Raw genomic sequence first — 144179 nt, 5'->3', positions numbered from 1 at the left:
TGATGGTGTTAAACGCCGAGCTGTAGTCCACAAACAGGATCCTTGCATACGTCCCTGGGGAGTCGAGATGTTGCAGGATGTAGTGGCGTCCCATTTTTACTGCGTCTTTCACTGACCTATTAGCCCGGTAGGCAAACTGCAGAGGGTCCAGGAGGGGGCCTGTGATGACCTTCAGGTGGGACAACACCAGTCTCTCGAAGGACTTCATGACCACAGACGTCAGGGCGACCGGCCTGTAGTCATTCAGACCAGTGATGGAGGGTTTCTTGGGAACCGGGAGGATGGTGGAGCATTTGAAACAGGAGGGGACTTCACACAGCTCCAGATATCTGTTGAAGATCAGTTTGAAGATGGGGGCCAGCTGGTCAGCACAGACTTTCAGACAGGAGGGTGACACACCGTCTGGGCCTGGAGCCTTCTTGATCTTCTGTTTCTGAAAGAGCTGACACACAACTTCTTTACTGATCGTCAGTGCCGGGGGGGAGTAAGGAGGGAGGGAGGTGATAGCAGAGGGTGCATTTTGTTGGGTTAAGTCTGTGCGCCAGGAACAGCAATGTGAAAGACTGATGGAGAGCATGCCAAGACGCATGAAAGCTTTGTAAATCAAGGTTATTCCACCAAATATTGTCTCCATGTGTAAGAGACAGGCTGGGGCTGTGATCTGGGGGGGGAGGCATGCTTCTTCCTCCTGGGGTAGGGGGCTGGTGGTGGGGGTAGACAAGGTGTGAGTGTGGGCACTGGTGGTGATGAGTGGCGAATCTGGGGTGGTGGGCTGGGGGCAACGGGAGGCGAGGTGTGAGTGGGGGCATTGGAGCTGTACGCTTCCTTAACATTGGCATGCAGCAGGTCCAGGGTCATACTAGGTGAAGTTCGTCAGAGTTTTTAACATTTTCACATGGTTAAAATCTCCATTTACCATGATGAATGCGTAATCCCGCGACAGTGGAGTGGATGACGTCACTGGCGTGCACTGCTGCGGCACTTGGAGGAATGTAAACAATGACAGCGATAGCATGTGAGAATTCTCGTCGCATGTAGTATGGCCTTAAACTCACAGCCAACAGTTCAATGTCCGGAGAACAGATACGTTCTTTTACAGTTATATGCCTGGGATTACACCATCTGGAGTTAACAAACACAGCAAGCTCTCCACCTCTCATTTTACCGCTCTGGTTATTATCCCTGTCTGCCCGCACCACCGTTAAGCCGTCTGGTTCAACTAAACTGTCTGGTATTATCCCAGTCAGCCATGTCTCCGTAAAGCACAACATGCTGGACTCCCAGTACTCACGTTGATCTATCACCAGGGCTGATAGTTCATCCATCTTGTTGGCCAGCAATCTCGTCTCTGACCCTAATTCATTCTTAGTGTCCAGAAACGCTTTCTGTTGTGGTGCTCCCCATGTCCAGCTGTTCTCTGTCTTCAACAGGTCGCGGATGGGCTTTGTCAAGTCAGGCAGACGTGGTGAAAATGTTCCTACAAAGTTCACCATGCCCATGAAACGGCGAACATCTGCCACATCCTTCGGCTCCGGCATGTCACGGATCGCCTTTATTTTATCTGGGTCTGCTCTGATGCCCTGGGAGTTTATGACATGGCCCAGGAAACGGACTTCTGTCAGTGCAAACTGGCATTTTTCATTCAGAGTGAGCCCAGACTCTCTGAATTTCTGTAGCACCCTGTGCAGCCTATCGTCGTGCTCTGCCCGGTCCTTTCCTGTGATGAGGACATCATCAGCATGACACAGCACCCCGTCAATGCCATCAATCAGCTGGGAAATCCTCTTTTGAAAGTGCTCAGGGGCCGATGATATACCAAAGGGTAACCTCTTGAAGTAATATCGGCCCTCTGGTGTGATGAACGTGGTCAACAGCATTGAGTCTGGATGGAGTGGTACTTGCCAAAAGCCTGATGTCGCGTCAAGCTTTGTGAAGACTCTGGCACCTTCCAGCTTGGCCAGCATCTCATCCACTGCCGGTAAGATGTGTCTCTCTCTGATGACGCTCTCGTTCAAATGAGTTAAATCTACACAGATGCGTAGTTTCCCAGATGTTTTCACGATAGGGACCATGCCTGCGCACCATTCAGTTGGTTCTTCAACACGGGCTATGACCTCCATTTTCTCCATCCGGTCTAGTTCCTCTTTAACTTTGACCCGGAATGGGATGGCTACACGTCGTGGGGCGGAGAGGGCATAGGGTGGTGCATTGTCTTTCAGCTTAATTTTATATTCACCTTTAAGTTTACCTAGCCCTGTAAAGACATCTGCGTAGGTTGAGTGGAAGTGTGTCTCTGCATTGTCTATGCTGTGGAGCTGAGGAATCATCTGCAGTCTGCGAATGGCTGGCAGGCCCAATAAGGGTGTGGTCAGGTCTTTCACGATGAACACCTCCTCCTCAATCTTTCTGTCGCCTCTCTCAGTGACAGCATGCACTTGCCCTTTGACATCCAGAGGTTGACTGGCGGGGCCCAGCAGAGGTCTGTGTGTCACTGTGTAGCTGCCGTATTTCTCTTGTGTGTATTCTGTTTCTGGGATAGCAGTCACAGATGCCCCTGTGTCCACTTTAAAGCACATCGGGCCACCATTTATGGTAAGCATTTCAGTCCATGTAGACGACTGTGGATGGTCAACAGCTCCCAAATAAGCCGCCACATAATCCTCCTCAATGGATCCTAGGTTTAGAGCTGATCTGCACACAGATGCAAAGTGTCCCCTCTTTTGACATTTTCTACATTCAGCATCTTTTGCTGGGCATTCAGTCCATACATGTGTAGGGGTTTTGCCACACTTCCCACACGGCTTTGGGTTGGTTGAAGCATGTTGAGGCTGAAAACGGCTAACACGTTGAGCAGAATTTTTCCTGTAAGCCTGTCTCTTGCTATTGTAAGACATTGCATCTATTTGCCCCGGTGAGTCGGCTGACCGGAGAACAACTTGCTGCTTTTTCACCTCTTCTTGCTGCCTCACTTGAACTATGGCTGTAGCTAAATCCAATTTTGGGTTGAGCTGCATTTTTTCAGATAATTTCAGAACACTTATCCCGACCACAATCCTGTCTCGGATCAACTCTTCCCGCAAGGCGCCATATTTGCAATGTTCAGCTAACTTGTGCACTGCTGTGATAAAGTTCTCTGCAGATTCGCCAACTTCCTGATTTCTTTTATTAAACTTGGCTCGTTCAAATATTACGTTATGCACGCCTACAAAATGTCCATCAAAAGCATTTTTTACCTCGTCATAGTCATTTTGTTTATCCTCAGCCAACTGCAACGAGCTCAGGATATCGTCAGCTTTATCACCCATTGTGTAAATGAGAGAATTCACTTGGTAGGCTTTGTCTTTTTCTTTCAATCCAGAAGCAAGCCTGAAGCGTTCAAATCTTTTTATCCATGCGGGCCATGAGCTTGGCTCGAAGTCGAAGGGTCCCGGTGGTGGGATGGTAAGAAGGTAATCCATGCTGTGTGCTAGTAGTTTACTGCTAGCCTGTAGTTAGCTTTCACCGTCAAACTTTCTCTCTAGCTCCGGACGTCACCGTCTTCACTCTCCACACCGTTAAACTACTCCAACTAGTTGTCTGTACCACTAGACTCTGTCTGTCGCGGGTTATAAGCTTCTGACACCATGTATTGTGCCTATATATTTGGTACTCAAGGACACAACATCAGGATACATACAGTTACAACTCGACAACTTTAATTTTACCCCTTCTGCACGTATAACACAATATCTTATAAACAGTGCGCCACACCTGGCCATAGCCAGCCACTACACACGCCACGCCTTTATCTCCTCAAGACTGGACTATTGTAATTCACTCTTCTATGGGATCACTGGCAAGAACATCCAGAAGCTGCAATACATCCAAAACAGCGCTGCCAGGATTCTGATGAAGGTCCGGAAATATGAGCACATAACACCAATATTACACTCACTACACTGGCTCCCTGTTTCTTTCCGGATAGACTACAAAGTCCTTATAATCACCCATACTTGCATTAATGGACATGCACCTCCCTACCTGCAAGAATTAATTACTCCCCAAACCTCCACCTTCACCCTCAGGTCTTCAAACAGGTCGCTCCCCCGCGTCCCCAAAACCAAGCGTAGCACCATGGGCGACCGGGCCTTCTGCTCGGCAGCGCCACATTTATGGAACAGCCTCCCTGACCACCTAAGGGCAACGCAGACGCTGGATTCCTTTAAAGCTGGACTTAAAACTTTTTTATTCAGGAAGGCATTCCTGGCCTTGTGTTAAATATTTTCTGTAATGCCTATGTTAATATTTAAATTTGTTTTTCATTTTATTGTATTATTATAGTTAATTTCTAATATGTAGGCACTCTGAGATTCTTTGGAATGAAAAGTGCGTTAAAAATAAAATGAATTATTATTATTAATATTATTACTTTCTTTACACTGGCTTACTCGGGCTATCAGGGTGACATTAGGCTGCCTACTGCAGATACCCTATGGCAGGTACTATCTGATCACACCTCCAAATTGTATACCCAGGGCCGTATTCACAAAGCCTTTTATCTTACCACTAGGAGTGCTCCTAACTCGCGCTAAAACCTTTTACGTAGGAGTAATTTCTTAAAAGTGATTCACAACGGCTCTGAGACCTACTCATACTAAGGATAATACCAACTCCTAAGCTTAAGATAAAAACTCCGTTGCTATGGATGACGTCGCTTCTCATGCACGAGTTTAGAAGGGGTGAGGACGGTGATTGGTTGTTGACAGGCTCTCTCATTAAAAACTCATTCGTGACGTCTCTCTAACAATCCCACTATATCGACTGAAAATAAGAGAATAACCTAGGCTTCAAATTAAGTCATATTAAATAGTTATGGACGGTGCAGTTAGCAGAATGCACACGCATGATGACAAGTTTGTGCATCCAACGGGAATGACACTTTGCACGTTAAGAGAAATATAAAGCGATCAATATAAAAGTAAGGCTATTATATTTCCAGCCCTTGACCACTTCAAATATCAGCACATGCGGCCCTTTAAGCCCTCCAATCTTAATTGATCAAAGCGAAACGAACGTGAAGCCTAAGCGAAAGCCTACTGGTCCCAGGACCAATAGCCACTGTCACCCCAGCGGCATCCAGCTGGTAAGTTCTCAAAAACCTGCTGCAGACCGCTCTGCGTTGAAATGCACAAGTCATCGGTACATCCAACTGTTGGATGATGTGGGGTCTACAGTGCGTTGATAGTTTGATGAATTAAACGGCTGAATGATGATCCCCTGTGTCGTCATTTGCGTTTTCCGCGAAGCCAAATAGCCTATCTTTATGTTTCCAAACATTTCACTTCGGGACACATCGTTGTTTAAAGGCGTCATTGCATCCCGCGCTAATTCTACGACAATATTAATACCTTCACGGTTTAAGCAATGTCTTTTATCAATTCCAAGTCGGCTGCAGCCATCTTACGATTTTTTGTGAATAGGTCTTAGTGACTTAGGAGTCCTCATGAGGAGTTTTAAGCTGTCCTAGACTTAGGTGCTACTTTTAGGGATAAAATATTTTGTGAATTGCTCTTAGTAAAAAAAATTAGGAGTCCTACATTTAAGACTGACACGCCCATTATTTTTAGGAGTTTCTCCTAAATTCGCCACTTATGAGCTACTTTTAGCCCTAAGATTCTTTGTGAATACGGCCCCCATTCTCTTAAAATACATCCATTCTGATTTTGGGGGTTTACAAGATGTTCCTGCGTGATTTGATCTGCTTTTGCAGTGGAAATATTTCTGGGACAGTAAAATACTGGAAACAGGAGCAACGTGTCCTCACAGTTAGTATGCAGAAGAAAAACTGTTCACTAGTAATTAGCCATAGATATTAACTAAGAATAGGTTATGGTCTATTTAAACCCAAGGCATTACATAAGATAGTGATCAGCTTAATATATACAAAATCATCATTAATAGGGTACTTTCTATTGGGAAGTAGCTGTCCCCCACCCTGACATCTAAATTTCAATTTCTGTAAATAACACTTTAAAAATTTCAATAGTGTTATTTCAAAGATCTATATGATTTAGTTTAAACAGACGTTGTAAGATATAGATTTATTGTGGGTTTCATTTTTAAATAAATAAACTATACTCATCAATATACACTGCATCCCTGTCCCTCATGGTTGAATGGTAGCTAAATCCCATAGTTTTGGTATAAATGTGTTCCAAAGTCTGAAAATCAATGTGTAACCTTAAGAATTGTCACTACCGAACACATATTCTCTTCAATTTAGTAAACTTTTTTGGGTTTTATGCAAAGAATAATGTTTGTATGTGTGTACACCTCTTCAAAGACGTAAATACTAGCCATGTGTTTGCTACCATTCTTTAGTTATGCTCAAATTTAGCTAGAATTGACATTATCATTTCGGTAATGACAAAATGAAATGGTTAGTAGTTCAATCCCATCATTTTGAAATAAATGTGTTGTGTGGACTAAAGGGCAGCCCAGAGCACCTTTTGGCAGATTTTGGGAGAGAAATGAAAAGTGTGCAAGCACCTCTTCAACATCCATCACCAGTACACACAGCTACAATTCCTGCACAGATCTCTGAAAGAAGACGAAGCTATTCTTCACATTGACTATGCAGAAAACTGGCAGCGCAAATATGCAAAGGAGGTGCAGCAAGTCCATTTTGGAGCATCCGAGAGGCAGAATGCACAATGCTGTTGTGTACACCACAGATTGAACACTGACATTCTGTGCCCCGTCACCTTCGATGAAGCATGATCCTCCTGTCATTGGGGCTCAGCTTCTACAAGTTCTTCAGTTCCTGAAGGAACTGAAGTCCCTGAAAAACCATCCTAGGATTCAAAAGCTCTTCTTCATCAGCGATGGGCCGAACATGCAATATAGAGAAAAGAAGAACTTCTATCTCCTGAGCACCATCCCTTTCCAGACGGGATTTACCGCTGTAAACCAGAGTTTCCTGGAAGCTGGTCACGGTAAAGGGCCTGCCGAATGGCGTTGGAGCCACCATGAAGAGAACTGCTTGTACTTTTAATGGTTCCGGATGAACAATTGTTATGTCTTAAAAAAAAAAAAAAATGATTCTATTGACCACAAAACATTTGTGTTTGTAAAATTCCCAACCTAAGTCATGTTATGAGTCAATGTTAAGCAAAAAGGTTGAGGACATATGATACAACCTTGCAAACAAAATACTGTGCTCACTACCGACAACAGTGCGGTCACTACCGAAACACTGGATGTTCTGTAAGAAATTAAGTATATTGAGTAATCAACTAAAATGTTATGATACTTATTGGATTAATGTATGTTCAATGTCATCAATCACCAACTCTGGAATCAATATGATCAGTTATTTGCATTTTACAAAGTATTTCACATAGATTTTGATGAATTGTATGAATTGAATTTAATTCATTTTTATGGATTTCATTGTGAAAACCTTCAAGAAATATTTGTAAAAATACTCTTTAGAGAAGGGAAGGAAACACAATCTTAACAGGTCAATAATAATACTTTTTTACTATACTAAATGTAATGTTTTGGTAGTGACAATTTTTGGAAGAGGAAAAACATTCCAACACATAAACATAAAACATTTCAAAATGTTTCTGACCTGACTTTGCAACAATTCGGTAGAATGGTCCATATAGCATACAGCAGACTGTAAAGGATCTAACAGGTCTAACCATTCATCAATGCAACCAGTGATCTTCACCGTAGTATGCACTGTCATAAGTGATGGTAATGGTGGCATGAGTCTCATACTTTTGAAGAACAAGAAGAAACCAATCTTGTACTTTTATAATTATTATTGTAGGCTGTCAACGTGAGAGGAAGGTCCAGAAGGTGAATGTGAGTCCAGCAACAACGGCAGCCCCGGCTCCCATGCCAAGGAGGATGGTCCTCCAGTAGAGCCACTGGTTCTGCTTCTTCTCAGCCTCGACCATCCTCTGTTTCATCTCTTGAAGCTTCTGCACAGTTCCAGCTATGCGTTGTTCTCTGTGTCGTTTCCGAAGACTGCAAACCACACCACACATTCAAAATAGTTACCTTTAAATTGAGCAAAGCTAGAGATCAACCTAAACCACTTTTCAACCTCTGATTTGTTTCGAACTTACTCCACTTTGCTTATGACAACCTTAACATCTGCCATTTTACATCTCCTTGTAGGTTGATAACATGATACATAATTAACATTTTACATAAATAGCATTTTGCTGTGAAATGTCTTATTCAACCACTTGCAATTCATGAGTTCCTATGTTTCCATTTCGTAACTAATGTTGCTTACAGAACATGTTGATGTGAGCTTGAACAATACATTCAGAAAGTGTTCAAGCAGTCTGTCCCAGTCTGTAGGAAGACTTACAGAGGAGACTATACAAACTGTAATAAATCAAGAGAATGGAGTGCAAAAGTGTCTTTGTGCCTGTTTTTAGTAACTACACTGATTATATTCCATTAACACATATTATGAATAGCACTGGTTGGGTTTTTGTCTAATCCAAATATTAATTTATAAAATAACAGAAATCAGTGTGGCTCACAAGTAATCACTCACTTTCCACTGTCTGGTTCAGCTGCTGGATCGCTATCTAATGAATCCATCTGGTTCATCACCATCTGCCTGATGGAGCAGCCCAGAGTTGAGGAGATTTCAGCTGCTGGTTTATGTTCCTCTATAGAGAACTGTTGCCATTGCCTCTGCCAAAGAAAAAAAGCAAATTTGAAATGACAGAATGTATGAAAGAATGAACATTTACTGCATTCTAAGGCTATGTGAACACTGCTGGCTATAATGTACAGTTCCTGTTCAATCTTTTTTTTTTAGTTATACATACCAAAAGGAAAGATCCCCTTTACAACATCAAAGAACTGTCCTTGCGCTGTGCAAAATGTGGACTCAAGATGCGCAAAATGATAGTGTAGCTGTTCAGAATACACATATGCAATAAGTATTTATTTCCTCTATTTGTACCTCGCTTCAGGTTGACATCTTCTCTCAAACATTGCATATTGTTGTATAGAGAATACGGCCTATGACTAAGCTGTTATGATGTGTGCGCTGTGTTATTGAGACCATAATTGGATTCCTTTTAGCACCGTGTTGGAAGTGCACTCTGTCTCACTGTCTTATGGCTTACTTGCATTGTTTATTTGCAGGCTTGTCTACCATGACAACTTTAAAGCTCAGATGCACAAACACTGTACCTATTACCTTAAAAGCAGTGGCGTGTGGTGAATTGTACTGATAGGCAATAGAGGATGGATACCCGACCCAAGCCCGTCGGAACCCGTCAGAACCCGTCGGGTTGGGCCGGGTTCGGACAAATATTAGAAATGTATAAGCGGGCTCGGGTCGGGCTCGACACATCAGCGCGATAATGCATTGAACATTACAAATTTAAAATATCTTAATACATAGTGAAGCCAACTGTCTGCTTCACATGATGCAAAAGTTCGTTTTTGGGAATAAATAAATTACATTTAGGTCCTACATTTTAGGATAACAGCCTTCTTACCGTGGCGGGAATTTATTTATGTCTGTGACAACACGATTACAGGTGGCAAAATGGCATCACGGAGAAGGTTCATCTGGAGAGTTTAAAATGATAGGCTACTAAACGAAGGGAAATCTACTGTATGGAGATATTTCAATACAGTCGTGGCCAAAAGTTTTGAGAATGACACAAATATGCATTTTCACAAAGTTTGCTGCTTCAGTGTCTTTACATATTTTTGTCAGATGTTACTATGAAAGACTGAAGTATAATAACAAACATTTAATAAGTGTCCCTGGCTTTTATTGGCAATAACATGAAGTTAATGCAAAGTCAACATTAGTTATCACTTTTTCATTATGGCAAGGTGCTCCATTATGCTGGAAAAGGCATTGTTCATCACCAAACTGTTCCTGGATGGTTGGGAGAAGTTGCTCTCGGAGGATATTTTGGTACCATTCTTTATTCATGGCTGTGTTCTTAGGCAAAATTGTGAGCAAGCCAATTCCCTTGGCTGAAGAGCAACCCCACACATGAATGGTCTAAGGATGCTTTACTGTTGGCTTGACACAGGACTGATGGTAGCGCTCACCTTATCTTCTCCGGACAAGCTTATTTGCAGATGCCCCAAATATCGGAAAGGGGATTCATCAGAAAAAATGACTTTACCCCAGTCTTCAGCAGTCCAATCCCTGTACCTTTTGCAGAATGTAAGTCTGTCCCTGATGTTTTTTCCTGAGAGAGAATGGCTTTTTTGCTGCCCTTCTTGGCACATCCTCCGACAGCCACTTCTCCCAACCATCCAGGAACCGTTTGGTGATGAACAATGCTGTTTCCAGCACGATGGAGCACCTTGCCATAAGGCAAAAGTGATAACTAAGTGGCTCGGGGAACAAAACATTGATATTTTGAGTCCATTGGCCAGGTAACTCCCCAGACCTTAATCCCATTGAGAACTTGTGGTCAATCCTCAAGAGGCGGGTGGACAAACAAAAAAAAAACATTTCTGACAAACTCCAAGCATTGATTATGCAAGAATGGGTTGCCATTAGAGCTGGGTTTCAATTCAAATTTCAAGAATCATTTCGATTCCGATTTTTAAGTTTCAGAATCAATTTTTTCCGATTTTCTCAGATTCCATCCGATTCCATCCGATTTCGATCTGATTTCCGATTCGATCCGATTCCGATTCGATCCGGGGGTTAATGTTATTAAAAATGAAAAATGTATTTGAACAGTTTCCTTCACTTCATGACTGTGTAGAGAAGCAACATATTAAAACTAGTATTGTATCAATATTAAACAGCAAATCTTACAAGTACTGGTAGTTACTGATGGCTGGAAGACTGATGAAAAGGTTAAGGGTCAATCTACCTTCAAGAAAGATAATTCAGGACAATAAATGGAGGACATCATTGAGGTGACTATATCTGCAACAGTGGATTCCTACTGGGACACTTACCAGTGCATTATTATTATGCTTGAAAATAATTAAGAATTCACCCAAAAGCAGTTGCTACCAAAAGCATTTAAAAAAAAAAAAATAATAATTTAAATTAAAAAAATCGATCTTTGGACGTACGAATCAATAATCAGTCATTAATATGCGAATCGATTAAAAATCGGAAAAAAAAATTCAACACAGCTCTAGTTGCCATTAGTCAGGATGTGGCCCAGAAGTTAATTGACAGCATGCCAGGGCGGATTGCAGAGGTCTTGAAAAAGAAGGGTCAAAATTATTGTCTTTTTGCATTTACATCATGCAATTGCCAATAAAAGCCAGTGACACTTGCTAAAATGTTTGTAATTATACTTCTTCCATAGTAACATCTGACAAAAATATTTAAAGACACTGTAGAAGCAAACTTTGTGAAAATGCATATTTGTGTCGTTCTCAAAACTTTTGGCCACGACTGTATACTATAATGCTAGGTTACGGGGACGCTGGCGAGTCTAACGCCGCTCTGTCTAGCCCAGTTTTTGTCAGATTTTTACGGTAATCTTAATGAATTCTAAATGTCAGTTCTTCTGTTGCATATAATAGCGTAGTTAAGTTAAATCGCTGTACATAGCCATTGATTTTTGTACTTTTTGATCTATTTAAAAACGTTATAAGGGTCTTCGTTAGTTCAGCTTCCAAAACACCATTCCGGAGACTTGTTTTTATAAAAAAATGTATTTAAGCGAGGACGTTGACATCTTTGAAAGACTCTCAACATAGTCCGTCCCACCTGGAAAAGGGCTCTAAGGGAAAGGGCTCATATAGCCTATATACCACTTTGTGAATGAAGCGCGCTTCACTTAGGACGCGATCTGAATTGCACAGAGACGGTCGCATATGAGACATATACGTTGTTGAGACTCTTATTAAAGATCTAACTCATTCTCACAAAGACAAAACAAATAGCTACACGTAGCCTATAAACGTTATTGAGACCCTTTTTAAAGATCTTACTCATTCTCGTGGTTGAAAGCCGGTAACAAAACAGAGACAAATAGCTAAACGGGCAAGCAATGTCATTTAATGTAATTTACTTCAAAAACCAACAATCAGAGTCTAATGGCTCTGGTTCCAAGACACAAAAAACAGGTCTGATGGCCCATCAACCTAGACAAAAGGCCAGGAGCCGCCTTGATGGTTCTTACCTGGTGCTGTGTAAACTACCTTGTGGGGGTTGAATTGGTATTTTATTATTTTTTTTGTTCAGTCACTTAACATTTTATAGTGTATTCATATCTATATCTACTTATTTAAAATTGTTGTCCCTATTCATTGTATTTATATCATATCATGCCTCTTACCTCATATTCATTGTATATATCATGCCTCTTACCTCATATTCATTGTACAATATATTATCATGTCTCTTACCTCATTCATAACTTCTATTGCTACCTTCACCTGTACCTGTATCATATCTGCACTAATGACCAACTATTGCTGCCAATGTTACTACTGCTCATACCCCATGTATCTTTTACTGTCATATCATACTGTATATATCCCATCTATTTATTTTTATATTACCACTATACAGAATACTCTGCACTCTTCTGCTATGGTTCTTCTGGTTAGATTCCGTTGTCTCAGTACTTGGCCAACCCCCTGTGTGATGTCACATGTGAGCGCCAGTGTTGGATGTTGTATTGTAAAACGGTAAATACTTTGGTAGATTAAAGTGTAAACATTGAATACAAATGCTAGTACAATACATTATCTGTAAGGTTGTGAGTGTGCAGTGGTAATGTAAGTTGGATTCGTAGAACGTACTAAATGACATTGCTTGACCGTGTGCCTGATTTGCGTGAAGCGAAGTGGCGACTCTCGCCCACGCGAATTGTGCCTGATCGCGGCTTTGGCCTTACCTGGTTTAACGTAAAATCAGCGCAAACCACGGCCTCTTGGGGCTTATTGCTTAATTATCTCCCTCTGGAACGAAATACTGTTTTCTGATTGGCTAATGGGGTGTACATTAAGTTCGTATAGATGGACACCTTGGACGTAGTCCCAGTAGAAACGTTAAATCGCCGTTCCATATCAATGCTCTTGAATGGTTACCATTGACAACCAACGTAACGTTTATTTTTTGACAGCTAGGATAATTTGAACCAAGATGGCGGCGTGTTGGGACAAGTTAGTGGGCAATGTTTTATGTCAATTAAGCTATCTACACGACTTTTTATATGTCTAAATTTACTCGGTTAGTTGTTTATGTTCTACACGAATGTTGCAGAGTATAGGAATTCTTAACTGAAAGTCTCGAATATTATTTGTAGGCGGCTGTTAGCGCTTAGAAAAAAAAACCATTGTAACAGATGGTAGCTCACACGGCTAACTAGCCTTCGACCAAAATTACTAAACTTGACCTCCCTGTTGCTCTGTCCAACTTCACCATCAACGGAAACGTGGAGTTCAACTGTAAATAGTAAAACCTTATGAACAATACCTGTGTCCGTGTGTCCGTTTACTTTACAGAGGTGAGCTCATGAGTGTCACTTTGCAGCAACGCCTGGGGAAACTAAAGGTCCGGTTCCACGCACTACTTTCTCACTACTTTCTCTAACGGGAGCACTAGGCTTCAAATCAAGAATTCATCAGGTTATTATGCATATTACATTTCCTAAAGATAAAGGAAATTCTAAATAATAATAATAAAAACATTTTGTTGTAAATGGGAGATAAGCTGGATAACGGCCTCCGAGCTGTCCAGTTATACGAATTTAATGGACTTCTGCGGCGCAACACCACTCCGCTCTGCGTCGTGGTGTTCTTTGCCCCGCAGCGTCCATTAAATTCGTATAACTGGACAGCTCGTCGGCCGTTATCCCTTACATAGCGCATTGATAACGTTCTTATAATTCCAAACCAAGACGCTGACAATGGAACTATTTTTTTTGTTGCGGAGAAACAATGGCGAAAGAAAAAATAAATAAATAACTTCGTTTTGAAATGTTAATTGGTTGACTATAGAATTGTTTTATAAAAGCAATAGAGCACTCGTGGCCTCCGGCCTCGGTGGCTACGGCCGAACACCACTAGTGGGAATATCCCTTACCTACGGCCACGCTCACTCTTGCTATATTATTTTTGGCTGGTAAGAGAGGGATAACAGCAGAATTTTTTTTAGAGCTAAAATGGGTCCACGGTCATGTATATATAAACTAGAAAATGCATTTCCTGAAGGAAATACCAGTGCATGAAATGCAAAGGTTAAGAAAGGAAGAATAAAAGAAAGAAGAGTGAAAGAAGGAAAGAAGAGTGGAAGAAGGAAAGACAAAAGGAAAGAAGAGTGGAAGAAGGAAAGAAGAAAGGAAAGAAGAGTGAAAGAAGGAAAGAAGAAAAGAAAGAAGAGTGAAGAAAGGAAAGAAGAGTGGAAGAAGGAAAGAAAGAAGAGTGAAATAATGAAAGAAGAAAGGAAAGAAGAGTGAAGGAAGGAAAGAAGAGTGGAAGAAGGAAATAAGAAAAGAAAGAAGAGTGAAAGAAGGAAAGAAGAAAGGAAAGAAGAGTGTAAGAAGGACAGAAGAGTGAAGAAAGGAAAGAAAAGTGGAAGAAGGAAAGAAGAGTGGATGAAGGAAAAAAGAAAGGCAAGAAGAGTGGAAGAAGGAAAGAAAAATGGAAGAAGAAAATAAGAAAGGAAAGAAGAGTGGAAGAAGGAAAGAAGAGTGAACAAGAGTGGCTCTGCATGGATGAAGAGATAAAGAGAGAGTGAAAATATTGAAAAAAGGAGATAAAAATGGAGTGAAGAAGAGGGATTGAGTGGGAGAGAAAGTTGACTGAGAGAGAAAGATGGAGAGATGGAGAGAAAAAAATAGAGAATGGATGGTGTCTTAATGTTCCTAGTTACAGTTAAATTGAGAGGGACAGAGAGAGAGGAGGTTCCTTGGATTTGGCACAGGTGTCAGTAAAGCACAGGTGCAAGCCAGTTTAAAGACCCTATTATGATGTCATAATGGCCCAATGTAAGTCAATGGGAGAAATTTATATTCGTTTTTCTTTAATATCTTAAAAAGTATAAAGTTTAGAAAAGTGAAAAATACATAGCATAAGTGTCGTTTACAAGACCTACGCGACAAAGTTCTAATGAAGTTTCTACGTGGTTCGGGCTGAATTAATCGCAGAAAAAGGTAAGAAGAAGAAGAAGAAGAAGAAGAAGAAGAAGAAGAAGAAGAAGAAGAAGAAGAAGAAGAAGAAGAAGAAGAAGAAGAAGAAGAAGAAGAAGAAGAAGAAGAAGAAGAAGAAGAAGAAGAAGAAGAAGAAGAAGAAGAAGAAGAAGAAGAAGAAGAAGAAGAAGAAGCCTAGGAATAGGCTAGGTGCACGAAATACTCAGTGTGGGCTGTTTGTTTCCTGTTTAGCCAGGTGTATTTGAACCTGCCGCTATTCTGAATGTAATTAGCGTCTACACGGACCTGGTTAGGTGTTGCACCTAGTGAATCAGCGTTACGATAAAGAAGGACGTGTAGACACTAATTACATTCAGAATAGTGGCAGGTTCAAACACACCTGGCTAAACAGGAAACAAACAGCCCACACTGAGTATTTCGTGCACCTAGCCTATAACAATACAGGGCATTTCATGCACTGTAATTACAAACGAATGTTGGGTCTATCAATCAGTTATTTAACTGTCATGCAATGCACTGCACTGCCCTGTTCTTCATTGGCTTCTTATTATTGCAGTGTGCATGGTGCGATCGCACATGAACAGCACAGCCCCGTATTTGCGACCGATAACGCACACAAACCCCTGCATGCATGCAGGCTCACAGAGACAGAGATGCACACACCTGATTGCGCAAACTTCAAATAAGTTGAATTAATTTATTTAAGTGAAAAACGTTGGCGCAGCAAATTTGTTTCATTGAAGATGGGGAAATGAAATTACCGACTTGTTGGGAGTTCGTGTCCTCGGCTAGCTGGTCAGTCCGCCGTAAAGAAGCTCCGCTGGAAACGCGGAACATATATTTGGTTCCCAGCAATTACTGGATTCCCTGCAATGGCTGTATACATGGGTTTCTCGGCTACATCATGGGAATGAGCTCTAGTGACTAGTGACTATGTTAATGGCAGAGATAGTGACACACACACTCTGAATTCTATCTCTGCATTTTACCCATCCAGGGTAGTGATATACACAGTGAAACACCCACATTTTTCCTACCGGTCGGGGATCGAACCGGTTTCAAGCCCGAAACCCTAACCAGTAGGCCACGGCTGTCATCACTGGTTGCGTGCGCAATCTCGCGGCAGAAAGAAGCAAGATAACGTTGAAGTGGATGAGAAAGCTGTGGAGGAAGGCAACATGACAGGGAGTCAGGCACGTGCAGAGGGGGGGGGGGGGGGGGGGGGGGGCTAAGGGGGCTTGAGCACCTGCCCCTTTTGCCCTTGATGCCCAAAGTGCCCTTTTGTCAGAGTGTTTTTACAGTGCATGAAATGCCCTGTATTGTTATTCCTAGGCTTCTTCTTCTTCTTCTTCTTCTTCTTCTTGTTACCTTTTTCTGCGATTAATTCAGCCCGAACCGCTTAACGTAGAAACTTCATTCAAACTTTGTCGCGTAGGTCTTGTAAAGGACACTTATGCTATGTATTTTTCACTTTTCTAAACTTTATACTTTTTAAGATATTAAATAAAAACGAATCGAAATTTTCCCATTGACTTACATTGGGCCATTATGACATCATAATAGGGTCTTTAAACTGGCTTGCACCTGTGCTTCACTGACAGCTGCGCCAAATCAAAGGAACCTCTCCTCTGTCCCTCTCAATTTAACTGTAACTAGGAACATTAAGACACCTTCCATTCTCTACTTTTTTTCTCTCCATCTCTCCATCTTTCTCTCTATCCCTCTCAGTCTACTTTCTCTCACACTCAATCTCTCTTCTTCACTCCATTTGTATCTCCTTTTTTCAATATTTTCACTCTCTTTTTCTCTTTCACTCTTCTTTCCTTCTTCCACTCATCTTTCCTTCTTCCACTCTTCTTTCCTTCTTTCACTTTTCTTTCCTTTCTTCACTCTCCTTTCTTCTTTCCTTCTTTCACTCTTCTTTCCTTTTCTTCTTTCCTTCTTCAACTATTATTTCCTTCTTTCACTCTTCTTTCCTTTCTTCACTCTTCTTTCTTTTCTTCTTCCACTCTTCTTTCCTTCTTTCACTCTTCTTTCCTTCATCCTCTCTTCTCTCCTTTCTTCACTCTTCTATCCTTTCTTCTTTCCTTTCTTCTTTCCTTCTTTCACTCTTCTTTCTTTTCTTCTTCCTTTCCTAACTTTTGCATTTCATGCACTGGTATTTCCTTCAGGAAATGCATTTTCTAGTTTATTATTACAGTGCATGAAATGCCCTGTATTGTTATTCCTAGGCTTCTTCTTCTTCTTATTACAGTGCATGAAATGCCCTGTATTGTTATTCCTAGGCTTCTTCTTCTTCTTCTTATTCTTGTTACCTTTTTCTGCGATTAATTCAGCCCGAACCGCTTAACGTAGAAACTTCATTCAAACTTTGTCGCGTAGGTCTTGTAAAGGACACTTATGCTATGTATTTTTCACTTTTCTAAACTTTATACTTTTTAAGTTATTAAAGAAAAACGAATCTAAATGTTCCCATTGACTTACATTGGGCCATTATGACATCATAATAGGGTAATTAAACTGGCTTGCACCTGTGCTTCACTGACACCTGCGGCAAGCCTCCAAGGGTCCTCTTCTCTCTGTACCTCTCCATTCAACTGTATAACTAGGAATATTAATAGACACCTTCCATACTGTACTTTTTTTCTCTCTCTCCTTCTTTCTCTCCATCACTCTCACTCTACTTTCTCTCACACTCCATCTCTCTGCTTCACTCTTTTTTTCTCCTTCTTTCAATATTTTCACTCTCTCTTTACTGTCTTTATCCAGAGCCACTCTTGTTCACTCTTCTTTCCTTACTTTGTTTCTTCCTCTCTTCTTTCCTTTCTTCTTTCCTTCTTTCTACTCTTCTTTACTTTCTTCTTTCCTTCTTCCACTCTTCTTTCCTTTCTTCTTCCCTTCTTCCACTCTTCTTACCTTTTTCTTTTCTTCTTTCCTTCTTTCACTCTTCTTTCTTTTCTTCTTATCTTCTTCGGCTCTTCTTCCCTTCTTCCACTCTTCTTCTCTTTCTTCACTCTTCTTTCCTTTCTTCTTTCCTTCTTCCACTCTAATTTCCTTTCTTCACTCTTCTTTCCTTTCTTCTTCCCTTCTTCCACTCTTCTTTCTTTCTTCCACTCTTCTTTCCTTTCTTCACTCTTCTTTCCTTTCTTCTTCTCTTTCTTCACTCTTCTTTCCTTTCTTCTTTCCTTCTTCCACTCTAATTTCCTTTCTTCACTCTTCTTTCCTTTCTTCTTCCCTTCTTCCACTCTTCTTTCTTTCTTCCACTCTTCTTTCCTTTCTTCACTCTTCTTTCCTTTCTTCTTTCCTTCTTCCACTCTTCTTTCCTTCTTTTACTGTTCTTTCCTTTCTTCCTTCCTTCTTTCACTTTTCTTTTCTTTTATTAGTTCTTTCTTAACTTTTGCATTTCATGCACTGGTATTTCCTTCAGGAAATGCATTTTCTAGTTTATTTATTTATTCCGTACGTTTTTCTTGCAGCTAACTACTCCTCGCCCGATTGAGCTAGAGACGCCATTCAAACACCAAAACGTCCGGCCCGATCCGGTGCAACCTGCTATGACTTTTCGTGGCGGTACCCCTTGCCACTCCTTTTTTATTCCTCTTTTTCATCCCCTTTTTTCTCCATAGACTTGCATGGCAGAGCCCTCTGCCATTATGACATCATAATAGGGTCATTAAACTGGCTTGCAGCTGTGCTTCTCACTGACACCTCCGCCAAATCTCCGTCCCTCTCAATTCAACTTTGAGAAAGAATAAGAGTAACTACAGTTTCTAACCTAGCTACCGTATTTCCACTTCGTTAAGGTGAGTTGAATGGCAGCATTTTCAGTGTACTGACTGAAATTTTAATGGAAACTGATAGTTAGCCGTAGCAGCTAACATATAAATTAACGTTACGTTAACGTTGGAGACGCCATTTTCCTTAATTCAAGTTGTGAAGTAAACCTTTGAAGTAATTCATGAATTTAGTTGTGTGGATATATATAGTGAGCTAAGGCTTGTATTCCCACTATGGTAACGTTAGCTGTGTTAAGCAGAGCTATCCTAGCTGTGTTAAGCAGCTGTAACATCTGAGTACGGGGCTAAAGGCTAACTAACACTACGTAACGGGAGTATCCACTGGCAGTTTCAGCTAGCCGTAACGGGGGATCATTTTCCTTAATTCAAGTTGTTAAGTAAACCTGTGAAGTAATTCATGAATTTAGTTGTGTGGAAATAGTGAGCTAAGGCTTGTATTCCTACTACGGTAACGTGAGCTATCCTAGCTGTGCGGGGCTATGCAAAAGTTGCTTATACTGAAAGAATGGTTAACTTGTTGTGGCCGATAGCGTGAGTTAACATTAACCCGTGTCCTGGGAGTAATGATTCATGAGAGACCTTGAATCATTAGGTTAACTGAAAAACGTTTGAGGATGTAGCTGTTGTAGTGTGCTCAGTTTTCGAAAACTAGACTGAAACTAAGAAGGATAACTATGACTAAATGTGACTAAAACTAATATGCACTGAATCTAAAATAGCTGCTGAATCTAAAATAGCTGCCAAAATGAACACTGAGATGTATTAATTTTGGCAGCTATTTTAGATTCAGTCTTAAGACAAAAATGCATATTAGTTTTAGTCACATTTTGTCATAGTTATCCTTCTTAGTTTCAGAAGAGGTTTTTCATGTTTGCTAGCTCTAATCAGATGTACTATAGGCTTATAAGAGAAGACTAACTTTTTATGCCAACGAACACCAATAACTAGAGCTAATTTGACAGACTATAAACCAATGTGATACACGTGCTCTCTAGCTATACAGTAAAAGTGTTGCTTACGTTTGATACTAGACCTACAGTCTAACTCTAACTGCATTAAGTCTAACATATAGGCCTATCTTACAATAAACTTTAAGTACTTTAAGCTGGCTATGTAACCGCATTCATTCCAATATTGTTGCAGAGATGTTTCCTTTTACCAAGATAGCAATTTCAACAATTCACTTAGCTCAGTAAGTCAGTATAACGAAACTCTGAGATACCCTCATATGTCTAAACGTCAGTGGAGCCAAAATATAATGGTTGAGCTTGGTTGCTTGCTAAAATATATTGGAAGAAGGCCCCACTACACTGATTGAGTAGATGTAAATACATGTTAATTCATAGGCACTTGTTCTCTCTGTCACAGAGCAAGCACACTCTCGCAGTTCGTTCACGAAACGCATTCTAGTTAGTGTGCTTGCCCGAAGGGAAGCACAGTATTGTTATCGTCAAGTTTTCTTTATTAGTGTGCTTGCCCGAAGGGAAGCACAGTATTGTTATCGTTAAGTTTTCTTTATTTATTCTGCCCGATTTTCTTGCAGCTAACTACTCCTCGCCCGTTTGAGCTAGAGACGCCATTCAAACACCGAAATGTCCGGCTCGATCCGGTGCAACCTGCTATGACTTTTCGTGGCGATACTCTTTGCCACTCCTTTTTTATTCCTCTTTTTCATCCCCTTTTTCTCTCATTGACTAACATGGGGAAGGTTGAGCCATTGTGACGTCACCCGCTCTATCAGTCGCTCTCCATTTAACTGTAGGAATATTAAGAGACACCTTCCAGGGCTCTACAGTGCGAGTATTTCACTCGCATAAATAGGTACGTGCAAACTTGAAAAATAATTTACAAGCACAGTGTGCGAGTGACAGACAGTTGTCAATACGGCGCCAAAAAGTGAAGCATTCCATTGATTTCACATGGAAACAAGTGACAAGGTCGCGACTCCAGGGTTTTCGACGGGACCAACAGCAGCAGCAGCATAATCATCATCTGGATTTACTGACATTTTCGGTATATATAAACACATGATATCAATTGGTAACTGGTGTGTTGTATCCTGTTTATGTCTGATACTTTATAAACATTTATGTTTTACGTTAACTTATTACACTAGGCAGCAGTATTGTGAAGTAGAGCTAGAAATGGCTTTGCTAGCTCCCATATTGTAGCTCACACCAGCAACTGCTCAATTTAGGACAGAAAGGAGTTTGGTAAATTAGCTTGTAACTGTCAATGATAACTAGTTATTAGAATATATTAGCCAACGTTAAGTTGACTTCAAAGGGGCAGTCGAGTGTTTAGGTTGTGTCAGCTAGCTTGGAAAGCTAGCTAATAATTTTTGATTGAAGCTTCACGTTAGCCTCGGTAAACGTTTAGCTAGCTAACGTTAGCTAACTATGAGGTAGCATATCCCAAGTTATACTAGCTTTTGATAGCTAGCTAGTAAACTCATTGCAGTATGGGCTAAAGGACAGGGCTAGCTAATCATTTTCGATTGAAGCTTCACGTTAGCCTCGGTAAACGTTTAGCTAGCTAACGTTAGCTAACAATGAGGTAGCATATCCCAACTTATACTAGCTTTTGATAGCTAGCTAGTAAACTCATTGCAGTATGTTTCCTTTTACCAAGATAACAATTTCGGACAGGCTACGCACAACATTAATCAAGCAAAAAATAAATGAATATGTGACTGGTTTGAATAGCCTTGTTTATTTGGGCAATTGTTATTATAATCATTGACACCACTTTCAACTGTCAAAACTATCCGTCTAGCTAAATCTGTTGGTAATGACATTTCACAGCATTTCATATGGAGGATATGTGGTTGATTTAATCTAGACGTGATATTCTCATATATTTGAATGACAATTCTGTTAATCAAGTATTGCCTTAAATTATTATTTACATTGATTTCATTGGAATTCAGCTGATCTGTATCTTGGAGACTAATTGCATCCACAATTTAAGTACTACAAGCTAGACTACTATGCAGTAGACACAACACAGGAGGTCCCTGGGCCTGAGAAGGGAAGGGAAGGAGTTTAATGTGGCTATAATATGGAATTTTAAATGTGCCTAAAACTAGACTAAATTGTAATGAGTTTTCGAAAACTAGACTGAAACTAAGAAGTATAACTATGACTAAATGTGACTTAAACTAATATGCATTTTTGTCTTAAGACTGAATCTAAAAATAGCTGCTAAAATGAACACTGAGATAGGGGACCCCTTAATCTGCAATTCATGGTTGCTAGCTCTAATCAGATGTACTACCTAGGCTTATAAGAGAAGACTAACTTTTTATGCCAACAAACACCAATAACTAGAACTAATTTGACAGACTATAAACCAATGTGATACACGTGCTCTCTATCTATACAGTAAAAGTGTTGCTTACGTTTGATACTAGACCTACAGTCTAACTCTAACTGCATTAAGTCTAACATACAGGCCTATCTTACAATAAACTTTAAGTAAAGCTGGCTATGTAACCGCATTCATTCCAATATTGTTGCAGAGATGTTTCCTTTTACCAAAATAGCAATTTCAACAATTCACTTAGCTCAGTAAGTCAGTATAACGAAACTCTGAGATACCCTCATATGTCTAAACGTCAGTGGAGCCAAAATATAATGGTTGAGCTTGGTTGCTTGCTAAAATATATTGGAAGAAGGCCCCACTACACTGATTGAGTAGATGTAAATACATGTTAATTCATAGGCACTTGTTCTCTCTGTCACAGAGCAAGCACACTCTCGCAGTTCGTTCACGAAACGCATTCTAGTTTTATTTATTTTTCTGTATTGTTTTTGAATGCACTGTTTTAATTACAGTGCATGAAATGCCCTGTATTGTTATTCCTAGGCTTCTTCTTCTTCTTCTTCTTCTTCTTCTTCTTCTTCTTCTTATTCTTGTTACCTTTTTCTGCGATTAATTCAGCCCGAACCGCTTAACGTAGAAACTTCATTCAAACTTTGTCGCGTAGGTCTTGTGAACGACACTTATGCTATGTATTTTTCACTTTTCTAAACGTTATACTTTTTAAGATATTAAAGAAAAACGAATATAAATTTCTCCCATTGACTTACATTGGGCCATTATGACATCATAATAGGGTCTTTAAACTGGCTTGCACCTGTGCTTTACTGACACCTGTGCCAAATCAAAGGAACCTCTTCTCTCTCTGTCCCTCTCAATTTAACTGTAACTAGGAACATTAAGACACCATCCATTCTCTATTTTTTTCTCTCTCCATCTCTCCATCTTTCTCTCTCAGTCAACTTTCTCTCGAACTCAATCTCTCTTCTTCACTCCATTTTTATCTCCTTTTTTCAATATTTTCACTCTCTCTTTATCTCTTCATCCAGAGCCACTTGTGTTCACTCTTCTTTCCTTCTTCCACTCTTCTTTCCTTTCTTATTTTCTTCTTCCATTTTTCTTTCCTTCTTCCACTCTTCTTGCCTTTCTTTTTTCCTTCATCCACTCTTCTTTCCTTCTTCCACTTTTCTTTCCTTTCTTCACTCTTCTTTCCTTCTTACACTCTTCTTTCCTTTATTCTTTCCTTCTTTCACTCTTCTTTCTTTTCTTATTTCCTTCTTCCACTCTTCTTTCCTTCCTTCACTCTTCTTTCCTTTCTTCTTTCATTATTTCACTCTTCTTTCTTTTCTTCTTTCCTTCTTCCACTCTTCTTTCCTTTCTTCACTCTTCTTTCTTTTCTTCTTTCCTTCTTTCACTCTTCTTTCCTTTCTTCTTTCCTTCTTCCACTCTTCTCTCCTTTCTTCACTCTTCTTTCCTTTTGTCTTTCCTTCTTCCACTCTTCTTTCCTTTCTTCTTTCCTTCTTTCACTCTTCTTCCTTTTCTTCTTCCTTTCTTAACCTTTGCATTTCATGTACTGGTATTTCCTTCAGGAAATGCATTTTCTAGTTCTTGTTACCTTTTTCTGCGATTAATTCAGCCCGAACCGCTTAACGTAGAAACTTCATTCAAACTTTGTCGCGTAGGTCTTGTAAAAGACACTTATGCTATGTATTTTTCACTTTTCTAAACTTTATACTTTTTAAGATATTAAAGAAAAACGAATATAAATTTCTCCCATTGACTTACATTGGGCCATTATGACATCATAATAGGGTCTTTAAACTGGCTTGCACCTGTGCTTTACTGACACCTGTGCCAAATCAAAGGAATCTCTTCTCTCTCTGTCCCTCTCAATTTAACTGTAACTAGGAACATTAAGACACCATCCATTCTCTATTTTTTTTCTCTCCATCTTTCTCTCTGTCAACTTTCTCTCACACTCAATCTCTCCTTCACTCCATTTTTATCTCCTTTTTTCAATATTTTCACTTCCATTTTTCTTTCCTTCTTCCACTCTTCTTGCCTTTCTTTTTTCTTCCATCCACTCTTCTTTCCTTCTTCCACTTTTCTTTCCTTTCTTCACTCTTCTTTCCTTCTTACACTCTTCTTTCCTTTATTCTTTCCTTCTTTCACTCTTCTTTCTTTTCTTCTTTCCTTCTTCCACTCTTCTTTCCTTTCTTCACTCTTCTTTCTTTACTTCTTTCATTATTTCACTCTTCTTTCCTTCTTCCACTCTTCACTCTTCTTTCCTTTTGTCTTTCCTTCTTCCACTCTTCTTTCCTTTCTTCTTTCCTTCTTTCACTCTTCTTTCTTTTCTTCTTCCTTTCTTAACCTTTGCATTTCATGCACTGGTATTTCCTTCAGGAAATGCATTTTCTAGTTACAGTGCATGAAATGCCCTGTATTGTTATTCCTAGGCTTCTTCTTCTTATTCTTGTTACCTTTTTCTGCGATTAATTCAGCCCGAACCGCTTAACGTAGAAACTTCATTCAAACTTTGTCGCGTAGGTCTTGTAAAGGACACTTATGCTATGTATTTTTCACTTTTCTAAACTTTATACTTTTTAAGATATTAAATAAAAACGAATCTAAATTTCCCCATTGACTTACATTGGGCCATTATGACATCATAATAGGGTCTTTAAACTGGCTTGCACCTGTGCTTCACTGACAGCTGCACCAAATCAAAGGAACCTCTTCTCTGTCCCACTCAATTTAACTGTAACTAGGAACATTAAGACACCTTCCATTCTCTACTTTTTTTTCTCTCCATCTCTCCATCTTTCTCTCTATCCCTCTCAGTCTACTTTCTCTCACACTCAATCTCTCTTCTTCACTCCATTTTTATCTCCTTTTTTCAATATTTTCACTCTCTTTTTCTCTTCCACTCTTCTTTCCTTCTTCCACTCTTCTTTCCTTTCTTCTTTCCTTCTTCCACTCTTCTTTCCTTCTTTCACTTTTCATTCCTTTGTTCACTCTCCTTTCTTCTTTCCTTCTTTCACTCTTCTTTCCTTTCTTCTTTCCTTCTTCAACTATTATTTCCTTCTTTCACTCTTCTTTCCTTTCTTCACTCTTGTTTCTTTTCTTCCACTCTTCTTTCCTTTCTTCACTCTTATTTCTTTTCTTCTTTCCTTCTTTCACTCTTCTTTCCTTCATCCTCTCTTCTCTCCTTTCTTCACTCTTCTTTCCTTTCTTCTTTCCTTCTCCCACTCTTCTTTCCTTTCTTATTTCCTTCTTTCACTCTTCTTTCTTTTCTTCTTCCTTTCCTAACTTTTGCATTTCATGCACTGGTATTTCCTTCAGGAAATGCATTTTCTAGTTTTTATTATTATTTATTTTAATGTGAGTGTGAAAAGTCCGTCTATGCAGCCCAAAATAATAATACATTTAACGAAATGATAATAATATATATCTACCTTGGTCGGTCACATGATCCACAACGTGCCCTCACTCTGCCCTGACGTGCCCTGCTTACCGACGCCTCTGATAAGTTTCTCTGGAGCTCCCGTTTTCTAGGTAAGCCGAGTAGCCTTGTGATGCCAAATGTGCCATGATGACTCGGGAATAACTCGGTGTAAAGTTTGCTATAGGGGCTTATATGCCTCTCTCTTGTACGTCGCTTTGAACAAAAGCGTCTGCTAAATGACTGCATGCAAATATGAGCCACTCCCGTAAATAAACTCCCGTAAATAAACTTGTCAATGTATGAAGTTTGTATCGTTTAATATCGAGCGTGGTCTTTAAATCTGAGAGCATTTTCGTTCATTTCACGTCATGAATTTGTATTGGTTGGTGAATTTTGGTAACGTTATTTCATATCAATCAGAGAGAGAGAGAGAGGGCCAGATAGCGAGAGCGAGCAGAAGTCTTTGAGCAGAAGAAACAAGAGGACGAGTGCGAGAACTTAAACTGAAACACGGCATTTCTGCAAGCAACAGTGTATTTGAGTGCAGACAATCCGTTTTGAGCAGGATCTCTCTCCCCCCCTCTCTCCATCCGTCTCACTCCCCCTCTCACTCTCTCCATCTCTCACTCCCTCCCTCTCTCTCTCCATCCATCTCACTCATTGAAAATTGTATGTTGAAATGGACCCACATTGACTATAAACATTGCACCCTTTTGACAACTTTCATACTCACAATGAAACACAGCTGTCTACAGTACTTGCTGCCTGTAAAATTATAGTTTAAAGGCCTTGTTCCCATATAGTTACCCCGCTCATTTAAAACCTAATGTCTGAGTATTATTATATATGCACCTGTTTGTGAAATGGATGTATTGTGTGTGTGTGTGTGTGTGTGTGTGTGTGTGTGTGTGTGTGTGTGTGTGTGTGTGTGTGTGTGTGTGTGTGTGTGTGTGTGTGTGTTAGCAGCTGTGGAGACACTGTAATGTGTCTGGGGGTATAACCAACCCCTTGTGACAACACTGTCCTATAATGTGAAATGAACTCAGCGTCACACTGGTGGAAATGACCGTCACACCATTGGACATAGGCTATAGAAAAGGCCTAGATAAATACATTTTTACAAATCTGTGCTTCATGTGCCCCCTTTTTAACTTTGAGCACCTGCCCCTCCAGAGGTCTCTGCACGGCCCTGCAGGGAGTTGTTGTGTGGTGAAATGCTCTAACAGAGTTGGTAAGATGTTCAGATTACCTAGGAGGAAGCATCCGTTTGCCAGGAAAAATAAAATATCAAATCAAATAAAATATAGAAAAGGGCTCAACAATGTACAAGGTTACGTTTGGGAATATGTTGAGGGTGTGTGCAAGCATTCATGGCAACAGAATAGGGATCGGTAGGCTAAATAAGTAATAAACAATACATTTAAACTGGGCTTTCTGTATTCATTTGTATTAGGGTAGATGGCTTTCTGCCGCGGATTTGCGCGCGCAGCCTTCAATGTTTGTATACAAGAAACCCATGTATAGGTCGATATAAATGGTCTAGGGGCCAAGACACTTCGATAATGTGTCCTTTTACAGTACATACCTGGGACTATGATTTTATATATGGGCCATTCTACCGAATTCGTGTAATATGCAGTCCCTCAACAATAAAAACTATTTACAAAACAATTAGGTATTTAGGCATAGATATTTAATTAGAAAATGTTATGGTCTATATAAACCCAATGCATTACATGAGATAGTGATAAGCTAAATATATACAAAATCATCATTTATAGGGTACTTTCTATTGGGAAGTAGCTGTCCCCAACCCTGACATCTAAATTTCAATGCCTTTAAATAACACTTTTCAATTTTTTTAGATTTTTTTCAATGATTTAATTTCAAAGATCTTTATGATTGGGTTGAAACAGAACTTGGAATATTTAGATTTATTGTGGGTTTAATTTTTAAATCAATTTTCTATACTCAAAAAATCATGTCCCTAGTTTTCATGTCACTACCGAAACACAAGAGTTTTAGTCCATTGGCTGAGCCTGTGTTTTAGCCACGACTCTACATTTTTGACCATGCAGTGACACTGCATCTCTGTCCCTCATGGTTGAATGGTAAGTAGCTAAATCCCATAGTTTTTATATAAATGTGTTCCAAAGTCTGAAAATCGACGTGTAACCTTAAGAATTGTCACTACCGAAACGCATGTTTTCTTCAATTAAGTAAACCTTTTGGGGTTTCATGGAAAATCTTATGTTTGTATTTGTGTTCACCTCTTCAAAGATGTGTTTGAAAGCCGTGTGCTTGCTAGAATTCTTTATTTATGCTTAAAATTAGCTAGAATTGTCACTACCGAAACAGTCACTACCGAAACATATGGTAGTGACCTGATGATTTCAGTAGTGACAAAATGAAATGGTAAGTAGTTCAATCCGATAATTTTTTTAATAAATGTGTTGTGTGGACTAAAGGGCGGCCCAGAGCACCTTTTGGAAGATTTTGGGAGAGAAATGAACATCTATCCAACAGTGCAGTCACTACCGAAACACTGGATGTCACTACCGAAACAGTGCAGCACTACCGAAACACAGGATGTTTTGTAAAAAATTAAGTATATTGAGTAATCAACTAAAATGTTATGATACTGATTGGATTAATGTATGTTCAATTTCATCAATCAACAACTCTGGAATCAATATGATCAGTATTTTGCATTTTACAAAGAAATATTGCACTTAGATTTTGATGAATTGTATAAATTGAACTTGAAAATTTGGTAAAAAATTCATTTTTATGGATTTCATTGTGAAAACCTTCAAGAAATATTTGTAAAATTACTCTTCAGAGAAGGGAAGGAAACACAATCTGAACAGGTCAATAATAATACTTTTTTACTATAGTTAATGTGATGTTTCGGTAGTGACAATTTTTGGAAGAGGAAAAACATTCCAACACATTCTGAAAATACAATATAAAAATTGACTGTTCTTTTACTAGATAAGTGTACTTTAGATATGGTACAATATACATACGGACAAAGTTTTGGGAATAAAACATAAAAAAAAACAAAATATTTCCGACCTGACTTTGCACCAATTCGGTAGAATGGCCCATATAGTAATTACAGTGCATGAAATGCCCTGTATTGTTATTCCTAGGCATTTTCTTCTTCTTCTTCTTATTACAGTGCATGAAATGCCCTGTATTGTTATTCCTAGGCTTCTTCTTCTTCTTCTTCTTCTTCTTCTTCTTCTTATTCTTGTTACCTTTTTCTGCGATTAATTCAGCCCGAACCGCTTAACGTAGAAACTTCATTCAAACTTTGTCGCGTAGGTCTTGTAAACGACACTTATGCTATTTTTCACTTTTCTAAACTTTATACTTTTTAAGATATTAAAGAAAAACGAATATACATTTCTCCCATTGACTTACATTGGGCCATTATGACATCATAATAGGGTCTTTAAACTGGCTTGCACCTGTGCTTTACTGACACCTGTGCCAAATCCAAGGAACCTCTTCTCTCTCTGTCCCTCTCAATTTAACTGTAACTAGGAACATTAAGACACCATCCATTCTCTATTTTTTCTCTCTCCATCTCTCCATCTTTCTCTCTCAGTCAACTTTCTCTCACACTCAATCTCTCTTCTTCACTCCATTTGTATCTCCTTTTTTCAATATTTTCACTCTCTCTTTATCTCTTCATCCAGAGCCACTCTTGTTCACTCTTCTTTCCTTCTTCCACTCTTCTTTCCTTTCTTATTTTCTTCTTCCATTTTTCTTTCCTTCTTCCACTCTTCTTGCCTTTCTTTTTTCCTTCATCCACTCTTCTTTCCTTCTTCCACTTTTCTTTCCTTTCTTCACTCTTCTGTCCTTCTTACACTCTTCTTTCCTTTCTTCTTTCCTTCTTTCACTCTTCTTTCTTTTCTTATTTCCTTCTTCCACTCTTCTTTCCTTCCTTCACTCTTCTTTCCTTTCTTCTTTCATTATTTCACTCTTCTTTCTTTTCTTCTTTCCTTCTTCCACTCTTCTTTCCTTTCTTCACTCTTTTCTTTTCTTCTTTCCTTCTTTCACTCTTCTTTCCTTCTTCCACTCTTCTCTTCTTTCTTCACTCTTCTTTCCTTTTGTCTTTCCTTCTTCCACTCTTCTTTCCTTTCTTCTTTCCTTCTTTCACTCTTCTTTCTTTTCTTCTTCCTTTCTTAACCTTTGCATTTCATGCACTGGTATTTCCTTCAGGAAATGCATTTTCTAGTTCTTCTTACCTTTTTCTGCGATTAATTCAGCCCGAACCGCTTAACGTAGAAACTTCATTCAAACTTTGTCGCGTAGGTCTTGTAAAGGACACTTATGCTATGTATTTTTCACTTTTCTAAACTTTATACTTTTTAAGATATTAAATAAAAACGAATCGAAATTTTCCCATTGACTTACATTGGGCCATCATAATAGGGTCTTTAAACTGGCTTGCACCTGTGCTTCACTGACAGCTGCGCCAAATCCAAGGAACCTCTTCTCTCTGTCCCTCTCAATTTAACTGTAACTAGGAAAATTAAGACACCTTCCATTCTCTACTTTTTTTCACTCCATCTTTCTCTCTATCCCTCTCAGTCTACTTTCTCTCACACTCAATCTCTCTTCACTCCATTTTTATCTCCTTTTTTCAATATTTTCACTCTCTTTTTCTCTTTTACTCTTCTTTCCTTCTTCCACTCATCTTTCCTTCTTCCACTCTTCTTTCCTTCTTTCAATTTTCTTTCTTTTCTTCACTCTCCTTTCTTTTTTCCTTCTTTCACTCTTCTTTCCTTTTCTTCTTTCCTTCTTCAACTATTATTTCCTTCTTTCACTCTTCTTTCCTTTCTTCACTTTTCTTTCTTTTCTTCTTCCACTCTTCTTTCTTTTCTTCTTTCCTTCTTTCACTCTTCTTTCCTTCATCCTCTCTTCTCTCCTTTCTTCACTCTTCTATCCTTTCTTCTTTCCTTCTTCCACTCTTCTTTCCTTTCTTCTTTCCTTCTTTCACTCTTCTTTCTTTTCTTCTTCCTTTCCTAACTTTTGCATTTCATGCACTGGTATTTCCTTCAGGAAATGCATTTTCTAGTTTCTTTGTTGATGTTTAGCACACAGTGAAATACCGGATTTGTGTTTCAGGGTTTGTCTTGTAATATGTGTATTATTTGATTTTTGTGCAAAGCACAAAACTGTATAGCCCTCTCCAACTCCTCTTTCTCACACTGTCCATCTCTCTGTATCACTCAATTTCTCTCCTTCTTGCCAACTTTCCTCTCTTCACATTTGTATCCCTCCATCTCTCTATGCTATCATGTCTCCTTTTTAATACCTCAAATAAATGAAACCAGTTTCTTATTTTTGCTGTATTTTGTGTATTATTTGGGAATAATGTTTCACCTGTGTAACCGGTGTAAATCTCTGTGTTGTGTTATTTGTTGAGTTCGGGGACAACTGTTGCAAGAATGATCTTTATTCTGGAAAGCACACCAATAGAGCATAACTTGGTCAGCTTGCTATCTTCTTCACTTATACTGCAAGCTCATTTCAGCATATAAACAGGCAAAATACAGGCATACATGTATTATATACATAAAGAAAGATCAATTAAAACGGTATCACACCTGGAAAGCACACCAATAGAGCATAACTTGGTCAGCTTGCTCACTTATACACTACAAGCTAGCCCCCACATGTTGCAAAAAGGAAAACCAAAAAAACAATATGTTAAAAGGTCACTGCCAATACATTGTTAAGATATACAATACAAATAATGATAACCAGTGCTAAAATGATATATAATGACATAGATGGCTATTTTTAAAGATAATAATTATCAGATTTCACTATCCCATTCTGACTCCCCACCTACCTCATTCCAGCATATGTAAAACAGGAAAGAGGAAGGGGGGGGAGAGCAACTAAACAGGGGGAGACAGGGGGGGCCATACATAGACATGTATAGGTAGGTAGACGCCACCTTCGGCCTTGGACCGCATAAATCGTCGGCGCCATCTTACCAAAGAAGCTATTTCGTCATCGGAGTGAAGATGCCTAGTTCATGAGCCGTTTGGGGGTGCACTACTGTCAGGACGATTCAATCAAGATCGCAAGGAATTACCTTTCACAAGTAAGACTAAACAATTGTTTCTATTTGTAATTGTAAAATTCAGTCATTCATGTCACGTAGATCATGTATTATGTTGAGAGCTAAGAGCTAAGTTGAGACAGCTAAGTTGCCACCAGAATCAGACTATAGCTAGTCTAACGTGAAATGGACATGAGGAGCAAAGCCTTATTCTATCGTTCGTCAACAGGAGATAATATTGTCAAGAAATATAGGATATACAGTATATATATTTATAATCTACCACTACTTGCTTGTGAGTAATTACAATGTATGTATAATGTAATTATATAGCATTTATGGTCGCGACGGATGGCTGCGTTTCGGCTGAGCGACTGGCCTTAATTTCTCTCTGTGATGTATTTAAAAAAGAGACCAGATTAAAACAAAAAAAGGCTCAAAACATGCCACTGTATATGTAATAGTTCTACAATATATGAAGGTGTCACGTAATGAATCAAACTACGGAAAAAATGTCACGATATTCTACATGCACCTGTGAGATGCACCTGCAGTCAGTCGCCGGCCGAAATTGACGTTTTAAACGTTATTGCTATTTAAATGTTTTTTTTTTTTTTTTAAAGATACATCTGTATTATGAATCTGGCTAGCTTAACCTTTCTTAACCTTTCTCGCAATTTTAAGGTTTCCCAAAGAGAAGCAGTTGAGGAGACAGTGGGAAGTGGCTGTGAAAAGGGAAGACTTTTCTGCGACTGAGGGGTCAATGCTCTGTAGCCAGCACTTTGCACTGTTGTCCTTGGTTGTGTCTGTATTCCATAAAATCAGGCTGCACCACATTGCAAAACTGAGCACGCTGCAATTACAGACTGGCAACAATCGAAAAAAGCTCAGCAAGACCATACTCTTTAAAGGGTTCTAGCCTAGATTAAGTTATTATATTATATCATATATATCTTAAAATATATTATATTATATTGTATCACATATATATCTTAAAATATTTTATATTATATTATATTGTATCACATATTATATATATCATATATATGTTATTCCATTGCACATTATACTGAGTCATTATATTATATTGTATTATATATATGCTATGTTATTTATATTACAGTTCAACTATTGAGATGTATGTATATATTGAGATGTGTATATTTTTACTGCTATAGAAATATATAGCTTTTTTTTGTAATGTTGATTTGTGAAATAACTGTGTATTGCCAATTGCACTGTTCAAGGTTTCTTAATGCACATACTTGAAAAGGAACTATTAAACTATGAAAAACACACTGACTGCCAGTTTCTCACTATTTGATGTATGCTCTTTCTCTTAATGATGGTCAATACGTAGTAACTAAAGAAGCACTATTTCGATAGTTTGTAGATCTTCTCAGTATTTTTCAAAGTGCACGAGCTGTACAAGTAAAGTGAGCGTTTATCATAGACCCATGCACATGTATGACTGGCGATTTAACTAGCGAGATTCAAAGTAACGTAGAGGCAAATCTTTTTCACACACTTCACGTAGAGCATAAACCCTTGAATACTCCATGAAATTGGTTGCGAAATGTAAAAGGTTATCGTGATTTTTATCCAGATAAACCGCAGCTCCTGGCAACTTGCGCTTGTTTGACAGACCGCTGAAGTCAGAGAGCTCCTTTCTCAATATGGCGGCGACGCGTTTCGCCGAGAAGCAGTGGAGGCGGCGTCTACCTATACATGTCTATGCTTAAAATGGCCTCCTGTACGGACATTCACGAGTCCGCCGTTGCACCCATAGATATCTTAGATAAAGGCTAGATGGATTATGGCGGACTCTTGAATGTCCGCACAGGAGGCCATTTTGAGGACAGTATGCTTCCGGTAGGGATCAGTGGTACGTTAGGTAACGTCAGTGATCTTCACAATCGTTTACACTCTTATTTCGCGGAAATGTTTTGACGGATTTACAAATGACTTGATTTACAATCGTCATTACTTTGGTAATAATTCTGGATGCTTGAACATGTTGAAATGTGCAGCTTAATTGTGTATCACGGCTATTGTGTATCAGTCATTTTACATCAATTGGCGAGTAATTGTTCTTTCTTTTCAATATAACTTAAGTTGCACATAATAAAACTGAAGTTGCACATGATTTCCAATCGGGTTGGTTTGTTAAACATCTTACATTATGATTTCGACAGGAAATTGCTGACTCTATTGCCACTGAAGATGCCAGAATTGTGTGCAACCTGCTCTATTGAACACTCCCTTGAAACGAGACCTGTCAGAGACCTGTCAATGTTATTTTCATATGAAAACCCATGTTTATAATTCTTCATAAGTATGTAGTGCCATAAGAAATATCTTACGTTTATAACAAACCAACCCGTTTGAAAATCGGTTGAAAATTGAGCAAGTTCTGGTTACTTAAAAAGTACCACTACCAACACAATGTTAAGGGTGAGTGAGCTATACTGTCCTCAAAATGGCCGAAATGTGCGGACATTCGGCTTCGTCGGCCAGAAAAGCAGGCAGGATATCTAGCCTTTATTATAGATATCTATGGTTGCACCCCCTTGGTTGCACCCCCTTGTGTCTGACCTCCATAATGAGCCAATGACATTAGGATAAATCAGAGAGGCCCCACCCCCATACAGTGACGTTTAGGCGGGCTTGCTAGCGATAATCTAACAAGCAAACCTCCAAATATAACCTGCAGTAGACGGCGGTATGACTTTTTCCTTTAAGGATTACGGTAAATCACTGAGCGAGAATGCCGGGATTGTTTGAATATTTTGGCGGCTGAGCTAAAGCTGTAATATCATTTATCTGATATTTTGGTGTCGTTGCACAGTTTTAGTGGCCACGGAAAGAGGCTTTGGTTAGCTCATGGATCATGATGAAAACGATTATCCATGTCACATTATGATGTCTGATTTAACGTTAGCAGAGACATCGGTGGATTTAAGTAATTTAGCTAAGCTAGCAGTTATTGTTTACTAACGCTTACTTATTTGGTGTATTTGGTTCACGGAGTTTGCCAACTTGCGTTTTTTAACCACGTACATGGGAGTACGTTTGGATATTAAGTTGTAAGTTATCTATCTATACGTAACCTTAGCAAGTTATTTTATATTGCAGCCATGGCCATCCCTTTAAAGTTCCCGTTTCAAATGTTATGAGTTAACTTGGCTGAAGTTAGCCACACTTAATTTATCTTTAAATGTCAATCTTAAGTCTGTTAGCCAGGAAATGCACATGGCAAATGATGACAACATTGTGCGGAAACTTTTGCATGGCGTCTAGTAGCTTTCTGTCAAACCTTTGTGAAGACACACGAACTTGATTTTGCTACAGTTGAACTAGTCCGTTTGCCAGCTAGCTACCTACCTGAATAGCTGGCTAAAGCCAGTTGAAGGAAGCGGACCTATTTTGGACAACTGTGCTAGCTCACCCAGTGATGTCAATTTAACACGACTAGTAAAGCAAGCCGACTTGAAGTTTGTTGTTTTGAGTGTTCGCATTTTAAATGCGGTAAAGGTTCTGTTTCGTTTGGAAAATGATTGTTGAAACCGTTTCTTTACAGGTACCGAGGTAAACAAACGCGTGTAGGGGTCCTTTCCACGTTGACAGACACTTATAATAACAGAGCATCTCAGTGGTGAAAACAAGCGGTTTCCAGTTATAACGTTATATTTTAACCTTAATGTCTGTGTTCCCTTACAGTTCACAATAGAGAACATGGAGAAAAATCTCGCGGATGAGTCGTTTCCTAGCCTTCTAAGTAGCTCCAGTGACCAGTCTTCATTGGGGGACCTGACCCTCGGCCCAACTTTGGGGATACCAGTTGATGCCTCAACATTGTCTAAAATCAGACCCGGAACAGACAACAGGTGGGCTATAATTGCTTGTTTTGTGATTTGAAAAGTCCAACGAAGAGTGTGTCTTTGTCTTTGCCTACTTAAAGTAACACTATCTGGGGCAGCCGTGGCCTACTGGTTAGGGTTTCAGTCTGGAAACTGGAGGGTGGCCAGGTCAATCCCCGACCAGTAGGAAAAACTGCTCTCCCATGCCCACATCCACGGCTGAAATGCCCTTGAGCAAGGCAACTAACCCCCATCACTGCTCCCGGGGCGCCACCAAAGGCAGCTCCCTGCTCCGGGTTAGTGTAAGTTCACTGTGTGTGTTCACTGGGTGCTGTGTGTGTCACTACCCTGGATGGGTCAAATGCAGAGGTGGAATTCAGAGTGTGTTTGTCTACACCACCTCTGCCATAGAGTCAATTCCACTTTTTATGCAATAGTTTGACACTTTCTAAGTATGGTTTTATAGGCAACTAGTTTTGGTACCATCCTCATTCATTTATATGGTCAGGTGAAGGATAGATACACACGTGTGTCTCCCATTAGCCATACAGAATATGCAGTATGTAATTCTGTGTTTCCTGACTGGAACACCTTGCAAAAATGGAAGAAAAGCTTCCGCAGCATGCCATTGCCAGCTTTACTGACAAAAGACACCAGTTAGGGTTCAAATACACATACGCACCTTTTTTCAGGCGCAGACGCTTCAGTAACGCCTTGGCAAAGTGCGGAGGCCAAAACAGACTTTTCACAGCTAATAATAATCACTCCGCGATGAAAGCGCATTGATGAAAACCGTTCATTCAAAATTCTGACGTTGAAAATGGAACTATTTTTCGTGTTAAAATGTTAATTTGTTGACTGTAGAATTGTTTTTTAAAAGCAATACTCGTGGGAGTGGGGTAGGTAAGGGATAATCCCACTCGTGCTATATTGCTTAATCATACCACATCTTCCAGCATCAAAACAGGAAATAAGTGATAAAGTAGTTAAGCCCACCTGTTGCTTGATCTGATTGGCTGCCTGGGCTGAGTGTGACATTGATGAGCGGTGCGCTTCCCTGCCTTGCGCTGGAATGTTGAGAATAGTTCAACTTTTAAGCGCACCTAAAAAACGCGACAAAGACGTAACGCGTGGTGGAGAAGGGGCGCACACGCAAAGCGCGCCGTACCATAGGAATCAATGCATTTGCTCGCGTTCCGTTTTTAAAAAAAAAACAGTTTGTGTATTTGAACCCTTAGTGTGTTGGCATGGTTATATCTGTGTCAACTGGGCTGTTGGTGATGGTTTTCGCAAGGTTTTTGCATGCCTTTTAGGTAGTCAGCATGCTAGTTTTCGAACAGAGCTCCATATTGCTGCTGTAATGAATACAATTAACACTAGTTGCTTGTTGGAAAAATGCTGCCAAACCAGGCTTTTCACCTCAGTCCTGTAAAATTCCTGGACACCCATCAGATGACTAACTATAGGTAGGCTAGAGTTTGACATGCACATTATTCAATTTTCCTCCATCTAAAAATATTGATCCCAAAGTGCTTTGTATGCTATTTTTAGTGGAGCTGAATGATGATGCATTTACATTAACATATTCATTACCATTTGCAATGAAACGATACAATGTAACAAACCACATGCTAAGCACTGTGGCCAAGAGTTTTGAGCTCTTTACATACAACCCCAAATCAGAAAAAGTTGGGGTTGAATTAAAAATGAAACAATGTTTTGTAAATTCTCTTTGACCTGTTGAAAACAATACAACAGTGCATTATTTTGATGTTTTATTGGCATTATTTGTACTAATTAATCATACATTTTATAGATTTTTCAAAATAAATTCAATTTTGATTCTTGCAACATATTTCATAAAAAGTTGGGACAGTAAAGCATTTACCACTTTGTAATGTTGCCATTCCTTTTCACAACACTAAAGATGTTTAGGGACTGAAGACACCAAGTGATGAAGTGTTATAAGTGTAGCTTTGTCCCATATTTCCTGCAAACAAGTCTTAAGGTGTGCAACAGTATGGGGTCTTCGTTTTGTCGCATTTTGCATTTCAAAATGCCCCACACATTCTCTATTGGGCACAAGTCAGGACCTCAGGCAGGCCAGTCCAGCACCCACATTCTCTTCTTCCTCAGCCATGCCTTTGAAATGTGTGCAGAATGTGCTTTTGCATTTTCTTGTTGAAATATCCATGGGCTTCCCTGGAAGTGTAGTGCCATCACAAGTGTAAGTTACCTTTGCCAAGGGCACTGACACAATCCCAGACCCTGGCTTTTGGACTTGTTGCTGGTAACAGTCTGAATAGTCCTTGTTGATTTTAATTAAAGCCTATTTGCTTGTGTTCATTCAATGACCGTAACCTCAACATTAATCTATAGCTATAATTCCTTTTGCTGTATTCACTGTGTAACCTCTGGTAAGAAATATTTTGGTTTTTAAAATGGCGCTCGTTGTCTTTCATTCCCATTGTGTTTAACCAGCAAGTGTCCGCTATCGCTCCAAGCCCTACTCAGTACTTTAAGGGTTGCACAGAAGTACCTCCTGAAAACTGCTCTCAAAGGGCTCCTACAGGGACGGGTTCTAGTCGGGAGCACTTCCCTGAAAATGGCTCAAGAGTGCCTGCTGTGGAAAACCATTTGTAACCGAATACTTTATCACAATCATGTTTTTCATAGCTCTCAATAATAATTGATAATTTATTTTAAGAAACTATATTAAAAAATTGAAAAGAAAGTGGGATGAAAATGTTGAAATAAACCATTAAAAACATGATTGGATGTTTAATTCACCTTATTCCCCTCGCGGCCATATTGAAAACGAAAACGAGGCTTAGCTGGGTAAACCCGACCAGATGCCATTCTCTACTATACGAAAAGTAATGATGGATGGAGAATGGACCACAATTCTTCTGTCCTTGCCCCCTATAACCGCGGTATTTATAGATTATGTTTTGCAACTCACCGTCAGCATCATGTGTATTTACTTGACTATTATAAAATGCACCAAACATGGAATGTGTGTGCCAAAATACTGTAGAAGCTCAGAACGTGAGCAACCTTTGAACAGCCTCTGAACGTAAGGAACTCTTATACCTTAAAGTAACAGTATTTAGCAATTGTACTTAAGGGTAAGGAATGGCAATCTTACTTTAAAATAACAGCTTAAATGCTTTACAATGACGTTTAATATGGAGAATGGGCTCTGTGCTATTGCCATACCAGGGTCCGTAGGCATATTACTGCGTTATGTATGTTTGCCTTAAGACTCCCGGTTACTACTGTCTGCTGAAGTAGATTATTTGCCGTTTTGTATTACATGTGCTTGATGTTTGCCTTCGGAAAGTCACTAGTTTGTCATACCCCACGGTCCAAAGGTCCTAAAATGCCTCCTTCCTTCCTTCCTTCCTTCCTTCCTTCTTATCAAGAGAGCAAGGAGTGTCCCATTGCTCTTAAACCTTCATTTCCGCTTTTGTCCGACTCCTTGAAATACGTCACATAACGGTCGTTTTTCAAGAGAGGGTCGGAGCTTCCTTGATGCCCTAATGGCGGCATTATTACCCATAACTCTGTGCGCCATATCCAACCAGAGCTTTTCATTTTATTTTGAAAACAATGGCGGACATAATGGCTACGGTGGCTATGATAGCAGAGTCAGAAGACCACAAGGCTACAGACCGTAAATGTACATATCAGCAGTAATTAAACAACTGTACTGATATTAAATGTACTAATAAAATGCCATTCTCAAATTAAAGCCAGTGACATGAGTATTTTGGTGGTTATTCACGATGTATACCGAGTTAGCATACCTAGCTAGCCTAGCTTGGTAGCATTACCATTGGTTCTAAATGGCAGTTATGCTAAGCAGCTGGCTATCCCCCCACCTGGGACAGTACAATGGGCTATTTCACCACCCGGGAATAGCCCGTTGGTGCACTTTTAATCGGACACTTTTCGCTTGACTAGCGGGGGCAATTATGCCGTGATTGATTAACAAAGAATTGTCTGAATTCGTTAGGGAGGTATACGTTAGCCATGTCGATGTCAGTAGCTTATTATGATTGCTCGCTTGCTAACAACGTGCTTGCTAACGCACAGAGTGACGGCACCACATACTGCAGTCTGACAGAGCGGATACGTACACACAGCGTGATGATGCCACATCCTCTCTGATTAGAGTGTCCCGAATGTTGAAAATTAACGGTCTCTTGATCTCTCGTCACTGACTGGGCATCGAGGAGTCGGGGCATCGAGGAGTCAAGAGGAGGAGTCAAGAGAGCTCTCTTAGAATCGGAACAGGGGGATAGTGTCAGAGTAAGGGAATTTCAACTGGTTTCGCTAGGCTAGTTTAAGATGCTTAACGACGCCGCGAACATTTCGTTAGCGATGTAGCAATTCCTCCCATCTGTTGCATTTAACTTCGCTACCTTGACCATGTAGGGGATCTCATTCTTTCTCATGGAGGGAAATGCCCTCTCTCTCTTTCTGACTGCAAAAGCATTGTTATTTACAAGATCATCCCAGTTAGAGAAAAAAGATGCCATGAATCATGAACATTTTTCACTTATTCGTGCTAGCAATTCTGACAGTATAACTTAGCTGCCATTCGCTAGCTAGCCAAGTAAATAAACATGATGCTGACGGTGAGTTGCAAAAAATAATCTATTAATGCCGCAGTTATAAGGGGCAAGGGCAGAAGATATGTGCTCCATTTTCAGTGCATCATTACTCTTCATATTGTAGAGAATGACCTCAGGTTAGGTAACCCAGCAAAGCCTCGTTTTCTTTTCAAAATGGCGTCGCAGGGGAATAATGCGAATTACATCCAACAGCTAAGTACCTCTCCATTGTAGATCATTTGTAGGCTTTTCTTGACATTTAGGGGAGGCAGGGCCTGACTTGAAATCAGTTACAGGAGCCAATGGATGGAAGCGACTCATGATCAAATACGATGAAATTATGAATTTAATGTTGTTGGTATCCATAGCCCACAATTCTCTCTAGCTGATCATCTTCTCAACATTAATGTTGCCCATATATCTACTGCGGTTGGCATGTATATCAGCTAGAGCCACTCCGGTCCTCTCTCATTGTAATGCTTTGGACCTAACAAGGTGCTAGTGAGCCACTGTAGTAAAACCAGTGGGCTGTCATGGGCATAAGCCCACACGGTCAGGAATGCTGTTATTAATAGCTTGTTTACTTATTTATATTTTGGAGTTAATGTTGCAAAGTGTCTTTAGAAGTAATCTTATGCTAACCTGTTTGTAATCTCTTGTGCTTCACAGAGGTGATGCAGTGAACTGCCTTGCTGATGACTGTTTCTCAGATATGCTGGAAGAATCCACATCAAAACCTCATGTCTCCACCACAGGACTGACAGGTCTGCTTTCTAGTCCCTTGCCTCAAGTGTGGGATTGTCTTTTTATTTGTAGGTTTGTTTTGTGTTGTTTGAGTGTAATGGTATTAAATGTTTCCAGAACATTACTGGAAAGTTTCCATCCTGCCATCTAGTCACTTTTGTGCGATGAGGGTGATTAGTTGCTTGTGTGCATGTGCTTGCTTGGCCACATGTCGGAGGCTATGACCATGGAGGAGAGATGGCAATGGCATGAATGCAATAATTCAAAACTATAATAATTCAAATCATCTTTCTAATGTTTTTCTAATGAGTTTTTAAAATGTGCATTAAATTATGTTTTCTGTAGGTTTCTTATGTATATTAACCCTTTGTTTAGAGGAGGATGTGGATGCTGGTCGTCTTCATGATGAGGTGGAGCTGTACTTTAACATGATGGTGCCCCCAGTCATGCAGAGAGGTCAAGAATATGGTCAGGACATCTCAGCAGTGAGTGCCTTTAGCCACATCTTTAGCTTAAACCTCATTCGTAAACCCTTTAGAAAGCTGAGGAGAAAATGATCCTGTTTGTCAATTTTCATTTTGGTTTTTGTGTGTGTTGGGCCATTTGATTGTCAAGTTAACCTACTTCTTGGCCTTAAAACCTAGCAGTAGAACTTCAATTAATATCCAGCTAAATTAACACTTTGTCTATTAATGGTAGTTCAACTAAATCATTTTGACCCCGCTTTTATTAGCGTTACTTTATCATGGTAACTTTACAATAGAATTTACATAAACTATTTCCTTCCAGTAATTCCACTGACATATGTGCATGAAATAAGTGAAAGCTATGGTATGCACAAGGGGTGCCAAACTGTTCAAATATTACATCACGATCTTGCAATGACTTGCTCACAGCCCATGCACCAAATTTCACAGGGCAGCTTTTACTATGGCAACAGTGAAAATAATCCGAATTTGCAGGGGAGGTGAAATGTCAGTTATGCTGTTTCTACCAATTTTTGATTGTAACTTGACGTCCATGTTTAGCATTATGGATCCCCTTCTATTTATTCCCATTCATTCGTCTCCTCTCTTCGATGTCCTTATATTTGATGTACTGGAACATTTGCATTAATACTAGAGTCTCCAATAATAGCTGGATACTTTTATGTAAGGGATAATGTGTTGCCTGCCAGTTTATCTTGAAAAATAAGTCCTAACAGGACAAACAGAACCCAGAATGAAGATGTAAGATGTGAATCAGAAGCACAGTTTTCCCTTACCGAGAATCACTTCTACATTTGCTAGGTTTCACGTTCATCCTTGCCCATTTTATTCAACTTGGCTAACAGCCAATGTGAAAATGGAACATTTGCTGTCAGTCAAATAATAGTATTTATTTGATGTAATTGCTAATACTGAAACACATTTGATGATGATTACTTACTAGAAAAATGCATGAAGTAGTGTGTTAAAGAGGCAGTCTGCATTTCAAGTTTCGGTTTGGCAAAGGTAGTTGATATTTAAAGTGCATATGACACCTAAAAAATAAAGGTAAAAGGCATATAAGTATCAAAACTACGCATAAAACATAGTACTTTGAAGTCATCTTTAAACACTAAGATTGAAAAGTAAAGTTTGCACGGCGTTTCAAAGTGTGGTTTTCGCAACTATTATCGCAAAGCAACGCGGCTTACCTGAAACCCGTCACATGACCCCGTGACGTCAGCGGCGGTAGACTTCATTCGAAAACACAATACAACTAGCGATGGAGGGTGAAGTATTCAGCAATTTTGAGCAATTTTCTGTCACAGACTCGAGTGGAGATGAAATTAAGGAGACTATGATGCGGGTCAGTTTGTACACGAGATTGTGGGCATTGAGCCGCACAGATTCAAGCCCTTTCTGGATGACGAGCCAGCAGAAGAGCCGAGTTCTGACAGTGATGAGGTTGCTGCTAATGCTTAGACCAAAAATCCATTGAAACACATTGTAGCTAGCTAGCCTCGCTGCTAATAAGTATAACGTTATGTAATGGCGAGGGCAACTAGGAGATGTCTTTCCCTTAGTGTGTATAGTAGGGGTGTAAAAAAGAATCGTTTTGCATCGATGCATCGATCCAACAGCCGACGATACGATGCATCGACACGTCCGCAAGAGTATCGGTTTAAAAAAAAAACTTTTTTTTACTTTTTGTTGCTAGTGCACTTTGATGACCATTTCTATTTTATAGTGAATGAAGTAGGCCTACAGGGGTATTTTTTGTTACCATTTGCTGCTACTAGTGCACATTTGCACTCATTGCACTGATTTTGTGGAGCATTGTCATTTTAAATTGAATTAACTACAGGCCTATTTTTTGTTACCGTTTGCTGCTAGTGCACTTTTGCACTGATTTTGTTGAGTATTGTTATTCTATAGTGAATGTGGTATAGGCCTATTTTGTTACTTAACACTTTGTACTTCGTACAGTACTTTTTGATGCAAGGCCTTTCAGAATCTATAACAGGGGCATTATTATTTTTCAGTGAATGAGGTTGTCATAGGCCTAGGTGGAGTACAACTTTTCTACTTCTGTTATTGGCTGTTGTTTCTCAAATGCATAACGATATAACAGCTTTCATTGATTTATTTCAAATCTGAAACATTGTCTAGCCTGTAAGGTAAAAAAAAGAACAAATTAATCGAATCGAATCGAATCGTATCGTGGTGTATACATGAGTATCGAAAATAATCGAATCATTGGGTCAGGAAATCGAATCGCCATGATGGGTGTGATTTACACCCCTAGTGTATAGCTAAACCAATCCCTCTACAGAGACCAGGAAGACAACAGCCAACTTCAGATTGTTCTATATATCAAATATATAAAGAATGATCAATATGTTCAGATAGATACGATAAACAGAATGTATAGCAATTGGGATGAACAGCAATTTGAATAAATAATAGAGTTTATATACATACATTCATTAGAATAAATAACAATTAGATAATATCAATCAGAAGTCATATAAATACCTATTTCTTAGGATAAATATATGGAATCAGATCAATGCCATAAATATTTTGTAATCTGTAATATAGATTTTGTATCTGTGAAACCATCTACACTTTCAAAACCTATCTACAGATACGGATTTAAAATACGAAATGTATCTACACTTTCAAAAACTATCTACACTTACAAAAACTATCTTCACTTTCAAAATCTATCTGCAGATATGGATTTCAGTTACGGATTTCAGTTACGCATTACGGATACGGAGACGGATACGGATTTGAAGTACGAGTTACGGATTTCTGTTACGAATTACAAAATCTTTTTGGCACTGTCTTTATTTCCTTTCTAAAGAGCCAATCAGCGCTTTTGGCAGATTTTCTAAAGCGCCAATCAACACATTGTATCCTGTACTGACTAGCCAATCAGCGGCGCTAGCTTGCTGGTAACTGGGAAAGTTGAGTGAAACAGTGTATGCAGCAGTCATGGATCAGAGACCGAGAAATGGCACAAGTAAGAAGTCCTATATTTGGAGTTGTTAATAAAGTCATTGTAAAACGCACAATCATAGTCAGTGGTTTTCACTCCACACTTCGTTACACCTGTCGTTGTATGGAAGATATTAGGATCTGCTTTGGTAGCTAACGAAAGCTAACGTTAGCATTTTCGTGACCGATCTCCTATTCACATTTAATTAAGTTAACAATGAACAGTATTCATATGACCCATTATCACGATGAGAACATTTAGCAGACAGACTGCTATTGTCTTGTTCTCCAGACACATGCAAAGTGATGGTGGGGGTATACCATTAAGTGCATATGCATCCTCAACAGCTGGATAATGACCAGCCTGATTTCAAAACCACCTTGTAATGTCATTTTCGTTTCTTTTCATGGCACTTTGGGGTAGGCTATTTGTAACCCTTTTCTGAAGTCCTTGAAAACGTTTTATTGTGTATTTTGTGTGGAAGCGAGTTTTCTAGCGTCTCAGTGGAAGAGATATATGAGACCAATTTCTTAGTTACAATGCGTTCTGCGGCCAAGCGATCTCTGAATCGCCAGAGCCTAAGATTAACTAAATAGTACAGGTGTTCATCAGCCCTTTGGGCCAGACATAAGGCATGCTTGTTTAACTTCCCCCACGGTGTTCGTACACCGAATTGTATTCAAACCGTGCGGGGGAGACCCCAGATCTCTCCCTAGGCAGAGCGGTGGCAGATTTAGATTATAACTATTGAATAATGAGCGGGCCAGCAGCAGTTGCCAGCAAGCTAGCGCTGATTGGCTAGTCAGTAGAGGATACAATGTGATGTTTGGTGCTTTAGAAAATCTGCCAAAAGCGCTGATTGGCTATTTAGAAAGGCAGTAAGGACAGTGCCAAAAAGATTTTGTAATTCGTAACAGAAATCCGTATCCCTATCCGTAATGCGTAACTGAAATCCGTATCTGCAAATAGATTTTGAAAGTGTAAATAGTTTTTGAAAGTGTAGATACATTTCGTATTTGAAATCTGTATCTGTAAATACATTTTGAAAGTGAAGATAGGTTTTGAAAGTGTAGATGGTTTCACAGATACTAAATCTATGTTACATATACAAAATCTATATTACAGATTACAAAATATTTATGGCATTGATCTGATTCCATATAAATAACAATGGCCCTCATTCTTGACAGCAGTTGGGAAGACTTTCAGAAGGACTTTCTTCTGAACTCCACTTCGGTGGATTTAGGAAAACATTTGTTTTTCTCGTCTGCGATTTCTTCTGAACTTCAGAAGACTTTCAGAACGCGAAATAGCAGTCGTAACTCTTCCGGAATCTTCTCAAATGCGACTCCACTTGCCATCTTGTGGTTATTTGAGGAATTTGAGCCCGGAAAAATGTTCTGTACATAGTTGCTTTCAGAATCTGTGAGAAAGTACTACTTTGTTACTTATAACTTTGTATGTTTCATTAATTGTTGATAGGGATGCACCGATACCACTTTTTTACAAACCGATACGAGTACGAGTATTTTTATTTGTGTACTTGCCGATACCGAGTACCGATACTTCCAACATTTGGTTTCCATGAAAGATTTTATTTTATCCTCTGCAGGTTATGTCAAGCCTATAGTACAACATTAACAGAAGGCTATCCTAAGCCAAAAATAAACAGAGCTTTCTGGTTTAAACAAAAAAAAAAGTCAATATCACATTAGACAACATGTAAATATAGACAGATGGCAATTTAATTTGCTGCATAGTTAACAACACAGTCTGCTTAACAAAAAGTGAGCAGAACTATCCTGAATAAGAACATGAGCACAGTTCAGTTACAAAAGGATCAACAACTCTCTTCCTCCCCTTCTCTCTCTCTCTCTCTCTCTGTCTGTGTGCGTGCGCGTTTTTTTCTTTTTGAAAGACGTCAGTAAAGATTGGTTGCTTTGGTCTCTTGCGCCACTGGCATGAGTGAACTTTGTGTGCTTAGCACTATGGTGCGTCTTCAGATGTTTAATCAAATTGCTTGTGTCAAACGAGGTACTTTACTGAAGACATATTTACAACCAGGCTTTTAGCTAGGATTTTTTTAGGGTGGCTCCATTTTTTTCATTTAACCTAACTCGGTGGAGCGCACGCGCGCCGCAGGCCCAACTATTGTAGGGGGGTCTGGGGGCATCCCCATCACATTTTTTATTCCTAACTGTCTGAAACGCTATTTTACTGCATTTTGAGGTGCACATTTTGTGGAATTCAGGTAATATTTTTTGATGTGTCTGTTGCAGTATTTTTGCTTAATTGTCACATATGATGTACATCAGTGTACCACACAAACTGAAAATCATACCAACACAGAAGAAATTCAAGCCAGAACTGCCATGTACATCTTGTATGTATGTATATATGCAGGGGGCTACTGGTCAGGTGATATTAACATAGTGTTAGACTTGGCTGACCCAAATAAGAAGTAAAAAAAAATGTTTTACTTTTTATGAATATCTTAGTCCCAGAGTCTTCCTTGACTAGTGATTACATATTCAATTTAGTTAATCTTTCATATATTTTGTGCAAGACCCTTAGCAGTTATTAGCTATGTTTTTTTTATATGCTACGTGTATTATATGCTAATATAGGGTGACCAGATTTGAGTTTGTGGAAAAGATGACACTTCGTCGGGGAACCTGCCCCCTCCCCCGCGACGGAGTTTTGACATATTATTGTCGTGCCTGGACAACATGAATGTACTGTTTTTACTTCATATGCATTTACTGTAGTTAATGCAATACCTTATTTCAACTGAAACACCTCATCATGTTGCTTCACTATATTTAAATCATGTACTTATAGTTCATACATGTGTAAATAGTGTTACAAATCACGGATGCGTAATATGGCTTTTTATTGCACTAAACACTAAACGCAACACAATTCAGACCCTCCAGGATTTCGCGATGTCGCGATCGCGCCAATTCACGTGAATTCAACGATTACCCGCGAATTCAGCGCGATGTAGCAATTTTAGCAAATCACCGCAATTTTCGCGCAAATTTGACAAGTCATTGTCCTCTCCCACAACTTTCTCCTGCCCCGCAGACATGGTGCAGACACTAGCAGAGTTCTAATCCGTTGTAAACAATGAGAATGGCTACACCAGGCATGGAGATTAAACACAGTTTTATGTGTAGGCTGAGATATTCATAACATTTTATTCAGTCTTACTTGTGGTCCTTTTGTAATTCCAACAGGTGCACTTCGTTGTGGATAAGTCAATCCTATGAACTTTTCCCCCTACGTGTTAAGCATAACGTAGCATAACTAGCTATGTTTTCTAGTTAACAGTCAACAGCTGTTTCCATCCCACGAGACGAACATTTGAGTGATGTCAAAGTAAAAGTCCTGTGTTCGTTTCCATAACAACAATACAAACAATATACATTTTCTGACCTAAATAAGCAAAGGGCAGAACAGCTTATTATGCTACATTTTTGTAGTACTGGTAATCTTTTGTTTGGCATGTTGGTAAGGTTATTTCAGTTTCAGTTTGTTTATTTGTTGAAGAGGGACAGTGTACATTAATAAACATTTAAAATGTAAATGCACCCAATTGTAGCCAAAAGGCTAGTTTCCATTGGCAGTACCCCTGCCAGAGTGTTAATGGCTAAACATATACACATATACATATACAAATTGAAATAAAATAAAATACCAAAAACCGGATTTTGAACATTAAACAGCAGTTCTTAAATGTGATCAGATTGTCCCAACTTAAAAGTCTGTATTTTTGGAGGACAGAACAGTGATGGTGTGAATTAGGTTTTTTTATCAAGTATTTTGAGAGCCTGTTTGTAAAGAGACATGACTGGTTTAAGAGTAGCGGAGTTTGCAGTAGACCAGGTGGGTAAGCAGCAGTTAATGTGAGATAAAATCAATGAGAACATATACATTTTAGCAGCCTCAGTGGACATGTGATTTCTAAGATGCCAAAAGTTTGCCAAGGTGAATTTTACATTTATTTTAGAGGACCATTTTTCAACGGTTTGGTTCTTTAGAGAATGTTTGTTTATTAATTATTTATTTTTCAACAAATAACTCAATTATGGAAAATAAGCAACTTTTTATCGCAACTTTCACGTGCGCCCGCAATTTCATCGCAACAAACACCTAAAAACACGGCAATTTTCACCGCAACTTTTTGGAAAAGACCCCGCGAAATCAGTCATTTACGGCCGCAACTATCACAGAAAAGGCCCGCGAAATCCTGGGGGGACTGACAATTTCAAAATGGCACAGGCTTTATGCCCTGTTGCAAGTTATCTCGAACAGACTGTGTTCCGTCACATACCTGTGTAAACTAGGGCTGTCAAAATTGCTCAAAAATGACATTTGAATGTTCGTTTGGAAAAAAATCACGAATTCGAACTATTCGAATATCTGGTTGCCTATTTTACGCAGTTGCCGTCAATACGTCAATAATGCGAAAAAAAGCTGTCTCGGACTTTGCCGAGAACATTGCGTTACAGCAGCTTTCACCAACCAGACTACTAGCTTCCCTGCTCTACTTCGGATGCTTATTGAATGGCATAGCCTGTGTAAGTCCAGCTCAGAACAGTTGTGAATAAGAAAGAATAAATGTCCCATGTCTGTTGTCTTGCACAGACAACCAATTGAAATCGCCAGGAACAAAAATGATGAACGTAGGCTATATGTATTTTGTAATGTAGTGCAACAGTGGCTAAATTGATGGGTTATTCTCAATGAAAAAAAAAACATTAGGCTATAAGAACGATCATCGCAAGCAGCACTGCTTCCTTACTTTAAAACGAGGGACATTGCGAAAAGACAGAGGCTCATTCACAAAGCAGATAGGCGCTTGTACCGCGGGAGTGTTTTTTCACATTCGAATATTATCCCACTTCTGACACCATGTATTGACACCATGTATTGACTATTACCCGGTATCCACATATACTGCAAGTTCAGGAGTCTTTATTAAATCAACCGTCTTCCACTCAGGTACGTTACACTAGTTTCCGGTTCACGCATCATTTCACAATAAGAGTCCTGATAAGATCAGTACTAAACATTACATGAGGGACATCGCGAACAGACAGAGGCTCATTCACAAAGCAGATAGAGGCGCTTGTACCGCGGGAGTGTTTTTTCACATTCGAATATTAATTTTCACGTTCGAATTCGCGTTTTTGGATACCATTCGAACGAATATTCGAAGTTCGAATATTCGTTGACAGCCCTAGTGTAAATGCAGTCCCAACACAGAACAACGACATGCAATTAGTAGGCCTACAGTAAGGAACATTGTTGAGCACTAGTGCATTACAAACAGAAAGTATGCGCCCGCCGCACGGCATTATGGGGCGACTATGCCGGCACGTTACAATAGGCTATGTATTTACTGAATTAAAATAATTTCAGCTTGTCCCATGTCAATGTGTTTACGTGCTGATCTGAAGTCACGTTGGTAGGATTTGGGTATAAATACATTTTTATTTTAAGATATTCTTGTAATAGGCTTACCCGAACCAGTGGACAAAAAATTCAACCCGCGTCAACACTTCAAAAGTAGCCCGCGGGAAAACTGCGGACCTGGCAACACTGCCGTTAACGTTCACGCATTAGACATGTCTGTGTAGTGCTACGTGAACTATCTGTTCATTTCAATCTGTTATTATTTTCTTTTGTGATTGAAATATTATTACCGGAAAAACAGGGGATGAAAAACTCAGGGCGTCTGTAGGGCGTCTGCCTTAAAGTAGTGCGTCCAATTTTTTATTATTTTAGAACAGTGCGTCCGAACGACGCACGGACACATGCCTGTTTACAACTGATCCCTAAGAAATAGCCGGAGGCTCCCTGAGAAAATGTGTTTACTGCCAGGACAAATGGCGACAAGTGCAACAACAGAGTACCTCCGTTTACGTCATTTCCGTTTTTTAACGCGGGCGGAAGTCAGTAGCTCAGTGGCGCGGCATTCAAATGTTGATTATAATTTTATTGTGTATATTTTTAGTAAACATGTATATCGATTATGTAATACCACCTTTGTTCTATTTATTTCAAAAATGTTGTATTGAGGTGTCATATGCACTTTAAGTTCAATAACCAATCAAACGCCACCCCTGCCTTTTCTGCACCTGAAGCATCGTAGAAGGACTGAGGAGCAATTTGATGAATCTGACAAACAGTATATGGGATTAGCATTGGGGCCTGCACCTTTAACAAGACATTGTGTTAGTGAAAATCTTTCACAACCAAACAATGTATTTCTTCTCATTTTCTATTTCTCTGACTTTTGGAATTAAAGTGTATTCATTTTTTTTGTTGGGGGCAGGATACAAGGGAGAGCGCAGCCTCTACATTACAGACCAACAAGAGTGGTTTTCACCTCTTTAACGTGCTCCAGAACCCACATGTGGAGGATGAACTTGGCATATTGGGCACACAGGAGAAACACAGAGGGACCTATGGGCTCTCCCAAGATGGCACCAGTGAGGAGGATTCTGCAAGACTCTCATTGGACCCCAAATATCTTTCTCAAAGCTTTCATGAAGAGGAGGAGGAGGCTGGAAGTTGGAGCAACTGTCCTGAAGACGTGGAGTTCCATCAAGGTTAATCACCACATCAGTGACAATATATTGTGTTCAGTTAAACAGTTTCCCAGATAGCCCTTATATCCACTGTTAGGAAAAATAATAATTCACTTATAACTGTAATATATTTGTTGTCTGTCATTAGTAAATTCCATTCTGCTTTAAGGTGAAAATGAGGCACACAGAGTTGTGTATCAGAACGACGAAGGGAAGTGGGTGACTGATCTGGCATACTACTCATCATTTGAGAAAGAGCTGGGAAGCCATACGTCTAAGGACCTAGGCAGCCAGTTTCAAAAGGAAGAGTTTGTCGGTGGCAGTAAGTGTAGAAGTTGCAATTCTCAACCAAGATGAGATTTCAGTGTTGCGGTATATTAATTTTAAAAAGACTATAGGTATCTTGATCACTGTATCATTTTTGGCACTTAGGTAACGCCTTTGAAAAAATCACAGAGGACCAAGAAGTGTTTGAGAAAGAGCACAGATTCATTCAGGTCTGCATCTCCTTCATCTACATTTATCAAGAGTGATGTTTTCTACAGGTCATTAGATTCAAATAAGGGTATTAGACAAGGGCGTTCCTTTTATTTTTCTAGGTTCTTGTCTAAATGTATTATGTCATTTTGGTAAATGGTAGGGTGTTGTATGTGACTCTTCTCCTAGGAGGAGCAGATGGAGCCTAATGCCACCTTGGGTATGGGAGATCCCTCCTGGAAACTGCCAACAAGTAGTCATATTCTCATGAGGGCTTCCCAGATTTCTTCTGACTTTGAGAGAGGTAATCAAAGTTACCAACGACTGTCTTTGGGAGAATTCTTCGAGCGAAGATCGGAAGCCCTTGGCTGCCTTGGAAATGAAGAGGAGGCTGTTAAACGGGTGTGTGTACATTGACTAGACTTTTGAACCATTTTAGATGTATTTGTTTTGTATTATTATTTTATATTAAGATTAAGTGTGTCCAGTAATACATTCAGTTAGTACCTAGAGTCATTAACCTTCTGGATATTTTCATCTTTGGTACACATTAAGCTACAATACCATGCAAATAATTTTCAAAAATTCCCACTAAATATTGAGATCGAAAAAAGTAGTTTTGGGCTTGTGTTGGGAGAAAAGTTTATCCTGGGCATTTTTACGACCGCAAATTTGAGATTAAGTATGGCAAATGTACAATGTCAAAAAATGCTTATTGTGTTTGGAGTGAAGGTTATAATAGTTTTGCATTTTTCACTAGTTTTTATTTCGTTTTGACTTTTTGTTTTCAATTTCAGTTTAGTTATCATTAGTTTTTAAAGCGGGTTTGCTAGTTTAGTTTAGTTTCTATTTTTTGAAAATGCTTAGTTTGAGTTTAGTTTTTATTAGTTTCACTTTTAGTTTTAGTCTTTACTGCGTAATGTATCAGACCGATGGGGGGGGGGGGGGGGGGGGGGGGGGGGGTTGGGGTGCAGGTCAGAGAAGATTAATTTTTTGCTTGCAGAACAAAAGATACAAGCTATAATAAGTAATACAAGCTCATCAAAACATACCATTTAGCATTTTATATTCACTTAGGACAGATGAACAGCCATCCACAAAAAAACAACTATGAAAGATGTGTGTCAGTCAAAATTTGCGCATGTCCTGTTCAAACAAACCGGAGAGAGCGAGGCAGCGACGGGCTGTGCCGCATCTCGGATTACGTAATCACTCACAAACTGGGTTGAGCGCATGCGTAGAACTATTTAGTTTTGCTGACCTCAAACCCGCAGTGAAAAAGCACGGAGAGGCAAACAGGCAAAAAGTACCTCTCGTAAAGGGGATTATGCTTGTACTGCCGTTGTTCTTCCTCTTCACTTTTTATTGGACATTGACTGCAAAAATGGACGATTCTATACTAAGTGAAAACATTTCTCAAAACCGTACTTTCAATCCAAACGTGAAGTGATCAATAATGGGAGACCAATGCCCTACCTAAAAGGTATGCTTAAAACAACGGGAGAGATGATATCTCGATCGACGTCTCGCATTCAAAGCCAAATTACTTTGAAAATATTTGGAACCTCAAGAATAGATTTGGTTTTGGGTGTACACGGAGACAGTAGGGGGAGGGGGGCTTCTCACTCCTCATTCGCTAACATTACATTGATATCAGAGAAAGCCCTTGCTCCGTTGATTTCCCATTATTTCTCTTAGGATTGTTTGATGTCTATGTGAAGCCATTTAACACCACACAAGTGCTTGTTATCACGTTGGTGACCTGATTTTGAGAAATTAAACTTAAATTGCAGCTCAAGTTGTGTTTCCTGGTTGATGTTATCTAGTTGCTCCGCTAGCTGATTAGCTAGCTAAGGACTAATAACCTTAAACGGTTTAAATGGAAGAATTAAATGTGCATGACATAACTCGTTATCTAGCTGATGTTTAAGTCTCGTCGATTTAACTCTTCAAATTATATTGGGAAAAGGTAGAAACCCTCAGGGTGCCTGCCTGTGCAACTGCATGAAAGACTTCATATTCACGAGTGCATAATCACACATTCACACGAGTTCAACACAAGCTAGCAGCAATTGCCAACTGTGTGTATCTACCCTACCTATGTGTGTGTGTGTGAAGAATGCTGAAAAAACAACCAGTAGTCAATGTGCAAGCTGCCAATCGAATGCTGATTTAATATACTGTATTGGGTTTATACATTTTGTAAATCTAACTCTGAAAGAGTCTGTGCCTCACCAGCCAGGAACCCCACCGCACATCACTGTTCCAGGTAATCCCAAATAGAAACTCTGTCGCTTTCTCCCGAATTTTGCCGCTATGATACCAGGCGAGGGGCGTGTACTTAAAGCGGTATAGAGATTCCTAATGTGACGTCATGAACGCAACGCATTTTGGGAATCCGCGGCACAAACAAGTCGGCGCGAGCATAGACATGTACACTCATAGATATATGGATGCTGGAAATTGGGCAACAGGTTGATGTCCCCGACCAGTCGCTGTGCTCATAGGGATCAACTCCTTTGAGTTTTTCGATATACCTTGTCTTTGTGTCTTTTTATTTAATTTTAGTCTGTATGGACAATGTTTAATTTCTCTCGCTGCATTTGGTGTGATTTTGAAGTGCTTGAAGCCGCTAACTGACCGCTTACAGCTACTGTATGTTCAATACGTACTAGACCAGTTCGCTTCTTGCTGCTTGGACTTCAATTGTTTTCAAGCAGCAAGCAGCGACCTGGCCAAACGTACCCACAATTCTATGCGTTTCATGACGTATATTAGCAATCCTTATAGAGGAAGATAAGACTTGAAGATTGACTTGACTATGTATGAAATACATTGACAAAACGAAAACTAAAGACATTTTATCTATAATTCTATTTTATTTCAGTTAGTTTTGTAAAGACACTACAGTTTCAGTTAGTTATCGTTTTTTGATAAAGCTTTGTTTTTATTTTTATTTCAGTTAACGACAAAAAGAAAAAATAACACCTCGTTTTCGTTTTTTCGTTAGTTTTCGTTAACGATTATAACCCTGGCTACGCACAAGAACTATTTGATGAAGGCACAATGTGGAGATGATATTCAATCAGATTAAGTACTTGAAAGATAAGATAATTTAAAGGTATGGCAATGCAGGCTGAAGCCAATACCTGTGACTCCTGGGCCTCCCTAGTTTGAGCTAAAGCACAGGTGTGGAAACACTGACATTAAACATGATGGCCAGTAACCGTGTCGGAAAGCTTTATTCTAAAGGTAGTTTGGGATGCTCTCATGTGGCGGTTTTTCATGCTGGTCCTGAAGTTTGAAGTGATTTCCTTGCTCTCACATTTCTAGCCCTCATTTGGATACACTATAACATCTCCAGAGAAGAGGGAACCCTTTGCTCTAATTCGACTCTCAGACTTCGCCTCAAGCTCTTTCCACAGTGAAACCATTGTGCTCAGTGAAGCAGATGATACCATGAATGCAGGTAAGATATTAATCTAGATGATATCTTGATCCTCCTTATTGGATGACATTTCAAGTAAATATTTCTTCATTTTGGAGATACATAGTGCAGCAATGCAGGCTTTTTTCATACTGACATCTGTGAATTTAATGCAATACCTTTCAACTTCAGATGTTTTCACATGTAAGCATCAGGTATTGCTTTCTTTGTGGCCAAGTAGTATGTGAAAAGGGGGCAACAGACTGAACAAACAAGTTATGATGAGTCAGCTAACTGTTCATTTCTGTTTATAGCCTATTTATGCTAAATAGCAATTATTTTTCCTGCCTTCCCCAAGGTGTTCTGTTTGGCTAAATAAATGACAGAAAACTGAGGAACTATTGTGTTGTTCAAACGGCCAATGATGTTGATGAACGCAATCGTTACTTGGCGAAATTCACTCCCATTTTAATTCGGCTTTTCCCACTTATTTTGCTCCTCTGTGTAATTCCTGCCTGCCTCCATAGAATAATCCAGAACTTGGCTATGCTCACTTTGCTAACATGGGAATGCAGTATTAGTTACAGGGGCTGTACTATATTTGATCACTCATAAGCTTCACTTTCTGCACAAGTAGATGACTTAGAGAAGACCCTGGTCGACAATAAGGGGACGGACAATGTGAAGGTAGGTTCATGAAGGCCAATGGGATCTGCATGTAAAGCATCCTTATTCATTATTTTTCATGCTTAGATTCACTTTTTACAGGTACAATCAGCCATTCTTAGCCCTCACACTATTTTGCCCATCACAGTCCTCTAGCTGTCCGTTTGCACTAAAAACAACTCCAGTATTTTTACGCAGTCCTGAATCTGTAAATGTTGACATTGAGGTTTTAATTGAGCCATAAGCAATCCTAGCCAATCAACACGGTGCTTCACGAACACAGAATTGGGCTCAGAACATCAACAACCTTAAGCGAAACAGACCAGACCTTTAATGTATTCTTTATCTGAAATTGGTCAAACAGATACACGATTCTAAACTGAAATGCATGTGGAATTGGTGTCAATCCAGTGTTGTGTTGTGTAGAGCAAGTTTGGTGTCAATCCAGTGTAGTGTAGAGCAAGTTTGGTGTCAATCCAGTGTAGTGTAGTAGACTGTAGAGCAATTTTGAGGAATTGAGGCATGGCTCCAAATGCCTAGTAGATGTTAAAATAACTGCCAGCAGTACACGCTCACGTAGTGAGCTCTATTACCAGACCAGTGCTCACTATGTGAATGCTGCTTTTACTATGCTACTTTGGGATTCCTCTCTATCTGCAGTGTCCTAAAGAGAAGGGGCTGGACTAAAATTGAAGTCGGGGAAGAGGGGAAAGTTAGATGCATGCTTCAGGCATCAGGTCTTGCCACAGATCAGTTGTAATGGGCGTATTGTAATCAGACTCAGTTTTTTTATTTACTGCACACAGGGGGAATGTTCATTTTATAGACTGCACAAAAGCATCCATGAACCCCTGGTGGGGGTAAGCAGCGTTCTCTTCCATGCATGCATTATTTTGCATAGTGTTCCCATCATGAGTATAGTTGAGTATCGTCTCTGTAGCAGTGGAGACAAGACGCTTTGTGAGTGGATAATCAGACCCAAGGAGGTGGTGCACATTGCAAAGAGATGAATATTTCAAAACCTAACGCTACATTTTGATATCATCTTCTCCTCACTGATTGATTTTGCCCCATACAGGGAATGCTGAAATGACCATTGGTTACCTCTGTTCAGACTGTAATTGGAATTCTGTAGAAGATGCCTGAATGTGAATGATGTTAAGACTGATATCTCATTGTCATTGGAAGCATCACATCCTAGTGTGTATATATCCCAAATTGAAATTCAAAGACAAAATAGCTGTGACATGGAGCCTAAATGCTTACTTTTGAACTCATTTTCACCCCTCAGGATTTGAAACTCACTGCCATGTTGGAAGAGGATTGTGATACAAAGGAGACCACAGTTTTGAGAACCGACTCATCCAAGACCATGGATAATGTACAACTAAGCATCAGCACAATTGCCTCTGCAATTGCAAATGCCTCCATGACTTCTGACCCAGCCCAGCTTGCTGCTATGATCATTGAGCTGTCACAGAAGAGCCACTTCAAGAGTAAACAAACTAAGGACAACCAAAATGCAAGCCTGTTACCTGATCAGAGCAGCGTGACAGCAGCACAACAGACCCATATTGCAGGCAATAGTAGTATATCTGACATGGAGAAATACCTCAAGAGAGTTGAACTTTCAGCCAGTGACAGCGAAGTGTATGGTTCCCAGTCCTGCGTCGACATTCTTGGTTTGACTGGCGGCCAAGATGTCTCCGATCAGATAGTGGAACCTCCTATTGAGAATGATCTAGACACCGGGATTCAGTCTGATGAGAGAAAAGGTGCCATCGCTCAACCTAAGGGCAGCTGCTTACCAACTGCTTTGAAAATGATGAGTTCCATGAACTGCAACTTGCAGAATACTGGAGAGCCCCCTCTCAAATCTGAAGATTTGGCAGAATGCAAGCCTGAATCAGCAAAGTCAAAGGTGCTTATAGACTCTGACAGAATCCTGACGTCCCAAGGCATCTTTCCTGCTCCACTTAGTATCAAAGGTAATGACCACCTCTTCTGGTAGCACTTTAAGTAGTTGTGGTGGTCAAACAGTGATCCCCTTCACTCGAGAGTACTAGAAATCTATGCAACTCACTCCGGACAATAAGGATCTTTTTAGCTAGTCAGACAAGACTTGAAATAATTTACATCCAGACACACCATACTGTAATGGTATATGTTCGTTTTTGCAGTTTTGATATAATGTAATATGTTAACTTGTATCTTTACATAAAATGATGACCCATATCCAATTCCAGTGTGTCATTTTGTGTGTCTAGCAGATGCATTGAAGTCATCTCCTGAGCACAGTACCCCTTCTGCCCGTGCACCACCATCTTCCTTTAGGCCCTCCACTTCTCCTCTGACACACTCAAGCCCTAGCCAGGCCTCCTCCGACACCAGAGATGGGTACGTTTATTTTAGAATATATTTGGCAGTGTACGTTAGTTTTATTGACTGACTTTTTTTTTCTATTCTTCAGGGTACCACTGTTGCAGTTCTATAGAAGGTTTATTGATCAGTATGCTCTTATATGTCTTGTGTCAGTAGAACGAACAGTATGCTCTTATGTGTCGTGTTAGTAGAACGATTAGTGTGCTCTTCCATGCCTTGTGTCAGTAGAACGAACAGTATGCTCTTACATGTCTTGTGTCAGTAGAACGATTAGTGTGCTTTTGTGTGTCAGTAGAACGAACAGTATGCTCTTCCATGTCTTGTGTCAGTAGAACGATTAGTGTGCTTTTGTGTGTCAGTAGAACGATCAGTGTGCTCTTGTGTGTCAGTAGAACGATCAGTGTTCTCTTATGTGTCTTGTAGAGTTTTGTCATCGGTCTCATCAGAGGACCTCATGAAGACCTCCCCCAGAGACCCTCCTTCTCCAGAATTACTCCAGAACAACTCCAATCTCAGTTTTTGTCGACTTACTTACCTCTCCATCAATGATGGGCAAGATACTGCAGATCACAAGGTAGGTTTGTTATTCTTCAAAGTAGTTGGTAAACTCTGGGCAAAATAGGGATAATATGGCATTGCATAGGCATGATGTCATTTGGTTAACATTTTGGACTTCCTTCTCAGAATCTGAGTATGGAGCTTAGCACCACCATCATCAGGGCCAGTCCCACCCCTGAGGAAGATCATTTGAAATTGAGAAAGGACTGTGCAGCCGCTTTTCAAGACTATTCTGGAAACTTCCTTGAGCCGTCCATGAGCCCAGAGGTTAATCCCACTCAGTTCAAAGCTCCTGATCCTACCCAACAGATCCATGGTCTGGGCCCACACAGTCAGAAAAGCTGTCATTTCCATCAAGGGACTAAAGACTTTCAACCAGACAATAGGCCAACCACACACTGCTCAGATCTTCATCACTATGCATATGTTGGTGATTCAGGCTACACCAGTAACATGAACATCCAACACCAGCAAGGAGGTATCGATGACACCAATCCGAGATCCCTTGCCTCCAAAAAGTGGCATGGTGTTTCTGGCTTTGGTGTGCAGTCTGGTCCTACACCCACTGCCTACAATACGTCTGACCTGCGCTATGCACCTCCTATGACTAACTACAGTTCCCATACTATGTTTGACCTCCCACGATCAACATCTGCTCCTCTTTCAAGAGGCGCTCACTTCAGTGCGCAGTCTGCCCATCACTGCCTGGATGGAGATGCACCCCCACATCTACCCTGTCATTTAGGTGGAGGGCATGGAGGTCTCAATCCACTGTATCTCAATCCTGCTCAAATTCAGAACCCACACCAGTGCTTCAGAAAACCTTACAGCCAGCAAGGACTTACACAGTGGGTGCCCATAGACGTCACTGATCTGGGAGGTGAGTCATTTCCTTGAACTATTTCTGCAGAATGTTTGCTCCTCTGTGGTATCAAAACAACCATTCTTTTCAATACATATTTTTACACGTCTAGTCTTATTGTTTAAATTATAAAAGTTCCAACATTGCTCATGAAGTTCCCTTTTTATCAATACCTAAGTCTTGAATATACCCCTTGAAATTCAGATTATCATGTGGGGTTGTCATGTGTATTGTTGTCCACCAAAACACACTGCTGCCAATGTATAAAATGTTTGTAGAGTGGATTGTGTGAACCATTAGTGGAGGCATTTTAAGTTTTAGAAGGTCCTACTGCTTGAGGCTGGGGGAGGGAGGAGGAGAAGAGTGAATCAGAAGCAAGCTGATACATCAAAATGTACACTGCACGTGTGCTAATATGTCTCAATCAAGTGTAGAAGATTGATAATGGATGATAATGGAACATGTTTATTTGTAAAACGGCTCAGTTTTCTGCTTTATATATAATAGTAACCTTATAAGCACAGCGTATACCCGCTATGTCAATGATGGCATATTACAGGGAAATAGGCTGGCACATAATATGTATAAAAAATGTATCATAAGCGGAGTAGAAATGCAAAGCAGTTTGGTGGGAACGGCAGAATTTTAAATTCTGACAAACCATCCAATCCTTCTATTATCCAGGCTCAGTGGTTGTGCCAGATGAACTTAAATTCCCCGGTCCTTGCTGTGTGGGTATTGCCTCCCAGATACCCCTGAGTATATTCAACCCCACAGATCGTTGGCAGCAGGTCAGCATCTCCATTGCCAGTCAGTCAATTGATGGCCAGCAGGTAAGATGCATACATTCTAGAAATATACTAAAACATTATACTTTTACTGTAATTCTACTGAGAAACAAACAAAACTATTTTTGTTTTAAATAAATCCCTGCACAGGTGGATTTGATTCCTTACCAGTGGATTGTTGTAAAGAATAAGACTGTTGTGTGCCCAAAGAGCACTGAAGATCAGAAGGTCTTGTTCATTGCACCACGGCCTGGTGTGTATCAGTGCACACTTAATGTGTTGTCATGGCCAGCTTCAGCTGAGCCAGAGTATGGGCCTCGGGCCAAGGTGTTCTCCAAGCGTATATTATTCAGTGGTGTGGCGGAGAATCCTGCTGTAGAGGTAAGTGTTCAATATTCAGCACAAGTTCAGATACATGAAACATTTTAGCCTCTGTATCATAAACTTAATATCAATGGCTGTTGAACCTGTAGAATGAAATCGGTATGAAACATAGATGAACCTGTCGTTGTTGTGGCAACAGGTGTAATGGTGGGAGGGGTAAGGACTTTTCTACACTGAACATACAGAACAGAGTGTTTACACAAATGTTCAGGTCAATGGATGCTCTTCCAAAACCTTTTAATAGTGTTGAATTTTAAAAACCAACGATCAAATAACTTCAAATGTATTGAGATGTGTTAACCATCATGGCTTGTATACGCAAAGTATACAGTCCCACTTGAAAGTATGTGAACCCCTTGAGCAGTTAAGAGTTTTCTGTTTTACCACGATTTTTCATTTTTTCACCACCAATTTTCCATAAATGAAATGGCAGGTTTATGTTCATCAATTGCATGTACTTGTTTAGAGGGAATTGTCTGAGTAGCCAAAGAACTACATGAAACATGGAATTACTGTATTTCCAAAAGTAAGTGAACACCCAGCAGCATTGGTGAAGTCAAGTAGGTAACATATGCGGTGAATTACATTTCAAGGATTCAAACAGCGCACTGTTTTTTTTAAGGCGGGGGGGGGGGGGGGGGGGGGTCTGATTATAATTTCATCAACAGTAATTCTAAATTGCCACCAAACATGCAAATAAGAAATAAGCAAATCAACAGCGACTATTTCCCAAACCCTTGAAAGCTGTTGCAATGGAGATTTAACGTTACTTTCTGTTTGAAGTTAAGGTAGCAGATAGTGTTGGAGAATGGGTTATTTGAAATTGGACGACTTTGCATAGATATAAGAAATCGAACAACATTAACACCTACACAGATGAAATAAATCAAGAAGGATAGCAGAAGTGGTGGGCCCATGTCATGAGTTTGGGGAAATATCCAGCTCTCCATCTTGCATGGGCCACTAGTAGAGTCCTCCTTTAGTCTCATGGGAGATGTGATTGAGACTAAAAGATCTAACATGAAGATCTCCGCCTTCGATGCAGTGCAGACTGTGAAAAATGTGCTGAGGTCTAGGGGCAAGACTGGCATTGGCATGTTAAAAAGAGATATCAATATGGGGGCCAGTTGATAACTTTCTGCCAGAACATTAGGGCTGCAGGGAGAAGGGACAAGACTGACAGAAAGAAGAGGACCGAGGCAAAGCAGAAGAAGCAGGCGGAGTATGGCTGCTGTGCTTCATGTGAAAGGGTCGAAGTCAATTATGCAAACCAATCAAATGAGACATCGTTTGGAAAAGGGTTGAGCAACACGGATTAAAAGAGAGAGGAAACAAACCAAACTACTGTAGTGCCAAGGTGTTCCCACACAGATCAACAATGCCAAGAGGTAAGGAGATATCTGAGGACATCAGGAGGAAGGTAGTGACAGCCCATCAGTCTTGGGAAAGCTATAAGACCATCTCCAAAACATTCCAGCTCCATCCATCCACTGTAAGACAAATAATTCAGAAATGGAGGGCATTCAACATGACCGCATCTCTGCCCAGAAGTGCACGCCCATCAACACCCATCACCAAGAAGCACCAGAAGAAGAATAAATCAGGTAAAAGCCAATCCACACATCACCTCTAAAGCAGGGGTCTTCAACGTTTTTCAGGCCAGGGACCCCCAAACTGATGGCCAGATGAGCAGGGACCCCCTACTATATAAATTGCATAAAATTCTGTTTAACTGGGCCTAGTGCCAAATAAACATAGCTACCCTTTTAATGTGTATTCAATACTAAGCTATTCAAATAATACAAAGGTTAATATATTCCTTAACATTTTTATTTTTTATCATTGAATTTAACCTAACATTTTTGAACAAGGAATTTAACTTAACATTTTTGAACATTGATTTTAATTTATCATTTAACAACATGAAAAGTACAGGGTAGCCATGCCACTGCCATTCATAAACATACATCTTGCAAACAACTCTGAGCTAACAATTAATAACAACTTATTAAAATAATTCACAGATATATGTTTTTATTTCATCATACATAAAAAAGGGACAGTGAATCCTCAAGCATCTGTCAATGGCACACATCCTCCCACATAAGTGAGATGTATCTTCTTTTCAATAACTCCTGACTGACACGATCCAACGGATGACGGAGAACGAGTCTGGCGCATGGAGTTGTGTTGACATCATAGATGTTATAGTGAGATTGACAGGTCAACAAACCAATCACACCGCTAGCAAGTTGTTAAGATTGGAGGTAGTAGCATGCTTAGTAGCTAGGGGGCTCATACACCTCGCAAATCCTCTGACTTATTTTTCAGTTACAATTAACGTTTTTTGACCTTGTACAGTGTCTATTTCTCTTAATTTATTTATTTTTTTAAATCTAAGCAAAAAAATGTCAAACTAACAATGTATAGGTACAAACAAGACCAGCTATGGAGTTTGGTCCGCCATCTTTTATTTTTGATCTTCGCGCTCTTTAGACTTGAGCAGAAACGCGATCTGATTGGCTAATGCCTGTGCTGTCGTATTTGCATGAAAGGTGCTGTGAGTGAACCGGTGCCCAGCTTGAGAGAGCTCCTGTGGGTAGCTGAATGTGTCGATTGGACTGAAAGATAACGTCTTCTCGATCAATTGTAGACTCTTTTTGACTAATTAAGCAACCAAATATGTTTCACTGAATCTGTTACCTGCTTGACTTTACCAATGCAGCTGGGGGTTCACTTACTTTTGCAAATACACTTATACCATGTTTCATGTAGTTTTTTGGCTACTCACACAATTCCCACTAAACAAATACATGCAATTGAGTCCCATGACATTGAGTCCCATGATGGAAAGTAATTTGTCTTGGCTCTCTTCCTTTCTTTTTTTCTTCTTTTTTTTTATTTATTTTGTTTGCAATAAAGAGATTTTTATACAGGAGTGTGCTATGTATACTTTTAAAAGTAGTGTGCTTTATGTTGTGTGAATTGTTTTAGTATGTTTTTGGATAATTTTTAGGTTAAAAAAACCTACAGGCTTGTCTTGTCATTCAAGTCTCAAGAATGATTTTTTCCTCTTGGAAGGTGGAAGTTGGTAAATGTGGTTGTCTGGACTTTGGAGACCTCCCCACTGGCAGTTCCAAAGGCCTTCCTCTGAGACTGATCAACAGAACCCATGCTGTAGTTCCCATTCGACTGGTCATGAGTGCTGTGAGTTTAGAGCTTCTTTTGAAACACTAGAAACTAGAAGACTTGTGTGAAACTCTAGTCAGGGGAAAGGTCAATATACCATATAACTTGTCATTTTAGTTGGCATCATTCCATTGAGTATAACAGAACTAACAAACCGAGTGGTTACTGCTAATGCATGTGCAGCACAAGTAGGCTTCAGGTTCACACACATTTGACATCATCTAGTGGCAACATGGGTTACCAGCTGGATGTCCAAAGTACATGACTTTGCACTCTGCAAAATACACCAAAGACATGCACACATGTAGTAATAGCACAATTGTTATGAAGATGTACTTCAGAAAACTCTTTAGTTTGATAGATTTTAAAAATGTTTTGTGAAGCATGGATAGATTCTTTTCCATGTATTAATTTCTGCTTTATCCTGATCCTCGTTCCAGAATGGGACTGCTTGGCGCTGCTTCACCTTGTCCAAGAGTCCCATTGCTGAGGAAGCAGTGCATCCAGCAGGAAGTAGAACTACTCCATCCGTCATCAACTATGTGTTGCATGCTAGCAGTGGAGATGTAAGTATGAGTGGCAGTTTTAATGTAGCCTTCTTTCATATCCCCCTCAAAATTACTTTTTTTTATCTTAAAGATATCTGTCATTTATATTTTCTATGTACTTTGGCAACACGAGTGGAAGATGGCAACAAGTACCATTTTTTTTTTTTTTTTAAACAGTAAGAATAGATTTTACTAGAGTTTACACAGTGAAGGCAGAACAAAATATTATAGCTTGCAGAATTAGCTTGTATAGGTTACTATCACTGAATAAACCCAAGTAGAACGTCAGCTGAATAGACTAAATGAATCAACGGTTGTGCTGCCATGAAGCCATTTAATCAAGTGTTTTGCAACTTTTTAGCAGTTGGCTGTTCCTCTTAGTGTTTGAGCCACGTTCCTGCAGGGAAAAGGTGCTTATTGTCTGCCATTTTATCGCTGAAATACTCCCCCGGTCAGGGATCACAGTCTGCTTACTTTGTGTCTTCTGTAGAGTCCTGAGATATTCATGATCTGGATCCATTTCCATGCACCACAGAAGTACACTTCCACCACAGGTACACAGATGGAATCATCTACGCTTTCTGTCCTCTGAGGGGAAAACCGTCCCATTACTGAAGCTGCTTTTGTGTTCCTTCCAGCTGCCCATTCCCACCGAATTGTTTTGCACAATTTACTAATCTGCTTATATTATATATATTATGTGGCAGCCTATTTGCCCGTAATATTAATTGCCATCATTGACATGATTTTCTGCTTCATAACTCCACTTACTTTGTGATAGTAACCTTATGAGCACACTTTGTAATAGTAACCTTATAAGCACACTTACCTTGTAATTGTAACCTTATGAGCACACTTACTTTGTAATAGTAACCTTATGAGCACACTTACTTAGTAATAGTAACCTTATGAGCACACTTACTTTGTAATAGTAACCTTATGAGCACACTTACTTAGTAATAGTAACCTTATGAGCACACTTACTTGGTAATAGAAACCTTATGAGCACACTTACTTTGTAATAGTAACATTATGAGCTCACTAACTTTGTAATAGTAACCTTATGAGCACACTTATCTTTGTAATAGTAACCTTATGAGCACACTTACCTTTGTAATAGTAACCTTATGAGCACACTTATCTTTGAATGTGGGCCTCTTCATAAATCAATTCGAATGGTTGTTGGCGCTATGCAAATAAATCCAATGTAATTGAATTCCTCAGGAGAACTAGGGCCTGCAGAGGAGTTCACTGCACGGATTGATATTGAGTTGGACAGCCCTGGCCCTAGTCGTGTGATCCAGAGTGTTGGGCTCAAGGCACGGTCAGGAACAGCACGAGTGCATGCCCCTAAGCATTTACAGGTACTGAGACACTGCAAGGGCATAGTTCATCACCTCTTGGATCTTTTGTTTGTATTTTTCAGCCTATAAGAAAATATTGTTGATGTGTCATTTCTAATTCAACAGCTTTCAGTCACTCCATTCATATGGGTTTTTACATTCATCTAACATTTATGTGGGCCATGGCCTTTATATGAAGCATATGCAGAGGGCACTCTTAACAGATTAGTGGTCCAACCATCTTTAGACAACGCCTTTTCACAAAGAAATGTCAGGTAGAATAAATGAGAAGACGTGTAACAAAATCAAAAAGTTTAAAAATCTTTTTAACTTTATCACATACAATTGCACACCAGATATATTTTATCTATCAAATTCTAGCGAACATAAATGTCAGTAGCAATGCATCTCCTATAACGTTGGCCTATGCAAAACACAAAGTTTGATTTCACCTGGCGCATACTAGCCATCTGGAAGTCGGAACATTTTCTGGTGGACTTGTGTTGCGAGAGTCCTGTTTTTTCACCCCCCTTCAGTATAAAGCCTATACAGATATTCAATATGTCATCTTATTATACGGCTCTTCAGAATGTTCCAAAAAGTACCGTTGGCCATTCTAACGTTCGCAGGTCCTGATATTTCTTGCTAATGACCGCTGCGAAAAGATAATGACCGCTGTCATTGGCAACGGTTTTTGTGCTACACCTGAAGAGGTATGTTGGAGGAATGTCTTCTATCGTTTTTGGCAAGTAACCGTATAATAAGCGGGATGATGAATTGTCCCTTACTTAGCAGTGAGTGCCTTAGCCACAACTGCAAAGTATCCCACCCTCAGGCAATACGTTATCGAAACATAGAAAGAAGGTGTAAAAGTGCAGTGTAGAATAGGAGTAGCAGAAAAAGAAAGACTTTGATGTGTTCCAAAGGTGCCTGACTTATCTAAGCATTCTGTTGCACATGATTAGCAGTGTATCGAAGTGGCAAGAGCATCAGAGTGTACAGAGCAGGTGCTGCCGTCTAGGGCTTTTTGTTGACAGTCCGCTTCTGATTTACAGTCTTATTCAGTCGATCCTCAGCTAGTTATAGTTCCCATATCGCATCGTCTCTCATTCAGTCGATAATCAGATGGTTATGGTTCCCATATCGCATCGTCTCTCATCCAGTCGATCCTCAGCTAGTTATGGTTCCCATATCGCATCGTCTCTCATCCAGTCGATCCTCAGCTGGTTATGGTTCCCATTAGGGCTGCCACGATTAGTCGATGTGGTCGACGAAGTCGACGGTAAAAATGCATCGGCATCAATAATTTAAGTCGATGCATCTTTTTTTTTTTATGAATTGACCTTTTCAATTTCTAAAACGCTTCAGTTCAGTGTAACGAATGTGCGTCTTCCGTATCACTACGTAATTGCTGCGTGCCTGACGTCAGTTTGGCACCAGTCATTGGTCGTGTTCAGTCAACGCTTCAGTTTCTGAAAAATCATAGCGGCAGCGGTGGTCTCTAAGCACCTTTCTCAGTGCTCCAAACTTTGCAACAGCGGAGGCAATGCAATGTTTGATGAGCTTCTTGAGTTCAATAGATGATAGCATGGTGCCAAGATAGTTAAGCTCTGTACTGTTCACAATATATGACTCTTCAAGCTTGACCTGATAGTGTGTAATCAGCGTTTCCATTGCAGACCATAGTTTCTGTTTTCTTACGGCTGAACGTGAAACCGAAACTTGTGAATGCATTCTCCGTTATTACTAAACCTTGCTATAAAGCCTCTTTTGCTGAAAACATGAGCACCGCATCATCGCATACAGAATGGTTTACCATACACGTTCATGTTCCTGGATGTCTTGAGCGCTGTTCCCTGTTGGTTACCTCTGTTTTGATACTCGTACATCACACCTAATTATTACCTCCAGCAAGGAGGTTATGCGATCGGGTCCGTTTATTAATTCATTTATTTGTCCTTCTGTTTGTCTGTCTGTGGACAAGATTTCTCAGAAACTACTGGGCGGATCTTTCTGAAATTTCACAAGAGGTGGATCTTGGTCCTGGGACATCCCCATTATCCCATTTCAGGAATCACGTACAGTGACAACGTATCACATACGTTTAGTTAGTCACGCAAAGCACATGTCTCGGCCATGTTAGGATCAATATCGTATTGGGACATTGAGAGAAAGATCGTGTATTAGTCTAAACATCATTCCTTGTTTTGACAAATAACCTCATTGGGATTTTTCACGAACCAAAATCCTCACCCATACTACAATGTGTATCATTCGCCCCGAGAGATGGATAGATCTTGCTTTACTATCAACGTCAACCCTTGCTGGAGGTCAGAAATCTCGGATTGCTCTTGTTCTTCTCCATAGTTTTGCACTTTAATATGTCAGCCTTTGTTTGCATTTTGTTTTGTGCTGCATACACATCTCTAACTGACATTAATATTTGAGTTACATTTTGAGCTGGACACACTTACACTTTAAACATGTTGCACTTTTTTACTTTTTTTTTAGGGGTTTAATATAAATAACATTTCTTTTGGAGTTGCGCTGCTGACTTATAACAAGTCCTCTTTTTTATCATGTTGGGAGTTGCTAGTTTAAACTTGCAGTTTTGCACTTTAATATGTCAGCCTTTGTTTACATTTTGTTTTGGGCTGCATTATGTAAAAATAAAATGAATGAACTGAGCTAAAATGGTGAATTTTTTTTATTTATTTTCTATTTGGGAGGAAAATTAATCGTTTAGATTAATTGACTAATCGATAAAATAGTCTATAGATTAATCGATAGAAAAATAGTCGTTAGTGGCAGCCCTAGTTCCCATATCGCATCGTCTCTCATCCAGTCGATCCTCAGCTGGTTATGGTTCCCATATCGCATTGTCTCTCATCCAGTCGATCCTCAGCTGGTTATGGTTCCCATATCGCATTGTCTCTCATCCAGTCGATCCTCAGCTAGTTATGGTTCCCATATCGCATCGTCTCTCATCCGGTCGATCCTCAGCTAGTTATGGTTCCCATATCGCATCGTCTCTCATCCGGTCGATCCTCAGCTAGTTATGGTTCCCATATCGCATCGTCTCTCATCCAGTCGATCTTCAGCTAGTTATGGTTCCCATATCGCATAGTCTCTCATTGGTCTCGGAGTCATCATGACATCTCAAACTTCAAAATTACTACTACAGAAAGACATTATGCTTGAATTTGGATGGCATTTTATTGTGCACGCTTTCACTGGTGTAACCTTGTGCCTCCTTGAAATCAATAATTTTGTGGTTACCATGGAAATATAACAAAGAAATTGGTTAGTTTTAGGGAACACTGAAATACAATTCAGTTGATTTACTCTGAGAAAGTATAAAGATCAGCACTTTTAGTCTTGCATAAGAAAGGACTCATGATGGTCATGTTTCTGATACTAATGTAGTTAATTAGATACTTTTGTGTCAGAGTAAGCTCTTGCTCCATTGTTTTCTCCGGATTGTTTTATAGCCATTAGCCGTTTCATATCATCTGTTGACCCGTGATCAAGTCGTAATGATCACGTAAAACCCAAGACTTTATATGATTTGTGTGCTGTTTTTGAGAAATTGAGGAAATACACACGCTAGTATGACACAACACCCGTAACTTTATCGTTATGGAAGACTATGAATCTAGCCTGTGTTGTTTTTACCTGAGGAGGGATAAGTATATGAAGGAGGGGGAGAGATGGAGACCCATACATATTTGACCAGAGTCACTGTGTGTGTTACTAACTACCAGGTGGAGAAAAAAATGCAATATAAAAGCAATGTACAAACCACAGTTAATAGTATGGAAATTGCATAATCAAAATCCAATTGTCAGGATTTGTATGAATCATATGTGTATAGGCCTTAGTGTGTATCGGCTTAAAACTCTTTAAAAACTAATTTCTGAACATATGCTGCGAAAGCGGGATGGGATAGATGAGGTGGTCTGAAAGGAAGTAAGTCATGTTTTTTGCGCCTCTGTCCACATTTTCAATCAACCGTTTTGTTACTGATTTGTCAGTCACTGCCAATTGAAGTCATCCATTCCCCTCTTCCTTATCTGCTCTGGTTTTATAGACTGTTTGTCTTCGGGCACCATTTAGACAATCAACTCAACAGATTCTACCCTTGAAAAATGCTGGCAACATCGATGTGCAACTCCGACTGAAGGTATATATATATTTACACACACTGATACAGACATACACATGCGTGTGTATATGAATTGACCACTACTTTTTTTGTCTTTCTAGAGCAGTGACTGCTTTTCTGTTAAGCCAAGTGAGCTGATGTTGTGTGCTGGAGATGAGCAGGGAATTGTGGTGTCCTTCACAGCTAAGGATAAGCATAAAGGCACTGAGAGGTGAGCTTACTCTTAACTTGATTTCAGCAAGGTCCAACATTCCTTCAGATTCTCTCTGCTGTAACACGTTGTGAAGCAATTGCAATTGTATGTAGCTGTATTTTATTCAACAGTGTACCATAATGCAAGCTGTATTTTTTTTTTGTGTGTGCGTGCATAGAACCTGTTTTCAGTTCTGTTTGCGCAGCTCAAACTGTTCTTTCAGGAGGCACTAAAACTGGCCTTATTTGTGCTTTTTGTGTATCTGAAGAAGCAGCACTTCTGGTTTCTAATATGGGCTAAAAATAGCCAGAAAGTTAGCTCTTCCTTCAGAAACCCGTCAGCTTATTGTTCTTGGAAATATTAACGACAACAAATTGACAAACAAACTAAATACATCTTTTGAGCCACATCCTTCACAGAAAAGTAAAAATTGGCTTTAATAGGACCAAAAGAGAAGTGTAAGGCCCCAGTTCACACAGGCCAATATAAAAACATCCTCAGCTCTCTGTAGTACCTGCAAAACACCAGTCATGTCATGTACTCTAAGAAGGGTTTCAAAGGAAGTCATGTCTGAGACTGATCAATAAAAGAAAAAGACTAGAATTGGCACAAAAAAATATATATATTGACAGGCATATGTTACTGGGGACTGGATGTGAGAAAAGGAATGACTTCTGTGGCTCAAGCACGGTGGAGGAAACGGTGGTGTATTAGTGCGCTTTGGTGCTGGTAAAGTCATTTCTCCATATTTTGCAAGACAGTTGGGTAAGAACCAATTCAGCTGTAGTGCTAAAAGGTAGCTAATGCCAATTGAAGATTATTTTAGCACAAAAGTCATGATCCATCCTTTCTAAACTTATAAATGTCTTGATTAAAGTTTTCCTAGAAAAGGGGACCTTTCTCTGAGATTCCAATGAGGATCTACCATACTGTAACGAGGTCCGCACACTGTATTGATATCTTTTTGAGGTTCTTTTGACGCCAAATATCTCAACCTTCTCAGTTAATCAGATATTGTCCCACAGGCTGGATGTGCATGTTTATTTACCTCGATATGTTCTCTCATTTTGCCAGTGTCTTGTTTTAAGACTCTTTACTGATCCAACCACTCTACTCTGCCTTCAGTATGCTCACCATTCTGGTGCTGCCTTCTGGGCCCCAATATGAAGTTGTCCTGAGGGGAGAGGTTCAACCAGAGGACGAAGGGAAAATTGTCCCTAACACTACCACTCTCTCACAATGCCAGGTGCCACCCATCCTCTCCAACAAGCAATTCATGGCCTGGGGAGGAGTAATGCTTGGAAGGGCTAAGTAAGTTTATCCATATAGCTCACTTTCTGTATTAATGCTTGTCCACCAATTTCATGCCAGCTGAAGGATTAAAATAATAATAATAATAATAACTAGAAAATGCATTTCCTGAAGGAAATACCAGTGCATGAAATGCAAAAGTTAGGAAAGGAAGACGAAAAGAAAGAAGAGTGAAAGAAGGAAATAAGAAAGGAAAGAAGAGTGGGAGAAGGAAAGAAGAAAGGAAAGAAGAGTGAAGAAAGGAGAGAAGAGAGGATGAAGGAAAGAAGAGTGAAAGAAGGAAAGAAGAAAAGAGAGAAGAGTGAAGAAAGGAAAGAAGAGTGGAAGAAGAAAAGAAACAAGAGTGAAGAAAGGAAAGAAGAGTGAAAGAAGGAAATAATAGTTGAAGAAGGAAAGAAGAAAGGAAAGAAGAGTGAAAGAAGGAAAGAAGAAAGGAGAGTGAAGAAAGGAAAGAAAAGTGAAAGAAGGAAAGAAGAGTGGAAGAGAAAAAGAGTGAAAATATTGAAAAAAGGAGATAAAAATGGAGTGAAGAAGAGAGATTGAGTGTGAGAGAAAGTAGACTGAGAGGGATAGAGAGAAAGATGGAGAGATGGAGAGAAAAAAAAGTAGAGAATGGAAGGTGTCTTAATGTTCCTAGTTACAGTTAAATTGAGAGGGACAGAGAAGAGGTTCCTTTGATTTGGTGCAGCTGTCAGTGAAGCACAGGTGCAAGCCAGTTTAAAGACCCTATTATGATGTCATAATGGCCCAATGTAAGTCAATGGGAAAATTTAGATTCGTTTTTATTTAATATCTTAAAAAGTATAAAGTTTAGAAAAGTGAAAAATACATAGCATAAGTGTCCTTTACAAGACCTACGCGACAAAGTTTGAATGAAGTTTCTACGTTAAGCGGTTCGGGCTGAATTAATCGCAGAAAAAGGTAACAAGAATAAGAAGAAGAAGAAGAAGAAGCCTAGGAATAACAATACAGGGCATTTCATGCACTGTAATAATAATAATAGTAGCCTAGTTAATAGCAATTGGGTGTATCCAGCACTGTTGCTGTGTGGGTGGAAAACTGCTCCTTAAAAAAAAAAAAAAAAATGTTATAATTATTATTTTGCTATGATTTTGTTTTTATTTTGTGTAGAAGCTCGTACTGATGGTTTTCTCATGTATGGATCAGGCATTGAATAGAGTAGATGATTACATTACAGTATAAAACAGCCGAAACATTAACATATTCCTGTATATAACGACTGCAATTACATAGGATTATACATTCTGTTATGTATATAACACCGTGTTCGAAAAGCATGCAACCATGACTAAATCAGACAGATTCCATTTTTGTAGTTTTGTTAGAATGTCCTAACTGGCCAACACCTTGGAGCAGTGCAGCATGACCTTTATGCCCCAAGGTTGTGGGACACCCTGTTTCTCTTTATGATGCTTCCATTGGCAAATCCCAAAAAGGTTCAAGATTCAAGAAGTTTAAACATCTTTGGCCTTATAACATCCATTCGTTTGGTCAGGGCTGACACTGGACACAAAATGAATTTGAGGTCAGAGAACTGGTTTGGATAGCCCACTGGAGACATAACCCCAGAACAGGGTTCACATATGATCCTTCTGCAATCCAACAAGAATACTAGGGAACACCACTAATTATGTACCACACCAAAAATACAGCAACAACCCAAACCAATAGTGCAGCCATTGATTATCAGTTTTCCCTCTTTAGAGTGTTTGTTTGTCTGACCTGTATATGTGTTCTGTGACTGTTCAGGCAGCAGAAGCTAGTACTCCGCAATAACTCGGCCAGTGAGGCTCAGCAGCTGCGGCTACTGATCAGGGGTCAGGACCAGGACTGCTTTCAGGTAGTACCATTTTCAGGCCCATTAGAACCTTATTTTTTCTGTTTAGTGTCATTTGATTTGACCATTCCTTCTTGTGCCTTCACAAGGCATCAAGAACACCTCAGGGACCCCATTGATGCCCAAGTTATAGAACCAAAATACCACTTTTCCAGAAATGTATTTCACCACTGGTTTAATACCATTAAATCATTTGACACTTTCCTACCCACACTATACCACCTAAGGTCGACTTGAACTTTTCTGCACATTGATTATTTTATGAATGTTCACTGGTGAGTTGAAAGGTGACAATTGATTTAAAAAAAAATCTATCATGTTCAATATAAATTGGCTTTTTGGACACAAAGAAATAATAAAAAAAAAAAACTTGAATGTCAATAGCCTCGCAATTAACATCAAGGGCCTTTCTTTTTCAATAAATCTACTGAGAAATAGAATAATTTTGTGTTGGTTTGGTTGATGAAGTGCACAGTAAGCACGTCTACTTCAATGCCTTATTTCTTTACATTCAGAGAACCTGTAGACAGATCATGAGTGATCTAAATGTAAATGAGGTCAATGTATGGATCACCTGGAGTGTAAGTACCAAATATGGATCTGTTTTAAGCTGTAGTACCAGGGAAAACTGTGGTTAATGTTTTTACCTGACTGTTCTAGCTGATATTTTGGTTTGTTTGTTGGTTGTAAGTGATTTTTGTTAATTAAGAGGTGTGGCTTCTGATAATCTGGGAGGATTTGGATGTTTCTCAAATTGGTATTGCATTTCACTGCATAGTTCATTTGCAGTTTTGTAATATTTGTATCACAACAATTGATATGTCATGTAGGCCCAAGCATATTCAGTTTTAAGTCCCCTTTATTTCAAGCTGTAGGACGTGGTCTATAACCACGTTTTTTTCTTTTTATATATATTTATTATTTTGTGGAAATTTTGAGGTACAAGAGCTGCGATTTACACGTGAAACCAAGTCTCAATTCCAAGTAGGTTAAATTTGGAAGTAAATTGACCAATTGTTGCCTATAATACATGAGTTTATATGTTTGCTTATATCTTAGGAACCTTATAGGAAGGGTTTTCCCTCCAATTCCTAGCAAGCTCTAATGATGTACGTCATTCTGACAAGATTTGCTTTTTAAAAACGTATTTATTATTTTTTCTTCTGATAAACAGTAATCAAATTTTAACCAAACTTGATGGACTAAATCCCTTACACTTTGTAAAATGCTGTGATTTCTTCAATGGTGGAAACATTCCAATACATCAAGAACTGCTTAAGCTAAGATTTGTTCTGCCTGTAATTTGCCACATTATCTCTTCCTTCTTCCTATAGTGGCAATTCGCTTGCTCAACGATTTGTTTGTTTGAATGTCTAATCTTAAAAAAAACGTTATAGGCTCATTCTTTATTGCACGTATTCTCATACAGATCTCGCCACAGATTTCACCACCTAATTCATCTGTTTGCATTTCACCTTAACACATTTCTGCTAAGACTTACAATTTACCAAAAGGCTTAACATGTAATGATCAGTTTTCTTTTCAGACAGTTAAGCTCCTGTTCTCTCTCAGCTGCAGAGCTCCTTTGGGCCAGAGGAAAGGCTGAGTCAGCACAGAGAACTGACCATCCGCCCCAAGGAGGACATGGCAGTGCATCTGCTCTACACTCCCACACGTGTGGCCTGCATGCTGTCAAAGCTGGAGATCAAGCAATCTTCAGTCAGGCCCTCTCAACCTGGCATCAAATTCACTGTGAGTTTCCTCCTCTCAATACTGCAAGTCTTCTGAGGCATTTGCTCTTACTGATTGGCATGTTGACACACATTGAGTAAAAGGGGTCAATCCACATTGTTTTTTTTTTTTTAAAAGACTGAAAGGTGAATTGGGTCTCCGAAAAAGACTGTTAGATAGTAATAGTTAAGGTAATTAGCAGACAGAGTGAAATACAAATCAGTAAAAACAACAATGTAAACAGTTATAAGTGTAATGCAATTATGTAAGTAAAACCATCATTACTATTATACTATTTCTACTACTATGTACTTTTATTTACTACTATTTTACAAAATTATTATTTTATATATATAAAGTATGCCTCAAACTTATTAACTCATTAGACAAGATGATTCAGATACCCAAATTGGTGTAATTATTGGTGTGATTGTGTAGTGGGTTTCAGCTTTTCAGTGTACGAATACAGAGGTTCCAAGGCAAATGGTGATGGTGGCTTGGTCAAGAAAGGGTTCAGCAAGTTCAGTCAGGGATTTTCATGTATGCAGCCATTGTAGGGATGCATTTTTGGAGCACCTTTTAACTGTAAATAACCAGACTACTGTTATTTTAAAGAAATAAGAGGAAACTTTATCTGAGTAGAAATAACACATAATAATATTGCTATTCAGTAATATCAGCTACTAAGTTCACATATTCACCCAACGTTGTGATATTTGGATGGTGTACTACTTATATCGGAATGTGAAATCCATCTTTATTTAATATACATTTTATATTTAAATGTATTTTTAGGGGTTCCCTCTCGTAGCATTCCTATATTCTTATTAATCCTAATAATCATTTTTTGTTGAAAGGCAAGTTTATATAGCAAAATCCATACACATTCGTTATTCAAAGTGCTTTTCAAATGAGCAGCTTAAAAATAGAAACATTAGAGATTCAAAAAGATAAAGATCAAAATAAAAGATTAAAAAGGAACAATAAGATAGATCAGCTAAAAGAAGCTGAAAAAGTGAAAGAAAAAAAATAGAGTGAATTAAAAATCATAACATTTTTTTGCATGCCAGTCTGTATTTATCAAGCCATTCAGAAGTACTTTTAGGATTTGCACTACGCTTAGTCACTACAAATGGTCAACGTTTGGGGTAGGACAAAAGTAAGTTATCAAGCCTCTTCCACATACTCTGAGTGATGGGACTCCTCATTGTCTTAGGAGTGAATGCAGATAGGAGGTTTTTTTTATATAAAGAATGACCACGTCCTATATCTAAAGGAAGGACCAAAATGACATAACTAAGAATTTCGGTCACCTAGAACCAATTTCCTTCTCTGAATTCTGATGTCAAATCCCTTTTTTTTCTTTATCTTTATTGATAATTCAAAGCGTTTCCGTTACCCATTATGATACAAGGAGTTGATCTATACCATCAGAGGTTAAGTTAAAGTTAAAGCGTATGGGTTTAATATCGCAAATTGTACCCTTTTTAATAGTGAAATACTCTGTTGTATCTTCTCAAAAATATCGTTGATCCATTTGATGTGCAATAACAATCTTTTTCAAAGGAGTTACTTGTAATATTGCTGACTGTTGCTATTTGGATACTTACGGATGAAATAGTTTAATTTGTTTTGTATGGAATTCCATGACATGACCAGCCAAGCCCTAAATTGGCATGGCATGCCATTCTAGTCTTTGTTCACCAAAGTGGGGATTTGTTGTTGACCATGAGATAGCTTTGTTTCGCTAAGTGATTGGTGAAAAACTCTCCCCCTTGCTGTCCTGTACCCTCAGATTCCATTGTCAGGCTACGGCGGCACCAGTAATGTTATCCTGGAAGACTTGGAGAAGAACTCTGAGGGTTACATGGCCACACTGACTGGTGTTAGAGCGGGCAGTATCAGTAAACTGTGTGTGTGTGTGCGCAACACTGGTTCCCGAGCCGCTTATGTCAAAGCCATGATCTACACTGACCTGCAAAAATCTCAGCTAGCTGATACCACAGTTTTCAGCCTGTCACCTACGCAGTTTGTTCTAAAGGAACGAACAAAGGAGGTAGGCGCACAGTGTTCTCTTATTTCTTTCCTCTCTTCTCCCTCTTTTTCTGTCTCAAAGATTTGGCCTTGAGGACCATGACTCGCATTCTTTCCAAACAAAAATGAGAAGTGAGAAAATGAGAAGATACGTGCAGTTTTCTTAAGCAAGGAAGAAATTGTTAAAATTGTGTTATGAATGTAGCAGTTTTGACCAAGACCAGGAATACAATGAACCCAGGAATACAATGGATTAAAGTTTTCCGTCGCTATGACGGATTTCCGTCAACTCGGCTTGCGTAAGGCCAAAAATGAGATCGATGCAGATCCGAAGAGAGAAGGCGATCAGAGCTGCCAACATACACGATTTTGGCGAAGCAGATACGACTTCCAGACCCCAATTACGCTGCTACGCTTGACTTGAATATCCTACGCATTTCCTAACAAATCCATATCATTCTTCTAGCAGGCAACCACGTGCATGGGTTGACATCCAACCAGCCCTAAGCTCACATAAAGCGTATTATGATTCGTCCCTTGCACCGGCAACACGCCAATAGGATTGGCCGTACTTTATTTTTTTTAAATGCCGTTACCAATGTTGACAAGTGACTAGCGATGAGGTTCGTGGCGGCACCGACTTTTTCAGTGTCAGATTTACAAATATATGAACCCAATAGAGTAGCTTAAATCACCATTCAATTGGCAGCTTGCACATTGACAACTGGTTGTTTTTCACATTTCATATCAGCATTCTTTACACACACATTGGTAAGGTACATGCAGTTGCTAGCTTGTGATGAACTCGTGTTAATATATGGATATATGAACTCGTGAATATATACCCTGAGGGTTTCTACCAGTTTCCATTATAATTGTATAGTTAGATCGAGGAGACTATAACATCAGCTAGATAACTAGCTATCATTTCATGCAAATTGAACTCTTCCATTTAAATCGTTGAAGGTAATTTAAAGTGTCCTAAACTAGCATAGCAGCTATTTAACCGTAACAACAAGGAAACAACTTCAGCTGGAAAGTTTAATTCCTCAAAATCAGCTCACAAATAAAAAGCAGTCTTGGGTTCAAAGTGATCACAACCACTTGTATGATGTTAAATGGCTTCACATAGATATTAAACAATCCTCAGATAAATAATGTGAAATCAACGGAGCAAGGGCTATTCTGATAACAATGTAATGTTAGCTAATGAGGGGTGAGAAGCTCCCCCTTGCTAATAGTCTCCGCTGTTCTTCCAAAGCCAAATATATTCTTGGGGTTCCAAATAGCAATTCATGGCTTTGAATGTGAGAAGTCGATCGAGCTATCTACTGTCCCGTATTTTGAAACAAACATTTTAGCTTCAGCATTGGTCTCCCACCATTATTTATCACTTCACATTTCGATTGAAAGTCCCGTTTTCAAGCTCCCGCACGCCCCCTTCATTGAGGCAGAGATACTGCTTTTTCACTGCGGTTTTATGTCAGATCAGCAAGTCTAAATAGCTTGTACACAGACGTGAAATACATTTACTATTCTATGGATAGAAAGGGCATATAATAAAAGTGTCTACAAATATTACAGTGGTAACAGACAATGAGAAAGCAAAAGGCATGCAATCAACCCAGTTAGTGAGAGGGATTGCGCAATCTGAAATGAGACGCAGCTTGTCGCTGCCTCACCTCGCGTGTCTCCTCTCTGTTTCACCAGGGCATGTGCAAATTCAGCGATTTTGATTATAAAAATGCTTAAAATAATTTGAATCCTAAAGAAATTACATATATAGCACAGATCAGTAGATAAATATTAATATTTATTTTATGTTGACTAATGTTCAGTGCTTAGTGACCATGTGTTTGAGAATTTATGTGTATGTCTGTGTATAATTGTGTGCAACAGTACAGGGAAAAGAGGAAATTATAAACTCAAAATACTGCAGTTATTTTGCAGAAAAACATGTCCTAATATGATCTAGATTGCATCTCAGAGCACGTGAAGTCTCTGGCTTTTGGGGGCCTCGGTGTCCCCCAGACCCCCCGCCGAAAAAAAATGTTTTCAATGAACTTCAATGATGATGACTAAAAACAATAATAGCCTAATAATAATAATTACAATTAATTGGCTTTAAAGGCTTACAATTAAAGAATCAAAGAAAGAAAGACGAACCGACGTTTATATGCCTAGGCTATATTTACAAAAACGTAGGCTATGCAATTGAGCGAACTGATCCGATAGCCATTTATCCTTCTCTCTCGTTTTGTATTCTGTGCAATGAAAATCAAGAAGCAAGTAAAAATCGAGGCTATCCTTGTTGTTACTGTCAGTGCATCATGAGCTTATTTCTATGCCTATTTGTTGGAATGTGTGAACCAACGCAAATCAGGTAACTGCAACTTTCATGTCTTTAACGAACATTTATGCAACATGTGTGTTGGCCAAAATAATATTGCAATGTTGCTTAATATTTTTTTTCAGTCAGATGATTTTTGTTTGCTTTAATCCCTGTGATTGTCCTAGTTAGATGTGTAATTTGTGGAGTGCTAACCATTTTACTAATGTATCAATAATTATCAACTGATATGAAAAAAAAATATAATTTTGGCAATATCGTGCATATTAAGTTTGTGTGATATTTTGCAAAGAAGTTTAAGGTCTTGTAAAATAAGAGTAAAAATAACAGATTATGCTTGAAGTTTTGAGTCAGGTTTTTCAAATTCTGCCTTTTGGTCCAATTCTGTTTTTCAAATGAATTAAAATAACTGTATTAGGTAAAATCGTAAAATTTCCAGTAGTTCTAGAAATATTTAGTTATATGCTGCTCCCTTTTACATTCATAGGTATTTGACATATGAAAAGAACATTTAACACAGGCTGTCCTCATTTCTTTTTGTGCTATTGTGAGGGACTGGACGGTCACCCCACGTTGTTTGGGGATCTGGCGACTGGACTGGGTGGTGAAGTGTGGAAGAACCGTGCAGGAGAGGGTGGTTTTCATAAAAATATATATGTATTTATTTACAAAGGGACTAACCCCAACACAGTGTCCATGAAATAAAACAAACAAACAAATCAAACATACCGGCCGGACTCACAGGTACTGCAGTACTCTGCACCCTGGGCACCTGCTTGTCTTACTTAGGCCCAATCACAGGCACCTGTTCAGCCCAAGCCAGGCCCCAATCCTAGGCACAGAGACTAACCTGACACTGAGTACATTACCTGGCCATCGAAAACAAATACCTACATACACTTAGCACAAAACACAAGGCACACAAACATGGCACACAAACATGGCACAGAGACAAGGCACAGAGACAAGGCACAGAGACAAGGCACAGAGACAAGGCACAGAGACAAGGCACAGAGACAAGGCACAGAGACAAGGCACAGAGACAAGGCACAGAGACAAGGCACAGAGACAAGGCACAGAGACAAGGCACAGAGACAAGGCACAGAGACAAGGCACAGAGACATGGCACACAGAAAAGGCACACAGAAAAGGCACACAGAAAAGGCACACAGAAAAGGCACACAGAAAAGGCATACAAAACAAGGCATACAAAACAAGGCATACAAAACAAGGGAACAAAACAAGCTAAACGTGTCCACGCATCTAGACACGCAGAGTTTCACCTTACTCCGGTAAACAGGGAAAGCAGTGCACCTGTTTCTCCCATAAAGTTCTGTAGCTGACTGTTGTATGCCTCTCTTGGCAAAATCTCTCTCTCAGCCGGTCTCTCGTTTAAAAATGAAGCACCCTTTAAATATGTCACAGCCACGTTGGCTTAATTGGCTCCAACATTGGAAGCAGGTGCCACGGTTTTTGCCACGGTGAGGAGGGGGAGAATTTACCTTCTCACAGCTATGTATTTATTAAACCATTTGAATACCATTCTAAGATTTTCAGGAAATTCTAAAAAGCAAGGTGGCTATAGAATGAATGAATCCACACAAAAGAAGCAAAGAGCCAATCAACAACTAACTAAAGTATTTTTTTTCCACTGAGTATTGTTCCCTTCTAATCAGTCATTTTTAGCCACCGGTATTTGCACCAAAGCCTAACAGGATCCTGGTAGGGCAGAGGGAGCTTTCTTTCTCAGTTTGTGTTCGTCACTTTCATTTAACCATTCCCCAAATCCCAAAATACACTGGTTTCTACTTTAGGCTTGTTGCCTGTAGTTTGCCTGAGCAATCATGTCCCTTTGTTGACAGGTCATCACTGTGCTCCTGAGGACCTCTCCACGAGAAGAGGCCCTGTGCCAGTCCAGGGCTGCACTTCTTGCCACGGTCTGCCTCTTCTGTGGGGACGAGATCTCACGGCAGCAATACAAGAGGTCAGACACACACTCGTGTCACACCCGTTCTGATTGCCAAGTGATTTAAGCTTTCTTGATATTGGAAAGACCTATTATTTTCCACATTTCCATCAGGTTCCGGAGAAGCAAGCCTCATAGGGAACGTTCTGACGATTCAGTGCTGAAGAATATCTCCTTTGAAGAGTCTTTCTTGGGTGAAGATGAAGTCCATGAAGGTAATGGTTACAAAAATCATAAAAGCAGTTGTACAGGCTTCTACCAGAAGACTCTTGTGGTTAGTATTTATGAAAAGTAGGTATGATTGCGCTTTATTTCAACTGTTAATTTCTGGACTGTTGTTGCCTTGTGTGCAGAGATGGCAATGGCAGATGTTATTCCTTGAACAAAAGTATTGGGTGAGATGCCTGAATGATTGTGTTTGGTGGATTGGTGCAGGTCCAGCCATCAATCTACAGGCAAACAGTAGTGACTTGACCTGGAGTGACTAGCTCATCTGTTTGGAATGAAAGCAACCACATTCTACAACATCTAGTGGCTTCTCCATTCAGCTTCTCTGGGCGAGAATTGTAGTAGTTGAGGCGAGAGATAATGTCAACAAACACCTTTTGGTGCTCTTCTATAAAGCCATCATAGAAAGTGTCATCACCGCATCAATAACTGTCTGGTATGGAAATTCTGACAGTCGCACAAAAATGAAACTGGAGAGAGTGGTGACCAAAGCCTCCAACATTATTGGTTGTGACCTTCCATCAGTCCTCTCATTATATGCTGAGCGTAGCTTAAATCGTGCAAAGAAGATTATCAGAGACTCCTCCCATCCAAACCATGACTTTCTTTAACTTCTACCTTCTGGAAGACGCTACAGATCCATGCGAGCTGGAACGACACGCTTCAACAACAGCTTCTTCCCCTCTGCTGTCAGACTCCTGAACTCTCAATGCTGACCTGGAGTATTTTTTTTTTTTTATAATTTTTTTTTTTTTCCTACCCCTCTATATAATACCACCAACATTGTTGTGTGGCAATAAAGTTTTATCTTATCATCTTATAATGCGACACCCAACCCCTTTTAAAGGCTATGGTTGAGACGGGTGGGGCCTCATTTGAGGATGGAAGGATTGAATAGAAGGATTTGCTGGGATGACGAGGAGTTCAGTCTCAGAGGTTAAGTTGAAGGTGGTAGTCCTTTATCCATATGGGAATATCAGAGATCCATGCAGAATACCCAAATATTTGACTATCCCTGTTTAGCTGATTCTGAGAGATCCCATGTATTGACTGTATGAATATGCTTTTGTGACAGTGTGTGACCCAACCCTGAGGCCCAGTGATGCACAGATCTTCTTCAACAACATGAATACGGTGGTGCTCTCCCTGCTGGGCACCACAGACACTACACACTCCGTGGACCACACTTCACTACACCATGGATCTGAGTCAGATGGGTATAGTTTCTTAATTCAGTATTTCTTCTCTCTGTGGCAAGTTTTATAATAAGTATAAGCATAATTTGCTAAAACAGAGAGCTAGGAAGCATTATAAAACAATTGGGTTCTAGCGCGTAATTTAGCTGTTTCTGATTGGACGAGAGACGTTCCATGCTATAGGTTATTCGTCAACATACCTACAGTTACGGGACTTTTCACAGCTAAAAATAAATAACTCTGCGATGAAACATTCGCATTGATGATAACCGTTAATTCAAAGTTTTTAAAATTCCAAACCAAGACGTTGACAATGGAACTATTTTTTGTTGCGGAAAAACAATGGCGAAATAAACCATTTTTAATCAATAACTTCGTGTTGAAATGTTAATTTGTTGACTGTAGAATTGTTTTATAAAAGCAATATAGCACTCGTGGGAGTGGGGTAGGTAAGGGATAATCCCACGGGTGTTGTTGTCTACGCCACTCGGCCTTCGGCCTCGATGGCTACGGCCGAACACCAACCATGGGATTATCCCTTACCTAGCCCACTCCCACTCGTGCTATATTGCTTAAATAACTCGCTGTAAGTGTAACCCTCAAGTCAAGAGCCAGATGTAGGTGTTTTGGTGATTGGAGCTGTCAAGCTAAAAAGGCACCGGATGCCAAAAAGAGCCCGGGTGACGTAATGTTGACTTTCGAACGCCTCTTGAGTGACAGTTTCTATGCCAACGTTAGCATTACGTAATCGGGTCACCACGTAGGCCGGGCGCTTATTAGCTTTAAGTCTCAGAGTCGTTCGAAAGCCATCAGCTACTTTTTAGTCGCTTAATATTGTGCCTTAACGGACACTACGCACCCGGACACTTTTTAGCTATCAGTCAGAGAGTCTCAAGAGTTGTTCGAAAGCCATCAGGTACTTTTTACACGCTTAATATTGGCTGCCGGTCTTTTGTAAGTAAGCACACATCAACAGGTTTCGCGCGCTAGCATCTATATTGCTAATAGCAATTCCTCCTTTTGTGCGACAATATTAAGCGACTAAAACGTAGCTGATGGCTTTCGAACTACTCTTGAGACTCTCTGACTGATAGCCAAAAAGTGTCGGGGTACATAGTATCCGTTTAGGCACAATATTAAGCGAATAAAAAGTTTTAGCTACACCTGCCTGCTGGTAACCTGTAAGTTAGCAATGTCCGCTAGCATGTCAAAGCTAGCAAGCCCCCGTTGTTCTTTAGTAAAATGTTGTGCAAACAATGCCCTGTTTTGTTCAAATTTAATTGTGGGTGCCGTCAGATATGTCTTAAAATCACAACACATTAAGGACTTTCTTAATTTAAGCACAACAACAGATGAATAGCTTCAAGCTAACAAGATAGCTCGTTACACTAGCACGAGCTAGCTAATGAAATGTGCTTACTTTGATACTATAACCAACTAGCGAATCAACCACTTTCCTACCAAAGTCAAACATCAAGCACATGGTTGTTTTGGTTGGTTTATTGTAGGTCAAATACAAGCAAGCTGGTCTCAGGTAGCAAAGTACAATGCAAGATGCTCTGAGGTAAATCGCGTTAGGGTGACGTATTGGCGTTGGCATAGCAACTGTCACTCAAGAGTCGTTCGAAAGTCAACATTACATCATCCGGGCTCTTTTAGGCATCCGGTGCCTTTTTAGCTTGACAGAACCACTGGTTGAAGTTGAAGTAGTATCTACAAAATGTCAGATAGTCAGTCAGATGTTTGACAAGTTCATTTCTGTGGGAAAAGGTAATGTCCTTTATACACTGAATATACAGAAAGTGCTTTTGTCAAAGTAAATGTTTTCCTCTCCCTGCCTTAAGTCAAAGCCTTTTCACTGAGGAATGATAGGAACACTACAGAGGATGAAATTCAGATTAACCAATAGTTGCCAGGGTTTTTCCTGCATAGAGAAAATGTAGGCGCGCGCCTAAGCCGTTTTCCCGAACGCCTATGAAAAATCCTGAGCGCCTAAGGAGAAATCCAATTCAGTTTAATGGTGTTTTAAGCGCTCACGTTGAATTCAAGCAGCAGCAGCAGCAGATCCCGCCTCCTACCCCCTCAGCCAATCATTGAACAGAGGCTTCTCCAAGTTTGCCAGACGTTAGTCACTTTAATTTGATTTTTTTTTGTATAAAGCAGCTAGCAAGCAGTTGCCTACATTATCTTAAAAAAAACAATACTTTGATAGTAGGCTTTAAGTTTTATTTAAGCAGTGTGTGCGTGAACCTATTTTATGTGTGATGGTAAGACTAATATTAATGCCATATATACAATAACTGATTTATGAGAGCTATCCAAAGACTGGTGGCTGCCGATTTAGCAGTCAACCTACCGTACTCTGTACATTTTAGATGCTTTACAGGTAGCTGTAAGCCATTAGATGCCTGGGAAATATTTAGTATCTATAAATAACAGCTCACCTTTATCTTTTTAACCAGATTTGTAAACAGGTCGCGATCAACAGGCTCAATAGGTACAATAGGCTACCTTGGTTAAAAATCGAATTACGGTAGAGTCATGCTAGCATTGCGCTAAATAATTAGGCAGCTAACATTTAATAAGTGGTGTTTTCATAAAGTCACTTATTGTATATGGCATAAATATTATTCTAAAACACCTAAACTGTTTTTTTTAAGCAGATTTGTGAGCAATTCATCACGTATGCAATGCACGTCAGCGAATATGTTCTGAATAGTATGTTTCAAGTAGGCTACAGGATAAGTCTGATCTATTCGCAACTGTGAGGTGCGCGAATGGACAGAGCCAATCACTTAATTACTCAACCTGCGGATGCATCCTGACTTCATCAGTGGGCGGTTTCAATATTCATGGCTTTCAATTTATTAAAAGATCTGCTATGTTGAGAACTTACAAAGGTGTAGGCTATTTTTTGATTTGTCTACGCGTTTAAACAAGTAGGCCTACCAGTAGAACGCGGGGCCTCGGGAAGGCAGACAACAGCATTGGTTTATCAATGAAAGCTCAACTCGTTTGTGTTGCATCTCGAATATAATAATATTAATATTATTATTGATAAACCGGTCGGAAAACTGTCGTTCCACTGCGAGGGACAGCCCGACGTACACGAATACACCTGTACAAATGCACATTAAATTTACACTCAAAATACTGTCAAAAGTTTGATTATTGATTTCCAACGCAGCCTCCATTGGTGAAAATAATGGTATACGTAGGTTTGTATAATAAACATGAATAGTAATAATAGATAAACTTGACTTTCATAATTCGTGTGTTCCATTTCTGACCACTGGTTAGTTCTAGATTCTATTGATATAGATTTTAGTAGTTTGCATATATGAGGTAAACCTTGATCTTGAATCTTTGAACCATACATGATGGCACCATGGGGCTTGGACTATTGACAATATATTAGCCTATCTATTTTAATTTAAAGTGGAAGCAAAATGATAACCTCAAGCATAGCCTCCATTATTTATGAAATGTAAAAAAAAAAAAAAAAAAAAACATTGATTTCTGCTGATAGGTAACACAGACTGTGCGCGCATAGCGCGCAATTTTTTTTGGGGAGCACCGAAGAGCCATTTTGACCCAGGAAAAACCCTGGTTGCTGTCATAAGAAGATTAGTTAAGAAGAATGAAGTGAACAGTTGATTCTGTAAACACCAATTAGCTTTTGTTCAGAGTACTTTTTAATAAGATTTAATCAATATTATTTTAATTTGAGTAAAAGTAACCCTTTAAAATAAAGTTGAAAATATAATAGTTGTTAAGCAATGCATTCAAATGTGAAACGTGCTGATTTTCATATATGTTTTGCACTGCCACAATTCAACCAATGATACGGCTCTCCTCGAAGTCAAATCAAAGAGCGCTGTTCAGACAGTAAAGACCAGTCCTCGTGAGGATCCTGATGGTCTAGTGAGTGCACAGAGGTATTTGTGAGCAGAAAAGCATCCTCACAAGGAAGTAGGGCACTGTGGCTACTCAGGCACATCAACTTCTTTCAATAATCAACTTTACATTTTTACTATCTCTAAAACTGCTTTGCTCACAGTAAACATTATTTTGTCATTTTAATCTCTTAACTCATCTGTATCTTTGCTTCACTCCTCGACTCTAAACATGTTGTAACACTCAGTTTTTGAGGAGATGGTGGCATTGTGATTTGTTGAGATTATACAAGCCACTTAAATTTGTTCAAAATGCCTAAGTACAGTTAATGTCTAGAATCTCGCCTACGCATTGTCATTTTTATGAAACTTTACACATATGTCTATGACTTTCTGTTGACGATCCCTACATTTGAAGAATGGTCCAGCTTTGTGAGGATTCTACGTTTGAGTGAGAATTCTACAGCAGGCTTTGTACATGAGGCCCCTAAATTCCCAGACATTGTCTGGCGTTCATATGAAAAAACGCTTTTGAAAAGAAACAGCGTTTAAATGATCAAAGCATTCAACAAGTTTATACTGTTGGTTATCAATATTTAGCTAACTATTGTCATGTCTGCAAAGTTCAGAGTTCAAAAGTCCTTAACAGTCCTAACATTTTGTTTTGCAACATCTCAGCAAACATTTTTGGAACTTTGGTCTTTTTGTTTGTTTGTTTGTTTGTTTGTTTTGACAATCTTAGGTGAAATATATTATCAAGGCATGTTGGACTACTCAAAAAGTGCCTGACGGGCCCTGGACCTAAAAGGGTTAACACCTCCTTGGTTTTTCTCATTATCTATCAGCAGTGGTTGTGGCCCCTCAGATCGTCAAGCCCACCATGTGTCTCTGGATGTCCTCCCCGTAAAGGGGCCTCCCCTCGTTGCTAAGGAGGCACCTCAGAAACCCACAGATGAGCAGTGTGGCTCCTGGGGAGTTAAACCTGAACAGGTGGTTCTGAGAGCCCCTTCCATTGGTTAGTAGTTTTCTTTTAGTGTTTTCGGGGTGTGTGTGTGTGTGTGGGGGGGGGGGGGGGGAGGGGGTGGTAGGACAGAAGGGATGTGTGTGGGTTTCTCCACACAGTTTTCATGTCTCATTACTGTTTTAATAATGCTTCAGGAGGTGTAGCTGACATTTGCCAAGTCCAGATTGTGAACCACTCAGGATGTGAGCTGAGTTTTGAGTTGTCTTGGCCAGCACACTGTTTGACCATCACCCCTCAAAATGGAGTCATTGAACCAGAGTATGTACCTGTCTGTTCACACTTCACTGACATTCTACACATAGTCCTCTGCCCCAAACGCATAAATAGGTAATCGTATTTGCCATCTAGGTAAAGACATTTTGGTACCACTTTACAATAAGACTCCATTACAAATGGTTTATAAATAGGCTATTAATTAGGTTGTAAACCCTTTGTAAGTCATTTATAAGCTCTTAAATGAGTTATAAACACAGTTTGTATACGTTGATGCGGGCTAACTATTTGGGAAGATCCCCATCTTGGCAACCCACTGTCTATCCCTTACATTGCTCTACTAGCCTAATTGCACACTCCCTACCATTATTGTATCTGTTACTAGAGATTAAACCCCATTTACAATAAGGCTCCATTTTGCCAAGTGTAAAGTGGTACCGAAATTTCATTATGCTGGTTAGCCATATTTTTGTTAACCTATTTGGCCTGTGCCCATATCTCTGGTTGGCTGTGAAAAGCTAACATTAAATGTAAACATTATAAACATATAGTTTTTCATGTATGTATGACAAAATGGCATGACTGCTGTATCTGCACTGCATACATGTACTAGGGTGGAATAACCAACTCAAAAAGGTGCTATTATTTCAACTGATAATGACAACTGATTTAGTTTGGAAGTTGGTTGAGGTCCCAGGATGGAATGAGCAAAGGACTTGTGGAAAGCTGGCGTGTTCACAATAACCATTTGAACGTCAGCCATTTGGCTTAGTTACAGACAAAGGGAAAGATACAAAAGTATATCAATTATTTTAAAAGAATCAGTACCCTGTCTGATTATATCTAGACTACATGTTGATCACAATAAAGAAGGATGATTTCATGACTGAATGTAGAACTGCAAAGATCAATAATGAAGTGTAGAATTTCCTCTGAGGCAGCTAATGCATATCTGAATCTGAACATGGATGAAACCCAGCTCAATTTGAATTTATGTTTTCATGTCATTCAGCTAAGATTGGCCCCATATACTTTCACACATCTACTGTCATCATCAGCCAAATTAAAAGAATACTGACCAATAACATGTCCACATATCACCAACACCTGATTAATAAGTGTTTCAATCTTTATATCTGTGCTCTGTTAAAAATGTGCTCTTCCCTCTTCTAAAGGAACCATATGCAGATTCACATAAGCCCCAACCCGTCCCTCGTCTCCAAGCCGCTCCAGCTCCCTTGGCATGGCCATGTGTATGTCCTGTGTGATGGGCAGCAAAGGGTTGTAAAGGTGCAAATCCAACATGACTTGGCCACGGATGTCACTATGCTTGGTGTATCAGACAAGTCTGTGTTGCCCCTTCTGCGACAGACAGAGAATCCTCTTTTGCCCACTGCCAAAATCCAGCCACGGAGCGACAGCCTTTCTCAAATTGAGATTATGAACCGCATTCTGGTCTTTCCAATCACACTCTGTGGAGAAAGCACAGGTAAAACTGTCCTGTGAATGCACCACTTCTAACATTTGCGCCTGTTGGAGGTTTGGATAGAAATTAAAACATTTCTGAATCTCATTATACTTGCTGTTTTAAGTTGTAGGTGTTTTATGTGTATGTTAATTTACTTCCTTTAGTATTATCATCAGACAAATAAGTTTGTAATGATTTGGCAAATGTTATTAAAAAATGTGGGACTTTCATGACTTCACTTTCATGTAAAATGCAAAGCACCTTTCCAAATGAAATGCCATTTTCCTCCTTTTGTTTGGTAGTAAACATCTAGTACTGTTTTAAATGGCAGAGAGTCTATAATTATCTTTCTTTGGAAGCTTTTAACCAACCGTAGGTGCACATGATCTCAGAAAGCTATCATTTCACATTTGTTTGAATTTGGGTTACTGAACTGGAGTAAGCTTTGAACTACAGGCAGTGTTGGTAAAATGGGTGGAATCTGGAGACTGTTCAAAAAGTTGTATTGGCTAATGAATGATGGTGCCATTTCTCCTCATATGTTCCATCTCTCTTCCACACCTGGGCATGCTCAGAATCCTCTCTTCAGGTGGAGAACAAAGGAGAAGAAGTGAGATGGTACCTCTCATCTCTCGCCCCACCGTATGTCAAGGTACACAGATTTGAACTTCCTATCCTAAGAAAGGATCTTATTCTACTCGCTTCATTGTCATTAATAGTGTGCTATAAAGTAAATCTGTAAAAGACTCATCACTCTTGTCTCCCTCTCATGTCTTATGTTGCATGCTTCATTTAGTCCAAACTGCAAAGTGTCTTCCTTGTGAAGCTGGATGACGTCTTGTTATATTTACAATGAGCTCCAAAGACTTTGTATTATTGTTAGAAAAGGTAAAAATGTACAGATAAGCAATATTTAAAATCATCTTTAAGTGTATACTGACTACTGTGCACTGGGTGTATTTTTTTTATACTTAAAAGGAAAAGTACTTGAATGTACAATGATGTACACAGATTACTGGTGCACTGTCATTAAGACATCAAATGCTTTTTTATTTTTGAACACAGCAAGGTGATCTGACGTGAACATGACAAAAGAAAGTCTATTTAATGTAACCCCACACAAAATTGAGCGCTCATTGAAGTGTTGAAGACACACTTAAAATTCTCAATTGACCTATCGCTAAGCCCGGTCTCCCGTATATTAGTTACTGTTGCTAACTCGGATAAACTAAAGGAGCTGACTAGAGTTCACAAAAGCAGCTATCAGTGTCAAATGATATCCCAAGAGGCTCTAGGCAACTTTGAGACAGAAGGCCCTGAATGCGTCTAGAAGCCTTCAAAAGGGACTTCATTATGCAATGGAGGGATATGTACAAAATTTAAAACTAGATATGATGGATGACGAGCTTAAATTGGAGGCGAGAATTTACAGATCACATTGCAACAAGGAGAATGCATCTCACGGTCATCACGATTGCAGATAACAACATCCCATACCAGCATTGTTCATGCACCGCAGGGAAAGATTAAATTAATTTACCTTTAGTTAATTTAAAACTCATCTGGAGGGAGGCACTGAGATGTAGACCTATGTTTATTAACTAGCATTACCCTGTCCCTGTCAGGCAGTGGTGGAATGTAACGTAAAGTATTTTTACTTCGTTACTGTACTTCGTTACATTTTTACGTATCTGTACTTTACTTAAGTAAAAATAATAGAGCATACTTTTTACTTTTACTTCGTTACATTTTGCAGCTATTATCTATACTTTTACTCCGCTACATTTCTACAATATGTGTCGTTATTCGTTACATTTTATGAACACAGTTTCGCCAAACTGTTGCCTACACAAAAATATGGATTGCGTTGCTTTAGGACGTTTCAACCAATCAGGTGGCTCTATCAGCTCCAATGACAGCAGAGTGTGTATTTAGAAGCAGCACTACGGTAGCCTTGCCTGTTTTGCTTAAACATTCAACAAACAGCCTGACTAAAACAACTTTTCAGCATGGATTCAGAGTCAGCCTCATCTGAGGACATGTTCAAGTTCAGAGGCCCCAAGAATAACTCATGGAGGTTTCAGTGCGTCTTCTGTCTACCTCAAAAAAGGAGTTGCTAGACTTCAAAATTCGCCTTCAAATTTGGAGAAACAGGTCGAGTTATGCAGAGTTCTTGCTATGCTAAGTTAATGTCTATGACTTTTGCGTATCGTATGCGTTTACTGACATGTTTTTATACTGATATACATATTGACATTAGGGATGCAAATTATCGATTAATTCATTAATCATTAGTTGATAATCTTATCGATCGACTTTCGATTAATTGATAAGCGGCGTTTTTCACCTGAGTTTCAGTGCTTCAATAGGGCCTTTAAAAATAGGCCCTATTATTATTATTATATTACATTATGATAATTCTATTCTATTATACATTCCTCAAGTAATTATGCATTAGGAAAAGAAAGCAGAAAAGTTTTTTTTATGGTATAACAAAATCCATTCATTAATTTAAAAAAAAAGAAATAAATTATGGACTGGCTCAGATCTTGCATTTGAAACAGACATAAAACAAAAAAGAATAGAAGAAATTAAATAGAGCCAAACAGAATATTATTGAGCCTATAGATTATGAAGAAACTGCATCTAGGCTATTACAAGCTAAATAGCCAACACAACTCTCTGAAGTTTAACTCGCGCTCACGGTAGTGAGGGATAGAGTAGTTACATTCTTAATGACAAGCCATCAGGCAAAGGTAAGCTAGCCCGCTAACGAGCTAGGTATCTAATCATTAAGCCTGAGTGAGCTAGTCCGCTATCAAGCTAAATAGCCAACTCAACTCTTACTTACTTACTTACTTACTAACTCTCATGTTAGCGCGGGAGTAGACAGAGATATTCACATTCATAGCAAGGTGAGCTAGCCCGCTAACGAGCTAGGTAGCTAACTCTATGAATTCTCAGTGAGCTAGCCCGCTAACGAGCTATTAGCTAACCTGAGTTTTAAGACTATAAGCCATAACTCGCGGCAGTAAGCGAGAGAAGGTATAATACAGTGTAGCTGTGATTTTAGGTTGACCAGGTGAACTGGTGGTGCCATGCAGGACAGCAGCATGCACGGTGTTCAAATGATAACTGAGTGAGCTAGTGGAACTATTGTATTTCAATACCGCATTACACAGAGAACATTTGTTTTCAACCGGTCTCTCGCGCTAGCGCCCTCTAGCGATTAATCGTGATTAATCGACTTTAGATTAATTGTCGATTAAGAGGTTGCTCGGTCAAAATGTATTAATCATTTGCATCCCTAATTGACATATAGCAATAGCATCAAAATAACACGATTGTACCTTGATTATTTATTTAACGTAGTGGTAAGATAAAGCTGGTAGTTTAGCAATTTCAAGCTAACGTGAAGATTTGCCTTTGTTATTGACTGGTTATTGCCTGGCATGCAAACGTAATGCCTAGTCTTGGGTTACTCGATATGTTTTTTTTTTTTCCTTTTCTGCAATCAATAGAGCATAAAACTCTGCATTGACCAGTTTAACAACTCCATTTGTTTTTAGTGTTTCATATTTCCATTTTTTACACGTTTACAATTAAATAAAAGATTAAAAGATATAAAATTGTGTCCTTTTTGGTTTGGCTTAATGGTATTAACTTTGCAAATAATCCCTGGTAGATAAATTGTCATCCGCAGAATTGTAAGATAGAGTGTGAACAGTATTACAGACAATAGGCCCAATAAGTACACCAACCTTTCCAATTAACAAATGTGGTTGCTCATAATTATTACTAGTAGTGACCTACAGTATGTAGAGGCATTTATTACCAGTCGCTATTTCTTTATCAAAATGGCACAGCCTAGACTTTGAGAGACAACCCATTGCGTGAGTACTTTTACTTTTACTTTTAAAGTAAATTTAAAAGTGAGTACTTTTTACTTTTTACTTAAGTAGGATTGTTGATGTAGTACTTTTACTTTTACTCTTTCATTTTCCTGGGTACTTGTACTTTTACTTAAGTGCTAAACGTCAGTACTTCTTCCACCACTGCTGACAGGGCAGTGTCCTAGCGTAGCTGCTAGGTCAGGTATCTGACCGTGTCAAACATCGGCCATTCTGTTAAACAATCAAAATGCTAAGTTTAATAAAGGTTTAACAATCGATGTGCTCATTTTAGTAGCTAATGGATTAAAATGACAACGTGAACGTTTGTCGAAACCACACGCAGTCCGATAATTGACACCATAATGATAACTGTCTAGCTAGCTAGCGAATAGCAAACGTTAGCTAGTTTTAACCAGAGATAACTTGCCAAAACATCAGTGGTGAAAGTAAGACGGTACTCACAATGACAAAAATTGGATTCTAAACCTGATTGTTCAAATCCTTGATTGTGATTGGCTAAAAGCCGTTGTAAAATCCAGCATTACCTTACAATTTGACCTGATTACATTCCATATTACTGCGCAGCGAATGGCAAGGCATTCATATAGCGCATTTCATACCCAGTGTTCCATCTGGCTGTTGCGTTGCTTCAAGGGTTGCGTGGCAACGATTTATTTAGGAACTATAATTTTTAGTGGCGGAAGAATGACGGTTTATCATTAAACTATTGTTTCTTAAATTGAATTGTCTTTATTTATGAAACCATATCAAATATGTGTAGTAACAGGTTTAGAAAAGCAATAAGCCCCGCGAGTCCGTGCTTTTCGCTGATTTTAGAACAGGTAAGGGGGTTTAACGGCACTCCGCTTCGCGTCGTGCCTAACAACTCCCTTACCTGTTCTAAAATCAGCGCAAAGCACGGCCTCTTGGGGCTTATTGCTTAAATAATGAGTTTGCCTATGACCATGTAGGCTTAGTTTATTACTTTAGCAGAGGAAAATTCCAACCTAACAAGTTCCATTTGGGAGACCCAGAGGTAAACTGTCCCCCGCGCCCCCTCACCTTCCCCCCTCACACAGGATCTATGCAAGGCTGCTTCTTAGGGAGCCCCCCACGTGTCATGAAAAAGTACCGCCCCGGGCGGCTGCCCGGTACGCCTTGCCTAAAACCGCCACTGACTGCAGGGCAAATATACTTGGCCGTGTCTTGTACTAAGTACTTTGACAGATGACTGATTCGATAAGATGCTAATGCTAGGTCTGAAGCACGGATAGACTTTTAGGCTAGTCTTAACTAGTATGTTCCTAATGATTACATGTGAGACATGTCTCAAACCGCTTTCTCAGAATAAATAGCACTCACTAGCTTAACAGTTAGCCAGTGGTTAGGCCAGTAGCAATGAAATACAACACGTTCCACATTATTATGCAAATTGGATTTAAGGGTCATAAACATACATTTTTTTGTTTTTCAATTAAAGTCATGGGTGGTATTGTGTCTCAGGGCTAATTGAATGATTGATTTCAATCTCAGTCACCTGAGATAATTAGTTTGCCAGGTGAGCCCAATCAAAGGAAAACTACTTAAGAAGGATGTTCCACATTATTAAGAAAGCAAAATGGGGAAGAAAAAGGATCTCTCTGCTGCTGAAAAGCGGCAAATAGTGCAATACCTTGGTCAAGGTATCACAACATTGGATATTTCCAAAGTAATTGCACATGATCATCGGACGGGGGAGAAATGTTTCACTGATTCACAGCACAAGTGGGTTCGTTCAGACAAAGGCAAGATAAGGAATATTTCTGCAAAACAAATGCGTAGGGTCAAGCGAGCAGCCACAAAAATGAAATTGAATAGCAGCAAACAGGTGTTTGAAGCCGCTGGTGCCTCTGGAGTCTAGCGAACTTCAGGATGTAGGATGCTCAAGAGGTTTGCAAGTGTCCTTAAACTTTATTCGGTTACCCCTAAACCCAGCTCACAAGAAAAAAAGGTTGCAGTGGGCTCAGGACTACATAAAGACTAACTTTCAAACTGTTTTGTTTACGGATGAGTGCCGTGCCACCCTTGATGTTCCTGATGGATGGAGTAGTGGATGGTTGGTGAATGGTATTGCCGTAGAAGCCCACATCCCACAGCCCCCCACCCCCCACCCCACTGCTTCACTGATTTAAAAAACCTGAAAGTCACAGGTTCGATCCCCACTAGTGGCAACCATGGCCCAAGTTGCTTAACGACTGTTAACGACTCTTAACCCTTCCAGCACTAAGGTGCCCCGTGGGGCAGTTTGTGGTATTTTTATTAATAGAATTTAAAATCAGACCAGAATAACAGGCCAGTAACAGAAGAGAAATACCCCAGAGGAGGGAGGAATGATAAACCAGTGACTTGGTCGCACCGACGAGCTAATTCCTTACCAGCAACGTGGCTAAGCGGTAAGACACAGGTACACAGTACCATTAACCTGAAGAGTGCAGGTTCGAAGCTCGCGTAAGATTTCAAAATCTACCTGAAAAGACACAGGTAAGATATTCACGAGTGGCAAACATGTCCCAAGTTGCGAAATGACTATCTCAATATCAGAGTAAGCCCGACTCTGTATAATTACATGCCAAAAGTGAATCTCAAGAAGAGAGGAAGCTCCGGAATATGAGTGGAACAGCCTCGAAAGTGACATTGTAACCCTCGAACTCTGAAAATGAAAGGCAAAGCAAGAATCGTGATAACCCCGAAATAAAACCCTAAAGACATAATATTAATTAAATTATTATCGAGTACATTTTAATTTCGTTTTTATGGGGCAATAGCTGTAAATGGAAGGGGATACGTTTTGTCAGTTGAAAGCTGATCTCATTCCGTCTCATCACAAGACGTTTTAATTAAATTCCTTGTCGTTTTCAACCAATGGCTGCAGCAGGGTGCGTGTGGCTAGACTGCTGACAGTCAATATGCTAAGGAGCAGTTCACACCTCTGTCAGCGGGAGGTGAGAAGTAACACATCGTCCCCCTCTCCCCTCTTGGCCTGTACGTGGGAAATTCCGGTAATTTGCGGCAGACGGATATTTCGGGGGAATGTCCGATATCAACCAGGAATGCTTATCATTCGCGGGTGTATCACAGCGTTTAAGGGCCCGATAATTTTGCTTTTCGTGCAGTTTAGGCCCCTTCAGGGTCCCCGACGGTGTGGAAATGACCTAGGCAAAGTATGTAGAGTTTCTGACTGACCACTCTCTTCCGTGGTACAAAAAGAAGAGTCGCGCCTTCCATAGCAAAGTCATATTTATGCATGACAATGCACCATCTCATGCTGCAAAGAATACCTCTGGGGCATTGGCTGCTATAGCCAATGCCCCAGAGGTATTCTTTGCATAAAAGAAGAGAAACTCATCGTGTGGCCCCCATCTTACCCTGACCTTAACCCTATTGAGAACCTTTGGAGCATCATCAAGCAAAAGATATATGTGGGTGGAAGGCAGTTCACATCCAATCAAGTGCTCTGGGAGGCTATTATGGCATCCTGATAAGACATTAATGCAGAAACAATCAAAGAACTCATGAGTTCAATGGATGCCAGAATTGTGAGGTTGATATCAAAGAAAGGGTCCTATGTTAACATTGACCTGTTAAGATGTTTTTGATTAAAACTTTTTTTGATTTCAGTAAATATGGCCTCCTAATGCTGCAAATTCAACAAATGACAATTTGTAGTTCTTTACAACCTATAAAATATCTTGAAACTCTGAGACTCTGAAACTCTGCATAATAATTTGGAACACTTAATTTTAATTTTTTTATTTTTGAGAAAAATACTGTTATCATTGGGAGGTTTGTTCAATACAATTTGAATTATACTCTAACAGTTGATGACTTGAAAATGTACTGACTGAATGTGCATTACTAGTAAGGAAAATCTGAGCAAAGTGTAATTTGCATAATAATGTGGAACGCGGTGTATAAAGTATTTTGCTTGCTAGCTACTTCAGCATTATGTTTTGCCATAATTAATAAACCGTGTGATTTCAGTAGTGGTGCTCCTAATTCAACAGCAACAGTTTGTCACTGTGGAATGCACTGTGTTTTCCAGACTATTAATCACACTGTACTTTTATGTGATTTTTATTTTTAAAAACCTGTGAAATGTCCGCACCTGTCTATTAACCACAGTTTATTTAACGTGTGGTGCAAGCACTACTAGCCATTTAGTAGCCAAATTGTATGAAGTAAGAAGGGGCATTTCAAGGAAAAATACTACTCCCCGTGCCCACACACACACACATTGATTGGTTATTGACTTGTCGTGCCAGTGTTTCTGCATTTGCTGTAAGATAATATGGCAGAACAGAACAGAACAGGAGGTGGTAGACAGCTCCTTTGCAGTTTATTGTGCTGGTCACAATGCAAAACTACCTTGACTGAATCTTACAGAACGTGGTTCTGAAAAGTGACTACAGACATACATGACTGTTTCAGCGTTGGGTACATGGCCACATTTCTTATTCTTGGGGACTTTCTTAAGACCTTTCAGTGGCAGGGGCTAAAGGATCCATTTGAGGAAGCAGGTGGAAGAGCTATGCATGCTGTATGTTCTTTGCACTGAACTCTCAGGAATTCAATTGATTTGAATAACTAATGATTATGGTTTGTGTTTCTTTATCCTCTAGGGTGTTGGAGGCACCGAAGACATTTACCGTGCCACCTACACAGCCTTTCGATGCCCTAAAGTCTCTGGTATACTGGGAGCACAGGAGAACATAAAGGTTACTACTCGCCTGTGCCGGGTTTTTTTTTTTTTCACCTTTTCCATTAGCACAGAAATTTGTTTTTGGTAAATGATAGTCAGTTCATGTATAATGGCCTGAAGTGTTGTTTGCTCCTGTTTTTTTCAGGTGCCCTTCACCTTTCTTCCACGGGATGAGGGAGATTATGCCCAGTTCTGGGATATGGAGTGCCACCCAGTAGGGGAGCAGCAGCAGAAGAGCCGTCTGCGTTTCCAGCTCTGTGGCATGGTGAGTTTAGCCTTCAACCCTAAATTATATATTTGAACTAGTGGAAACTGCTGTCTGTGTAGTTAAGCCACTTCAACACTTAGTATAAATCCGAACACAGTTTTGTTGTTGTCCAAGTATAAGCAACTTTTTATTTTTTTAAGTGAGTGTGCAAGCAGCTTAGTTCTGTGTAAGTTGGAGGCTCTTTATTGAGTTGTTGCTACATCCGGACAGGAGAGCAATGCATTCTTGATACTAGTGTTGGATGTTAATGAGATGCAATCAAGTGTGGGTCGATGGCTAGATAATGTAATTCACAATTGTTTAGGGACATAGGGACATACATACATACATACATACATACATACATACATACATAGTATACAGCCGCGGAAAAAATTAAGAGACCACTTCAAAATTATGTGTTTGAGTAAAATTAATATTTTTGTTTCATTCTATAAACTACTGACAACATTTCTACCAAATTTCAAATACAAATATAGCTGCAAGCAGCAATGGAGGGTTCATGCAGCGAATCGGCCAAATTCGATTGGCTGTTGATGGCGAATGCTTTCAGAACTCAATGCAGTTATAAAGCATGGTCTTTAGAAAGTCCGTGCCAATTTTGGTGAAGATCGGATCAAATTTGCGACCTGTGCTAACTTTTTAGTGTTTTGGATTAATTTAAGGTCAAAGGTCACCAAATGTATTGATTGTCCCCCAGATGGGGTCAGCAGTCCATGTACCAAGTTTGGTTTTGATACATAACAGGGTTGCCGAGATATGAGCTCACTTCCTGTTTGGCCTAATTCGATTGGCTGCTACTGGCGAACGCTTTCATTGATTGTTCCATAAACTAATGCAGTTATAAGGCATGGTCTAATGATGGTCTGCGCCAATTTTTGTGAAGATCAGATCAAATTTGTGACCTGTGTTTGCTTTTTAGTGTTTTTGACTCAATATGGCGCCCTGATCAATTATGATAATGTCACATATTTGCATGTGTCAACCTAAAGACCTCCAAGAGCATGAGTAGATCCCGCTAGTAAGTTGAAATTCCAAACACGTCAACAGCTACAGGCCAAAATGCATTTTTTGTAATTACAGCGCCACCTAGAGGTCAAAGGTCACCAAATTTCTTAAGCGTCTTCCTGATGAGGTAAGCGGTCCATGTAGTAAGTTTGGTCTTGATATATGAAATCGTTGCTGAGATATGAGCCCACGTCCTGTCAGGCGACTTCGTCGCAAACTTTGATTGGCTGTCACGGGCGAACGGTTTTAGTTGCGAAGATGAACTACAATAATTTTTGTGAGGCTTGGTCTGAAGATGATGTGTGTCAAGTTTGGTGTTGATCGGACAAATATTGTGACCCGTGAAACTTTTTGAAGGTTTTTGATAAAATCCAAAATGGCGGAAAATCCATCATGGCGCAAAATGACGTCATAGGGTGCGTTGAACTCGTGCTGGTCCAAGGATTCCAAGGATGCCTCATTTTTGAATATCGGGCCAACGGGTCAAAAGTTACGTGTGTGAACGTACGTCCAACTTTGACCTGTTGGTGGCGCTAGAGCGCTACATGTGCCTACATGAAACTTGGTGAAATGAATCATGGGACTGTCCCCAATCAGTGTGCTACTCCTGGCGCAAAAATGTAAGCAGCTCGGCTTTGTTTGATGGCTTATGACCTTCCATCTTCCTCTCGATCACATTCCACCGCTTTTAAATGGGATTCAGATCTGGAGATTGGGCTAGCCATGACATGGTCCTTGTTACGGCCCATCTTAGGCTCTAAACAAGAATTGAGGACCAGGCGAGAATTTGAAAAAGCCAGGGGTATTTTATTTAGTTTCCCGCACACAATTGGTCAAAGACCCGAAGGCCAAAAAGTAACGCTCCCACGCAGGAGAGAGAATTTGGGAAAAAGGTAATGGAGGCGGTGGCGAAGCCGGAGACCAGTCACGCAGTCCTTCCGAGAGTGTTGAGAGACATCGCTCAGGTAAGAACTGTGCTCTTAAATGGGGAACGGCAGGTGTGCCTAATGGACAAGGCAATCAGCCTGTGAAAAGCAAACAAAGGGTGAAAGCAAAAGGTACAAACATAACTGCCCCAGCAGGGGGTGCTAGAAATAAACTACAAGAATATGAGCGTCCGTAACAGTCCTGATCTGGTGGTCCTTCTGACCTGGCTGTGTGGCATGGAGCATTGTCTGCTGGAAAAAAGACTCCTCAGAGTTGGGGGACATTGTCAAAGCAAAAGGAAGCAAGGTTTCTTCCAGGGAAACTTTGTACCTCGCTTGATTCATGCGTCCTTCACAAAGACAAATCTGCCCCATTCCAGCCTTGCGGAGGCACCCCCAGATCATCACTGATCCTCCACCAAATTTCACAGTAGGAGCAAGACTCTGTGGCTTGTAGGCCTCTCCAGGTCTCCGTCTAACCATCAGACGACCATGTGTTGGGCAAAGCTGAAAATTGGACTCATCTTAGACGAAGACGAACTTAGAAGAACCTCCAGTCGGCTTTGGTTCAATCCTTATGGTCTTTTACAAACCTCACCCAGGCAAAGTACAACGTTGTCCCGGAAGAAAAACGTACTTCCCTTTGCTCTGACAATGTTCCCCAACTCTGAGGAGTTTTTTCCAGCAGGGCAATGCTCCATGCCACACAGCCAGGCCAGTAAAGGTGTGGATGAAGGACCACCAGATCAGGACCCTGTCATTGCCAGCCCAATTCCGAGACCTGAATCCCATAAAAAAACCTCTGAAATGTGATCAAGAGGAAGATGGATGGTCACAAGCCATGAAAAGAAGCCGAGCTGCTTGAATTTTTGCGCCAGGAGTAGCATAGTCACCCAACGGCAATGTGAAAGACTGGTGGAGAGCATGCCAAAACACATGAAAGTTGTGATTTTAAATCAAGGTTATTCCACCAAATATTGATTTCTGAACTCTTCCTAATTTAAAGCATTAGTATTGTGTAGTTTAAAAATGAATGAGCTTGTTTACTTTGCATTATTCGAGATCTGAAGACACTGCATTTTTTTTGCTATTTTGACCAATTGTCATTTTTCTGCAAATAGATGCTCAAAATGACAATATTTTTATTTGAAATTTGGTAGGAATGTTGCCAGTCGGTTATAGAATAAAACAAAAATGTACATTTTACTTTAACACATACCAATACATAGTAAAACCAGAGAAACTGATAATTTTGAAGTGGTCTCTTAATTTTTTACGCAGCTATACATACATACATACATACATACATGTTAGCTTACTGTATACAAATAAACTTGTATACTATTAAAATGAACATGGCTTCAGTGTAACAAGTAATCAATATGCTAGGTAATGACAAAAAGACGTTCAAAAACAACAGAAAGTCATAGGTTTACGTTTCTGGCAGACAATTGGCCTCATTCTCGATCATTTTCTGAAATTCTTCTGAAATGTTGCTTACACGACTTCGTAAAAACAACGTAAGGGAAACACTTCCGCCGCATTCCTGCACACTTGAAACTGCGTTCATAAGCAGCCGTAGTCTTCTCAGCTGTCTGTGCACTTATAAGGCAATTTTACCTTAACTTCTCATTCGCCTCATCTGTCTAGCTCTGGATTTGCGCAAAAAATAATTGGCTATTGTTGTTGAATGGACGGAATGAGATGTTCACTTTCTGGAGTATATTTCCACATTATTTTCATCAAGCTAGCTCTATTGGCCTACAATCTGTTCGACATCGATTGTATTCACATTTGTATTGTTTTGCATTCATGCGATTGCATTCGCACTTGTAATATTCAGCTAGCTAGCATTCACATGTGTCATATCCAGCTAACTAGCACTATTGACCTACAAACGGGTTGACATCGATTTTTATAGCCTAACTTACAACTCTGATGTTTTCTGGATAGCATAAAGAAATAAATTATAAGGCCACTTACCCTTTGTTGAATCCATGTGAGGAAAGGAAATAGTCGCTGACAATCATCAAATGTTGGGCGAGGTGATGACAAATTCACGTGAGACTGGCTGGTAACTGATCAGTGCCACGACGTTATCATCATCGCTACAAACGAGCACGCACCAGCCTAGGTGCGATGACATCACACGGTTGACAAAGAACCACTTGTTGATTAGTCTGATATTTTATTAATATTTTGAATGAATGCACTACTGATAAAAACGTCTAGATAGCAGTTCAGATTAGGCAAACTCTGCATAATAATTTCCTTGAAGCCTTAACAATGACTGTAGAATGTTCCCGTAGAACATTCTGTAGAACATTTGTGAATCAGCCAGAAAAAAAACTCACCCACTGCGGTAGGTTGGTAAAACAAAAAACCTACGTTCTGAAAGGTTAAAGTCTTCTCAACTGCTGTCGAGAATGAGGCCCAATGTTCCCAGCTAACTGCATCCAGGGTCCAGCTGAGCTAAGCTTGCCTAGTCTTCAACTACATTTAAGTTCCCTGTTAAAGGCTAACTTTTGCACCCAAAAAAAGGTCAAAATTCCCGAGCTTAACTTTTCCAAATGTTCCAACCCACAAGCAGAGGGAATCACCAAATTATGTATTTGAAAATACTTTATGTTTCCTTGATTCTTTTGTTTTTATAGGGTGTTAAAAGTCGAGCAGGCACTGGTGTAAATGAGGGAGATTCATCTGTGGCACAAACGGAAGCCTCCACCATGTCGAGGATGAGACCTGACTCTACAACCAAGACTGAGTAAGAATCCACACCTACAGTTTTATACTGAGCTTAATAAAGATAACTTGGCTCAGATGTACTGTTCGTACTGAAGACTTTTGCAAATGTTGTTCCAGGTCAAAGGAGGCCCCCATTAGAAGAGTATATGCTCCCCAGGATATCTACACTTTCCCAGCCACACGATTGGGCATGGCCCAAACACTGAAGGTCAACTTCCGCAACAATTCCTTTGACTCGCATGAGGTAAGCTCACAGACGGACTCCACATATACTGCACAACTATCTAGGTTAATGTAGCATATAATCACTACGACACATGCCTATAGTGTCAAAAAGAATCGCTTCAGGCAAATTGTTTAAGGAGTGAGTGAGTTGGCTTGAGGAAAGTTAATTAGTGAAAGGTGTGCTTAATTCTGATTTAATAGGATGGCTGAAGAATCCCTTTGAATAGAATTTGCAATATGCTCTCAGTATGATCTCATTTGACAATGTTGTGGGCTCAGAGCCATGTTTAAGTGCTTCTCCAAAAAATAACTTAATATCCCCGATGGAGGATAGAAACATTTGCAGTGTTTTTCAGTTGGAACAGTAGGATATACATAATCCTCTACTGTCTGAAATGAGTCACTCATTCAAGGGATTGTTTCTCTGAAGAGACCGCAGGCTAACATAGTTGTCCAGCATAGAGCAGGCTGAGCCCGGAGTCATTCACTAAGACACTCACTACTGCACTAAGACTGTAGTGAACCACACACCACCTGGGAAAGGAGTTTTTGAAAGGACCGGGTGCGATGCGTAAAACACAAGACTAGTCCAGTTACCACTTTAGGGTGATCATTACTGCTATCAAGGAAGTGTCTATCGCGATATGTATCGATATTGTTTTGTCGCCCAGGTCTAACTCTTAAGGGTGGTATTTAAATTGATAGGTGCCGATCCATGGGTTATCCTGTAGGCAAGAGAACTCCCAGCAGAGGAGTTGCATGTGTCCTCTTTGGCTGATCAAACAGTCATTCTGGATCATCTGCAGTGGTCTCGCCACACATGCAGGCAGACCTGCTAAAATCGTTTAAAAAAACATCCCCGCTCTGATTTGTGAAAAAAATTATTCTCTACAGTACTTGATAATATGTAGTTGAGATTTGCAATATTGGAATGCCGTATAATACAGGTATTCTCAACAGTGTGAGTTGTGAGACTATCGATTTGGTAATTGGCTTGTTCTTGCCTTCCAGCTTACCTTCATAAGCCCCAAAGCACCCTTTCACATCAAGCATTCCAAATATTCCTTAAGGTGAGTTGTGCAACTGGTATGGATATTTTCCATCTGCCTTCTTTCTCTGGTGGTCTGAAACTCATGTACAACTTTCTGTTTCCAAGCGAATGTTCTACTGCTTCATTCTCTCCTTTCATTGCTTACTATCCCCTCAGATAGTTTCTGACTTTCAGTTTGCATATATCTTTGCAATATACTTATTATGTGACTTTGCAATATACTTGTAAACAGTGGTTAAATTGGCTTTTGTGAGGAGGGGGAGCCATTGTGTGCGGTCAATGGTCATCTTTCAAAAGCATGTTTATTAATATCGCTCTCACATACATTATGAATTAATGCATTATTACACTAAAGGGGCTCTTTTTCCTCTTCGTATGCGTAGGGGTTGAATAGTTTTTCAAACAAAAAGGCCACAATTCAATGTTTTTTTTCAAATATCATCAAACAAAATTATGAAACGTATTTATTATTCGCACATAATAAAGCTGCATGAAGTATATAAAATGTATGCTCATGAGTACATTAGTGCAAGACATTGGTATTTATATCATCACTTGTTTCAGGGTCATTGGAAATCTATTAGCCTACAGTTTTTCAAAATGACTTTGCACCAACAACTTTAAGTTAGCCTATGTGAACTTAAATATTCTGTGTAATTCAGAGCTGAAACCACAACAGAGGGACACATGTCTTTATATATCATATTAGCCTAGTATTTTAGTTACACTGGTAGCCTATTGTCAAAAATATATTTTTAAGTAAATATTGGAAAACTTATAGTTGAGTTTGATTATTTCAGTAAGGTCTATATTGCAAAGATCATAGGAATCTAGGTAACACTTAAGACCCCTTTGTCAGTCAATGAACTAAGAAATTATGAATTTCCCAAAAATTATAATAAAACAATTAAAGCAGGTAGCGATAGTCTACAAGATTTGACATTTGCTAACGGATAGCTAGCCAGTGGTTTGTATGGTGTTACTCGCTTTTTAGTGCGGGCGTCATTGGCCATCATAGGCGTTTGTTGTGCCCTTGTTCCCCTATGAATATGAGCCCCTTAATGCGAGTTTAACTGCACTTTGTCGTAAAGTGGTGTCATGTTTTTTCTTTGGGTTAGGATAGCATAGCTCGTTGGCTATTAGGTTCTGTTCTGAGTGAAGGCTAAACTGCTTGGCTGCTTCTTAAAGTTAGCTTAGTTCATGTATTGTTTCAGGCTGAAAACGCCAGTCTGAAGAGCAAAAACAGATCATACAACACTAACCTTCTCCACACATTCTAGCGGTGGCTATTTGGTGGACAGCTTACTAACAACAACAATGTTTCTTTAGAAAACCATTTGGTACCACTTTACAATAAGACTCCATTATAAATGGTTTATAAAGAGGTTATTAATTGGGTTGTAAACCCTTTGTAAGTCATTAATAAGCCCTTGTAAATTAGTTATTAGCACAGTTTTTATACGTCGATGCTGGCTCACTATTTGGGAAGATCCCCATCTTGGCAACCCACTGTCTATCCCTTAACTTGCTCTGCTAGCCTAATTGCACACTCCCTACCATTCTTGTATCTGATACTAGAGATTAAACCCCAGGAGGGGGGAGGGCTCACAACGCTCACACCATTTTAACAATCACCAAAGATTGTAGCTGTCGATTTTTGACATTCACTGACGTGCACTTCGCGAGAGAATCAGTAGAATGCCCTATCACGTCTCATAATTCCATGTTTCATTGATTGGCTACAGTGTCTTCGAGTAGTCTTGTGACTTATATAGTCTCATATTGCAATGCGTTAGTCAGGAGATGAAAACATATTAAAAGTAGTATATGATTTTTTTACAATCAGGGAGACGGAGCTGAGCTCCGGCGGGGTTTGTTGTGGACCTCAGGAGGCGGAGCTGAGCTCCGGAGCGCTCCGGCCCAATTTAACTTCTGCTTGTAAACTGATCTACCTGGCAAGCAATTTCTGTTTAGTTTACATGCTGGGGTCACATTTTGAAGCCCCTTGTCTGTCTCATAGTCTGACCAATTACTTATCTGACAAACCAACTTTCTTATATTACAGCTACTATAAAAACTATTTAATAGTACAAACAGCAGCACATAATACAACATGATTGCTTTCCTTTGTTTACAGCACAGTAGCCTACTGTAACTGGTGAACATTAGCAGGAGAACATCAGGGATTTCTTTGATCCTTAAAAATAACATTCTGTAAATCTTAAAAAAAAAAAATTAAAAAAAAAGCACATTTTGACAGTTGTGGATTTCACAGCAGTTATTGTAGTTGACTAGTGAGCTTAGCTGCTGTTGGGTCGCATGAATCAACTGTTGTGCTCCTGAATGCAGTCCATACCGTCTGTCCATTAGGATCATTTTGTTTGTTGATCTCCCAGCAAGTTATTCACTTGTACTAAAAAAATGTACTTCAAAAATGTACTTCCCCCCCCCTTTGTCCTAGACAATTTAGCGATGACTGCCTTGCACTGACATGTATGTGCTTTTCAGTGGATATTGTCAGTAGATTACCATAGATTAGAAGACCCCAAATCACCATTTTAATATGACGTGACTCAAAGGTCCAATCCTTGGAATTACACAAGAGAGTTTTGCAACTCTATTGTCATTTATGTAGCAGCGTTGTAGAATGTGCGGCCCACACTCTGAATGGTGTGAGCATTTCTGTAGAGCCTGATGCTCATTCCTAATATGACTTGGGCATTAGGTGTAACCCCTGACTCTACATGTAGTTGGGGATGGGTGTACGTGTTTTGTGACGCATCATACATACTCTGTGTTGTTCGATTTTCCTGTCATTAATGCTTTAGGTTCCTCAGTATATACAGTGCCTTGCATAAGTATTCACCCCCTTGGATGTTTTACCCTTTTATTGCTATCTTCTATTCTATTGGCTTTTTGGACAAAAAAAATCTCAAAATAGCCCTCTTTAATGTCAAAGTGAAAACAGATTTCTACACAGTTATGTTAATTAAATAAAAATATGTAATGAAAATAAGTGATTGCATAAGTATTCACCCCCTTTAAATAGACTGACCTAATTCAACAGAGGTCCAGCCAATTGGTGCTAGAAGTCTCACAATTAGTGAAATGGGGATCAGTGTGCAGTGAATGTGTCTCAAGTGATCGTAGTATAACGCCACCTGTGTCTGGAAGGTCCATTCACTGGTCAGTATTCAGTAATCAGTATTCCTGGCTACTGTTACACCATGAAGACCAAAGATCACTCTAAGAAACTCAGAGAAAAGGTTATTGAAAAGTATAGGTCAGGGGAAGGATAGAAAAAAATGTCCAAGGCACTTAACATCCCCTGAAATTCTGTTCAATCCATCATCAAGAAATGGAAGGAATATGGCACATGTGTAAATCTGCCTAGATCAGGCCGTTCTTACAAACTGAGTGACCATGCAAGAAGGAAACTAGTAAGAGAGGCCACCAAGACACCTATGACTACTCTGAAGAAGTTTCAAGCTTCAGCAGCTGGTATGGGAGAGACTCTGCATACCACCACTGTTGCCTAGGTTATTCACCAATCAAAGCTTCATGGAAGAGAGCCACTGTTGGGAAAATGTTCCACTTTGGTCTCATCAAACCACAGAACCTTCTTCCACTTGACCATGGAGACTTCCACATGCCTTTTGGCGAACTGTAGTCGATACTTTTTCAACAGTGGCTCTCTTCCATAAAGCTTTGATTCGTGAAGAACCCAAATAGTCATAGGTCTGTTGGTGGCCTTACTAGTCTCCTTCTTGCACACTGTCACTCAGTTTGTGAGAACGGCCTGATCTAGGCAGATTTACACATGTGCCATAATCCATCCATTTCTTGATGATGGATTTAACAGAATTCCAGGGGATGTTTAGTGCCTTGGACATTTTTTTGTATCATTCCCCTGACTTATACAACCTTTTCTCTGAGTTGCTTAGAGTGATCTTGGGTCTTCATGGTGTAACAATAGCCAGGAATACTGATTACTGAATACTGACCAGTGAATTGACCTTCCAGACACAGGTGTCGTTATTCTACAATCAAATCACTTGAGACACATTCACTGCACACTGATCCCCATTTCACTAATTGTGAGACTTCTAGCACAAATTGGCTGGACCTCTGTTGAATTAGGTCAGTCCATGGAAAGGGGGTGAATACTTATGCAATCACTTATTTTCATTACATATTTTTATTTAATTTACATATCTGTATAGAAATCTGTTTTCACTTTGACATTAAAGAGGGCTTTTTTGTGAAATTTTTTTTTGTCCAAAAAACCAACTTACATTGACCATGACTGATTTATAAAAAGGGTAAAACATCCAAGGGGGTGAATACTTATACAAGGCACTGTAATGGGCTGTGTGCCTTATGTTATGACTTACATCGATTTTCTATCGTGACCAGCAACCAGACAAAACTGTCATTTCTGATCAGTCATTGAATGCCTCAGAACATTTAAAAGTTAACTGTGAATTCAGGGACCCTGCTTTTAGCCACTGTGATATTCTTTGTTAGTTAATTAACCAGCATTATTGCTGTGTCAGAACTTGTCTGAAAATATGAATATTTTTTATTTTTTTTAATCAGTCAGTTATTTTAATTCATGTGTATATGTGTTGATCACCGGACACATCAGCTCATGTTTTCCTTTCCTCCATCAGATCGCAGCATTACATCAACCTGCCAGTCCAGTTCAAACCAACCTCTGAAGGATCCTATGTGGGCTGCCTCGTCGTTCAGATGGGCACAGGTGCAAACCTTTGCGTTCAACTTGTAGGTGAAGCCATTGCTTGAGACTGCTTTTGAGCAATACAGTCTTTGGAGACCTCTGTGATGTCATCAACAGAGTCGCTGTGGGGGCTACTGTTAACTAGAGGACACTATCTTGGTACCCTGTGCCTCTGTTGTGGAGTACTAGTAATACCATCAATCTGTCAGCCTGAGGTGATTTGCAGTTCAGTGACGCTTGAACATCTGAATCTGGATTTTAAAACTGAAGTTTGGTGTTCCTAATGCAACGGGTCCATGAGGCACCATAAATCAGCTCATGGGGCGTGCTAATGTTGATTTTGTACACGTTTAGGCATTTTCTTAAACATTCATTTGAGAATGTATGTATACAAGAGGGCCTTAAACATTGGCTGAATGATTCAGCTGAATTGGCTTAATTTTGTAGCTTTCCTGAAGGTTTTTTTTGTAGCTTTATTTGTTTTCAGATATTTATTAACTGTGTCATTTTTGTGATTTAAAATAAAGTGATTTTTTTAATTAATTTTTTATCATTGAATTATTTCTTTGAGATCTACCCTCACATTTCAGGACTTTACCGAGTGTATTTCTTATTTTGTCTTAAGTATATTACATTATTACCCCTTTGGATCAGTTGTTAGTTATGTGCCTCTTGTTGCCAAGCCAGCATCCTAGCCTTCTGTTGAGCCTGAGGTTCTTAAAGGGATAGTTCGGTTTTTAAGACATGAAGTTGTATGGCATCTACATCACCAGTGTAATGCAATCCACGCTGACTTACCTCTGACAGCGTCCTGTGAGCAGAGTTCTCGTCCAGTTTTGGTCAAACCGAAAGTAGTCCGGCAGGTTTCTAGACCCAGGAAAATAAAACGTTTCTCTTCCCAAAACATTATGTGTTCAAAAGAGTGATATATTTGCATCCCAAAACCGTTGTAGTGGAAAAAGTCACACCTCGTTATCACTTGGCCCTATTTTCAATACGCTCGATAATGCAATCTCACAGCTAGAGTCTACCTGTTTGATTCGCGAAAGTTTGATTCACCAAAGTTGCCTGAGAGAAACGTCCATCACAGGAAAACGGTGCTTTATGTCAATTTTATCAAATGTTGTCTCAGTTTTCATCGTTTTCCTGTGATGGACGTTTCTCTCAGGCAACTTTGGTGAATCAAACTTTCGCGAATCAACTTTCGCGAATCAACTTTCGCGAATCAAACAGGTAGAGACTCTAGCTGTGAGATTGCATTATCGAGCGTATTGAAAATAGGGCCAAGTGATAACGAGGTGTGACTTTTTCCACTACAACGGTTTTGGGATGCAAATATATCACTCTTTTGAACACATAATGTTTTGGGAAGAGAAACGTTTTATTTTCCTGGGTCTAGAAACCTGCCGGACTACTTTCGGTTTGACCAAAACTGGACAAGAACTCTGCTCACAGGACGCTGTCAGAGGTAAGTCAGCGTGGATTGCATTACACTGGTGATGAAGATGCCATACAACTTCATGTCTTAAAAACCGAACTATCCCTTTAAGTGTCTTCAGGCTTATATAATAGTAAAAATCTGGAAAACGTGAAACATGTCGCTATTTTGATGTACTTCCGACATTGTCACCTTTGGCACAAAAACATTTCAATTACAATGAACTTTGAATTGATGTGCAAATGTAAAAGGTATATGGTGAAAAAATATTTAACGGTTTCAAAAGGTAACTGACATTTTAAAGGGCATGTCCCAAAATAGCCTATACAGTGCCACTTTAAAGTATGTGAACCCCTTGACCACTTAGGAGTTTTCTGTTGTTTTACCATGATTTTAAAAATTTTTCATCACCAATTTTCCATAGAAGGAATGTCAGGTTTATGTTTATCATTTGCGTGTACTTTTTTTTAGAGGGAATTGTTTGAGTAGCCAAAAGACTACATGAAACATTGAATTAGTCCATTTCAAAAGTAAGTGAACCCCCAGCTGAATTGGTAAAGTCAAGCAGGTAACAGATTCAGTGAAACTTATTTGGGTGCTTAATTAGTCAATTAAGCAAACCGATCATCTGAGACATCCTTAGGGAAAGGTTTGGGCAACACAGATTAAAAGAGAGAGGAAACCAACCAAACTACTGTAGTGCCAAGGTGTACCCACACAGATCAACAATGCCGAAAGGAAACGAGATATCCGAGAACATCAGGAAGAAGGTTCTGACAGCCCATCAGTCTTGGGAAAGCTATAAGACCATCTCCAAAAGATTCCAGCTCCATCCATCCATCCAAGACAAATCATTTAGAAATGGAGGGCATTCAACATGACCGCATCTCTGCCTAGAAGTGGACGCCCATCAAGACCATCACCAAGAAGCACCAGAAGAAGAATAAATCAGGTAAAAGTCAACCCACACATAACCTCTAAAGAGTTTCGGACCTCTCTGGCAGCATCTGGGGTAAATGTACATGGGTCTACAATCAGACGAAAATTGAATAGACATAACATTCATGATCGGGTTGCTAGAAGGAAGCCTCTGCTCTCAAGAAAGAACAAAACTGCCCGTTTCAACTTTGCCCGAGAGCACTTGGATAAACCAAAGGCCTTCTGGAAGTCCCTTCTTTAAACAGATGAGTCCGAGATAGAATTATTTTGTCACGATCAAAACCAACAATTTTCGTCTGATTGTAGACCCATGTACATTTACCCCAGATGCTGCCAGAGAGGTCCGAAACTCTTTAGAGGTGATGTGTGGGTTGACTTTTACCTGATTTATTCTTCTTCTGGTGCTTCTTGGTGATGGTCTTGATGGGCCTCCACTTCTAGGCAGAGATGCGGTCATGTTGAATGCCCTCCATTTCAAAATTATTTGTCTTGGATGGATGGATGGAGCTGGAATCTTTTGGAGATGGTCTTATAGCTTTCCCAAGACTGATGGGCTGTCAGTACCTTCTTCCTGATGTTCTCGGATATCTCGTTTCCTCTCGGCATTGTTGATCTGTGTGGGTACACCTTGGCACTACAGTAGTTTGGTTGGTTTCCTCTCTCTTTTAATCTGTGTTGCCCAAACCTTTCCCTAAGGATGTCTCAGATGATCGGTTTGCTCAATTGACTAATTAATCACCCAAATAAGTTTCACTGAATCTGTTACCTGCTTGACTTTATCAATTCAGCTGGGGGTTCACTTACTTTTGAAATGGACTAATTCCATGTTTCATGTAGTTTTTCGGCTACTCAAACAATTTCCTCTAAACAAGTACACGCAAATGATAAACATAAACCTGACATTTCATCTATGGAAAATTGGTGATAAAAAAATGAAAAATCATGGTAAAACAACAGAAAACGCTTAAGTGCTCAAGGGGTTCACATACTTTCAAGTGGCACTGTATGTATAAGCTACCTTTGTGAAGTTGGCCCCCGTATCATTCAAGCTATCAAAATACCACTGCTGTTGGTTTGTGCCGTAAAAATCACCGTATGTGCTATTAAGGGTTTTGAGTAATTCAAAATTAAATTTACTGGGCTGTGACGTCACGTCCCACTTCTTATGTAACCAGCCCCCTGTCCGCGTCCAAATCTCATAAAAATAGTCTATCGTTTGGGCTGTCAAAAGAAATATTTGTGCTAATATGGTTTTAAAGATATTACTGTATTATTTTTCACACGTGACGTCACTTAGCCCCGCTTCCACATCCAAATCAAAATAGTCTCAATGTACCATACCAAACAAAATGCTAAATGCCAGCATAACTAAACATATCTTCTCCCTCTCTCTCTCTCTCTCCTTTCATATCACATTGCTAATGCCTATAATAACACTGATAAAATAGCCATATTGCCTACTGTTAAATCTACTACCCAAAGGTATCTCCTTATCTGTTTCTGAAATTAATGTCTACTAAAAAAAAAAAAAAAAAAAAAATCTCTCTCCCTTATAGCATGTTCCAATTGCTGATGGAAGTGGAAACATTGCTCCTCACCCCCACCACTCCTCATCTACGCATATGGACAGCCAAACTCTACCCACTCACTCTGCTCCTTTTCTTTCCCTCCTATTCTAGACTATCTCCTGCTGTAGTCTCTCCACCTGGTCTACCTGTAGAAGGAGTTTTTTCTTGCCATGTTGCTATTGCGCTTGCACTAAGGGGGTTCAGGCTCTGGGCTCTGTAAAGCACCTAGAGACAATTGTATTGTTATGGCGCTATATAAATACAATTTAATTGAATCAAATTTCAAAAATAAAATAAACATCAGTGGCATTCATTTCTTTAGCCTCTCTTTTCTGCACATCGCAGGCGCTCCATCAAAAGTTTCTCTTACACTTACCCTATTGAGCAAACTCCATGGTGTAGTAAGTGTCTGTCCATCTGCAGAGAGATTTATCACAATATCTAACATGCGAGGTAAATCCAACCCAACATAAAATCCATTGGTGACTAGTTCCAGTGCTCACAAACCTTTTAATTTTCTAAAAACCAGTACAATAATAGATTGAGTGTGGAAGTGATGCCTATGCCTTAGTTGAATGACTGGGTGTGTAAACTTGAGACTGTTGAAGCTGAATAGAATGTCTATGACTAATGTCTCTAGTAACTGTAAAAGTTGACCGATGAATGATGGTGCTAGGCATGCTTGGAAACATGATTTTATATCCTCAGAATTGGGTATCGCAACATCCTCCGAAATGAACGCCTGAGTTCTTGACTGCGAAAGGCATAGATTGTGGGGTCAATCACCGCATGGCTGACTGACAGCAAAAGGTGCAGCTGAAACAAGGAACGATAGCATTCACAGTAAGGGTCTTGTGGGCACAACATTAACAACAACAGGTGCAGGAAAAAAGGTGCCCAGCACACCATAAATACACCAAATAGGATGGAGAGTGTCACAGCCGCCTGCATGCTCCTCCAGCCAGGGAGGCAAGCTCGTCCTGCTCCCGTAGCTCCTGGTAAAGAAGCAATGTGTCCTGCATGTTTCCGTGCAAGAAGAAACATGTGTCCGTAGAGGGGGAGGATGAGGAGCAGCGCCAGAAGAAACATGACCATGAAGGTCACCTTGGCAGTATCGGTGGTATGAGAGAACCTTATGATAAGTGCTCCACTAGTGCCACACAGTGCCCAGGTCATCCCTAGCACCATGATTGCCCGTCGGCACGTCACAATGACATGATACCGCAGAGCATGAAATATAGTAATGTAGCGGTCCACGGCAATCACCAGGAAACTGCAGAAAGAACCCAGAAAGGACGTGCATAGTAGAGAGTCCGTCACATCATCAAGGTGACGCTCCAATGTCCCCCGCGTGTCCAAGTGGCCGGCAGCAGAGAAGGCTAGCATGATGCTCTCCCAAGCCATGCACAGGCTGGAGAGAGTGTTGAAGGCAGCTAGATTGCAGATGAACAGGTACATAGGAGAGTGAAGTTTAGGGGTGCATATCACGGCAAGAACTACCAGGAGGTTCTCAGCCAGACTCAACACTCCAACAACCAGGAAGACCTCATTAGGGACGTACACCTCCTGGCAGTCAGTGGTCACAGATGCAGCTGTGGTAGAGATGATATACCTGTTCATGTCGCTCAGTCTCACAAATAGTTCTGGAAAAGAATGAACAACAATATACAATGCTTTCAAGCAGTCCAGTTTGTTTTGGTGGAGCTAAAGAAAACATGCTTTATGCCAGATACAAATACAAGTATGAGACCCATCATGGTGAAATCCTTAAAATGTAGATGATTAATATATCAGATTGCTGGTGTTTATTTCTAAATTCTGTGCATTTAAAATTATCCCTGTAACCACCAAACTTCAAACATAAGTTTTGAAGAGCCTGGTTCATAGAGATCTATGCAAAGGCATTGAGAAAACATTTTGTTTATTGGATATAACTTGATATTTCTATATTATAACAAGAAATTTAATTCTCATGATTTCATCTCATGTCCTCTATCCTGGTCTGTCTCATGTCCTCCACTCATGTTTTGTCTCTGAAGTGAAAAAATACAATGGTTGTAATACAGTGGTGTGGTGAACATGGAGCAGTTTTGTAAAAACGGGTCATGTAAGGTCAAGCAGAAAACCATGACGGTGCAGTTGTCGGGGACAGCCAAGTATTAATGAAAGGGTCTCTGTATAGGGGGTGCAGACTAGCCAAGGACAAAACCGACCGATAAATTGTAACCAGGGTCTTTGCAAAAAAAAAAAAGTTTGGCATGTGCAAAAAAAGTTTTGTAAGACTGACTATTTTGCTTGTGCAACTGATTACCCCCTAATGTTTGTGTGACAAAGTGTTTACGCATGTAAGGTGCAGAATCATAATCTAATAAACTGAAAGGTGCAGTGTCATAATCTCATATACTGAAAGGTGCAGTATCATAATCTCATATACTTAAAGGTGCAGTATCATAATCTAATATATTGAAAGGTGCAGTATCATAATCTAATATATTGAAAGGTGAAGTATCATAATCTAAAATACTGAAAGGTGCTGTATCATAATCTAATCAACTGAAAGGTGCAGTATCATAATCTCATATACTTAAAGGTACAGTATCATAATCTAATATACTAATAAACTCTGGTACACAGTCCTGGGTCTGTGAAAAGGAAACAAGAAAAGGGGCTGGCGCTAAGCCATACACTTTTCCAGTCAATAAACATGTTGCTGAAGGACCACAGAAGGGAGTGGTGTAACTTGATTGGCCATTGAACTCAAATGTCAATAATCTTTAACCCGAATCGAGGACTTACCTTTAAAGGCGCTTTATTCCAGAATTTTAGTTTAAAACATTCCAAAATTAACTAAAAATATCAACAGATAGTGTCAGTCTGACCTGTCTCGTAGTACCACTCTGTACATCAGGCCAGGCCATAGGAGGCATCTGCAAGCTTGGCTACCCTCTAGTTAGTAGCAAGTCCATGAGTTAATATGAATGGACCTATAAGAGTCTATTGACCTCGACTAGTGACTTAATGTTCATGCATATGTAGCTTTTAGCCTCTGCCATCTTTGCCAAACTTTTGGGTGACTTCTGAGAAGAGAGAAGAGGTAGGGGTGGACGAAGTAGTTACAGACTGCCCGAATCTGCCTCGAGTGTCGAGTACGAAATCATTTGGTTTGCTGAACCAGAACTGAACTGCGTATAGCTCCTTGAAGTCAGGTACATTGCCTGAGAACTGACACCTTGCTATGCTGTAAAAATGTTTTCTTTATGATGTTGGTGAAACCTCTCAAATTAGATTACTTTTTCGGGGTTCGATTTCTTCAGTCCATGATGGCCCTTTCCCAATTTAACATTCTCCTCAAACAAACATAATGGAGTAATGAGAATCTTTAGCTCTAGGGCAGTATAGGGGACAGCAGGGGTGCGAAGTTGGAGCAAATATGAAATCATTGTGTACACAATTCCAAAACAAATAAACAAATATATTAGTATGCCAGATCCTGATTAAAGGGGTTGAATGTACCAAGGCAAGAGTTAAATTTAGTCAAATGTCCACCAAATGGTAATCTGCAAACAAAGGAAAGTAGGTCAACGAGAACCTTTTCTCATAGAAAACTATTTATCATGAAGACCAATGAAAGGTTTTGATGATACATGGTCTGTAAAAGACAGATTAACCCACCTTGTGTTCCCACTAGTTACACAGTAACAATGTTGATTTGTGCTCTGGGTAGACATTTCAGCAAAACATTTAAAATGTAAAAACCTCCTGATGAATACCAGAATATATTGCTGAAACAGATCAATTAGCAAGCTAGCAAGCTTTGATCAGTACAAGCTGTGCTGCTGTTGGTGTTTGCAAAGCAAATATGTTGGCTATGAGCTAGTTATCTCACAAGGTTTAAACAAAACCATAACATATGCCTCTTTAAATGGCGATATAATGAAGCAAAAAAGGAAATACGATTGCATACTGTCAAGAACAGGCAGCTCAAATGCAGGAACTGAACTAACTCTTGTAGTATACTAATAATAATTACATTAATTACAATAGAAGGTTATTAATGTCAAGCAGTAATTTTACTATTTAGCTTTGTATGATTACAGATCATATAATAGTATCCATTAATTTTCTGTTCACTTTAAATTTCAGGAAAAAAAATATTATTTCCATACCTTAAACCTTGTTTTCTCATTGATCTTCACAAGATCTGTTTTGTCTTTTTCTGATGGAATCCTGAAATGGCTCCAGAGAGACACTACGTTAGTGTGATACAAGGTAGGTGGGAAGAAACATAAACACAACTGTTTTACTGTTATTCTGTCCCTGGGTGCCAACAGCACCAAGGTTGAGGTGAATGTCAGTTTGTTCTTGTCACTAATGATGAAAGCAAGGCTACTTTACTGCTATTTTGGTTTGCCAATTGTAAATGATTCTATTGGGACAGCAGAGTACAGGGCAGAAGTTTGGCCTACTGGAATGTTGGATTGTCTACAATTTTCTTCAGCTAGGTAATGTGTTAGATTTCTAGAGCGGAGAATAGCACTCTCCCGGGAGGGACGGATACCATCTCTCTGCAGAAGCCCATGCTTCCTCCAGGATGTTTGCCAGTTGACAATAAAGCCTACATTGTTACATGAACACCATTCTGATAGCCAGCAATTTAGTGATTATAATCTGCTATACATCTCAACACGGTTGATGGGTATGGGAACAGAACAAACTACTGAGTCTGACATTTACTTGGCTAGAGTAAACACTGACATGAAATTTAGCTGAGTGATCTCCGATTGCCACAAGCAGTCATTTGACCACTTGAAAAAACACGCTTTTAGTATTAAAGTCTGATCTAAAAACATGATCGTTATTGATGATGTTATTAAAGATGCCAAATACAAACTGGTGTCATAATTGGGTGTATCAATACCAAATTTGGTGGTTAGACGCAAGACCCTATCTTGAAGCACTTCAAAATAAAGTAATTTCCCCACTAGGTAATGCCACAATAGGAAAATGTGCAATTTTTTTCACTAGACTAAAGGTAATTGACCGTTTGCAAAACTCCTCCCTAGAACAGCCCTCGTCCAATCATACCTTAGCAACTGCTTCTCAACTTTGAGGTCTGAGCAACATGGTGAAACGGTGTGCCTAAGGGACTTGTAGATCTGACACAAGGTACCCTGACGCCTCGTTCACATACAGACGAAATTCGTCCCGCCCCTATTGGGAAAGAATGGAGACGATGTTCGCCTGTTGAGCCCAGATTCGCCGCCGCCTGACTTTCAAAGTTGACGAACCTTTAACTTTATGCAAATGTATACCAGGCGGTAACCAATCAGCTCGGCGTGTGTCAGAATTGGAGCTCGGCATTGTGCAGAAGGGCGGGTGTAATCAAAAAAATCCAAAGAAAATGGCGGAGCCTCGGAGTCTGTTATTGGAAAATATTTGATGTGAATAAAGCTGAATACAGGTGTTTACACGACTTTTATATGTCTACATCGACTCGGTTTATTGTTTATATACTATACGAACACTGTCAGGGCAAACTGAATATTGTAGGTCTTAAATTAAGCTCTCGACCGTTATTGCTAGCTTGGTGCAAACGCTTTAATTGAAGATCAATGTAGAAGCTAGCTGCTAATCCTGGGTCTCGGGAGTCTGTTTAACTGGAAATATTTGTATGTGAATAAAGTAGTGCTGTCAAACGATTAAAATATTTAATCGCGATTAATCGCATTTTGGTCATAGTTAACTCAAAATGAATCGCGATTAATTGTAAATGTATTAATCGCACATTTTTATCTATTCTAAATGTCCCTTCAATCATAATTTTTTTTTTTTTAATGCTCTTGTCAACATGGAAAAGTGGATTGTCTTGCTTTATGCAATGTTTTATTTTATTGAAAAACAACATTGCCAAACAGGGCGGTACAAAATTTAATTACAAAATGCACATTTCAGATAAACAAGGACTCAGCCTATAGTGCAGTTAAACCATGGCTTAATATTTTCTTTTTTTCAAGTTTGCTGTGAACATAGAAGTCAGGCCTCTTATTTCAAAAACAATGAACCGTAACAGTTAGGTTACCAATAAAAGGTAAGCCTACTACTTCTGTGCTTTCAGCCAGCTGTCTGTTGACATTTTCAGACAACAGTGAAGCTCGCTTTTTTTGCACAACACAACTTTTGAATGTACATTTTCTATTCAGAAGCTTTTTATCATCCATTTCGCTGTATCGCGCTCACCATTCACTGAAACGTAACGTTAGCATACTACACAGTTTGGGAGAGCAAAAAGAACTTTAATCTAAAAAAGTTTTTTTTTTACAACGCGTTAATCGCGCAATAAAAAAATTAACGGCGTTAAAATGGGCTTGCGTTAACGTAAATGTTAATTGAAGATGAATGTAGAAGCTAGCTGCTAAAATGCTATTAGCGCTGCAATGCAGCCGAACCTGCTACTTGACACTCGCTACATGACAACCAAACTGATTTTGCTGACCACGACCCCTAGGCGAAATACCGCCTATGAAAATTCGCCCCCAGTGTGTACGCAACGTGAGAGATTAGAGGGAGGCGTCGTTTTTTTTGCATTTCCAATGCCCACAACACAGGAGGAAGCTGCCGGCCGTGGATTAAACTGTGTGGGAGACCCCACTCCCAACTAAATATACCGAAGATCAACAAACACACATAGGCCCATTGCTGCTCCAAAGTTAATTAATCTGCTTGAAGCTAGCTAGCGAACTATCCTAACTAAGCTATCTAGTTGAAAGAAATGGATTCCCAAACAGTAAGGCTCGTGTCAACTAAAAGTATTACCACTGGTACATCACTAGTCTCTCCAAACAAATTTGTTAATGTTAAAATCAAAATGTTAATGTTACCGTCTGTAAAATGTGCACGTTGTACTATCCTAGATAGCTAACAAACGCCAGCACATACTCTAATAATGTTGACCAAAACGTCCCAAAAGGCCATTATGATCTTATTTTAGCTATGCTATTCTAGCTCTGCAGAGTCTCTCGCCAGAGGCGTAATAAAGAATAAGAATAAAGAATCTTTGTAGGTTATTAAGGCTAGCATGAAATATTATATACAGAACTTACGCAGTGGTGCTAAAACATGACTAGTCTACAAGGTTGTGCTGGGTACTGTTCGGCGTAGCTCGCTAAGCAGTTTAGCGAGCTAAATTCCAGGCTAAAAAAAGAAAACGCCCCTTTTTTTTATGAGCGCTACCGATTCAGCCGACAAGGAATAATTCATTTAAAAGACCTTCTCGAGTCATTTATTGCAAACACCACAGTTGAACATTGATTGTCTTCACTTTTTTGCGAGTGGTAGCCTTCATTTTTGTAATTCGCCTTTGAAATGGAAAACGAGGCTTAGCTGGGTAAACCCGACCAGATGCCAGATGGAGAATGGACCACAATTCTTCTGTCCTTGCCCCCTATAACCGCGGTAGTAATAGATTATTTTTTGCAACTCACTGACATCATCATGTTTATTTACTTGACTGTAGAAGTTCAGAACGTGAGCAACCTTTGAACAGCCTCTGAATGTAAGGAACTCTAATACCTTAAAGTAGCAGTATTTAGCAATTGTACTTAAGGGTAAGGATTGGCAATCTAACCTTAAAATAACAGCTTTAATGCGCTACAATGACTTTTATTATGGAGAATGGGCTCTGTGCTATTGCCATACCAGGGTCCGTAGGCATATTACTGTGTTATGTATATTTGCCCTAAGACTCCCGGTTACTACTGTCTGCCGAAGTAGCTTATTTACCGTTTTGTGTTACACATGCTTGATGTTTGACTCACTGCCTCTGAATAGCACAGAGACCAACTGGCTGGTGTGTTCACTCACATATTCAATCAGTCCCTATCCCAGTGCTTGATTCCACCCTGCCTGAAGTCCTCCACAATCATTCCTCTACCAAAAAGACCACTGCCAGCACCCCTAATGACTACCGACCAGGGGCACTGACACCGATCATCATGAAGTGTTTTGAGAAACTGGTCCGGAGTCATATCACAACAAGCCTGCCACCCACTTTTGACTCCCACCAGTTTGCATACAGAGCTAACAGGGCTACAGTAAGATGCTATTGCCACAGCTCTCCACACCACTCTTACACACGTGGAACAGAGAGGGAACTACGCCAGGCTGCTCTTCATAGACTTCAGCTCTGCTTTCAACACAATCTTACCGAGCAGACTGGTCACAAAATTGATGGACTTAGGGCTTTCACAACAAATCTGCTTCTGGATCAAAAACTTCCTGACAGACCGTTCCAAGAGGGTTAGAGTAGGATCCCATCTCTCCTCAGCTCTCAGCATCAGCACCGGCTCCCCACTGGGCTGCGTGTTGAGCCCCCTTCTCTACACCATCTATACCCATGACTGCACCCCAACCCACCCGAGCAATGCCATCATTAAGTTTGCAGATGATACAACTGTGGTGGGGCTCATCTCAGGAGGAGATGAGACTGCATACAGGGAGGAGGTGCAAAGGCTGTCAACATGGTGCACCTTAAACAATCTGGTCCTCAACACCTCCAAGACAAAATAGCTGTTAGTAGATTTTAGGAGGAATACATCAGACATGCAGCCTATTGTTATAAATGGGGAGCAAGTGGAGAGGGTATCAGACTTTAGGTTCCTGGGCACTCATATTGAGGAGGACTTTTCCTGGAAACACAACACCAATGCACTGCTGAAAAAGGCACAACAGAGGCTGTATTTCCTGAGGTTACTCAGGAAAAATAAATTAAAACAGGAACTGTTAGTGTCCTTTTACCGCTGCTCTGTGGAGTCAGTGCTGAGCTAAGTTAGATGCAACAGATGGGAAGAATTGCTACATCGCTAACGCGATATTAGCGTCTTAAACTAGCCAAGCGAAACCAGTTGAAATTCCCTTACTTTGAAACTATGACAAACTATGACCCACAAGGCTCTGTCCTTGGACCACTGCTTTTTTCCCTTTATGGGCCATTCTACCGAATTGATGCAAAGTCATGTCGGATATATTTTGAATTTTTTTATGGTTTATTCCCAAAACTTTGTCCGTATGTATATTGTACCATATCTAAAGTACACATATCTAGTAAAAGAACAGTCAAGTTTTATATTGTATTTTCAGAATGTGTCGGAATGTTTTTCCTCTTCCAAAAATTGTCACTACCGAAACATCACATTTACTATAGTAAAAAAGTATTATTATTGACCTGTTCAGATTGTGTTTCCTTCCCTTCTCTAAAGTGTATTTTTACAAATATTTCTTGAAGGTTTTCACAATGAAATCCCTAGAAATTATTTTTTTACCACATTTTCAAGTTCAATTTATCTGTTTCGGTAGTGACTGCACTGTTTCGGTAGTGACTGCACTGTTGGATGGATGTTCATTTTTCTCCCAAAATCATCCAAAAGGTGCTCTGGGCCGCCCTTTAGTCCACACAACACATTTATTTAAAAATTATGGGATTGAACTACTTACCATTTCATTTTGTCACTACCCAAATCATCTGGTCACTACCATATGTTTCGGTAGTGACAATTCTAGCTAACTTTAAGCATAAATAAAGAATTCTAGCAAGCACACGGCTTTCAAACACATCTTTGAAGAGGTGAACACACATACACACATAAGATTTTCCATGAAACCCCAAAAGGTTTACTTAATTGAAGAAAACATGCGTTTCGGTAGTGACAATTCTTAAGGTTACACGTTGATTTTCAGACTTTGGAACACATTTATATAAAAACTATGGGATTTAGCTACTTACCATTCAACCATGAGGGACAGAGATGCAGTGTCACTGCATAGTCAAAAATGCAGAGTCGTGGCTAAAACACAGGCTCAGCCAATGGACTAAAACTCTTGTGTTTCGGTAGTGACATGAAAACTAGGGACATGATTTTTTGAGTATAGTAAATTGATTTAAAAATTAAACCCACAATAAATCTAAATATTCCAAGTTCTGTTTCAACCCAATCATAAAGATCTTTGAAATTAAATCATTGAAAAAAATCTAAAAAAATGTAAAAGTGTTATTTAAAGGCATTGAAATTTAGATGTCAGGGTTAGGGACAGCTACTTCCCAATAGAAAGTACCCTATAAATGATGATTTTGTATATATTTAGCTTATCACTATCTCATGTAATGCATTGGGTTTATATAGACCATAACATGTTCTAATTAAATATCTATGCCTAGATACCTAATTGTTTTGTAAATAGTTTTTATTGTTGAGGGACTGCATATTACACGAATTCGGTAGAATGGCCCTTATATGCTACCCTTAGGTGCTGTCATAAGGAAACATGGCATTAACTTCCATTGCTATGCTGACGACACCCAACTCTACCTATCAATGAAACCTGATGAAATTGTACATCTGCCCAAGATAGAAGCTTGCCTCCATGATGTAAAATCTTGGATGACTAACAACTTTCTGCTCCTCAACTCTGATAAAACTGAGGTTATGCTTGTAGGCCCCGATCAACTGAGAACTACACTATCTACCCATCTACCCACACTCAATGGCTTCCCAACACTCAACACTATCATCAAAAACCTTGGTGTAACTATCAACCAAGACCTCCTACTTGACTCACACATAAAACAGATCTCAAAGACATCATTTTTTCATTTACGCAATATTGCCAAAATTAGAAAGGTCCTATCCCTCCAAGATGCAGAAAAACTAATCCATGCATTTATTACTTCCCGCCTTGATTACTGTAATGCTCTCCTGTCCGGATGCAGCATTAACACAATAAAGAGCCTTCAACTTATACAGAACGCTGCTGCTCGTACACTCACCAGAACTAAAAAACATGAACACATCTCACCGGTACTCGCCTCGTTGCATTGGCTCCCCGTAAAAAGTAGAATCGATTTCAAAGTACTCCTGCTAACATATAAAGCTCTAAACGACCTGGCTCCAAACTACCTTAAAGAATTAGTCGTCCCCTATTGCCCTTCAAGGCTGCTCCGTTCCCAGAGTGCAGGCCTCCTGGTAATTCCAAGAATTTCAAAAACCACAATAGGAGGCAGAGCCTTCAGCTACCGAGCACCCCTCCTCTGGAACAACCTCCCTGCCTCCATCCGAGATGCAGACACTGTCCCTATATTCAAATCAAAGCTTAAGACATTCCTCTTTAGTGCATCTTATAGCCAAAAGTAATTGTGTCAACAAACCCATCACCTGCTGCGCTAGCCCTAAAGTGTGTCCTGTTTGCTGAGTGGATGCATGTACGGCCCCGGCATAACAGCTCATACTTCAATGTAACGAATTACACAGCCAAAAGTCACTGCGTCAACAAACCCATCACCTGCTGCGCTAGCTAAAAGTATATCCTGTTTGCTGAGTGGATGCATGTACGGCCCCGGCATAACAGCTTATACTTCAATGTAACGAACAATACAGCCAAGATATTCCTCTTTAGTGCATCCTTTAGCCAAAAGTAATTGCGTCAACAAACCCATCACCTGCTGCGCAAGCCAAAAGTGTGTCCTGTTTGCTGAGTGGATGCATGTACAGCCCCGGCATAACAGCTCATACTTCAATTTAACGAATTATACAGCTAAAAGTAACTGCGTCAACAAACCCATCACCTGCTGCGCTAGCTAAAAGTGTATCCTGTTTGCTGAGTGGATGCATGTACGGCCCCGGCATAACAGCTTATACTTCAATGTAACGAACAATACAGCCAAGACATTCCTCTTCAGTGCATCCTATAGCCAAAAGTAATTGCGTCAACAAACCCATCACCTGCTCCGCTTGCCAAAAGTGTATCCTGTTTGCCGAGTGGATGCTTGTACGGCCCCGGCATAACAGCTTATACTTCAATGTAACGAACAATACTGCCTCCCGGTTTGTCCACACCATCATCTCACCGTCTCAAACATTGCCGAGTGGATGCATGCACGGCCCCGGCATAAATAAATAAAATTCAAGAAGAACAATAGTGTGTTTGCAAGCACACTAACAATATATGCCAGCATTACTTCATATATCTTCTCCCATTCTCTCTCTCTCTCTCCTTCCATATCATATTGCTTTTGCCTATAATAACACTGATAATATAGCCATATTGCCTACTGTTAAATCTACTGCCCAAATGCATCTCCCTATCTGTCCCTGAAATCGTGTCTCTCCCCTATAACATGTTCCAACCGCTGATGGAAGAGGAACTATCGCTCCTCACCCCCACCACTCTCCACGTTGTCTCTCTACCTGGTCTACCTGGAGAAACCCTCGCCCAATCGCACCCACCGCTCCTACAGCTGGCAAACATGTTCCAATCGCTGATGGAAGTGGAACTATCGCTCCTCACCCCCACCACTCTGCACGTAGTCGCTCTACCTGGTCTACCTGGAGAAACCCTCGGCCAATCGCACCCACCGCCACTGCATTGCCGTACACCTACTCTACCCAATGCTAGCATTTATATTCAATATACATTGTTGCCTCCACTGAAATGTTTCTCTGTCCCTACATCCCTTACTCCTGTAACAGTAACCCTATTGCCACAGTAATCTGGTCTTGCCTGTATCATGTGTTTACCACCAGATGTATGTATACATAGGTCCAGTGACCAAATGCTGGCTGTGTATAACCCCTGTTGCTTCCTTTCCCCTTCTGCCACACAACCCTTCCCCTTCCCCCCTTCCCCTGAAGGTAGGAGAACGGAGGGTAAAGAAAATGGTGCATGATCTTTGTCATGCATATTTTCAAATTGTGCACATGTAAAACAATATATATTTGAATGTTTATATTTCACTGCTATAAACATATAGAAAGCAGGTGTTATATTTGTCTTCTCTGTCAGTAGTTTGATTCGTATGCTAGGCTATTTGCAGATTCTGTTCCATTTGTCTCTCAATGATGGTCAATTATTATTAGGTAAAGAAGCAATATTTCGCAATTCCTATAGTGCCCTGCAACGCCGTATGGAAATTAACGCTGCTAGCGTCTGGGCCAAAAAAAAAAATCACTTATCGACTTATCGTTGCAGCTCTATGCCGCACAGAGCCTGCGTGGCTGCTCTAACCTGTTAATGTAAATAATAAAGAAGTTCAAGTGAGGTAATTGGTTTGGGCGCAGGCCTCAGATGTTTTCATGATGTTTGATCAGTCACGTTACGACATGTTTTTGTATTGTTCATGTTCGCGCAATTTGTTAAATTGCCTTGCAAATAAATGCTTTGCTACCTGTTAAAGGCCAAATCCTCTCATGTGATGATTTTTACATGTCATTTATATTAGTTCACACAAACACTCCATCCATCTGTTCCTGGCCCGGCCCCTCTGTCAAATTTTAGAACCCATTGTGGCCCGCGAGTCAAAAAGTTTGCCCACCCCTGATGTAGGGGAATTCATTCTTTCTCATGGAGAGAAATGCCCTCTCTCTCTCTCTCTCTCTCTCTTTATGACTACAAAAGCATTGTTATTTACAAGATCATCCCGATTAGAGAAAAAAGTTGGCATTAATCACCTGCCATTTTACACATTTTTGACTCATTCGCGCTAGCAATTTTGACAGTATAACTTAGCTGCCATTTGCTAGCTAGCCAAGTAAATAAACATGATGCTGACGGTGAGTTGCAAAAATAATCTATTAATGCCGCGGTTATAAGGGGCAAGGGCAGAAGATATGTGGTCCATTAAAAATAATCTATTAATGCCTCGATAATAAGGGGCAAGGGCAGAAGATATGTGCTTCATTTTCAGTCCATCATTACTCTTCGTAGTAGAGAATGACCTCAGGTTGGGTTATACCCAGCTAAGCCTCGTTTTCGTTTCAAAATGGCGTAGCAGGGGAATAAGGCGAATGTCGGCGATGCGGAGAACAAAGCACTCATAATTATATGACGGTGGTATTAGTAGGGAAGACTGAGTACAGTTCAGACATGGGTTCAGTTGATACATCCCAAATAACTTGCATGCGCAGCAATCCTGAGATGTGATTTTTAGTTTGCACATGAGAACTAACGTTTTCTTTGATCCCAGGACATTTGAGCACATAACCCATCTCCCTTCCGGAGATATTGGCGAAAGTTGTTTTACCTACTTTAATTTACATCATTGCGAACGTCTAGTTTTGCAAACGTGTCTATTTTTTGTGCAGTAGTGAATAAAGTCTCAGTCTACTACACCATACATAGCATATAATTTTTGTAGAAAATGATTAAGGTGGATGCATGATAAGAAGAGAGAAATATACACAATTTCTTTTCATTGCTTCAATGTATTGAATTTCTTATTACTACATTTACATTTAGTCATAGTCATTTTATTCAAAGCTATATAAAACTATAATTGATACGGAAATGAGGGGAATCAAACTCGTACTCTGTTGAGTTCAAACTGTGAGCTCTTTCCACTGCACCAAAGTCACATATTCCTTTATATCAAAAGGTATTGACCACTACACAGCCATAGACACTTTCTTGTATTGCTCTTGCAGCGGCGGCAGGGTTGGATTTTGCCATGTTGATTATGATCTTGAATTCTTCATAATGCGTTCATTCATCATCTCCTGCCTTAGCGGAGAAAAAAATGAGTCTTTTTTTTTTAGTTTAGGCTATTGTACCGTTAAAAAAAATCATGGTTTTGGTGATCGACCTTTCCTGACTTTTGAAGCAGGACGCACGCGCAATTTAGCTGATGAGTTCACGTTTAAGGCGTTTTATCACCCGCCGGCAGACCGGCTATATTTTTATATTCTTTATTTCAGACTCCAAGTTCCATATAAAGTAACAGACATACTGTTGACATAAGTATGTATGATTGACTGTGATGTATTCTGTACTGTATAATATCTGTTCCACACCACAAGGGGGTGTTATCAGTTTGATTAGAGATGTGATATGATTGTGATGTCATGCCCCCTATAAATATGAATGTTCTGGACTTGATCATTCTCTTGGCCCGCTCCCAACATGAAGGCTGGAAGAGCAGTTTAGTTATCCACTATAAAATAAATATGCCTTGAGGCTGAAGAGTAAAACTCGTCTCGTCTACTTTTCTGTTGTTGCACTGTTGGTCTCCTGCTGTGTGTTAGTAGTGCTCCTGCTAACAGGTTATGGGCCCAGTAACAACGACGATAGTTGCAACAATGGAAAGTGGCAGCGAACGTTAGCTAGTCAGCTAAAAGTGTGTTAGCTAGTTAGCGCGGTAAAACCGGGAAGCTAACAAAGCTGAGGAGAATGGCACATCAAAAGGCAAAGTGGCCGATGTTTGACGGTAGGGCCGAAGAATATGAGCTCTGGGAAGAACGGATGCTGTGTTGTATGCACCGTATCGGGTTAAAAGAGACTATTCTGAACAAGCCTGGCGAACCGCTGACGGCCGAGGAACGAGCCAAGGATGAGGAGCTGAATGCTGATGCTTACTGTTCGTTGGCGCCATAACGTGAGTTCGGGACTGATATCCAGAGACTGTAAAAATAATGGGCGCGAGAGTCTGCAAGTGTTGAGAGAGCACTACATTGGCAAAGGTAGGCCACGGATTGTTTCGTTATACATAACGTTAACCTCGCTGAAGAAAGCGGACACAGAGACTGTGACAGAGTACATTATCCGGGCAGAGCAGATCTTCACAGCGCTCAGAGGTGCAGGCGAGGCACCGAGTGAGGGGTTGATGATGGCAATGATTATGCGGGGACTTCCAGACGACTACAAGCCGTTTACGCTGATGGTAACCCACGGTTCAGCGGAGATGAAACTGGCGGAATTCAAGGCTACGCTGCAAAACTTCGAGGCGTCGGAGGATGCTGAGCCAGTAGCCGAGATGGTGGGAGAAAGGGTGCTGAAGGCTCACGCAGCACTGAAGAAAAAGAACAGCGGATCTTCGACAGAGATGGCGTGTTGGCGGTGCGGTGAAAGGGGACATCGAAAAGATGAGTGCACAAGAAAAGTTTGGTGCGGTTCCTGCAAAAGCACAAGCCACAGCGACAACGCCTGCAGGAAGAAAGAGCGTGCACAAAGGTCCAGGTGTGCTCGCGCTGAAGATCACAGCGGCAGCAGCAGCAGCGGCGGTGGCAACGGCAGCGGCGGGGGTAGCAGAAGCGGCGCCAGCAGCGGTGGTCGGGCAGCGAATGGTGGACGGATCGAGGCGCGGGGACCCGCGAGAGTCGACTTCACATTCCGGGCAGAGACCGAGGACACCTGCAAGCCAGCGCAGCAGCGGCAGATTGAGGGACAAGGGCTGATCGTCGACACTGGCGCGACATCCCACATGCTGAACGACAGGAGCCGTTTCAAGTCCTTTGACAGCACATTCAAGCCGGAGAGCCACAGCATGGAGCTGGCCGACGGGAGGCGGACGTTCGGGTTGGCGGAAGGCAGAGGAGACGCACAGGTGCGTCTCACCGACAGCGACGGACGAACATGTACAGTGACTCTCAAGAACGCCCTGTACATCCCTTCGTTCCCACAAGAACTCTTCTCCGTGAAGTGTGCCACTGCACACGGTGCCAAGGTATTCTTCGAGGAAGGTAACGATGTTCTTGTGGCGCCTGATGGTGCAAGGTTTAGCATTCAAGTGTGTGACAGAATGTACTACTTGCAAACCAAGTGTGATGACAATGATGCATGCAATGTTAGCCATGATATTCAAACCTGGCATGAAATTATGGGGCATTGTAACTATGATGACCTACTGAAACTGCAGGATGTAACCCTAGGCATGCACATTAAGGGTGCAAAGTGTAAGCCTGAAAAGGAATGTCATGTGTGCATAGAGGGGTAGTTTACTTAGACGAGAAACAGAACTGCAACAGACAAGGTGAAAACACCACTGGAGTTAGTAAACACTGATCTAGCTGGTCCAGTGACCAATGGTTCAATCGAGGGTTACAGGTACATGCAATCTTTCACAGATGTGTGCACAGGAGTAGTATTCACATACTTCCTCAAATTAAAGAGTGATGCCGTACTGGCTACTGAAAAGTTCTTGGCTGACATAGCGCCTTATGGCAGTGTGAAATGCATCCGGTCAGACAACGGGACCGAGTTCACAAGCAGAGAGTTTAAGACGCTCCTGCGAAAGAACAAGATAAGACATGAGACGTCCTGTCCTTACTCCCCACACCAGAATGGGATAGCTGAGAGGGAAGGGCGCACTCTCTTTGAGATGGCAAGGTGTAAGCTCATTGACAGCAACTTACCTAAGAGTCTATGGCATTACGCCGTTCAGGAAGCAGCATACACAAGAAACCGATGCTTTAACAAGCACATAGGCACAACACCATACACAGCACTGACAGGGAAGAAGTGTGATCTAGCCAACATGCACAAATTCGGGTCAGAGTGTTATGCGTACATACAAGACAAGGGTAAACTAGATCCCAGGTGTGAGAAGGGTATTTTCGTAGGGCACGACAAAGGCAGCCCAGCCTATCTAGTTTACTACCCCACCAAAGGTAAAGTGCAGAAGCACAGACTGGTCAAGTTTATCACTAAGACCACATGTGACAGCGAGACTCAGACTCAGGACTTAGGACTTGACCCCATTGTAAATAGTGACAAGACCGACGCACCACAGCCCAGTGCTCAGAGCACAGACGTACAGACTGACAGTCCAAAATCCCCAGAGGATGATGGCGAGGAGCACCACAGGGTGACGCCACAGGCCCCAAGCAGTGGGAGGTACCCCACTAGAGAGCGTAAGCCCCCAAGTTATCTCTGTGATTATGCTACTGAGGATGATAGTGGTGATGATGATAGCACACTCACCAGTGTTGACTATTGCTACCGAGCAGTGTGTGGTGTGCCACTGACCATTAAGCAGGCTATGACATCATCACAAGCAGGTAAATGGGAGAGGGCAATGGACGAGAAGATGCAGTCATTAGAGGAGAACCAGACCTTTACCCTGACCAAATTGCCAGAGGGCAGAAAGACAGTGGGAGGTAGGTGGGTATACTCAATTAAGGAGGGTGGTGATGGGTGTGAGCAGTACAAGGCCAGATTTGTGGCGAAGGGGTATAGCCAGAGAGAGGGGATAGATTATTGTGAGACATTCTCCCCCACGGCAAATATGACCAGTGTGCGTGTAGTCATGCAAAAGGCAGCACAAGAGAACTTGGTACTACACCAAATGGATGTAAAGACGGCGTATCTACACGCACCCATTGACCGAGACATTTACATGGAACAACCTGAAGGTTATGAAAAAGGGGGAAACAATCTATTGTGTAAATTACAGAAGTCAATTTATGGTTTGAAACAGTCGGGACGTAACTGGAATGAAATGTTACACAAATGCTTGGTAAATGACAACTTTACACAGAACCCAGCAGATCACTGTGTGTACACAAAAGAGTCAACGCAGGGAGGGAAGGTGATTATTGTCATTTGGGTGGATGATCTCATCATCGCAGCAAACAACACAATAAGTCTAGAGCAGGTGAAGGCAATGCTTTCTACCAGGTTTAAGATGAAGGACCTAGGCAGGCTGAAACACTTTCTAGGCATAGACTTCAGTCAGACTGACGATTGTGTAACCATGTCACAACAGAGGTATACTGAGAAGTACTGAGTGCAGAACACGTGACACACCATGTGAACAAAAGGTTGATTACACTGACGATGCACCAAAGATGACTGATGTAAGGAAATACAGGGAAGCTGTAGGTAGTCTCATCTACTTAGCTACTTGTACGAGACCTGATCTATGTTTTGTGGTAAGCAAGTTATCACAACATTTTGCAAACCCCACAGAGGAAAACTGGGTGACAGTCAAACATGCACTGCGTTATCTTAAAGGTACTACTGACAAGCAGCTGACTTTTAAGAAAAGCAGCGATGGTTTAGGCCTTTGGGCATACAGTGATGCAGATTGGGGTGCAGACACCAGCGACAGACGGAGCACGTCTGGCTACTGTGTGAGCATGAGCAGTGACAGCTCACTAGTATCATAAAAAGCAACCCACAGTAGCGTTATCTACATGTGAAGCCGAATACATGGCTTTAGCTCTAACAATACAGGAGTGTATCTATCTAGAGCAATTACTGAAGGGTATGGATTCCTATGAATATGTTCCAACTGTTGTTCATGAGGATAACCAGGGCACTATTGCACTTGTGAAGAACCCTGTGTGCAGACAAAGGTGCAAACATGTTGACATCAAGTATCACTTCATAAGGTCAACCATTAAAGCTGGGAAGATGACACTTGTTTATTGTCCAACAGATGAGATGGTAGCAGATGCTATGACCAAGCCTGTCTCAAAGGTTAAACTGAGGACATTTTCAGGAGTCATGTTTGGTGTAAGCATCTGATGAATTGTAAAAATGTTTTTGATTTAATTCTGTATTTGTTTATTCTGATTGTTAAAAGCTGTACAGGATACAAGTCACTCATAAGTGGGAGTGTTGACATAAGTATGTATGATTGACTGTGATGTATTCTGTACTGTATAATATCTGTTCCACACCACAAGGGGGTGTTATCAGTTTGATTAGAGATGTGATATGATTGTGATGTCATGCCCCCTATAAATATGAATGTTCTGGACTTGATCATTCTCTTGTATACCCAACATGAAGGCTGGAAGAGCAGTTTAGTTATCCACTATAAAATAAATATGCCTTGAGGCTGAAGAGTAAAACTCGTCTCGTCTACTTTTCTGTTGTTGCACTGTTGGACTCCTGCTGTGTGTTAGTAGTGCTCCTGCAACACATACAATTATACAATTATACAAATTTAAAAATAAATAGAGAAAAACTAAAAAAAATACAACACACATAATACAATAACCCAGTCGACACATGAAACCATACATCAATTTTCTCAAGAACGCCTCACAAGTTGGTACGTGCTTAGAAACAAACAACTGACTAGCACTATGCCACCTAGGCACATGAAGCAGCAATCATTGTAAGCTACTTTCAGTCTCTGCATACTCCTTTTCCTGTAATTAGACCACAAATGAGCAGTGTACATTGGTGTTATGTAGGTTCTAAACAGGGGACATTTAACTGAATCTGAGCACATAGAAAACTTTCTTAATAATTAAATAATAATTGGCCTGAGAATATATTTTGCAGCGCTGTCGATATATATCATTGTCATCAGTCCAATCATCAGAAATGACATGGCCCAGATATCTTATTTCCTCACAGGCCATATAGATAAAAGGTAGGGAAGGTTAATTTCCTATCCTGATTACTTCTGACTATCATTATGTGGCTTTTCTTTGCATTATATTTAATATCATGGTCTATGCCATACTGAGAGCACACCCTCAGCATCTGTTGCAGCCCAGCACTATATGGGCTGAGTAAGACCAAATCATCTGCGTACATCAGATGATTGACAATAGATTCCCCTACAAGACAGCCTGTATTTGTCTTATTCAGCTGGCTTGATAAGTCGTCCATATAAACATTAAACAAAAATGGAGATAAAATTCCTTCTTGTCGAACTCCGTTGCCAACATAGGAAGGAGCTGATACAACATTGTCCCATTTAACATGAAAAGTTTGGTTGGCATACCAGAACACCAAAATCCTCAGAGGTTTAGGGACACCTCTCGCTAGCAGCTTCATAAACAATTTTTCATGACAAACTCTATCGAAAGCTTTGGAAGCATCAATAAAGCATAAAAATACAGATGAATTAAGACTTTGTATCTAGAGACAATCTCCTTCAAATCATAGATACAGAGATCAGTACCATGTTTTCTTTTAAAACCAAACTGATTGTCAGCAGTCAGAACATACATTTCCAATTTCATTAATAGAATTCTCTCAAACACTTTAGACAAGATACTGGCTAATGCAATGGGTCGATAGTTGTCTTTGCTGTTCAGTTTACCAGACTTGTCCTTAAGAAAAGGCACTAACATTACTGACATAATAGAGTTCGGTAGAACACCATGAACCATAATTCCAGTAAGACACATGGCTAGTAAAGGACTGAGTCTATAACTGGCATTTTTTAGATGTTCTGCAGAAATGCAATCCATACCACAAGCTTTGTTGTTGTCTAGCATGTGGATGGAATCATAGATATCTACTGATCTAACTATCATGTCTGCTGAGAGACCTTTACATTCATTATCAATTCTAATGGTGTTACTTTTAACACAATTAAATAGTTTACTGTAATGCTCTTGTCATAGATCAGCAATCTTCTCTGGACAACTAACCCCCTCGATATCAGAAGGGAGGGGAGTTCTGTTATTATTTATGATCTTGATCTCCTTCCAGAAGTCAGTAAGATTGTTATTCTGCATCTTTCTGGCCAGCGAGTCTGCTCTCATTGTGTTTTCATTTTTCTTAACAAAACGAAGTGCATATTTAAAACTAGCATTTGTGAGTTTTTTGTTTTCAAGCAACACTCCCTGTCTGGGTCTGCCTGCCTCTGACCAGAGTCTAAAGGCCTCTCTAGTAGCAGCATGTTGCTCAGACACAAACTCATTCCAGCCAGGCCGTATGTTAGGGACCTTCCTCTTGTAATTAATAAAAGGTTCACTGGAAGTATAAAGACATTTGACAATATCATCATACATGGCACAGAGCTTTTCAGCATGATGTGTATCCTTGCAGCTCATATCCGTGCACATAAGGGCATCCATAGGCAATTCAACCTCACTTAGTAAGCTATCAGTTAATAAAGAATATCTGTGCATATCCTCTTTGGTCAATTTTGACCAGTCCAGTTTTCTTGAGGGAGCAGCATTACCATTGTTGGCCAGCAGGGGTACACTCTCAACCTTTAGCAGCATAGCAACTGGTATGTGATCAGTCGTGGCCAGTCCATAACATATCTCTATACTTTCCAGTGAGTCATGAGCATCGGCTGTTGTCACAATATGGTCTAGCCAGGAAGTTGTGTGCCAAGCTTCACTTACATAGGTAAAACTTGTATCAGGCAAGAAAACTTTACTTGATATAATTAATTTTGTTTCAGTACAGAACTGCTGCAGATGTTTTGCGAATAAAGATTTATCTGACATGTCAGCATTAAAATCACCCGTGACATAGACACAAGATGAGCTGTTGTCCTCTATGAAGGACTGAATAAAAGCCAACCTGTTCAGAAATTCATCCTCATGGTCATAGGATTCATATGGTGTGTACACATTTAAAATAGTACATTTCTTTTCATTATGATTAAACTCCAACCCAATAGCCCAGTCAACATTAAGACGCACCACCTTCACCATTGGGTCATATTTTTTGTTCCACAGTATAGCTACGCCACCAGCTATCCTCCCACGAACCATTCTCATGCTGAGATCGGTAGTGGACTCTCCAGCACCATGAAAGTTCTTGTGTAGGGTGTTCAATTTGTCTAGATCTTGCTTGGCCATCCAGGTTTCTTGGAGGCAGACAATGTCACTCTCGTCCAGCAATGTGTCCACCACCAAACGTCTTGATCTATCAGCAGCAATATGTCCTACTCGGAGGCCACGAGCGTTGTAGGATACGACCCGCATTAATGATCTTCCACGGTCCCATCAGGGCAGCTGGCTGGTGTGTCTGTCTTCCTGGTCTCTGCAGATAGGCCTCCGACATTCACCCCAGCATCATGACTAAGCTGAAGCTCAGTATCCTGAGAGCGGGGGGTTTGCTCTGGTCTAGACAGGCCTCCGACTTCTCCTTTAAAGCGACGAGGCTCATAGTAGCGTTGAACAAAGGCCCCTGCGGGCCAGAGCAGTGGGTCATACATCTCCGCCACATCATTGCATTCTACGGTGACACAAAATGAGCTAAATCTGCTCTGTGTCGTCTCAATTTTTCGACACTTCACCTCTCGTGTCAGTTTTTCTTTTAAATAGTCACAGAGAGTGCTGGCAGCCAGATTGAGATCAAACTTAGTTGCAAATACCCTCACCATCTTTGTTTTGACAGCCACTATTTGCTGACCACACTGGTCCCGATTATTCCGGTCTTCTTTCTGTCATGCCTCGCTGGAGTTTTCACAGTGCGAGGTGTAGGGCGTAGATGGGCAGAGGTCTCAGGACTCAGGTAGCTGCTTCAGTCTACGTCCATCCCTCACCACCTTGCTCCAAGCAGGGGACTGTGTTTTTCTTTGGCTATAGCCTGTTCTCATTTAGCAAGCTAGATTTTCTCATTTAGCGAGCTAGATTGATTAACTTAGCTTCAGTTCAAGCCGAACAGGGCCCTGGTTGCATTTCATTTTGTAATGTTTTAAATCTTTGTAAACGAAAAACGGGTCACCCTACGCTACACTTAATGCACTTGACATAATTACAGTGCATGAAATGCCCTGTATTGTTATTCCTAGGCTTCTTCTTCTTCTTCTTCTTCTTATTCTTGTTACCTTTTTCTGCGATTAATTCAGCCCGAACCGCTTAACGTAGAAACTTCATTCAAACTTTGACGCGTAGGTCTTGTAAACGACACTTATGCTATGTATTTTTCACTTTTCTAAACTTTATACTTTTTAAGATATTAAAGAAAAACAAATATAAATTTCTCCCATTGACTTACATTGGGCCATTATGACATCATAATAGGGTCTTTAAACTGGCTTGCACCTGTGCTTCACTGACAGCTGCGCCAAATCAAAGGAACCTCTACTCTCTCTGTCCCTCTCAATTTAACTGTAACTAGGAACATTAAAACACCATCCATTCTCTACTTTTTTTTCTCTCCATCTCTCCATCTTTCTCTCTCAGTCAACTTTCTCTCACACTCAATCTCTCTTCTTCACTCCATTTTTATCTCCTTTTTTCAATATTTTCACTCTCTCTTTATCTCTTCATCCAGAGCCACTCTTGTTCACTCTTCTTTCCTTCTTCCACTCTTCTTTCCTTTCTTATTTTCTTCTTTCACTCTTCTTTCCTTTGTTCTTTCCTTCTTTCCTTCTTTCACTCTTCTTTCTTTTCTTATTTCCTTCTTCCACTCTTCTTTCCTTCCTTCACTCTTCTTTCCTTTCTTCTTTCATTATTTCACTCTTCTTTCTTTTCTTCTTTCCTTCTTCCACTCTTCTTTCCTTTCTTCACTCTTCTTTCTTTTCTTCTTTCCTTCTTTCACTCTTCTTTCCTTCTTCCGCTCATCTCTCCTTTCTTCACTCTTCTTTCCTTTTGTCTTTCCTTCTTCCACTCTTCTTTCCTTTCTTCTTTCCTTCTTTCACTCTTCTTTCTTTTCTTCTTCCTTTCTTAACCTTTGCATTTCATGCACTGGTATTTCCTTCAGGAAATGCATTTTCTAGTTGCATGAAGTTGCCATGACGACTGTGCCCTACTGGGCTGCTTGGCACCATCGCTACACGGAGCTATATTTACAGTGCATGAAATGCCCTGTATTGTTATTCCTAGGCATTTTTACAGTGCATGAAATGCCCTGTATTGTTATTCCTAGGCTTCTTCTTCTTCTTCTTCTTCTTCTTATTCTTGTTACCTTTTTCTGCGATTAATTCAGCCCGAACCGCTTAACATAGAAACTTCATTCAAACTTTGTCGCGTAGGTCTTGTAAACGACACTTATGCTATGTTTTTTTCACTTTTCTAAACTTTATACTTTTTACGACTATAACAAATATAAATTTCTCCCATTGACTTACATTGGGCCATTATGACATCATAATAGGGTCTTTAAACTGGCTTGCACCTGTGCTTTACTGACACCTGTGCCAAATCAAAGGAACCTCTTCTCTCTCTGTCCCTCTCAATTTAACTGTAACTAGGAACATTAAGACACCATCCATTCTCTATTTTTTTTTCTCTTCATCTTTCTCTCTCAGTCAACTTTCTCTCACACTCAATCTCTCTTCTTCACTCCATTTGTATCTCCTTTTTTCAATATTTTCACTCTCTCTTTATCTCTTCATCCAGAGCCACTCTTGTTCACTCTTCTTTCCTTCTTCCACTCTTCTTTCCTTTCTTATTTTCTTCTTCCAATTTTCTTTCCTTCTTCCACTCTTCTTGCCTTTCTTTTTTCCTTCATCCACTCTTCTTTCCTACTTCCACTTTTCTTTCCTTTCTTCACTCTTCTTTCCTTCTTACACTCTTCTTTCCTTCTTTCACTCTTCTTTCTTTTCTTATTTCCTTCTTCCACTCTTCTTTCCTTCCTTCACTCTTCTTTCCTTTCTTCTTTCATTATTTCACTCTTCTTTCTTTTCTTCTTTCCTTCTTCCACTCTTCTTTCCTTTCTTCACTCTTCTTTCTTTTCTTCTTTCCTTCTTTCACTCTTCTTTCCTTTCTTCTTTCCTTCTTCCCCTCTCTCCTTTCTTCACTCTTCTTTCCTTTTGTCTTTCCTTCTTCCACTCTTCTTTCCTTTCTTCTTTCCTTCTTTCACTCTTCTTTCTTTTCTTCTTCCTCTCTTAACCTTTGCATTTCATGCACTGGTATTTCCTTCAGGAAATGCATTTTCTAGTCTTTCTTCTTCTTCTTATTCTTCTTACCTTTTTCTGCGATTAATTCAGCCCGAACCGTTTAACGTAGAAACTTCATTCAAACTTTGTCGCGTAGGTCTTGTAAAGGACACTTATGCTATGTATTTTTCACTTTTCTAAACTTTATACTTTTTAAGATATTAAATAAAAACGAATCTAAATGTTCCCATTGACTTACATTGGGCCATTATGACATCACAATAGGGTCTTTAAACTGGCTTGCACCTGTGCTCCACTGACACCTGCGCCAAATCCAAGGAACCTTTTCTCTGTCCCTCTCAATTTAACTGTAACTAGGAACAAGACACCTTCCAATATCTACTTTTTTCTCTCTCCATCTTTCTCTCTATCCCTCTCAGTCTACTTTCTCTCACACTCAATCTCTCTTCTTCACTCCATTTTTATCTCCTTTTTTCAATATTTTCACTCTCTTTTTCTCTTTCACTCTTGTTCACTCTTCTTTCCTTCTTCCACTCTTCTTTCCTTCTTTCACTTTTCTTTCCTTTCTTCTTTCATTCTTCTTTCCTTCTTCAACTATGATTTCCTTCTTTCACTCTTCTTTCTTTTCTTCTTCCACTCTTCTTTCCTTTCCTCACTCTTCTTTCTTTTCTTCTTTCCTTCTTTCACTCTTCTTTCCTTCTTCCTCTCTTCTCTCCTTTCTTCACTCTTCTTTCCTTCTTCCACTCTTCTTTCCTTTCTTCTTTCCTTCTTTCACTCTTCTTTCTTTTCTTCTTCCTTTCCTAACTTTTGCATTTCATCCACTGGTATTTCCTTCAGGAAATGCATTTTCTAGTTTAGTTTTGTTGTCCATGTAGCTGCCAAATGTGAGGACCTGCCTGACAGTCCATACAGTAACCGTTGTATTTGTCGTTTGGAGTTGAATTTGGCCCGTTACTCTTTTGCTACACTGCTCTGAAGGGTATTAAGTTGTTTGTCCACTGTATAAATTCAATTTTTTTCCTCTCCAACCACTTGTAGAATCCCATGGTGTAACTAACAGGATGTTGGAATGGGAGGGCGGAGACTTCAGAAACAGAGGAAAGCTCCGAAATCAAAACGTTTTGTGTGGAGACCAAATAGATTAATAACCAGTTTTTTTTATTTCTGGGTGAACATGGAGGTAGGTTGCAATGTCTATGTTCATACAACTTTTGATAAATGGACAATAGAACGCAGTTTATAGTTCGCTCGCGAGTTTGTGTTTACCTGCTTAGGCTAGGTATTTCCTGAAGTGTGATGCATGAAAGAATGATTTGCGTCGTCGTTTTTATTTAAAATGCTATAGATACATGAGTGTAATGGCGTTTTGCATAATTCCTACGTTTGTTTCTTGAATTAATCGCATTTGAGCCTGATTGCAGATTGGAGCCTAATCTTTTAGTTTAACGAGTGACAACTAGCTTAAGCTAATTGTTTAGCCTAATAGAACAGGCCTCAAATGCCTATGGCTCGTCAATGCAGTTTACAGGACGTTGAGACAACTACCAATCGTTATCTATATGTCCCACTTGGGAATAAGTTGACTTTGGGGAGAAATCAAAAAAACGAATGAACACAATTTCGTTAAGAAAAGCTTTCTGAACAGCCTTTCGGTTTACCTTTTACAATTATTAGCCGGAATGAATGCAACTTGTAGGCAAACTCGTAGGCTAGGTTTAGCTGCACTGAAATTATTAAACAACCACTTAACCCTCAATACATTACTGTGATTTGTGTATGATTTAATTAACACATATTAAAGCCCACGAAGTCAAAGAAAGGGCGTATTTGAGTGTTTTTGAGAACATCATTTGAAGTTTACAATGAAAAATCACATTTTCTCATTGCAAATTTATTTAACCACTTTTCCGTATCGCTAAATTTCCCTCGGGATTAATAAAGTATATCCATCTATCTAGATGCCATTGAGGCTATGGCCTTTGGTTATTCCAGCAGTGATGGTCTTGGAGGCGAGATTTCCTCACAATCATTAAACAAAGAGAAAACTATATAATAAATAATGTCTCAAGGTTTGTAAAAATCCAACCACTTTATCCAGGTGGTCTGGCGCATACCATTTTTGTGTGTCCCCTCTGCCAGTGTAGGCAATATCAATCTCCATGAGGTGGATCCAATTGCAATTAGTGGTATTTGTGTGTGCGTGTGTGTGCAAACCGTGTCTGTTTGGGTGCCCTAGTGGTTGCAAAGATGGGGAGAAGTGTAGTAGGCCTATACCTTTCAGGTGTGGTAGTTGATTATAGAAGTGCAGTGGTTGCCCGACAAAACTAAGTACCTATGCATGATTAAGTTGAAATGGAGTGAATGAAGTCATTGTACACCATAAACCTAAGAATAGCTGTTTAAAAAAAAAAAATTGGATAGCTTGGCATCGGTGCCATGAAGCCATTTAATCCAGTGTTGGCAACTTCCGGTAATGCTAACGTTATCTAGAAAATCTCTGGTTTAATAGTCTAATGTTGGTGCTGCTTGAAGAAATATATTAGTACACGGAATTGACGTCTCTTGTAGGTCCAATGTTCCTGCATCACAGTGGAAACGGAACCACTGAAAGGGCCCAAAGCATTTATGTCAAAACCGTATGGATTTAAAGTTATACAGATCTTACCCCCTTTAAATGGCTTAGGCCTAAAAAAAAAAAAAGTTTGGTTCCTGTTGGTTGTTAATTGAGGTCATGGGTAGGTAGGGAATTTTATTTTATTTAGTTTTTTTATTTTATTTTTCCAGTGAGTTTTTTTTTTTTTTACAGCAGCAATGGATGCTCCCAGCATGTTAGACACACACACACATTTGTAGTCAAAATATGTAGTCAATACAACCTGGACCATTGGCATTGAAGACATTTCAAGTAATATTTAATTAATACATTTAATAGTATCAACTCTTACAATACTCTGTTGATAGCGACGTTACCTAGAGATGCTGTCTGCTCAGTTAAGTTTTCAGTGAATAGTGACAAGTTCAGTTCGTCTCCCATTCAGTGGCAAAGTAGTTGACCATAGCTACTATGTGCCTTATACAGGGCTCTCAAGTTTTGAAGACAGGCAAGAGTGACATATCCCCCCGACCACGCCCCAGCCCGCCGTATTCCACCCGCTCCGCCCCTGCTGTATGCCCACAGACCAGACCCCCCCCCCCCCCCCCCCCATATTATTCTTAGTGTTTTGTTAATAATAATTGCTCAGACTTGCAGAAAAGATTTGACACATGGCACTGACAATTCGACCAATTACAAAGTATGTATTCGATTTGAGAGAGAGCCAGAGAGAGAGAGAGAGCCAGAGAGAGAATTATGACATCCCACGCACCTTGATGGGCACAGTAGTTCTTTTGGCGGCAGATAGAGCACCAGTATTATGAGCTGGTGCTTCCTACAGTAATAAATGGCCATTTAGAGGTCCATTCACTATCAAAAGAGGTCTTGTAGGTGGCTGCTCCTGGACTTTTCTCCCTTTTGTTCTAGCCATCTCCTTCACTGTTTCTTCCACCATCTCCTCCTCCACCACCTGCACTGTCTCTTTCTCCTCCACAGCACTGTCTCGTTCTCCTCCACCTGCACTGTCTCTTCCTCTTCCACCATCTCCTCCGCTAATGTGTTTATGCTCATTTGTTTTTTACCTGACATCTTTGAAAGACAGATGCAATGATTAATGCATCCATGGCCAGGATATTTAAACATGCTAGTATGACTAATGAGCTGGCGATTCACAACTCCACCAGATGTTAAGAAACCTCGGAATCTGAATAGACTGTTAAAGCAAACGCATTCACAAAAAATAATGCCAATAACATCATTGAATATAAAGTGCTGCCTAATATTCGTTCGAATTATATCCTATATATATTTTGAATAGGCCTACTTGAATTTATTTTAGCCTATAAACAAAGTTCGGAGTCAAAACAATAGTAAAAAGGCAGGCTGTAGCCTAAAACTGTGTTGGCTACAAACACTCATTAAAAACTTTTGCTAATTATCTGGGTAATATTCTCTAACTGTAGTCAAGTCATTCCAGGATGCTTTATTTCCATTGGTTGCTGGATTTAATCTTACCCATACAAAAGATACATATTTTTCTGATTGGATATTGTGCACCTCACGGCAGAACTCGAGGGGATTCGGGGAGACGTGCTTGATTCCTCCATGGTGAGGGCAGCGCGGCCAGGTCATGTTTGTGCGCTGCGGCACATTAAACAGCCAAGAGGTTTTTTTTTCAGCGTGAGAAATACGATGTGTAGCCGGCGGGAGTGCGTGACTAAAGACGACCTAAATGAGTGACTGTCACGCTCAATGCGTGACTCTTGTGACGAGCCCTGAACTTATACATTTCCAATGCTTAAATCATCATTGTTCGACATGTATGTGAGGCATTGTGTGCGTACATAATAAAAGTAAAGGGTTTCATGAAGTTACGACTGTGCTAGGTAGTGTATTATGAGTGCACGTTGCTATTAGAAGCGATTAGCATGCTAAGCGGAGATTTAGTTATGTTCTGATGTTGATTCGCTGTAATAAAGATGGGTTCATCCTGTTAAGATTTCGACTGGATGAGCTATGAATGAGATTCATGTTGCCTAGTGTAATGTCCACTATTCTATGTATTGAGTAATATTAGTTGTGTCATTGTTATCGTGTAGCAATAACTCATGTTAAAGTAATTCAGTGCAGCGCTAATTAGTCCCCATTCTCATAGCAGACACACACGTACGATCACATGCATCGTCATGTAATGGAAATTGATGAATGCACATTAAAGTGAGATAAAGAATAGTGCTTTGGTAATCGTGGGTCTTTTAGATTTCATACCCAATCTAACAATTGTGTTTGTCACGCTATTGCATGGGCAAACAATGGAGACCACGCATATATCCACCTTTTTCCCGCAACCATAACACGCGCTACCGATCCAGTCGTCTGCATGCAGATCTCACGTGAAGTCGTTGTTTTCACGAGAGAATACGCTCATCCTTGTACAGGATGAAGAGGTGCTGTACAAAAACGTAATTATAGTCTGCCTTTTTTTTTCTTCCCCAAGCTCATAAAATAATTTGGGTCACACATAAATTGACAGGGTCGGTCGGAAACCGGAACCAAAACAAATTTTTTTTTAGGCCTTATTGGCGTATACATAAAATCTTACGGAACACACAGTACTGAACATCAACTGAATTTGTCTTTCTTTTGAAGCTTTGCACAAGGAATTTTCTATGGATTGTATTGTGTTTCTTAGAGGGTTATACAGGTCAAAGTTTGTCAAAACAAAAATGCGAATTATTTTAAAAATCGAACTAGATCTCCATCTAGGTAGCAACCCTGGGTCGGGCTAGTTTTACACCCAGACAAAATCTGTTTTAATGAGCCAACACTTGCAGCTTCTGTCTTCACTAGACTGTAGCCAACATGGCATCTAGGTAGAGGCGTAAAAAAAGTGCAAAAAGGTGGTTGGAATTATAGTTGAAACTATTTATTTTTTTCTTTCTGAGGACCCTCTGGCACCCCATCAATGAAAAGGATCCCTAGGCTATGGGTCTCTTGACCCCACTTTGAGAGTTTGTTGACCTATTCTTAAAATGTAATTATTTAAAATATGTAAATGTATGTATACATAGTACATACTGTATAGCTGTGCATCATCTATTCAGAGAATATTATATAAACGAAAATAAAGCCGTTTTTTTTTCCCTTGCCCAATGAGAATTGATAAGAGAATCGATCGATAAGCAGAATCGAAAATGGAATCGGAACCATTAAAATCTTATCCACTCCCATCCCTAGTCACATCTTACATCCTTACATCATATCTCTTACAATTTCAGATAACTTAAATTCGAGGGTATGATTGAATGTGACGACTGCGGTACATCTGTGCAGTGTCCAGTTATGTGAACTAATACACCGCAACACACATCTGCATACAACTATTTATACAAAAAGGAAAAAAGG

General features: G+C 40.0%; 4 protein-coding genes across 4 annotated transcripts in view; 2 read left to right on the top strand and 2 right to left on the bottom strand.

Annotated features, from left to right (window-relative positions):
* Positions 1 to 7429: 7429 nt before the first annotated feature.
* On the bottom strand, positions 7430 to 15921 carry LOC308375425 (tyrosine-protein phosphatase non-receptor type 2-like). Its single transcript, XM_080851571.1, has 3 exons — positions 15891 to 15921; positions 8564 to 8706; positions 7430 to 8019 (listed from the first exon to the last, which is right to left on the bottom strand). The coding sequence occupies exons 2-3, from the start codon at positions 8623 to 8625 to the stop codon at positions 7824 to 7826; spliced, it is 258 nt and encodes an 85-aa protein (XP_080707697.1). The 5' UTR covers positions 8626 to 8706; positions 15891 to 15921; the 3' UTR covers positions 7430 to 7823.
* Positions 15922 to 34505: 18584 nt separating this feature from the next.
* On the top strand, positions 34506 to 108986 carry cep192 (centrosomal protein 192; the record flags this gene model as incomplete). The annotated part of the gene is made up of 39 exons (XM_080851764.1): positions 34506 to 34525; positions 35497 to 35663; positions 40925 to 41019; positions 41375 to 41484; positions 50814 to 51090; positions 51239 to 51391; positions 51502 to 51566; positions 51736 to 51948; positions 54880 to 55015; positions 55611 to 55660; positions 56931 to 57627; positions 57907 to 58036; positions 58445 to 58595; positions 58706 to 59459; positions 60126 to 60274; positions 60380 to 60610; positions 63695 to 63820; positions 64243 to 64368; positions 64841 to 64904; positions 65575 to 65714; positions 69784 to 69876; positions 69960 to 70069; positions 71177 to 71362; positions 73133 to 73223; positions 74793 to 74972; positions 76747 to 77007; positions 81198 to 81319; positions 81416 to 81516; positions 82605 to 82746; positions 87470 to 87636; positions 87780 to 87903; positions 89034 to 89347; positions 89902 to 89978; positions 97878 to 97973; positions 98103 to 98222; positions 102814 to 102923; positions 103022 to 103148; positions 104141 to 104199; positions 108854 to 108986. Exons 2-39 carry the CDS (start codon positions 35512 to 35514, stop codon positions 108984 to 108986), a joined length of 6432 nt encoding a protein of 2143 aa, XP_080707890.1. The 5' UTR covers positions 34506 to 34525; positions 35497 to 35511.
* A 4576-nt stretch (positions 108987 to 113562) lies between these two features.
* LOC308375599 (adrenocorticotropic hormone receptor-like) lies at positions 113563 to 114486 on the bottom strand (the record flags this gene model as incomplete). Its single annotated transcript, XM_080851763.1, has 1 exon — positions 113563 to 114486. The coding sequence occupies one exon, from the start codon at positions 114484 to 114486 to the stop codon at positions 113563 to 113565; it is 924 nt and encodes a 307-aa protein (XP_080707889.1).
* A 24743-nt stretch (positions 114487 to 139229) lies between these two features.
* Positions 139230 to 144179, top strand: part of fzd6 (frizzled class receptor 6) — a 37019-nt gene continuing 32069 nt past the window's right edge. Inside the window, exon 1 of the mRNA XM_080851211.1 lies at positions 139230 to 139361. The gene's annotated coding sequence lies outside the window, so the exon portion shown is untranslated. The remainder of the gene's footprint in view (positions 139362 to 144179) is intronic.

The sequence above is a fragment of the Sprattus sprattus genome, assembly GCF_963457725.1.
Source record: "Sprattus sprattus genome assembly, chromosome: 14".
NCBI lineage: Eukaryota > Metazoa > Chordata > Actinopteri > Clupeiformes > Clupeidae > Sprattus > Sprattus sprattus.
The sequence above is the reverse complement of the archived record's forward strand: the minus strand, read 5'-3'. Positions and strand labels throughout refer to the sequence as shown.

Coding starts and splice junctions, on each gene's coding strand:
- LOC308375425 (XM_080851571.1), bottom strand. CDS start 8,625: ATGGTGATGAACCAGATGGATTCATTAGATAGCGATCCAGCAGCTGAA. Junction 8,020..8,563: donor GCTGAACCAGACAGTGGAAA/GTGAGTGATTAC, acceptor TGTGGTTTGCAG/TCTTCGGAAACGACACAGAG.